Below are 126,154 nucleotides of genomic sequence, written 5' to 3' on the forward strand. Positions count from 1 at the left end.
TGGCCAATGAAATATAAAACTTCTAAAATGAAAATTTCACTACTGAATGTGGTGGAGGGTTTTGTTTAGTTGGAGCCAATACACCTTATACGATCGGTAACATGAGGTTCGTACACGCTGCAAAGTGTATAATTGTTCTTAGTCAATGAAATAAGGTTTGAAATCTTTACCTTATGCATCGGTTGTTAGTTATGCATTTAACGCATTGTTTGTTTTCACCGGTATTAGTCACCACAGTCGCCTGTGAAAGAACAGCCGCCAGTGTCACCTCTGAAAGATTAGTCAACACTAAAGTCTCCCGAAGGACAGTCACCACCATCTTCTTCAGAAGAAAAGAAATTACGGTCATGAAAAATAGTCACAACTGGTCTACTGAGGAACGGTCGTCACCGTCGTCTCCGGAAGAGCATTTATTACCGTTTCTTCCTGAAGAATAATCATTTCCTTCGGAAGAACAGACGCAATCGTCTCCTGTGGAAGAATAACAATTATTACTGACTCCTCATGAAAAATAGTCACCACTGCTCCTCAGGAAGAATAGTACCCGCCGTATACTCTGGAAGAACACTCGCCGCGGTCTCCGGAAGAACAGTCGCCTCCGTCTCCTTCGGATGAAGACTTGCCACCGTCGTCTTCGGACAAACAGTCATTACCGTCTCCTCCCGAAGAATAACCGCCGTCGTCTTCTCCAGAAGAACAGACGCTATCGTCTCCTCTGGAAGATTAGTCGCCGGAAACATATCGCCACCTATTTGTCGTTGAAGTTTATAGGATTGTGCACGATACAAGAGATCCTGCTGTTTAAGGAGGTAGGTTACCTTCATATTTGTATGTGCGCATGTCCAACCGGAAGCTAATGTGACGATTTACGACGACGTTTACGACAAACTAAATATGTTTGTATATTCATTCTTCTGAAAACAAATCATGAATTTGTCTTCGATCTGATGCTTTATGGTTTAATAATGCAGAAATAATGAATAAATTGCCGCAGAAACGCTTCAAAACAATGTTGCCTTTAAATGACGTCATTGACGTCATGACGTTACGTGTCAGTTACCGCGCAAAATTAATAGCTTTTATCTTGAAAGTACGTAATTCTGTACATTTTCTTTACTTTAACTATTTTTAAATAACCATTATTTGCTGAAATATTTTTTATGAGTCTTTTGGTCTGAATAATAATCAATATTTTGCTTCTTTTATGTAGTTATACTGAAATGTTACGCGGAATGTAAGAAAATGGATGATGGCAACCAATGTTATTTGGAATATAGTTGGGTGAAAGGTTACTTGTTACGGCCATTTTCAAATAAAAAGTCTAGCAGTTTGATTTGTAATACCTATTTTTCAGGTTCCATTGATAATTTGTTACTTACATACTAAAACTAAGATCTAAAATTGTTCAAATTTCAGTAGAAAATTGTGGTTTCTTGAATTGAATTGATGTAACCACGGAAACGAAGCCCGTGCCCTATGTATCTAAATGTAAAATTCAAAAGCGTTGACACTGGTCTATTTAAGAAACACAGCCTCGGCTTTTTATTTTCATTTCAACAATATCCATGAGAATAAAAGCAGCACGCTGAACGATTTTTCCATGAAAAATGGCAGACGAGGGGTACTGCTGTACGTATTCTAAGCTGTGAAATTTGTTTGAATAAATGCAAATAACACGAAAATGTAACCTACGTTAGAAATAATATGTTTTAAAGCTACATCAACTAGAAAGATAATCTTATTCAATATTTTTTTAAAGAAATTACGACAAACAGCAAGATATAAGCTATTTTAAACATCTCTGTTGCCATGGTTACTTTAAAATTTAAGAAAAATAGGGTACCATGTAAAGGGCTTGGTATTTTGCTAATAATATTACCCAAATATTTCATGTTGGTCATTAACAGAATGGCACTGAAGCCGTCGAAAACCCCTATTTTTATACATAGTTGTTTAAAAATGAGAGAAAATGCGTTACCATAGAAACACGAGCCCCGCGACATATATATTTTAAGCTTATATTAGAAAGATAACGTGCATACCAGTAAAATTATCAATTATGCAGATTTCTACGGATATCAATGAAACTAAATTACACTGAAAAGTGTTAAATATCCGTATTTTCCTTCTTCTTTCAATATGAAATACCTTTGGAGGGTCATGTTCTTCAAACCTGGATAAAAATTGAACTTGAAGGGACAGAGACAAACGAAATTGAGATTGTAGCAGTTAAAACTTCATATTACACGAAATACAAAATCATGCTGCGGTTCAATTAATTTGAATTTACCCTTGTAACAAGGTATCCTACCTCCTTAAGAATCGTAAGTTGTTACTTTGACGTGCGAGATGTAATCACACTATATGGAACTACGGTTTAACGTAACATTCGAAAGACTTCTGATTAAGAGTTAAGCCCTACTATGACATTTCGTTGTAACTGTAGTGAAATTACCACTTAGATATTGTACAGAGGACAACAACTTTTGTCCTCTATATCACGCATTATGCTGCTTTTTAGGATGAATTAATTATGCTTTCATTCTGTTTTCAAATTTTAGTCGGGTCTATAGCCTCAGTGAAGACACAGATATGTGTAAGTGATGTATCTTCGTACTTTTCTTTTTCTTCATCAAATGACTCGTGTGTTATTCACTGCTTTAAATTGTTAGTTTATTATAACCTTGTACAATATGTTATTAAAGACAAGAGGTCACTCTCAAGGGTTATGTATCTACCCTGAACAAATGTTACAAGCCCTTCAAAGTCCCACAGTTGCTTTATCACTAGAGATGGTCTTGAAGAAAAAAGGTTAAATTAATTTCAAAGCGTGATTTACCACTTATATAGTTTTGTTCCATATCTACTTTGATAATATATATTTTTCATTTTACTATGTTAAATTTTTACAACAAGAACAAAATCAAAATGCTGGTGGAATGAACGCATCGTTCCTTATTCATTGTATACACAGAAAAAATACGTCAACAGTTTACATTATATATGTATTTATTTACAGGACTTAAACTGCGGTCCTGGATACAAATGTGCTTTACGACTTAGCACATGCGACTATCCTCCGTGTCCTTCATTTCCGACTACGTCTGCGGATGTCTCTAAATTGCTTTTTGTACTTTTAACATGTGTAAATGTTGAGTTCTGCTCAACCCGGGGCTAGAGGGCGTGGACGGTAGCATGCATTTCCACTACCGTCCATGAACAGGCTCAATCAAACCGAGCCTGCAACATTTTCGTTTTTGTCGTGTTTCCACTTTTCTCTATTGTGCAAGTAAGTCACGTGATGTTTGTAAAAAAATATTGTGTTCGTTTATTTGTTTGCTTTATTTCGGCTTTTTATTTCAAATACATTTTGCTCTTTTGCTTTTTATTATTTTCTCACCCGGCATTCCCAAGCAATACGTTTGCTTGTACTTATATAGAAGATCAGTAATATTACAGATTTGCAGATTATTTTTGTTTCATTGGAATTTTGTTATACTTTATATGATATATCATGCATATTATTATATTTATATTATGTATCAGATGTGCTATGGCTCATTTATAGTATTTTGCCACAACAAACTTGTAAGGCTAATATAATTTATTTTTTTGCCATATACAATTAGATCTTTGTAGTGGTTTCGCTGCGACAAGCATGCTACGGTTTTGCTGCAGTTTTTTTATGTCTAGTGTTTTGCAACAAGACCCGCGCTATCAATATTGTCACAATAAACACGATTTATTTAGCAGTTTTGCCACAGAAATCAGGCCATGGTTTACAACGGCACGGAGGAAGGCGTTATAAAAGTTCGTACAGACATCGCCAGTCCCTTATTGGCTTTGTATTGTGTAAGCATGTGTTTTATTCCTTTTGTTAGTCGGTCTGTCTTTTTGTTTGTTTGTCCAGCTTTCAGTCTGCTAACACTTTCATATAACTTGTGTGATATTTTTGTGCTTGTTTCATTTAGAGTATAAAAATCTGAATTTATGTTTAACAGAACCGTTAAAATTCAGTATCTGATATTAAACACGTGACCCTACTGCTTACGAATTTACAATATGTTCTTTGAGAGGCCGACATCTTAAAATTTATTTGTTTTTTGATTTATTTTATGTTATCAAGAGCTGTCTCTAATAAGCGGAACTTTATTATACAAATACAAGGAACTTTATTATGCATATTAGCGGAATGAATTCGTACAGAAACACTGAATGAACTCAACAATCTAAAAGGAACAGACACAATAACAAGGCAATTTGTAAGAACGTGACGAAATTCGAACCAATAGAACTATCATTATAGGATTGCAGGTCATCCGGTACATTTTGCATATTCCGTTACATGGCACTTCGTAATTTGAAAGAGTGACACAGAGATTTAGATATCAATGCGCAGAATGGATTTATCAGGCTTGCGCATATTTTTTTCTAATAGGATATTTAAAGATTTAAAGATATTAGAATGGTCAACATTTTTCTAACAATCTGACAGTATTAATTTACGCAAAATGCCCAAATGCTAGGCAGACTTTTAATGGGGTCATGATTGAAAATGTTACAATATGAATAAAAATGAATCGAAATATTTTGAAATACAGATGTACTCATTAGGTGTATTGTTTCATTGTTTTTACACAATTAACAGTTTTCAGACCTTGCATTATTTCTCATACATGTAATACAGCTAACATCTACGTACAAGGAAAACACGCAAGATAGTAACAGTAGAAATGCAAAAGACTGAACTAAGCAAATTTTGATAAAAAAACTTGAAATCACAATTTGATTTATAGGGTCCTTTTATAGCACTGTAACTCTAAAATGATCTTAGAGTTTTTAAGAGAACAACACATTTAAGACCAAAATAGGTTTAATTTAATGAAACACAACATTTGTTATTAGTCAAAACCCCACCACACAGTAGTCTGCCTTCCCAACATGGGCATACAACGGATATTTAGACAAAACATCACTTCCATGTTTCAGAAAGCTAAAACTCATTGCAGCGCTTCCGAAAAATGAATCAATCGATTTTGGGGAAATGCTTTTCGCCTGTACTAACACGCTTCGTTTGAGAATTAACAGCATTGAATTTAGATGAAAATGAACAACACTAAATTATTCTCTCTTTTTGGAAAACAAAAACACTGTAACATTGGCAGAAAAAAAAAACAATATTTTTCTTTTAATTCAGAACGATCTGTAGGCAATAATGTTAATAACTCTTCACGTAATAAACGCCTTATAAAATTTATAAAATGTTGCAAACCTTGAAAAATAAAACTTCATCTGTACTTAAATTTACAATAAAAAGAGAAATAATAATACTCCGTCCGAGTACGGCACAACCTGTAACTAATCAACTTGCAATGTACACAGTGCTTGATGACAGAAAATAGAGCTAGAGTCTTCACCCGTCCATTTAGCTCAAAAGGAAGAGCGCAGATCAGCGGATCGCTGGGTCGTGAGTTCGACCTCTTGGAGAGACGTATGGTCTTCATGACGATTTCGTACAAATAGAGTGTCCGAAGTCATTTGTCCACCAACCCTAATTCATGTGGAGAATATGGCAGTTATTTGCGATGAAATCGGCTTTGGCACAGACCTATACATTGTGTTATAAAAATGTCTCACTTTTTAGCAAATGCCTTTAAGGACGAACGACCAACAGCCAAATTGATTGAAAACTAAGATTGACTTTGTTTAGTGCAATTTAATAACTCGACTTGTTGTAAATTTATCGAAACGAAGGAGTATACAAGATGTTGAATTGTATGGACATGTAGCTCATAGATGTGTCCCTTTTGCTACATGACATGAACTTGGCAAAGAGTTCATGTTTTTTATGCAGTTTTATTATTTCTTAAAACAGCGCGTTCTTATCAAGTGGTGTTGCAACGGTTTCAATGCTTCGAGTTCATACGAGCCATAAAATGAATTCCTGATTACATAGTGTCCGCTTGTCAGACATGACAAGTTGTTCATAATTTTATGACAGCTGCCATAGCATTGAAACACTATGAATGTTATACTTATGTTCATTCCATTGGGATAAGTTGAACAATATAGCTTTTCTAGGGTCTTACTGACCTCAGTGCCAGTCCGCACATAGACTTTTTAGTTTCCATAAGGACCACAGTTCTACTAAGCATTGGAATACTTGTAAATTGGTTGTTAACATTACCTGGACGGAAGAACCATAACTCGTATCAAGCTCTGACCTGAAAAATACAACTGTCTGTCAGACTGATCCTTATTACGGTGTTTGTGTTAACACGATTATTTCGTGTTGTAGTCATGCGTTTTCCCTTGTATTGTTTCTTTTACTGGATGGTTTTTGTTATTTCATTTCTCTAAAAAGGACTGGACTTCAGAGTTTGGTTAAAATAATATGTCTTTAAAAATGAAGTTTAGTCATATAATTTTATTAAACATGAGTGTTTGTATCGTAACTATTCAAAAAAATAAATAACAAAAGACATGTCTGAGATGGGAATCGAACCCGGGATGCGCGGCAAGAAAGGAAATTCCTACCTTCTTGAATTAATTACCAAAGAGAAATTCGTACTCAACAACTGTTTACATAAAGCAATTAACCTTTTGTACCCCGTGACAAATATGTTTCTATTTTGAATAGAAAAAATAATAAAAGCTATTATTTCTCTTGTGATTCCATAACATAATCTTTAAGTAACTAAGTTTCAGTCTTCTTACGAAATATAACAATACTTTCCTGATATCGTAAATTTTCTTCTTCTTTTTTCTGTATTGTCATATGATCTGGAGGTCAGTCCCTATAAATATTGTTTGAATCTATATTTAATCTTTATTAGTCTCATCTATGTACATACATATATTACATTCATAATACCGGTATTTAAAATATATCGCACATTCTAATAAAGTTATTAGAATTATAAGAGGCTTATTCATATGAGCCGTGCCATGGGAAAACCAACATAGTGGGTGTGCGACAAGCACGGATGCGCAGGCTGGTCTGGATCTATGCTGGTCGCTTTTAAAACCTATTGGAATTGGAGAAACTGTTAGCGAACAGCATGGATCCTGACCAGACTGCGCGGATGCGCAGGCTGGTCTGGATCCATGCTGGTCGCACACCCACTATGTTGGTTTTCCCATGGCACGGCTCATATAAAGGTATGATCATAACACTCCCAGGAAGATACTTAAGGTCTGTAAATGCTGTAAACATAATAAGTAAACTTATTAATACAATTAAAACCATAAGCAATTTATATTAAGAAATCAGCACCCACTTCGATAATGTCAAAGAATGACAAAGTATTTGCAAAAGCTATAAACCAAAAATATTTTTACAAAGAATCTATTATGCCATATTATGTGAATTTACAAATTCATGTAACATCCATCCTCTTTTTGTGTTTTGCAATTGTGTTTTATTTGATACTGATATATTTATAGATTTCAAACCTATTTTCACATTATGTCACTGGAAATAACAAGAAGGTCCATGTACTAAAACACAAAACATCTGGATAGGTCTTTAAGCAGAGGCGTATCATCTCATAAACTTACGTAAAAGACACAATAAAGAAATAGATATAAATATTGTAACAACATTCTGCGGCTAGGGAATTATTAATTTCCAATGGATGTGTTATTAAACGGATATTCGTAACAAATAAAATGAAAATCCTTTTAATAAAATAGGAGAAAAAAGCTAAATATAAGAGTTATTGACTGAACTTAATTTCTGCGCAAAAAGAATATAAAAACATTTTCCACGTCTTGGTACACCTTCTTTTTCTCGTCTGAGTAAGTGACGTCAAATGTAAAACTAATTTTAAAATTTATTATTTGTAAATACAACGTGCTGATACCAAATATCACTTTTAAAATTTCGGAAAATACGGCTGACAATTTAATATATACTCAATACATCTAGAAAAGCAACGATGTTACCATCGATTTTTCCCCCATATTTTCTTGTACGTGTATATTTGAATTATATCAAGGGTCCAACATCACGTTTGAACAAGCACACAGTTAATAACATGTAAAACCACCATTTACATTTACCAAGGCAAGGCATCGTCGGTTAAAAAATACTGACTGTAGACCAAGTGTTGCGTTTCTAGATGTGCACAGTATAGCGTCATTTTTGCAAAACATAATATTTAACAAAATTCTTTGAATCATGTTTTTGTATAGCATCAGATGGAACACCGGCTTGGAATGAAGCGATTCCCGAGCGACCCGGGCAGTGTCCCGCCTCTTCTTACAACGGCCCGTGCATAAATTCGTGCGGAGTAGATGGCGACTGTCCTCAAAGCCTTGTTGTAAAAATGATTGCAGAAGAACATGCAGAACAACAGTATCAGGCAAGTGGAAATGCTTTTATATTTTATCTTAATAGCGTAATATAATTCATCAAATGATTTAATATTGGGCTTTTTGTTTGAAGGATTGTAGTATTGGTCGAAAAAGGCAGGTTGAGGGCCAATACAACAGCCAGGGGAAAAATGATAATGCCAATGTGCTTACATCCCGTTTTGGTCCGTTTTTCTTGTATTATAGTCCGTTTTATTTGACCTGGCGGGGCGGAGTTAAACTCTGACTTATGCAAATAATGGTAATCTCAAAAAACGAGCAAAATAGGTTGAGCAATATAACTGTTTAATTCCATAATCTTTGGTAACCAACGACTTATATTCAACGCTACATTGGTTACATGTACTACATATCCTGCACAATAATGTAATGGACCATCGCGAAAGCACGCCCCGCCATGTCAAATAAAATGCACTATGTCCCAACATATTGGCCCTTACTATGAGCATAATGCTCCACGAAAAGGGATATATATATAAACCACGGCCCGTGCATAAATTCGTGCGGAGTAGATGGCGACTGTCCTCAAAACCTTGTTGTAATAATGATTGCAGAAGAACATGCAGAACAACAGTATCAGGCAAATTCTCAATAGAAAATATTAAAAGTTACTCCTGGACAAGTATATAATGAATAAAAAAGAAAAACATCCAATGGGTTTCCTCTATCTGTATTTCTGTCTACCTACCGGTTTCATATCATAATCATCAGGGCAAACATATAAAAATACCCATTGGATGTTTTTCTTTTTTTATATATTTCGAGTATTTTACCATCTACTCCGCACGAATTCATGCACGGGCCGTGGTTTATATATATTTCTTTTTTATATATATAAAATCTGGCTGCTTCGTCCGTCTTTTCCGCATTTCCCATCCCGAGTATCAGCAAAACACTCCACTGGAATTGGGCAAAACTCCATAGGACGCTTTAATCTTAAGAGGTGATGCGCATATCGTGTGTGCTTTTCCTCAACAACTACTTGCTGGAGCATTGAGAAATTTCTTTCTTTCACTGTGTTATTGCGGTTTGTATTAATAAACTATAGCTCGATCCTTGTCCGGGGTATTTCGCATCTACCCCTGGCTGACATCCAGCGAAACCTCACTGGAAACTTCACTCCTAAGAAGAGATGCATATCTTGTCCGTGCTTTTTCTCAACAACTGCTTTTTGGAGTACTAAGATACTTCTTCGAAAGCTCCAATACTAAGATGAAGTATGTGACCAATTGATGAATTCTGATTTGTGCTTTTCAAATTCAGTAATCTTTCTTTTCCTGGGCATCCATCGGTGTTTCCGGTATTTTATTGTCGCATATTGCCTCAGTGGCATTTATAATTGGCTTGGCCATTTTCATATGACAGCATGTGTTTATTTCAGACGCTGTACAGAAGCTTGGAACCTGTGCGAGGCGAATTAACAGTATTATTGATACATGTCAGCGCGAGTGTTACACCGATACGGACTGCCCAGGACTCCAGAAATGCTGCACAACAAGCTGCGCTGCTATCTGCTCTGACCCTTGTTACTACTGGCTCCAACCTAACCAGCGGTCCAGGAGAAAATCCGTTATCCGGAAGTTACCGCTTATAAAGCTAGACAGTGATCCTAATACGAAAAAATATTTCGAAAGGTCTAATACAAAGTGCGTACAGAATGTATGCTTTTAAATGAAGCAAACATTTCTGAAAGTACATGACTGTTTACTTCTTCTTTTAAGTTCAAACTGGAAAACCAACTTTTTTAATTTATTATAGGGAAAGTGTTAGCCTGAAAAACAGAATATTTATAAGTCTACCATTTTCCCGTCAAATCCGATATTATGTTTTTGATTAGACCTAATTTAAGTATCTTTGACACTTTCATCTTGCCATGTTAAGTGAGATCTTACCGGACCGTATTTCAATTCTTGCCTACAGATTTGAGTCTGAAATGAATTCAAATATATCAATAATATATATAACAGATGATATTTTTTTTAAAAGTCATACTGCAGCAAAACTTATTTTCAAAGCACAAAGATCTGTCATATGCTTTGTACGAGGGTTGTCCCAGAAAATCGCGAACTTTTCTTATCGTTTCAAAAATAAGCGATAATCAAATAATTATTTTAAATTATTTCAATGTATACATGTCATGACTATAGAGTTTAAAGTTAAATGCCTCTCATAGTATTGGATAATAGACGGCAGTATTCACTAAGTTCAATGTTGCTGTTGAAATAATTCTAAGGATTAAACTATTTTTTCTTGTAACAATATAAGCGATAACTTCACTTTTTGCTCAGTGGTCAAACTATTTTTTTTCTACAAAGTACCAGTTGTTAAAACTGATCACGGTACCATTAGAACATGATAAAACTAGCCCATGTCAATGATAAATCTGCCATACAGAAGCGATTACGTAGGTATTTAACATTGTCAATTCAGCATAACACCCAGATTCTAAGGTGATAAGTTTTTTATTCATTCTAGTTGTATCACGCGAGAGAAATATTGCAACGTTTTGAAAAAATAGTATCTCTTTCTAGAATTGTTTTCATTGCAACGACTTACCTTTCTAAGCTGTGTCAAAATCGTTTGCAGAACATGGATATAATAAATGAAAAGGAGCATCCTCAACACTATGTTTACGCAACCAAGCTAAGTAATAATAGCAGACTTGATTAGATTTATCCGAAAAAAATGTTCAATTCCCCTTAAGCACCAACTCCACTTCAGCCCGCACCGGTTAAAACCGAAATATGTTATATCATAAATGAACACCATGAACCGAAATGACCAGAAGTAAGTCTAAGTTTAAACAAATTTTCTTGGTAAATGTAGCGTCCAGACACGTTGTTTTCAAAACCAATCAATCTGTTGCATTAAAAAGTACAGGCAATGTTTCGGTTTGTTGTTGTTTTAACACCACCAAGAATTAATTATTTTTTATCATCACATACATTGACATATGCTTGTGTTCGTGTATATATATGAATATGAATTAAACTTCCCAGAAGAACTACCGAACCGAATTAAAAAAAATCGTTTGTTATTGACGGCAAGAACCTTATTTTAGAAAATAACACATTTTATTTCAATGGTAATTATTTGGAAAGCGCAAGGGTACGGCTATGAACACAAAAGTAGCACCAATTTATGCAACGCTAGTCCTGGGCAAAAATTATATGGAATAATAGAAAGAGGGTTTGGAAATTCATTTGCTGAAAAATTTATGGCTGGAAACGCTTTCTTGATGACCAGATGAAAAGCCGATTTAGGAAGGTTAACTATAATTCTCAATACTCTTCATACAGATATTCGATTTACACAAGACTGCAGTCATCAACAACTTCCATTGTTAGACGTCCTTGTGAAGGTAATGGATCAAAAATTAGAAACAGACATATTTTATAAACCTACGGATAGCAAACAATATCTACTTTTTATGTCGTGTCATCCGAAGCACACAAAGCCAGCTTAATATTCCATTCTTTATGGCCAGGAGATTGTGTACAATAATTTCAAAAGACGAGGCATTGCACGAACGACTCGTTGAATTAAAGGCTGTTCTACTTCTTCAACAGTACCGAGAAACATATATCGACATAGGAATATCTAAACCTCTGTCATTTGATAAAACTGAACTAAGATTCAGCAAGATGAGGAGGACAGACGATGATATCATTCCTTATGTTTCCACTTTCAATCCTCACCATCCTGAAATGTTCAGTCATAATGAATAATCTGCCTGTTTTGAAGTCAGACAACAGACTCAGAGAAATATTCAATCAATTTAGATTTATTAAAAATAAACGACAACCGTTGAATTTGAAGAAAATTCTCACAAAAGCGCGCTTTGAAGAACAGCCAGTCGTACCTAGCATCTGAAAAATCTCAAAGACCAAACTGCGGCCTCAGCAGATATATACACGAAGGAAACGATTTTTATTTCAATAATGGGAAAGTATTCAAAACAAGATTTAGTGTATCATGTACTGTGAAAAATGTTGTTTTGAAATGCTGGGGCTTTGGGGTGGAGTATATAGATGAAACAGGAGATAACTTGCGACATCGAGTTACTGTTCAAAATAACATATCTGAGACTCGCGAGTGCGAATTTTGAATGTTAGTCAACACTTGGCCACAGTTTCTGAAGTAGAGCCGAAATGTTCTATTTTCCCTCTTAAAAATGCAGATAAAAATACAAATTTAAGGAGACTGAAAGAGCAATATTTCATAAGAACATTTAATCCCGGACTGAACAGAAACAGATACCGTTACTTTTACAAAAGACACATTTTAGACGTCACTGATTGGACGTCCGATTGAACGTCAAAGAGTAACTCCCCCTTATCTTGTTAAGTAACCCAGCAACGTCATTCTTTAAAATCACTTAGGTGTGAAACCGGTCGAATGACTAACTCAATTTATCTATTTATTTTGTGATCAATGATAAAGAAATAAAATACACGATAGTTAAGAGACATTCTTCGTAGCATTCTTTCAACCATTTGTCTGTGGTTGCGATAATATATAACACCAGCATTGAGATTTTGACGATTCAATAAAAACCAGAAAAGATCTTTTGCTTTGAGTCTGGAATAATTATAGCTACAATGAACATGAACTCAGCACATGGAATCAACATATTTATCTATTATTGATTAAACCTTAACTAGTCAACAACCATGCACTTCTTTGACAGTACAGTCAAACTAGTTTGCTCGAACTGGATAGGACAGGCACAATTAGTTCGAATGATCGGTAGTTTGAGCTACATATATACATTACGTAGGAACTTTGCCGGGACCTGACGATTGCAAATTATTCGAGTGCGAGCCATGGAGTTCGATGCGTATTATTCACATCATATACCGGGATGCATTTACAAACATTCATTTGAATTAATTGTTACGTGATGGGAAGATGTTCCCTTTGTTCAAATGATTGAATGTATAATACTTTTGATTATCACAGAAGTGCTATTTTTGGTATTAATTGACGGATATATGATAAAAGCCGTACTTCCGCCTGCTTGTATCAAGCAAAGTTGTTACATGGAAATAGCAATAAAACTGATATTGCCTTTATTTTTAGAACGGACAAAGTAAGACTGGGTACTATCCTTTTCTAATTATTCTGTTATATTTTTAGACGGTATACTTTGGTGCAGTTTACTACACACATATCTAAAATATGTAGTGCCTGCTTGAAATTTGTATTTTCAGTTCCTCTGCACTGACAATAGTTCTTATTGTATACATAGGGTATAGGGTTCTACATGTACAGTAGAATTATTTTGCTGGTATGATGGCAGTGGACAAGTGCATAAAAATAATGTAAAATATATTACTTTAAAGTTGTGATGCGTTAAGTCTTAAGAAAATCTGTGCTAAATGATAAAGGGATGAAAATGAGAACATTTAGACCACAAGCAGATGTTCCAAAACGAAATAAAGACATTTTCATGTATTTATAAATGTATCAGGGCTTTTCAGGAAGAATAAATATTATTCGGTTTCGAAAAAGCACATGTTTGAATAAAGTAGTTCAAAGGGAGATAAAGGTTAAGGCCATTTAAAAGCTTCTCTGTTTCGTCCCTTCTATTTACAAAACATGGTATAAAGCCTTGACAAAATACTTTAGAGTAAATATCCGGTGTAAAATATAGCCTCTAGAGTGGTAACAAAGTATTCCTACCGTTTGATCTAATAACTTTGTTTTGGTTTCCAATCCCATTTCAGACTTCATCATGCTGTCAGATCACGTATAGACCCAGTAGAAAAATGGTCTCCTAGTACGTTACAAAGGGTTTTCAATATTTAAACTTGTGACCTAGTTTGTAAGAAATGACGACCCAGTTTCAAACTTGTTGAAAAAAGTAGTCTGATTTTGTTCCATTGCGATTTGTTCTAAAGCTTGATGCATAGTGTTTACAAGGAAGACGTTAACTAAGAACAAAGACGTATTACTTAAATAGAGAGATCACATACTGATGGAAAAGGCCAATGAACTCTCTTCCCGTCAATAACAAGAGAACTTCAAGCTTTTTTCATGGTTTTTGTCAAATACTGAAATATTTCTGTGTATCAAAAATATTATTTTAATTCTCTGTTGATGGATATGATTAAGATATTTTAGTCTGCGTATATCAAGTTTAAGGTCATAAACATGACAATAGCGAGGAACTAAACTTGATTTGCCATTATTTTCAGATATGGCAAGGTAATTTGTATTTTTTTTTTCGTGATACACTCGTACTTAATCGAAATAAACAATTTCTTATATTTTTCATAAGGTCAAAAGTATTCATGGATCGAGTTTTATGCAAGCACACTGTCTGTCTCAAATGTACTTATCCACTCAATATCATATTACCGGTAGGTTGTATTTTAAAAGGACTAGCGTAAAGAAATAATTGTTCGCGCAGAGTTCATTTCAATAATCAGAGAAGTTTTCTAGCATCTTTACTTCAAAAATATTGTTCGACTCACAATCAAACATTGAAAACGCTAACTTGCATATACTCAATCAAGAAGTGCTCCGGGAGGCGCCGGAATTGAGACCTTATTATTGACACTAGAAACAAACTAGATTGTCTCAGGTTTGAACAGTCTTCTACCACAGATATTTATCATCGTCAAGAATAGTTGCTAGCTCTTTAGTAAATGTTCCATACAACCGCTCAAGAATATCTCTTGTCTTCTTCAACATTTTTCCCGCCTTTTCTTTATTCTTTGTGACGTACTTCCTTTCAGCTCTTCCAAATTGATCTACTTCTTTCTGAGTAAGCTTTCCTAAAATAAGAAATATATCTATAGAGCAGGTGAAAAAAATCAAATCGTTTTGCGGAGACACAGCTATAAACATTGAATAGAAAGACGCTCCCACATTGATTGTGAGAAAATACATGAATGAAAGTGGCGTTTGCTTCTTTTGATAGGCCGGCAGAGATATTCATAAATGTAGAGTCTCAGTATCAGATACTAATGAAGATAGATACAGAACATCAAATGATCTAAAATAGCCATCGCTGGAAATAAAGTTATGTCGACCTTAAAATCAAACGTTTACTTCCACAGACCGAAGTTACATAAATGAAGACAAAGGACATCAAATGCAGATAAAGAATAAAAAGACAATTAATTTTGTAAGTAGACCAAGAAAAACGTACTAAAAGAAATCTAGGAATTACAATGCTTACTTAGATAAAAGAAACAGTAACGTGTGCATATCAGTTTCAGAATATCCTGAAACAATAAGTTCAAAATTCAAAAGAAAGACAACATCAGAACTAACTGCATATCACCATGCCAAGAAAACTAAATAATTTAGTAGATCAATTAAATCAAATGCGTTAATACGTTGTTCAAATAAATAAGTGCATACATCAAATGCATACGTATGTAGACCAGTGAATCCAAACATCAATAAAATCAAATCGTACTAAAGCAGATCAATAAATAAAATGCATAGATAAATAGATCAATAAAAAGTGTAAAACTATGTATATGTAAACCAATTGAATTAAGTTCGTACACAAGTAGATCAAAATATAAAATGCATAGATACGTAGATCAATAAAATCAAATTCGTAGATACGTTGATCAATTAAATCAAATGCGTACATAATTATGTATATAAAAAAAAATGTGTTATTACGCGGGTGAATTAAATGAAATGCGCACTTACGTAGATCAAGAAAATCAAATGCCTCTTGCAGGATCTGACTCGGAGACTGGGAATACATCTCAGTTGTTGTTATGTAAAATTGCCCTCTCGGGAAAACCTTTAGCCAGTCTTTCATGAATACTGAGTAAAATCCTAGATGTATCCTTGCCTGAAAGACAATTGAATGAAATTTGATAACGTTGATGGATACTTTAAATATAACTCTTTAAATGAGAAAAATTGTACAGTATCGCAGTTTCTTTGTGTACTTTTAAATTTAAATTCGTAAAAAAGATTTTTTTAACAAATAAGCTTGGCTGACTTGAAAAAATGAAGACGGGTTAGATACTTTAATTCATTTTTTGGACAAACATTTAGCTAAAGATGATTTGAAATATAGTCTAGAAAAGTGTGAGGAGTTTGAGAATTTTCAACGCTTGGATGGCCAATCAATTATTAAATATATTGCCCAGTTTGATTCAAAGTGCAGAAAAACAGAAAAAAATAGAACATGAAACTTCCCTTTGAAATCCTAGCATTTAAACTTCTTAGGAAATCCAATATCTCAAAAGAGGAAAAAAGTTGTTATTCTTAACAGGAATGAATTATGAAAATAAGAAAACATTATACGGCGGGGCTAAGCGTCCATTGAAAAAGTTCAAAGGTGGTGTTGTGTGGGTGGTAGGGGTGTGGTGTGTGGGTGGGGGGCGTTATCTTCACATGGCGTAAACTTGAACCAGCAAACTAGTAAAAATAAGGAAGCATTGCTTGCGGTCGGATATGTGAAAGCGTGATCAGACTTTGTTCAAAGGTGTGCAGCAGTGAGAAATGGAAAAGGAAATCTAGATGATAGTAGAGGTTCAAATTACAGGAGCCAAGATGGGAATCAAAGCGAATAAATTAACCCCTTGGGGCAGATTTTAGGACAGTATCTTTTTAATCGTGTGGATCTTACAGACTTTTATTTCCTGATTGCCCTGATAATTATGAAAACATGGTTAAGGACAATGCAACAGAGGATGATCATGTCTTTTTTTATAAAAGGGTTATATAAAAGACGATTTATCATTTAGGTGCAGATGCTCGATAGTGTACTGTCCTAGGCTGCCTGTAGTAGTACGGTGTGTTGAAAAACATGGTTAAAAGATTACATTAAGACTTTAGACACAGGTGATAGAGAAAAGATAGAGAAAAAGGAGGGACAAATATTATTTAAATTTAAGGCTGATACAAGACTAAAGTCCGAGTATGAATTTATGTTTCCAGCTGTTGTCGCCGGAAAAAGATGTTACAATCAAAACAGATAAGTAGACTCTGATATTCCTTCTTACTTTCGAGAACAGCAATGAAAGCAGCATATATAAAAATGGATTTGCAACACGACACAGCAAATATTTTTGGTAGAGGTGTATTGTATGGTATAAATATGTTGCTCGTCAGTTCTGTTTGAGTGTCAGGGAAGAATTAGTCCGCCTGGGATTTACCCAATGTAAGTTTAATCCAGCAATGATTCATGTTAAAAAAGATAGACTACGGGGCAATATTTGTTGTCATGTAGATAACATCCTTCATGCAGTGATATACACTTTGACTTATTTATAGAAAAAACTTAGAACTATGCTTCTTGCAAGAAAGATAAAAAGTAAAGTTATTCAAATACATTGGGTTTGATCTTCAGTAAAATGAGAAATATATTATTTTAGATCATACAAAGCATGCTAAAAATGTTAAGGCGGAAAATCTTAGCGTAGCCAGAGCCTCTAAAAAGAATCCGAACTCAGATCAGATGAACACACTTGGCTTAGACAACTGATTGGAAAGATGAATTGGGTTGTATAGTGCTCCAGATTAGATATGACTGTAAAAATGATTGAAATGGGTTGAAACAGGGAACTGTGAAAGATTGGTCAAAGGCTATTCGGGTAGTTAGTAGACTGAAAAAATGTTAATCGTTCATCAGATATCCTTGTCAGGATTCAGATATGACTTTACTTGTATTTGCATGTGCTTCGCTTGAAAATCTGGACAATGAAATGCTTATATACTTTGGTTAATTGATGGTAAAGGGAATTGCCGCTCTGTGTCATGGAAAGTCAATAAAATTGAAGATGAAGTTAGGTCTACAATGACAGAAGTCTCTGAGACTCTAGGAAGGTCTAGAAACAAGCATTTACTATAGAAGTATGTTAAAAATATTGTTGGATGTTCCTAATAAAACAATTCAAATTTCTGCTTATGTAGACAATAAAAATGTCATTTCTAAAATAGACTTGTAGATGACAAAAGGCTTAGGATGGTTAGACATTGCTGCTATTCAGGAATTAGTAACAATGACATTAAGTGTGCTAAAAGGTGTCCACGTCAATTTCAGTTAGCAAATGGTATGACAAAATTTGGGGCGTCAGGCCTGCTGTTAATGTAAGTACTACAGACAGAACACTTGTTGAAGGAGTTGTTGTAATATATTTCTTACCTCAAGTCTTAAGAATTGACTGAGTTGGAACACAAGTGAATTACAAATGTTAAGTTATTTACCGTTGATACATACTTTCTGTTGAACGATTTTGGTTACACAGCTGCATTGACCATCAGAAAAAATAAAGAAAACAAGTTTAATTAATTTTAGCAGTGGTATCTCCTTTGAATAAGGGAGACTAATCCTGCAGGCTTAGTTAAATATCAAGGGAGTTAATAGGGACTATCTAGTGGAGGAGGTGTAGAGTTATTAGTAAAAAATATGAAGTTGAATGAATTAATGAATAAACAGATATTAACATTATTGCCTTTGAACATAGTATGTAACATTAGCAATGGATTGGGCTACACACTATTGCAACATGAGAGAGATTACCATCTATTCATTCCCTTTGTGCTACTGATCCTAAAAGCAGGATATTCAACAGGTGACAGCTTGCCTCTGAGTAATTGGTAATATGATTAAACTCTGGCTACTAACAGCAATTAAATAGATCAAACAGTAAGTTTATTTTCTATTACTCTCTATTGTTACTTTGTTACAATTTGCCATGGCGATATTGGCTCAATGACACCGCTGTACCATTTATTAACCTATATGTTCTACTTTTCTTACATTTAATCCAACATGGACCTGTCTACTATATATACAAGCCCTTAACGAAGACTTTCTTGTACAGGAATGAAGCTTTTCAATGGATTTGACGACTTCTGAATGAAATCCTTCCACCGTCATAACTCCTTGTTTCAGAAAAAAGTAGTCACTAAACAGCCTAGAAAATAAGAAAACAAATTATTATCTGGAGAACATGACGTCAGTCACATTATATTGCAAAGCTGAATAGAGCATATCAGTTTTATTATATATAGTTTAAATATATGATAACATGTGGGTTCTTTTACCTGAGTTTTAGTTACAGTGTAATATGTTTATTTAATAGACATTCAGTGATTTTAAGTAATATTCTTACTGTATCAATAGGCACCGACTAGTTATTTTAGAAACGGTGCATTTTCATTATTTTATTTACAGCTGAATGTCAGAATAAAACGCGGGGTATTATGTGTGATGTAGTGCAATCCTGGTCAAAATGTATTTATATGCAGTTCATATATAATAGCATGTCGGCTTTATAGTATGTTTGAATATCTCAACGCGGATAAAACAACTCTTTGACGGTCGGAATAAAATTCTGGATATCTGTATTGTAAATAATTGCTTCAGTCTCTCTTAAACGTTAGTCACGCGATAGAAAAGCAATGAATTTCGTTCTAGTTTTCTATATAATACGGATGAAATATCATTATAGACGATATAACTTTTCAGCCTATATTTTCTGGTTCCTTTCTTTATAGACAAAAATGCCGTGAACATTACCGATAAGTCTACCTGTTGATAATATTTCAAGAACATACATTTCGACAGGATCTCGTAAGACAATAATGAGTTTAACCCTTGGATTCATGTGTTTTATAAGATGTGCTGTTATAACAGCGGGCTCTTCTAGTCCATTATTCTGTGGTATATCCACCCATCCACTCATATCCCAGAAGTCCATTGGAGTTCCATCAGCTAAAACATATCTAATTTATTAGTATTTCATGTAGAAAATGTGCATCAATATTTTCCAAACTTAGTCAAAAAGGCTCCCCTTTTAAAGGAGCATGCTTCCATGAACGATCCCAGCCAGCATGACTATATCGGCCCGATATAGGTATCATGTCGGAATGTCGGCAAAATGTACCGATGTAGGGCCGACGTCGGGCCGTTGTGAGTTAGTGAGTTACGTTTTACGGCGAATCGACACAAAATGATCATATATCGCCGAGATCGGACCGTAGAACTGCCGCAAACTATTGAAATCGGTAGATCGACATCATTCAGTGTAACTATTTCGTAAGTCGGATTGACATCGGGCCGATATTGGATTCTCTAATATAGCTATATTTATCAAAACATTATTGATAAACGTGAAAAAGTAATCTAAGTGTTTATGTGTGCTAATTTATTATGCAAATAGGATGTATGCCAGAATTAATCAAACTAGGTTCCAAACAAAATTTGAAGACGGTATTTATCAAAATTTTATATGTAATAAAGGGAGGTTATAATTAAGATGCATTTTTATTCTATGTAGAATGCCGCCATAGAAATGATATGATCTGCCAATATCGGGCTGATATCATTTTGATGTTGGCAAAATATCGTTTGCCAATGTCGGACCGATGTCATTATGATGTTGGCCCGATATTGTCTGCCGACGTCGGGCCGACATCATTCCTATCTGCAACCGAAATTGAAGCCGGTATCGGGCCGTTATAGACAACGACGTCGGTTTTATATCGGGCCGATATAGAATGCTGGCTCGGATTTTACAATACCGTGAATTATAAACGAGTATTAATTATGTCAATTATGTTTATATTTATATTTCGACACGAACTCGATAAATGGTTGTATGTCGCACCAGTTTAATGAAAAAGGTTGCTTTCCTTATTGTTTTTCAAACTCTGTAATAAAACATCTAAGATATATACTGAAGGTATTAGGGTAATATATTCGAGTACCCGCTTGTAGAGCCGAACTTACGAATACATATATGAGGGTCCAATGGATGGATACTATACAATTGGCTAGCTAAAGAGCCAAGACAAGGAAGTTTTTTTTTTAATTGGAGCAACTTATGTATCTTTCACTGTTCTCGAACTAAAATATTTACAGTCTTCTGGAGTGGTCACCCATACGAATTACCAATGGTATCTATAAAATGTTGACAAAGACATTGAACCTGTTATAAGTTTTGACTCCGGAAGTGACTGAATGTTGTCTGCCGCTGATGCGAAGTACTGTAAGTACCTTTGAAAAGACTGAATTTCCCTTCTAGTTTTCAGCCAATGACCTGAAAGGAAACATGTATTCCTCAGATTTGAGTACTTTGGCATGTATACCTCAGCGGCGTACGTTGGCAACTCAGAAAATTTACAGAACAGTCTTTGTGAAATAACTGACCATTACATAATGTTTTGAAGCCGCAAAAGATTGCAAAAAGTATGCTTATTTGGCTAAAATTTATCAAAATGTTTCTCTATTAAATCCAAGTCAAATTTCCAGATAATGAAACACCCCGTGCATTATTTCATCACGGCCCGGCACCAGGGTAACATCACCCGTCTTCCGTAAGCAAGCTAGATGGCTTCCACACTTTTAGAAGTCTACACACAAAGCGAGTCATCGAATCGGTGAGGGGAGGGGCAAGTAATTAAAAGTCAGCGACATTAACCACTAGGACACGGAGGCTCCAAGTATATTTGTAATTTAGATCTAACTTACAATTTAAAGTTTATTTAAAGTTAATGGTAAACAAAATGTCTTTGGAAACATAGAACGCAACCAAGCTTCAGTATAACAGACTCGTTTTGATTGAGTCTATTCATGAGAGGTAATGAAATGAGCAACACCCCTCACGCCCCCTAGCACCGGCTTAAGTGGAATTCTATTATTGTAAAAATGATTTTCACTTCACTATCCCAAAGGACTAGAAAATATACTGAGTAAAAATAATTTCAGATATACTTAACCATATCGTAACCAAGACCACCACATTGTTTCCTTTTGCAAAATTCCGCCATTTTTTCAGAACATCCGGGTGTTTAGCAATTTTGTCAAACAGATCTGTAGAGCCGCTTTTATCCACTCCAATTATTTGGAAATACGGAAGACACTGGAATCGTCTCTCGTTAGAGTACCAGCACGGATTCTTAAACTCTGGCAAGAACACAGGGGGCGGCTACAACAGAGATCAAGTATTAAACTTATTCATAGTTGTTGTGAAAAGTTTGAAAATAATCATTTTCAGTCAATTAAAGAGAAAATTTGTTTCTTACTTAAACTTGAACAAAAGAACTGAAAAAGTGAACCTTAACATTCACGAAAAACCCATGCAGTATGTTATTTTTGGTTCAGCATTTTTATGTCTCATAAGCTTTATAACGTTCAAGGCATTTATTTTGTTCTGCATATAAACCATTCATTCACAAATAATGTTCCTGATATTTGTAAAACTTGTATTAAGTAAAAAGGAAACGCTGAATTACTCCAATCAAACATAATTCCTTTTTTAATTTAGACACGCTATATTTCAATAGAATATCATGATAATTGATAACTCGAATTAAAAGTCATGACCAGGAGCGAGCTGCGGCTTGGCCGATATATATCTCAATCCAGCAGAAAATGTATGGAGGCAATGAGGACCGAGGCTACTGGTCTGACAGTGTCGTTGCGCACGAAGAAGAAGAAGAATATAAAAGCAAAAATGATAATCAAGTTTTGAATATTAAACAGGAGAACTAAAAGTATGTTATAAGAATGTAAGTCGTACAACAATAAAAGTACGAACACTTGACAACACTGGTACATGACACATACATATATACAAAAATAGTACAGCACCCAGCCCAATGGGCCTATAAGTCACCTAAAATAATATATTTATCTTAAAGTAAATATAGTGTACATGTATTACCCTATATTCTGCGGTTCATATTTAATATACAAATTTACTGTCAACTGAAAAATGTATATCAATGACATATGCGGACAACAATAGATAATAAATAATCTATAAACCAGTGCATGTAAAAGATGAAACAAAAGAAATTTAAGGATAACGTGTCCAGACAAATGTTTTATTAGATTGATAAAAGTATAATCTATAAGTTTCTGTGATTAATTTGCATCCTAAATAGCTATCGTCCACATTCTAAGTGAACTGGAGAAAATTCATAGTTTCGCTGAGATTTTCTAAATTCACAAGATCACTTATATTTGATTTTATTTGCTTGTTACAAAAAATCAACCTTAACATCAACCATTTATGGTAATATATACTGTATACATGTATATACTTAATACAAATATTCTGTTTTATATAAGGTGTCATGTAACGATCACGGACCGGTGATTTATATAAGGTGTCATGTAACAATCATGGACCGGTGATATGTAACAATCATGGACCGGTGATTTATATAAGGTGTCATGTAACAATCATGGACCGGTGATTTATATAAGGTGATTTACAAAGTAGTGCGAGAAGCTATCCTCTATAAGGATACTGAGTTATAGATATTGAATTGTCATTGCCACATCATCAAATATAACACCAAATTTATATTTGGTCACAATGTATGACAGGAGTAAGAATTTTTTTATTTTGTTTTTGTCATGACTTTTCCTTTCTTCGCTGATTCGCAGATTCGCTGGTTTATAAATTCAAACATTTATATTTTGTAATATATTATAAAAACTGGGGCAGTAGAATATTTAACAAAATGATACTAACATAACATCAGCGGATTCTGATGAAACTGTTCTATATCAATAAACTAATATTTTTGTATATATTTGAGAATTTTCCAAACAAATTTACATCAATACAAAAGACATTGTAAAAGGTACGAGAATGTATATCAATGCAAAATTTGTAAAGAGTACTTTATGGAAACCAAAATTTAATGCAGTCACCATATTTTCGTTAAACATCCTCAAAGCCAGTACAAGTAAATATGTTCTGAGCAGTCGGCAGATAACTTAAAATATGTCCATGTTTTTTTCTAACAACATCATATTGCATATAAATCATTCAAATTAACACAAATGATTTTCAACGCAACAATTTTGGACTAACAATTGTTACCTCCTACGCTTTTCTGTACAATATAATGAATAAAATCACCTACCATACATAACAAGTCTTCAACTCCATTTATTTTTCTTGGAACATGAGGACAGTTAAAATGTTCTGTCTCTGTCATATTTACTTTGCCTTTTGCTGTATTATCACTTTGTTGTATCTCTTTAATCATTGCAAGGATATATTCATTGATTTCTGCTTTGTCATTAGTTTTCGCGGTTGTGTTGATATTATTAGCATTACTTTCAATCCGAGCACGTGTCTTTACAGCGGTGTCGTCATTTTCCTTACGTTTTATTTGAGATTCCGAATTAATAGTTTCATTAACAATATACGTTTCATTAACATAAGTTTTTAATTTAACTTTATCGATTAGTAAGCTATTCGGCCAAAATATGACCATAAAAATGACAATAATTATCATAAAACATATTACATTTAGTTTGCAGTTGCCCCTACAACTGAAGCTCATTTCAAAGACAAAATTTATCACTACAAGTATAATGCTAGATTCTTCCATAAAGATATCTAAGGTTCTCTAATCCGTTTCAAACATAACGCCGACATTCCCAATTATTTGTTATTGGTCCAACAACTAGCTAACTAGCTCCGCTGGTCCTGCAAAAGAAAATATTACACATATTTAGCTGCTAAAGAAAATTATTCACTTTTTACAAATTTAGATATAAAGCTTTACATGTACAAAAAATAATTTATCGTCTAATAATGACTTGAAACTAGACAATCCCTAATAAATTGGATGTGTACGTACAGTTACAAGTATGCTTAAACTTTATCTAGTAATATCATCTACTTAAAAGTCCTTCCAGATTTATTTAGTCATATTACTTTATACCTAACACATATAACTGCTTATAAAAACACAAAAGGGATTGTTTTTACAAACACATACATACTGTGTAGTAGTAATTTTACATATTATGAAATATGGAATTTGGACATAATATATCCTTATAGGGATATGCCTTCACAAAAATTTTATATCAATACAAAATTAACTTTCCCACATAAATCAGAGGTGGAGGACGAAAAATTCTTGTGGGGAAGTTAGAAGTTACTTGCGTAGAACAGGTCTGTACTGGTATAGAATCTAGAAACACTGGTTGGGTTAACTGCCCGTCGTTACATGACTGAAGTACTGTTGAAAAACGGTGTTAAACCCAAAACAAACAAACAAACAAACTATATCTCGGTCATCTCAAAATTCCGGCTGTCTCGAATCATTTGCAAGTCCAGTCCCGAAAACACGTGGACAAAATATCATTTTATGTCGAATGCTGATTATCTGGAAGTAAAATGGATAGTGTTTCAAGTATATAATTATATTAAGTAAAATAATGTTAATAAAGTACTGCAATGAGTTTTTTTACAGTACTTGTTGAGTCTGTGAAATAATAGGAAAAGAAACTAGACAACGGAGTAAAGACATAAATGTAAGTTGAAAACAGCCACATTCAAAGACAAAAGTATTCCACACAGCTTGAATAAATATTTACACAGCTAAAATCAATGAAATTATTACAGGCCTGAATTCAGTCTAAAGCAAAAAGCCGAAAAAAATCACATTCCAAAGCCAGAAATCTCCTTTTCCTATAGAGTTTGATAGGTTTATTCTGGCAGTCAAAAGCCAGAAATCATGACCAGCTCTGAAAATTTGCACCAGACAGTGATGAGGAACACGTTATTTCATAATGTAAAATTTATTTTCTGACAACATTTGTTATTCTTTGCATTTCCATTTCTGTTATGTCTAGTTTGTTTTAAAATGTGGCCGTATTATGTAAAAAGTAAATATCTACATATAGTGAAAAGTCAATATTTTTGTCAATATCATAATAATTAAACATTGCAAAAGATCATATCAGTGTTACTGATGTTATACTTTTAGATTTATATAGTAACTTACAAAGAATGGTCAAATGGTTTTATCATAAACGTGCAATCATTGTTATATAGGAGTGTCTTTTCATACTGAATTTATTAAACGAGTTGTATAAAATGATTAGATGCGAGGCTCGGTCGAGCATTTTATCAATTTTATTTAACGAGTTTAATACATTCAATGTGGAAAGTCATGCATGTAATATTCTTTTAATTACATGTTAGCTTTTCCTGTCGAAACATCAAAAGTTCTTACACTACTTTATTATCTTTTTTTTTGGTCCTGGCTTTATAACACTCCCGCGACGTCAAACATGTGATGAAAAAATATTATGAGACGAAATAAACTTTAAGTTTAAAAGATATGGACATTTTGTTTTGAAATAAAGGGATGTAATACAAAATACCCAACGATGCAATGAAATAAAAATTAAAAGCATGAAATGAATAAGGTTACCCTTTAATTTGGCGCATAAAAGTCTTTTCTTTTGTGTATTGAAGTACTTGTTGAAATTTCAACAGGTTGCTAATAAACAAAATTATAAGGTAACGGAAACTAGCAGCGACTTGCTTAATTCAACAGTTGCACTTTAGTCTATTATCCCTGAATATGCGAAAGGCAAAATGCACTAGGGACTAGCTTGATTAAAAAAGTTGCACGAATATACACAAGAATCTCAGAAGTTTCTTTATGTGCTAGATATTCTTTTCATAAAACATAATTTGTAACTTATTGTAGGCGTTAACTTGTCCTTTAAGCCGAAGATTTCTATAGTCAAACTTGGTAGATGGATTAATTAAGCAAGTTTAAGTTATGGTGTTCCGTTCGGGCCATTGTCTGCTCTCTTGGAATGGGAAGGGCAAGGGTACGGTTGTACGATGGCGAAGCGCGACAGTACAATGGCGATAACACGACAGTACGATGTCAAACCGCGACACTACGATGTTGACAGGTCGTCAAACTGTCGTGCTTCGACATCGCAATGTCGTGCTTCGCCAACGCAATGTGGCGCTTCACCATAATAGTGTCATCATCGTTCTGTCGTGCGTCGCACTGTTGCGTTTCACCTTCGTATTGTTACCATTGTACTGTCTTGCTTCACAATCGAAGCGTCGTGCTTCGCCATCTGACTGTCGTGCTTCGCCGTAATAGTGTCATCATCGTACTGTCGCGTTTCGCGATCGCACTGTCACGTGTCAAAACCATACTATCGCGTTTCACCATCGCACTGCCGCGCTTCGCCATCGCACTGTCTCGCTGCAGCACACAGTGATACAGAGCCTCTCATTTTATCATTTTATTCAATTCGTTTAATAAATTCAATATGAAAAGACACTCATGTTATATTCTCTTTTTATGGGCTAATGTTGATAATTTGTAACCGGTCAGTCTAATACAGTAATGTTATTTCTCGTATCGCAGTGAATGTCCTACAGACACAACACTTGATGGCGTCTTTGATGCTTGCATCAATGAATTTCCTTGTTAAACTATGTATTGCATAGTATTTGCGACAGTACTGTTACCATCGTACTGTCGATCTTCGCCATCGTACTGTCATGTTATCGCCATTGTACTGTCGCGCTTCACCATCGTAACGTCCCTTCGCGTTCATAGGGTGCAGGCGCTGGCCCTTACGGAACACCGTATTAAATGATATTTTTAAAACAATAATTTTGTTTCTCAGCAACCTGTGCCCTAAATTATACTTTTTATTATGTTCAATGTGGTTATGCTGAATAAATCATTTGTCAGCTACAGTAATATAAGCTTGATATTAATTCTTTTTACAATAATCAAGGACATTTACATGACTATGGTATGAGTATGCGGATTTGAAGAATAACACTACTACAGTCATAAAGTCTAAAAGAAAATTCTTTGTTCCCGGTGACATGCTCAAAACATTTAGGGTTGGTAGACCGGAAATGATTGTTTTATTTGGATTATTTTTATCAATTGAAACTTTTCGGATTGTTTAGAGCATCAGCAAGTTAATTTCTAACATCACATTAATTTAAAGCATAAAAACTGCAGTTTTGCACATTTTATTAAAATGTTGAAAAACAATACTTCCCAAGGCCGTAAAAACATTTAAGGTCGGGCCAAAAATTTAGGGTAGGTCGGGATACCGAATACAAAGAATTTTTTTCACGCTTAATATTCAAATAAAAAATTGATTCAGGGCTTTATTTATGCCTGAAAAGGACGGAAATAATGCGAGATAATTAATCAAGGTGTCATTGATAATATTGACAAAAAACTCCATTCCTCTAAATCAAGGCGTTATTGCTATTTCAACTTGTTGAAGAAGAGACTGACATAGACAATAATACAAAAAAATCTAATGGTAATTGTTTGTTAGAGTCAATTAAGTAATTATGTCAGTGATTAACTCCTTAATTGATCACATTGATAATAGCTTCAGATATTTCCTTATAATTACATTACATAATTTTCAGTCTCTTGAAAACTTCTTAAATTTCTTGGACAGGTGCTCAAAACAAAATAAAATGAACTGCTGAATAAACTATTTCAATGTGTGCAGCATTAGCAAAAATATGTGCAACAAGAAAAGAAAATTGAAATGCTATTTGTCATTTTTTACATCTACAGATCTATTAAAGAAAAAGGTAATTAACAAAAATCAGACAATGTTTCAATCAACTATTGTGCTATGAGTTAAGTTTTAGAAAAATATCAACAATTCCATGTAAAGTGTGCTGCAGCATTCTTCAATGCAACTATCACATGAAAAGTGTGCTGCAGCATTATTCATTACAACAATAACATGTAAAGTGTGCTGCAGCATTCTTCAATGCAACTATCACATGAAAAGTGTGCTGCAGCATTATTCATTACAACAATAACATGTAAAGTGTGCTGCAGCATTCTTCAATGCAACTATCACATGAAAAGTGTGCTGCAGCATTATTCATTACAACAATTCCATGTAAAGTGTGCTTCAGCATTCTTCAATGCAACTATCACATGAAAAGTTTGCTGCAGCATTATTCATTACAACAATAACATGTAAAGTGTGCTGCAGCATTATTCATTGCAACAATTACATGTAAAGTTTGCTGCAGCATTATTCATCGCAATAATTACATGTAAAGTGTGCTGCAGCATTATTCATCGCAACAATTACATGTAAAGTTTGCTGCAGCATTATTCATTACAACAATAACATGTAAAGTGTGCTGCAGCATTATTCATCGCAACAATTACATGTAAAGTTTGCTGCAGCATTATTCATTACAACAATAACATGTAAAGTGTGCTGCAGCATTATTCATTGCAGCAATTTTATGTAAAGTTTGCTGCAGCATTATTCATTACAACAATAACATGTAAAGTGTGCTGCAGCATTATTCAATGCAACAATTACATGAAAAGTGTGACTAGTAAAGTGTTCTGCAGCATTATTTAATGCAACAATTACATGAAAAGTGCACTGCAGCATTCTTCTACGCTTCAGCATAATAAATAATTATTATAGTGGTAGAATTTGTTCCTTTGTAAAAGGATGGTGATACTAAAAATAAGTATGATATGCTTCGATATCTATACCTACAGAAATGGTAATGTTAAATAATCATGAAAAAGGTACTATAGTCTGCAAAATTCTATGAAAAACAATAGTAAAAAGGATAACTTGCATTTAAAACTGATAAAAAATGTGTTTGTTTGCCTTTTAAGTGTTTCTTTATAAAAGTTACACTTCTGACAACTCACCGAGCCATTAACTGTTTTTAAAGAAGGGCTACTTTATTGTGAAATTGTATTCTTTTCCCCTACACAACGCAATTGCTGTCTTTAAAATGACAAAGATCAAAGGGAAATAAGAAATTTGAGTAACTGTAGGGAATTATCATCATATTGAGGGAATTTTGACAACCACATCATATTTACCAAGGGGAGTTTGACCACCCCATCATTTTTACTAGGCGGTTTTAACTATCCACTGGGGTGGTGCTTGGGGGAGGGGGCAGGTTGATTATGAACACCTTTTTATTTCTGCCAAAGGGGTTTTGACCACCATGTCATTTATCAGCGAAGGGAGTGTGTGTGTGTGTGGGGGGGGGGGGGGGGGAAGGCATGGGGGGGGGGAAAGGCGGGGGGGGGCGGTTTAGGGGTGTCTGAGGGGATTTTGAGCGTCCCCCCTTTTGTAATATCAAAAGAAAGTGTAAATTATGCAAGCTTGTCAGTGTCAAGCTTTGTGTACGTGTTTACCTTTCACAGCGACGAGAAATTTTATTATATATTAGATATTATTAAGACCTGTCATGACAGGTGCTACAAAACAGAACAGAACAGAACATATTGTTTATTAACTTGTACAACATGTACATCGTTAAATAACATACATTACAAAACACATATTCAATAGGTCACGATATTCAAAAGTTACAAAACAAATATACTAAATCACATACTAGTATACACTACATATTAGAGGATGAGCACAACAATAATTACCGTTGCAAAAGTGAAATTCTTCGATTTAAAGACAATTTGATAAATTTACATAATTTGAGGAGTTTATTTTTATCAGTGCACTTTAGCAATTCAATAAGTTTATACATATTTGGTCTGTTATAAAAATAAGATTCAATATATTTTCTTCTAAGATCAGCTAAACATGGACATTTACAGAAAAAGTGAAATTCATCATCTATATCATTTAAATTACAAAAAATACAAAAACGTTCATTTCTTGGTATTCTATTAACTCCATATCGTCCAGTTTGAATTCTTAATGAATGTGATGAAACCCGAAATCTAGTTAAATAAAATCTAAGATCAGAAGGTAAAATATCAAGATAGCTTTCATACCCAAATGTCACCTTAACATTATCATACAATTCCAACACAGTGTTCGACGACTTGCTATTACACCATTCTTGAGCAAAACATTACAATAACCTTTGTTTAAAAATATGTAAAAAGTATGTTTCGCTAATAGACGTTGGGTTTTCAAACACATAGTTAAATCCATAGTCACATAACAATTTTTTTACACTAGAAACCCAATTTTTCTTTCCATTTATACAATCTTTATGAGACATATTGTATATAGTTTTCAGAATAATATTATCTGTTTTTATCATTTTGAGCCAATATTTCACTATACGAACATACCTTTGTATATACAGTGGATATCGGCCTAATTCTCCATATACTGTAGCATTTGCTGTATTTAATTTTACATTTAGTATTTTCTTCAAAAATTTAAGGTGAATTCTCTCAATTTCCTTAGATTTACTAAATCCCCATATTTCAGACGAATAACTTAGTATAGATCCTACGAATGAGTCAAATAACTGACATAGTACCTTTGGTTTCATTTTATATTTTCTACAGTTTATTAATAGAACATTTAATGCTTTTAATGCTTTACCCGCTAATTGTTGCTGATTTAATACAAAACTGCCAGTATAGTTGAAAACCGTACCGAGATAATTAAAATCATTAACAACTTGTAGTATATTACCATCATATGTAAATTCTTCATTTTGAAATATACCACCACGTTTTCGAAAAACAACTACTTTAGTCTTTGCGTGTTTAACTTCTAAACTCCATTTTTTGCAGTAACTGTTCAACAACGTAAGAGATGCATTTAATTCCTCTGGAGACTTGCCAAGAATAACCATATCGTCAGCAAATAAAAGTAAAATGATTATAATATCGTCAACAGTTAGCCCAGAGTTTATATCATTTTGGAGAAACAATTCCAAGTCTTCAATAAACAAAGAAAATAGTATTGGCGAAATTACCTCCCCTTGACGCAATCCTACTGAATATTCAAAAAAATCAGAATAACAATAACACGATCGCACACAAGATTTAACCTTTTCATACATATCTTTTATAACTCTTAATATTTTACCGTCTATTCCAAGTTTGAATAATTTTAACCACAATGCGTTTCTGTCAATACCGTCGTATGCCATTTTCAGATCTACGAAACAGCAATAAAGTCTTTTATTATCATTTAGGTATTTTTGTACAAGATTTAACAAAATAAAACTAGCATCAACAGTTGATCTTCCTTTCCTGAAGCCAAATTGCGCGTCCGATATAGTATTATATTGTTCACAAAAATTAGTAATTCTTTTATTTAAAATAGTTGTAAATAATTTCGACATGCAACTTACAAGAGTTATCCCCCTATAATTTTTTACATTACCCTTATCACCTTTTTTATGTAGAGGTACAATTACACCCTCGGTCCAAGTTTCAGGGAAAAAACCGCTACTTAGTATACCATTAAAAATATCGCATAAATGGCCAACCAAAATGTCAATGGATTCTATAAAATATTCATTTAATAAACAATCATTCCCACAGAATTTGTCTCTTTTCAACGACTTTACTGCATCTAGAACTTCTTCTATTGAGATAGGACAATTTAACAAGCAATCTTCATCAAAAGTATTTTCATTGAAATCATAGCTCTCTGCGAAATGTTCCGCTTCGGGATTTTCACTTTTAAAAACGTCGTTACTTAATTCTGAAAAATGTTTAAAAAAGGACTCAAGTGTAATTCCATTATCTGACTGTTTTGATTTCGTTTTAAAATATTTCCAAAATTCTTTAGGTTTTGATGTTTTAAGTTTTTCCATATTCGATAACTGTTTCATATCAAATAGTTTTCGTTTTTTCTTTACAAGTTTTTTATAATCAGATTTTAATGTAGAAAAATGGTTTCTGCTTTCCACAGTTTTACATATTTTAAATATACGCTGTGCCTCCATATATCTTCTTTTTGCATGCATACAGTCACTATCAAACCAGTCTTTGTCATTTACCGGATTATCAGTAAATTGCGGTGACGCACTATTACGTACTTGCCGCTTAAATAACGGGTCACCTACTTGGCGAATTATGCTGGTAAAACCACCGACAACATTATTTACTGAATTTCTGTCACTGAGATCTATGTTTTCTGTCAAACGGTTAAAATTTGGTAACATACTAATCAAACCTGACCTGAACTCATTTTTCGACATTTCACACCATTCATATTTTGTATACTCGCACGAATTATTTTCATCGTTAGTCAAATTGCAGTTTAATGCCATTGAAATTGGACAGTGGTCGCTCCATTCATTAAAATCATGAACTGTAAAATTATTTATATGGACGAAATCGCATTCTTTTGCCAATAAATAATCTATAGTAGACGCACCTTGTCTAGACGAGAATGTATAAGAACCGTTAGCAAAGTCATTACCGAGCCGACCGTTAACTATTCGAAAGCACGAGGATTTGCAAAGATCAAGTAATTTAAGACCAAATGTGTTACAATTTTTATCAGAGGAGGCCCTGGTTGAGGGTACATCAGCGACATAATCATCACTATCGAGATCAGAAATATTTCTATCAAGAACTATGAAATCGTCCCTTATTCCGACACGACTGTTCCAGTCACCAATTAAATAAACTGAAGAATTGTTTTCAAACTCATAAATATCATTTTGAATAATATCAAAAAAGTCAACATTACATACATTGTAAACTGGAGACTCTTCTGGCCATATATAAACCCCACATATGTATACATCATTGACAAAATTAAAAAATACTTTATCTAGTTTTAACCAAATTACAGAGTCGTAATGATTTCTGATAACAGATACACCATTTTTTAAGGATTCTTTAAAATACACCCACTTTCTTCTCTAAATCATCAAGTTTATTCAGTCTCTTTTCTACACTACATATATGCTCATCAATTCTCTTCAAATATTTCAATAAATCAGAATTTGAAGGGGAATTGTTCATATTATCGTCATTGTTTATACTTTTGGTTCGCTGGAGTGACGGAGATGCCATATTTCGATCCATGTCATGCTCTACAGAAAATAAATTGTTCAAACTTGCATTGCTGACGCTACTTTCATTAAAACCCTCAGACTCATCAAAGCTGTTGAATAATACAGTATTTGCTTCTTTTAAAACGTTACTCACACAAACTTGTTCGGGAGTGCTGGTATACCTTCCCGCCTTTTGTCCATTGTCATTGTTTATACTACTGTCACTTATTTTCCTTTTATTTGCCTTATTTCGCTGCTTTTTACCCATCGATCAGTCATTAACTCCAACAAAAATACTTCTTATCACATTGTCACATATTTCCAGTATTTTAGTGTATTTTGAATGTACTTTATTCCGAAAAATTTTAAATATTTTCTCACAGGCGAAAATACCTGTGTCCACCATTATCACGTGACCTTAGCTTCAGTGTGCTTCAGCATTCTTCAATGCAACTATCACATGTAAAGTTTGCTGCAGCATTATTCATTACAACAATAACATGTAAAGTGTGCTGCAGCATTATTCATTGCAACAATTACATGTAAAGTTTGCTGCAGCATTATTCATTACAACAATAACATGTAAAGTGTGCTGCAGCATTATTCATTGCAACAATTTTATGTAAAGTTTGCTGCAGCATTATTCATTACAACAATAACATGTAAAGTGTGCTGCAGCATTATTCAATGCAACAATTACATGAAAAGTGTGACTAGTAAAGTGTTCTGCAGCATTATTTAATGCAACAATTACATGAAAAGTGCACTGCAGCATTCTTCTACGCTTCAGCATAATAAATAATTATTATAGTGGTAGAATTTGTTCCTTTGTAAAAGGATGGTGATACTAAAAATAAGTATGATATGCTTCGATATCTATACCTAGAGAAATGGTAATGTTAAATAATCATGAAAAAAATACTATAGTTTGCAAAATTCTATGAAAAACAATAGTAAAAAGGATAACTTGCATTTAAAACTGATAAAAAATGTGTTTGTTTGCCTTTTAAGTGTTTCTTTATAAAAGTTACACTTCTGACAACTCACCGAGCCATTAACTGTTTTTAAAGAAGGGCTACTTTATGTGAAATTGTATTCTTTTCCCCTACACAACGCAATTGCTGTCTTTAAAATGACAAAGATCAAAGGGAAATAAGAAATTTGAGTAACTGTAGGGAATTATCATCATATTGAGGGAATTTTGACAACCACATCATATTTACCAAGGGGAGTTTGACCACCCCATCATTTTAACTAGGCGGTTTTAACTATCCACTGGGGTGGTGCTTGGGGGAGGGGGCACGTTGATTATGAACACCTTTTTATTTCTGCCAAAGGGGTTTTGACCACCATGTCATTTATCAGCGAAGGGAGTGTGTGTGTGGGGGGGGGGGGGGGGAAGGCATGGGGGGGGGGGGGGGGGGGGGGGGGGGGGTTTAGGGGTGTCTGAGGGGATTTTGAGCGTCCCCCCTTTTGTAATATCAAAAGAAAGTGTAAATTATGCAAGCTTGTCAGTGTCAAGCTTTGTGTACGTGTTTACCTTTCACAGTGACGAGAAATTTTATTATATATTAGATATTATTAAGACCTGTCATGACAGGTGCTACAAAGTCTACACCAATCTCCTTCATGGAAAAGCTAACAGGCGCACAGTCATTATAAGACAGGAGACATGCAAAGGTCCTGCTTCATGCAGAGAAGTTCAGGTCTTTTCAAGACCATCACATGAAAGCCAAGTTGGATGGCTACACCAAAAATCGGCTACTCATTAGGTAGAGCGTTGGTCTGGATCTAGGGGTCGTGAGTTCGATCCTCGGGCGGGGCATACGTTTTTCGTGACTATTTGATAAACGACATTGTGTCTGAAATCATTAGTCCTCCACTGATTCATGTTGGGGAGTTGGTAATTACTGTCGGAGAACATATTTATACAGGTACAGAATCCAGGAACACTGATTAGCTAGACTTCCCGCCGTAACATGACTGAAATACTGTTGAAAAACGACGTTAAATCCAAACAAAACAAACATAATATTCATGTAGCTGTGACAAAATAGGGCACAAAATTGCGAAGCAACTATTCCTATCAATGAGCTAACGTGAAAGGACGTTAATTACTTCTTAGGTCCTCTATAAAATACTTCTGGCTCCCTTTAACCTTTAGCCTGCTAAATGTCTAAAATGAACTGGACCATCATTTAATTTTGGCAGTGCCATTTATTATTTAAAGGGGAGTTCAATTAAAATTTACTGAGTGAACAGCGAACAGTACAGACTAATCTTGGTCTGCACTGGTCGCAATGGCAGAACCACTTTGCTACAGCAGGCTAAATGTTAAACCTACCATTAAAATGTTGTTCTTTTTTTCTTTAGCCTAAAGGGCATTTTTACTTTAATATTTAATTTTCTAGAGATAAGCCATTTCTGAGAATAAAAGAATTTCACTGGTCAAAACATGCGACATGCTTGTTGTGTACCAATCATCTTATAAAAATCGAAAGACACCAATCAAAATCCTCTATTTCATATTTAGTACCACTGGCACCTGACCAGAAAGAAAATGCATCTGTATATATAAAAAACTACCCCTAGTTATACGGTAAAAATGGTCATGAACGGGAAAATATACCCACCCATTTCATTCGCGCATTTCATACCTAAAACGTGCAGTTTCGTAAATGTTTACTTTAGATATTGAACAAGTGGTAAATTATCTTCCATTGTGTACCGGCCACATTTCTTCAATATTTCTTATCCTAAAGAAAATCGCGTAGTTGATATTTTGTTCACTATTGAACAAATAACTTGGTTGAACAACTCGAGTGAAGTTTCGGTCTAGGTTACGAAACTATTCTGATTGGCTGATGTGAAAATATATGTCAGTCGTCGCTTAACTACATTTGTACGTTAAAATGTGTATATGCAGAATAAATGTACTTGTACATTACAGATGTATACCAATGTATGACTTCAAATTCAAAAGCATATCTAAAATGAAGTCTACTCATCATTTTGAGATTTATTGTTAAACTGTGAATATTTTGCATTCTGTTTTTGTTTGTTCACATTTCGCCTAAACTGTTGTCCCTCTAGACCGGATGTTCTTTATGGAAGTTCACATAAGTTTTTTTTCTGTAACGTTGACAAAAGCATAAAATATGTGGAGTACCTCCTCAATTCGAAATATTGAGAAAAGGAGGCTGGTGCACGATGGAAGATAAATTACCGCTTGTTCAATATGCTTGGTATACATTCACCGGACTGCACGTTTTAGGCGAGAAATTTACGATTGAAATTGGTTAGAGCACTTTCCCGTTCTAGGGATATTGTATAACATATACAAATGCATTTTCTTTCTGGTTTGGTGCCAGTGTTAAGTACGACCACGTCGGACCATCTTTAGAAAATATCAGTACATTTATTTACCATAACTGTGATATACACTAATGCTAAAATAAAGTATATAGAATAAATTTACTGGATTTCTCTATCGAACGTTCTCTTGGCACTGTCATTAGAAACGTAATTATAGATGAAAATAAATAAACACATTTACAAATATATCATTTGACGAACTGTAACACAGGTTTATCAATATAATCAAATAAAATATGTACTATCTGCATGGTAGAAAAATGTTAGTGACAACTTAGTGATCAAACTTTTAAGGTTTCTAAATACTTTTGTTTTACTTTCATTCAATGTTTATATGCATTTAAGGTCGTTGACTTCAAATCACTTGCCCTTCATCGATTTGGGTTCGAGCTTCACTCGGGGCGTTGAATTCTTCATGTGAGGAAGCCATCCAGCTGGCTTGCGGAAGGCCGATGGTTCTACCCAGGTGCCCGCTCGTGATGAAATAATTCACGGAGGGGCACATGGGGTCCTCCTCCACCATTAAAGCTGGGAAGTCTATATATGCATTTAAATAAATATATAAGTAAGTAAGCACACAAAAACAACTACATCAGCACTACAAAGGGAAAGATTCATAATCGGGGGAAATACCTGGTATATCCTAATTGTCCTCAATGTGGGAATTAACTAAAACAGAGGCAAAAAATAGTTTCATTTATTTTCTTTATTCTGGTTTCCATAAAAAAGAAGATGTATTACTGATACCTGGTAGATATCATATAAATATCTGAAGTTGTCGTTATTTGCGGCCATAAAATGTTTTAAAATGTAATCAAACCAAAACGAATACGAAAAATAAAACAACATTCATTAACTGGTCAAAGGTCTTGGTCATATTTCAAATTGAAATTGTCAGATTTTATTCAGTTTTTCCTCTTTTTTTTTTTGTTTTTAGAAGGCATGCATAAAAAGGACATCCTAAGGAGTACAATTTTATAAAAAGACAATTATTTTAATTTTGTCAGGAGACTGCTCACAGGAAATGCTATTTTCTCTTACGGAAAGTTATAAAATATTTTAAACAATGATTAAAAAGAACTGAAAACTCATGAAAGAGCCTGTTTGAATTGACACGAAAGAAAAGTAAAACAGAAAACCTAGACATGGCTTCACCTGGATTGGCAGAACGGACGAAAAGATTCGCCCTACTTGTGCTACTTGTACTGATATTGTTAAGTATTCAAATTGGCTTTCTAAAAATTGATGTGAAAGGCAGAATAATGATAACCATTACGCAAGTAACATCTTCTACAAAGGAGATCGGAATAATAGCAAGATCAACTAAGGAGAGAAATAGAGTGACAGGGTTAGTGAAACTAGAGCGTTTCTACAACAGTACACGTGGTGGAGGTAATTATTGCAGTCTGTGTTTATAACCAATGTCATTCAGAAATGCCCCTGCATGACTTACATACGTTTGAATAACTGCATTTTCCCGGAAGTATGAAGGGTCTATTTTCTATGATTCAGGTTTACACTAAAGTTTGTCATTAATACCATTATGTATGGCAGCATGTACATAGTCTTAGTGACATTAACTTATCTGTGTCATATACTTCGAAAAGGTCAATATTTGCTTTTTACAGATTTTATTACATTCAGATTGCTACTCCAATAAATGTTGAAAGTAATACCTTATTATTCTTGATTGTCAAATGAGTTAAAGAAATAGTATGAAAGACTACATTTATATGGTTTTGTCAATGTTTCAGCTAGAGTTGCTGTAAATATTTCAGTTGCGAACTTTGAGGCAATTGAAAATTTATTTGCACATACAGTTGATCTCGGTGGATCATATACATCCAAACAGAAGATTGCAATAGTGGTACCATACAGGGATAGAGAAGAGCACCGTAAGATATTCTTACGCCATATGCATCCATTTCTACAAATATGGGATATATTTCATTGAAATGGTTAGTATTTTAGGCGAGAACAATAGCCTGCCTAAAAGAAAGATATAGTCCTGCCTGCTTTTTCCTAATTGTATTTATAAAGTATGATAACTTGTGTACGTAACAAGATCAGTTTTTCAACTCAAGTTCGTGAATTTAGAAAGTTGAATTCGGTTTGATTGAGCCTGTTCATGGACGGTAGTGGAAATGCAAGCTACCGCCCGCGCCCTCTAGCCCATGGTTGAGCAGTACCAGAATACGTGAATGAATGACTTGGGTATATATTTATTTGCTAGCATCAATTCGGAACTGGTCTTTTAAGAGGTGCATTTTATTTAACATTACGATAGAAATGCGAATATGGCTTTATAACGAATGATTGACGTCATGGAGGTGGAATAGAGGTAATGCGTATTGTGTTGATAAAAGCAGAAAAAAAAGAAAAAAAAAAGACAGGACTGAGGCCTGTGAAATATTTGAAAGACGCATTCAAACTGAAAGAAATGCAATTAAAAAATTGAAAATTAATTTTTGGAATTCATGCGAAATTAACTACAGAGTATGACCGGCAAAACCAAATATTCCGGTAGCAATTCTTGGTTAAATTGCCAATCATATTCAGCTGTTTCATTTTTAATTATATTTTATTTCTTATCCATTTGTTAACTGCATAATGTTATTATTTTTTGTATTGTATATTCAAATCAGCGTCCCGTTCAAAGACATTCAAGTCACTTTAAACATTACCGGCAACATTTCCTGTTTAGTTAGAAAATTAGCTTTTCATAACATTTTGTATGCTACTTAAATGTATATGCTGAGGCGGATGGACGTGACTGTCAGGAGCAAATAACTGCACACAGAAGTGATGTAAGGAAAGTCAAAGTGTATAAATGGATTTGCCGATCCTATTCTGTCAATTATTTCGCATGAACACCGAAAAAAATAGCTCATTTCGAATTCTTAAATGCAAATATTGCCACATGATGCAAGTGTTGCTTTCAATGGACGTTCATTTCGCATGAACACTGTAATAAGATACACTTCTTGTATTTACATATTTTCTTCAATTTGTAAACAAGACGATATTATAAATTGCATAGGTTTTGTTGCATTTTAAATCAAAATCAGCTTAGGCCATTCTGTACACCAGACAGAACAACTGCGACGTCATCTAAGGAATGTTCTCCCTGACTATACGCAGACGGCGTCAAAACAGAGATCCGTTAAAACTGGGCAGCGATGACGTAACTTTGGCGCGTTTCCTTTTGCTGTTCATACGAAATGAACGTCATAATTTTCAACAGAAAGAATAGGACGAATGTAAATATTCATACATGAAAACAAATTAAAAATAACGACAATTGACAAGTCTGGGATAATTGCGCAAAATAAGAAAACTAAAAAATATATAACACAGACAAATGAATAAAGAACGAAATAAATACAAAATGTACAAATTATTTTAATGTAGTTGACCCGATAATGCCTTTTACTGTTACAGAACTGTTATATGATTTGAAAAGGGAAATCGAAATGATTTTCATTTATTCAGGACCAGAATTTAAAATTCAACCGAGCAGTACTACTGAACATAGGGTTTGTCACAATTACACGTGCTTTGTTTTCCACGATGTCGACCTGCTTCCAGAATATGACAGGATTCCTTATTCGTGCGCAAATATGCCCCAGCATTTGTCTGTGGCCGTTGATAAATTTCATTACAGGTAGATTCATTCTTATTTTTGAATGTCTATTTTTTTTACAAAGTATAACAAATGGTTTAAAACAACAATGGATATCATACTAGAATAATCAGTCTACATGAACAGTGGTTACCGTGTACTATCTCGTATAATCATGAAATATAGGCTATTCTGTATTTCATCTGTCTGTTACGTAGCATAAAAGCCGGATAGATCAGATTGTATCTCGCCTTCTGCCAATTTCTGCGATTTCGGGTGATAAAGACCATATCGACTGTTAATGATTTTCCAGATACTGTACAATAAGGTTTAATTTCAGCAAATTGGTTTAATATCGTAATCACCAATATCAAGTATCGGAACGTTAGCTGTGCTCTCTCTGGGTATCTGATCACAAAAGCAATGTAACTAATATATCTGGTAAATAATATCTATAAACAGCAACAGCTGGATGATGATGGAATTGGAATGATTCTTTCTTTTTTCACAGAAACAAGGCTTACTAACAGGTGTGTGCACGGGTTTTCATTGGAGAAAAAGCTATGATGAATTGTGATAAAGATATTCTATCGCTTTGGGTAATAAATGTTAACTGTCCTCGGTATTTTAACTATAGTTATACTTTTTTCAGGTTGCCATATGAAAGTATATTTGGCGGAGCATGTTCCATACGGACTGAGCATTTTCGGAAAGTAAATGGATTGTCCAACATGTTTTTTTTTGGATGGGGTGGAGAAGACGACGACTTTAGTAAAAGGTGCGTACCTCTTTCAAGTCTGGACATATTTATGATGGGAGAAACTCACATGCCAGGAAACACAGCTAAAAATTGTGTAAAACTTTCAAACATTTTATTAGCTTATAGAAAGTGTTTACCTGTGATGTTTTTCGACGTTAGACATAGAGTACGGTATTGGATAATCAAAGTTGACGGAAAGTTTTACATTCTATATTTGACGTTAAAATTACGAATAGCTATCCACAGTCAAACCCAAAACAACATTGGACATTCAAACGTAAAACGCAAATGGACATTCAATACCCAGAACAATGTAAGGCGTTCTGATCCAGAACGATATTAGACTTACGAACCGAGAACGAGAAGACACTTAAATCGGGAACGACATTGAATAATCATACAAATCCGGAACGACAGCAGACGTTCGTTTACAGAACAACATAAGACATTCGAATCTAGAACAACATTAGTATTTCAAACGAAGGACGACATCGGACATTCAAATTTTGAACATTTGACATTAGAACCTAGAACGACATGAAACATTAGAGTCGGGAAGTTCACTGAATATTCGAGTCCTGAAGAATTAGACACAATAAACCACAACAAAAACATGATTGAAAATTTGAGTTTCAAACCAAGAACGTCATTAGACAAACAAGAATGACATTGGAAAATACAAAACTAAAACGATATTGGAAATTGGAACTGAGAACGACATTTGACATTCGAAACCAGAACGACATTGAACATTTGAAGTAAGTACTATATTGAACATTAATATCCAGAACGACATTGGACATAAGAATCGAGATTGTCATAAGACACTGGAATTGCGAACGGCATTGGACAAGACCGACTTAACAGACAACCCCTGAAGAACATTGGACATTTAAATCTAGAACGACGTTACACATTCGAAAGAAAGAATGACATTTGACCTTCAATCCCAGAATGACATTTGACACTCGAATCGATAAAGCCATTGAACATTAGAATTCAGATAGACATTGAGCATTCGAATCCAAAATAACATACGATACTCGAACCTAGACATTGGGCAGCAGAAACAAGAATACAATTTAATACTTGAATGCAGAACGTAGAATTAGATCGACACCGGACATTCAAATCCAGACATGTCAACATTGAAACATGTGAATCGAGAAAGACATTAGACAATTGAAACAGGTTTGACACTTGACATTGGAATCGAGAACGACATATTTAGACTTTCGAATCCAAAACGACATAGAATATCCAAATCAAGTGGACAATCAAATCTTTATCGCTATTTGACATAGCAATAGAGAACAATATTAAACATAAATCCTGATCGGAATTGAACGCTCAAACCTAGCACGACATTGGACGTCATTCGAAGCCAGAAAGGGATTGGACATTAAAACCTAAAAACGACCTTAGGAAATTCGAAGCAACAACGACATTGGACAATCAAATACATACAAAAAGCTAGTCTGACAGAAGTGCAGTAGAGACAATAACGGCATAATTCCTTGCAAGTTCAGTAACGCTACGTTTTAAAAATTTACACTATGTTCGAATAAACGTATTTGTCCACCTTCAGTTTATCATGTAGCAGCATAAATGGTATTCATTTTGTAAAATAAGGTTTATTAATTTCTTTTATTAAACTGAATACTAAACTCAGACACAGGAGGTAGTTTCTGCTTTTTGGAAATATTTGCAATGAATAATGAGTATTCTCTTCTTTCAAACGGCGATTGATTAAAGCAACAATGGAAATGATAGAATGGAATGGAATAAAATCTGAAAAGTAGATCCCTCGGAAGCACCGAGAACAAGGCAAACAGTGAAAATTGCAGACTCGGTTTGATTGAGTCTGTTCATGAGCAGTAATGGAAAATGCAACACTGCCCACGCCCTCTAGCACCGGCTTAAGCAGTATTCAACCTTCAAATCTAAATGAGTTGAAATCAATGATCCCGACGGACCTTGAATATTTCCTCTGATTGAACCTTGGTAAAAATACCCCTTGGCAGAATGTTCAAACTGGACAGAAAACAGCAAAAATAATAAAGAAGTTACCATTTTCAATTAAAAAAATTTGAAAATAAATAAAAAGGATTAAATGCTTATTATAATAATAATGTCCGTCTAAATATAATATGAAAGCACAAAGCTTATCTCATTTAAGATTAAAAGCTTTGACAATTTGAATGTTCAATCTTGTTTCTGAGCTCGTGTGTCTGATATAGTGAAAGTCTTTGGTGTCTATTGCGCCCGACCTGGTGTTTTATATTTCATCAGTGTCTTTTCATGTGATTTAAACAATTTATTCGATTTCGTTCTAGGATCGAATGTCGAACGGCGTTTTATTTCGAATGTATAATGTCATTCTGTGTTTGAGTGTTCATTGACGTTTTCGATATAAATGTTTAAGACCATGCTTTTCTTGAAAGTCATTTATGTCGGTCTTGTTTTGGATGTCCACTATGTTCTAGGTTTGAATGTCTGATACTGTGTTAGATTATAATATCAATTACCGTTCTTTCTGCGATTGTCCAGTGCCTATCTCCATTCCGATTTCAAATCTCTTTAATATGTTAGAATGTCCAATGTCTTTCTCGATTCGAATGTTCAATAACTTTATTTTTCGAATGACAAATGTGTTTGAATGTCCAATCTCGATCTTGAATTCTAATGTTGTTCTGGATTGTCGTTTTCTGTTTGAATGACTAGTGTAATTATAATGTCAAATTTCGTTCTTCGTTTGAATGTTCAATGTCGCTTTTGATTTCAGTGTCCGATGTCGTTGTTTATTCAAGTGTCCACTGTCATTGGTGATTTCTATGTCCAATGTCGTTCTTGTTTGGAATTTCCAATGTTATTGTTTGTCTGCATATCCTAGGTATTTCTTTTTGCCAACTCTACGCTTTGAATGTTCAATGTATTTCTTTGTTTAAAAGTTCAAATTTATATTTCGAACTTCTTGCCAACTTCACACACTATTATCATTTCATATATTGATTGAAAAAGAAACAAAATTAATAACAGTTGTCGTATTTGTATTGAATGAAACTCGGAGCAGTAAGCGTCCTCTTAAAACCTTGATGTCCTTTGGTATAAAATGTAAGGCCCACCGTAAAATAATAAATTCAAGTACGTAAATCTGAAGTGTTAATTGAGTATTAATATGTTACAATTTTGAATAGAACATTTCGTTTAACGTTTTGTTTTTCTTTTAGGGTAGAATTGAGTGGTCTTAGAATTGTGCGACCATCGATTGCTGTCGCTAGGTACAAGATGATTAAACACACGGAAGATTCGAATAAAAATCCAGAACGGTAAACACGACTGAACGTTTTTATAATGCACTAGAATTGTGTCTTTAGGACACAAATGCCTCCTCATACTATGATATTATTCAAAACGTGCATGATGAGTTGAACACACCAAATTTCTTCACTTTAGCCTATCTTTTGAAATTAAGAAAGGGGCATAATTCTAGCCAGAATAGCCACAGGAAACAGTTTTATATTTTTGGTCACCGTCAAATCAAGACCCTTCATTTGAGAAACTTTCAAGCATATCCTTTCAATAGTGTTTGAGGAGTTGGACACACATGTTTTTTTTCTCTATATTCTATAATAGCAAAATTATCAAAAGTCCATTACTGTGGTAAAGATAATCACAGCAAAAGTTCTTTCCTGCTCGGTCATTTGCACATCGAACTTGTTCATCTGTGAAAGTTTAAAGCAAACCTAGCCAATACCGCGGAAGTTGCTGGACATGCAGGATATCGGGATGTACGGACAACACCAACGCTATTTGACCCCCTCATATAAATGTGGAAAATAAAAAGTGCACTAACCTGTACACCTGTATAACTAAACTAGATAAAGAATATGTTGCTCCACTCTTCCCAAACTCCCGACCTTTTATCTACCACTTACTCCTTCCGCCATTTTTTCTCTGTTTTGCGTATTATTAAAATGTACTTGTTAGGTTATTGGCGCAACCCATCCACAATATTTTTCCGTTAAAACATCTTTTTGTTGTGGGCCTACTTTGCGATGCATGGCTCAATGGCTGTGTTCAGAGTGCGATGTGCTTCCGGGATATCTACTGTTACCTTTTATCTTTGATAAACAGCCGGTTTCTATGCATTTAATCTGTAGGTGTGTCCTTTTCGGTTTAAACATATTAGAATTTCAAACAGCACGTGTCAAAAGAGATATATCAAGGAGCTTGATTTTGGGTTAGTTTCAAAATGCAATATAGCCATTGGTTAATTTTAAGAATATTCTTAGAACCAAACGCTAGTTTTGAGACTCATTACAATTAGCAACTTTTTCAGGTCATGTTTACTGGAATCAACGAAACTGCGCATGCGCAGCGATGGCCTTTCAAATTTGAAATACAGTGTAAAACAGTTTGAACTCCGTCGGCTCTACACGTGGATATATTAGTGAGGGTAAACGAAACAGAGCAAGTTGAAACGGACAGCTACTTATTCAAATTTTACAAGGCTTGCTCAGATAGGAGAAAACATCATATAAAGAATAAAAACGGAAAAACAAATACTATACATGGATTTGCCTTCAACAAAAGCAAACACGCCACTCACAATAAGCATTAACGCTTCTTGTCGTAATAGCAATGTGGTCGCCAAACACGAAATCGTCTTACAGTTTGGCATAAAAGTTACTCGTTCACAGTTAAACATGATAATCAAAATTAACCGTCTTATATTTGTATCATATAAATGGGACCAGACTGACTGTAAAATCAGCTAATAAACTCTGTTTTGTTAGTTAAGCTTCTGTTCAAGGATGAAGTGAATTAAAAATAGAAAAGTTTGTTAAAACAGGAAGTTTCTTTTACCAGAGTGATTGAAACGTCTCTCAAACGTTAACACTATATCTAACATTACGTTTCAAGCAGTATCAGCACTAGATTGAGAGTAAAGAGTAAAGGAACTCTACTTAAAAAATAAGAGAAACCGAACGACTAAATATTTAATAAGAACTATGTAACATATCATCTCCTTTATTATTTATTATTATTGGGCTTTACAAAGATACTTGCAAGCCCGAATATAATTGTACGAAAAAATGGGATAAACTGTTTTCCAATTTGATTCGTGAGTCAAATGTCTTTCATTATCAATGTGTTGTTACTGTCGCAGTGTACTGAATTAGGGGGATACGATTAAATTATACAATTGTGTGTGCGCGCAGGTGTGTGTGTGGGTGTGTGTGTGTGTGTGTGTGTGTGTGTGTGTGCCTACGGATATATGCAGTTAGGTACACTGGACAAGTACAAGAGGAACTACTGTAAGTAAGTGTGCGTAAGTCTATGCTATGAAGAATCATAACCTCCTCAGAAGAATCATATAACATCACCAACCGAATCATAACACCGAATAACCGTAAGTATTTCTGTGACAGTCGTAAACTACACTCATAACATTTTGTAAGAACAAATTGAAATGTTTTTGTATCATTAATAAATCGACATATTGTTCGCCAAGAAATCTATTACCGGTATATAACGTTACATGGCGTGGTAATTGAAGCGGAGAAATCACATACTTAATCAATTATCATAAGTTCAAAAATGTTAACATACTTTTTTTCATTGAGATTCAAGTCAACATTTAAATTGATATTTAACAATATTTCCTAGAAAATACATACCTATTCTCATTTATACCATTGAAAATGTATGTTAAGTGTGTATCATTGCTGTATATATGTATATATAACTATATATGAATAAAAGAAACTCTGATTCACAAAACAAGATTACGTATCAAACTATTGTTATTTCGGGTCCACTACCGTAGAAACAGAAACTACCCACTATCGAAGTTCCCTCTAACCAGTATGGCATAGATTTATCAATGCAACTTCAATATCAATAAATAATTCGCTTATAGTTACAATCTTTCAATTATTAAGTAAATATTATTTATGATTTCATTTAATGGAAGCCTGCCCGCTTAGTTCAGTAGGGAGAGCGTTGGTCTACGGATCGCGGAGTCGTGAGTTCGATCCCCAGAGGTGGAGGGCGAATGATTTCAGACACAATGCCTTTTATCAAATTGCCACGGAGACCAGGGATCGAACTCATGACCCAAAGATCCGTAGATCAGCGCTCTCCCTACTGAGCTAAGCGGAAGGGTTCGATTTCGACAAAGTAAATTGTAAGAATAAGTTAGTTCAAAGGAAGAAAAAGGTTAAGGCTATTTGAAAGCTTCTCTACTTACTCTCAATGTAAGATTAACAACCTAGACAAATTCCTTAAGAAGTGATGTAGGCTGGTCATTATATCTTTTGGGGTTGAACCAGTTCCATTGTGTGTGTGTGTGTGTGTGTGTGTGCGTGCGTGTGTGTGTGTGTGAGGAATGAGACAATACAGAGAAAACGACCTCGGAAACCCACGCATGTTTTCGCTCATTTTACAGTAAAATAAAAGTAAGCATTCCTTTCGTCGAATAGTCGGAGTATATATTTTGAAAGTTAAGTAATCCGCCATAACAAAATATAAAATTACATCACCGTATAGGTTTCAACGGGCCCGTTATATTATATAAAATACTTTTTGAATACATTCGACGCCCCGAAACTAATATAATCGGCGTATAAATGGCAACGTCACTACAATTTAGGGTTAGGTTTAAACGTGATATTTCCACGCCATTTGCGTTAAAAATGTGCATTTGACCTACATCGAGCGAAGATGAGCTTTTGCTATTATCTAAACATGAGATCAACGATTCAACTTGATGTTGAAAATGCCGTTCATTACGGCTTCTTTATCTTAAGTCTCTACTGATGGATATGATGAAGATATTTCCGTCTGCTTGTATGAAGCAAGGTCATAACATGACAACAGCCAAGATATACTTGAATTGTCGTTGTTTCAGGAAACGAAAAAGTAAGTTAATTAGTGTAATTTTCCATTTGCTATGACCAAGGACTTTCATTCGATATAATAACGATGTACTTTAAGAGAGCTAGTGTAAAGAAATAATTATGGTAATCAATTCTATATCTCTAAACTTAGTTACGTCTCATGATTTTTATCGTTGTCTTATTACCATTAGTATCATAATTATTGTTATCATCAATATTATTATCATTAAAACTATCATAATTGCTATGTTAGTAATTTTGAAATAAGACTTCTCATTTTACATAAACAAATCAACCACCGACAACAGCAATAATAAGTTGAAATATGAGAAGGGTCTTTTAACGTACAGACCATTTTTAAAGAAGCAAACGGGTTCCTTACCCAATTCAAAGCTGTTGTTATTACCATATTCATTACCCACTATGTTTACACGGGTTCGGACGTTGGACAGCAGTGCTTTGGGTGTGTAAACGATATTTTGTTATGGCGGATCGCTTAACTTTTGTTCAAAAATGTATTTCAGTAACATTTTTGTTCCTGCCAAATTTTTCAATAAGCGTTAGATACGTTTCAAATTGTTTATTCACCTTTTGACATAAAGTGACTGTCTATAAATAGGTCAAAAAAGAAAACAATGATTGTTAAAACAGCACTTGTCCTCAACTTAATGACCGATCTCATTTGCTCAAAACTCATTTCTATAATCAGAAGAGTGCTCAAGGATATTTGCTTGAAAACAAATGTGCGCGTTTGGATTTGTGCCTCGCAATCAAGCAATAAAAACATTCGCTTTCATATATTCAATCAAGAAGTGCTTTGGGAGGCGCTGGAAATGAGGCTTTATTATTGACACTAGAAGCAGACAAGATTGTCTCAGGTTTGAACAGTCTTCTTCCATAAATATTTATCATCTTCAAGAATAGATGCTAGCTCTTTAGTAAATGTTCCATACAACCGCTCAAGAATATCTCTCGTCTGCTGCAACATTTGTCCCAAATTATCTTTATTCTTTGTGACGTGCTGTCTTTCAGCTCTCGAAAATTGATCTACTTCTTTACGTGTAAGTTTCCCTAAAATATAAAATGTTTATGCAACAACAGGTGACAAAATCCGAAAGCTTTGCTTATGCACAACTACAAACTTTGCATAAAAGACGCTACTACATTGACAGTGTTATAATATATGTATCAAAGTGCCCACAGCTTCTGTTTATAGATCAACAGGCAATCTAAAAAAAGATGCCTCTTTTCGCAGAGTTTAGGTATCAGATACTATTGTAGGCAGATACAGAACATCAAATGATCCTTTTAAAATAGTCATCGTCGGAAATAAAGTAATGTCTTGTGTTGGCCCTAAAAGCCAAAAGATTATCATTATCATCTTTTTATAATAGCCAGCCTTGTAAATAACATTTTATCTTATTATAACGTAAAAAGCCAAACGTTAACTTCCACGGACCGAATTATACATACGAGGACGAAGGACCTTTATTATAGATAAAGAATAAAAAAACCCAAATTTTTCTGTTTGTAGACCAAGAAAAAATAAAGAGTAATCAATGAGATCTAGCATAAGACATAAAACGTAACTTATGCATACCATTTTGGCATTTTCAGTGTCTCGATCAATAACTTCTAAGTTAAAAGCAAAGAAAACAAAACATCATGGCCAAAAAAGCCAAATGATTTAGATCAGTTATCGCTTAGCTTTACGTTTTAAGAAACAAAATGAAACAGCACCAAATCATAGAAAGAAAGAGTTGTGTAGAATAGGGTAATTAAACAGCATGTAGAACATGTACATAACTCTACGAAACAAATGTCAATAAACTTTGAATTCCGGAAAAGGACTGCCTGAAGGGGCACCACTTCCGGACAGTCAAACACCTTTAAAAACTCACCATTTTCAAAAAATTGTGATATATGTTCGTTTTGATGCATTTGCAATAGCGTGTGCGAGTGGTTAAATTTCGCATAACAATGTGGAACACAGTTTTCAGCAATTGTTTATTTTTATTTCTTTACAAATGTCATTAATTTTCAAAAGGGGACAACTTTTATTTATTTTATATAAAGTATCCGTCGTAGAACATGTAATGGTCAGGTAAAAGATGATTTTGGTTTATCAAATGTTTCTGTGTTTAGATGATGACTCCTAAACCTTAAATCAAACAAGTGCGTACGTGAAATGAGTACATACGTAGATCGGTGAAATCAACTTTGTACTTATGTAGGCCGATAAAATCAAATGAATGCTTACAGAAGTAGATCAATGAAATCAATTGCGTAGATAATATGCATAGATAAATAGATCAATGAAATCAAATGCGAGCATACGTTAATAAATTAAATAAAGTGTGAAGGTATGCGGTTCAATTGAATCAAATGCGTACATACGTAGATCAAGAAAATCAAATGCTTCTTGCAGGATCTGACTCGGAGATTGGGAATACATCTCTGTTGTTGTTATATAAAATTGCTCCCTCGGGAAAACCTTTAGCCAGTCCTTCATGAATACTGAGTAAAATCCTAGATGTATCCTTGCCTGAAAGAAAATTGAATGCAATTTGGTTATATTGGTTGATGCTTTATTCATTACTATCTAAATGTGAAAAAAAAACGATTTTTTTATTGGTTTATTCTCATTTTATTCGGTGCGAACACATAATAACACACACACTATATATATAAGGGGTTTAACAAAAGCAATGGGTTGGGCCAGACATTATTGAAACATATAGAGCAGTTGCAATCCATTCACTTTATGCTACTGATCCCAAAAGTGGAATATTCTATAGGTCAAAGCTTACATCTGATGAATAATCTGATTAAACACTACTTGCTGATAGCAACAGTAAGTTCAATTAAGAAATAATTTATAGCTAAAGATTGCTTAAGCACTATTTATGCACGATGGGTTGTTATACGTCGGGCGCAATAATTTTACGTTGGCGCAGCCCGAGAGAATTTATTTGAACGACGTATTACCAACCGAGTGTATAGATAGTGTTAAAGCACGCTTGTGCTATAAATTAGTTCGATTCTAATATGCCCTTAATCTCAAACACTAGATAAAATATAGAAACGCTCTTTCTTGGTTGCAACAAAACATTTGACGTCACCGCACGTAAACGTGACGTCATTCTAGCGTAAGAGTGTTTTAACAGAGACAGTCATATTAGAATATGTATTACTCTCAGAGGTTTACATTTGCGAAGGCGATTATCATCAAATGGCATCGCTCTACAATATTTTAATCTAAAATTAATTTGGTTTTCTTACATTTAATCCCAAGTGAAGATTTCTATTATACAAACAACCCCTTAACGAAGATGACCCTTTAGTACAGGAATGAAGCTTTTCAATGGATTTGACAACTTCTGAATGGAATCCTTCCAACGTCATAACTCCCTGTTTCAGAAAAAAGTAGTCACTAAACAGCCTATAAAATAAGAAATAACAGACGTTTGTCACATTGTATTGCAAAGCGGAATAGACCATACCTGTCTTATAACATGTGTTAGGGGAAATTGATTTGAAGTCGACGACCTTAACCACTCGGCCACGGAGGCTTCATACCTGTTTTATAACATGTAGTATACATACAGGTAAAAATTGTTATCTTGAACTCACTTAGCTGAAGATTACAGCTATCTCGAAGACGTTTTAAGACCCGTCTCTAAAACACATGCACAAAATCATATTAAGTCAAATTTAGAAATTTTAGGTAACATTCAAACTGCATCTGGTCCGCTCGACACAGGCTGGCTATTCAGAAACTGTACAATATCTTTATTTTATTTTATTTACGGTCTTCTTAAGTATCAGAGTAACACACGTGGTTTTTTTTCCGTGATGATGTGATATTGAAATTCTGGTCAAAATTCATTTATACACAGTTTACATGTAACAATATGACGTTAGTTTGATTTATGGTGTTTTTGAACATCTTCAGACGGTTACAGCAACTCCTTTACGGGCGGAAGAAAATTCTATATATCTGTATTTACATGTAATCATTTTTTTGATATATGCCATTTTGAAGCGCCACAATTTCAGATAATTTTGTGCTCCGAAAGAAAATTATGTGTCAATTATTTTTAAAGATAAACTTGTAACCTATAGATATTTCTGTAGCCGCCCTATATAACTTAAGATGATAGAATTGATTCTTAATTAATTTAGCGTTAGCCGAAATTTGTTTTTAACACATTTCAAAATGTCGATGTTAATCTGGAAGTATATTGGTAGTCTAAATACAGTCGAAGCCCAATATGTCCAACACGTATATCTCAAAAATGCGGTTACCTCAAAAAAAATGTTCGAGTTCCATCAAGAAAGCTTCGAAATACAAGTATTTTCGCTAAGTTTAAGTCAGAGTCAACAAACTGAGATTTCGGTTGTATCAGACTGAATTTTAAGACCCTTAAGTCAAATACTTATATAGTGCAGATATGTCACGACGTGCTGAAGTAACAAATACTGCCTACTTTAAGTCGTGATCGTGCAATATATAACAAAACTATGAACAATGCGTTTGAAATTGCTACTCTCATATTATTCCAAATGCATCTGTCATTTTAACATGTACATGAAGGTACACACTGATAAAAACCTAAAGCAATTATCCTCCGGTTAACTAGAAGTAAATACCCAATCCCCACGAATTCAAGTTACAGAGTTTCAACATAATGCCTACATTTGAAATGTGGCTGCCTCATTTTCCGCCTTGAATACAAAAGCTACTAATATGTTGGTTATTCCTATTTTTTTCTTTTTCTTAAATTTGTAAAATGGTTGAATATTAATGAGTGCAGTAGATTTATTGTTTTGGGTTACCTAACTGGCTCTAACTGTAAACATTCATGTACAGTGTTAAACGTTGCACTTATCTGACCATGAAATTGTGCATACCATCTATTTGGACAGCTGTTTCATTTGTTTTTTGAACAAAAAAATCAGCGCCTTATGGAACTTTAATGACAGTCAATATAGCAAAATTATATATCAATAAAACATATTGTACAACATGTAAAGGTTGCACCCAAATAAAATATGTATCGTATAATATCTCGTTGTTATGAAATGTTATTCATTATGAAATCCATATTTGTAATATATGTACATAATACAACACCGACTATATCAGCAGATGTTTCAATGCCATTACGTCACGAATATTGAATAGTTAACGTTTTATAAATAACGGAGGTTCCCCTTACCGCACAATCAGCGCATCTTATCTAGTTTTATTCTTCATAGACAAAAATACCAATTATTCTTCCTTTTGATAATATTTTATGAACTTGCCTTTCAACAGGATCTCGTAGGATAATAATGAGTTTAACCCTTGGATTCATGTGTTTTATCAGATGTGCTGTAATAACAGCGGGCTCTGCTAGTCCATTATTCTGTGGTATATCCACCCATCCACTCATGTCCCAGAAGTCCATTGGAGTTCCATCAGCTTAGAAATAAGTACTTTATAGTTTTTCATGAACAAAAAATGCGGCCAGACTGCGCCTAAATTTGGACCAGTCCTCACCAAAATGCGTCACAAAGGCTCTATTTTCAAAGACACGTGCTACCAGACTAAATATTAATTACTGTAAAATACTAACATTAGTCCGCCTACTTAGTTCATTAAGGAAAGTTCGATCGCCGGGCAAGAAGTATGCTCTCCGTGACGGTTTAATAAAAGGCATGGTTTACATTCGTACTTCACCTCTACTTTATGTGAGGAAGTTGGCATTTTTTTTCAGAGAACAGGTTTTTACTGGTATAGAATCCAGGCACACTGATCAAGTTGCTAGCCATTACATAACTAAAATACTGTTGAAAAACGACGTTAAACCCAAAATAATCAAACAAACAATGTATCAATTAAATGTAAATTTAAGGTTCATCAAAAGTGTTTGGAAACCACCCTTTGGGTGAATTTTGATTTTGGAAATTTATACCTCATAGACCATTATCATTTATAATGAATACACTGAATTGTTCAGAGGAAGTAGGAAATACTTTATACAAAGGTAAGCTTCTCTGTAATATATATTTTCTATAATATTATAAGTACTTCGATTGTCAATGTTTTTTTTCTAGAAATTATCAAACTCCTTTTTCGAGAGTATTTATTCTTTAACTTTGCCTTGGTTATATATGTAGAATATTTTTCGAGGTACTCTCAGTAATAAGATATGGTTAAACTTATATAATTTCTTAAATATAGCAGTATTTTGTCATTTTGACAGCTCCGCTTTCATTTTTATTTTGCCATTTTGGCAATGTTTTGAAATGTAAATGTTTTGTAACATTTTCAACATTGGGAGTACCTTAAGAAAATTGTTTGACACAATAATTGAAGATATGTCTGAATAGTTTTGAAAAAGAAGTTTGATATCTTCTACAAAATAAATGTGGGCAGCCAACGTATCTGTGATTCCAGAGAAAATTTCAATTAGACTAAAGTACATCTGCGGGAGGGGTCGCACATATGGATTACCAATGATGTCTATATAATTTTCTAAGAATTGAACCTGTTATAAGTCTTGATTCCGGATGTGACTGAATGGTGTATGCCGCTGATGCGAAATACTGCAAATACCTTTGAAAAGGCTGAACTTCCCTTCGAGTTTTCAACCAATGACCTGAAATTAGACATGTACTTCTCATATTTGAATACCTTGACATGCATACCGCAGATTAGTAAGTTGGCAACTCAGAGAATTAACAGAACAGCTTTTGTGCAATAACTGTATAATCAAATATACACTGTGCTCTACCATTGAATTATGCAAACGTTTGTAAAAGGTATTCTTACTTGACTAAAATTTCACAAAAAGTTTCTCTACTTCCAAAAGATAATAGGTAAGGGTAGATTTCTCGGAAACACAGAGAACCAAAATCACAGCCCCAGAGCCACGCATTTACATAGTAGGCCCACAACAAAAAGAAGCTGTAATGGTAAACTATTTCAGACAGGTTCCTTCAAACATCCAAAAAGTACATATCAATTTATGCTAAATATTTATGGAGGGGAAGGAAATTAAACTAAATTAAGTTAAACTTCCAGATAATAAAAACCTCCGGGCATAATTCATCACGGGCCAGCACCTGGTAAGCGTAAGCCATGAATAATTCTACACACAAAGCGAGGTTTTGAACCTACATCGGTGAGGGGCAAGTGATTCAAAGTCAGCGAAGACGTTAACCACTCGGCCACGGAGGCCCCAATTACGAATATATTTGGAATTTAGATCTCACAATTTATAGTTAATGAATGAATGTTAATGATAAAGTCAAATTGCCTAGCAACTAACTACTTAGTAACTAACCGCTTTGTAACTAAGATACTTAACCATATCGTAACCAAGACCACCACATTGTTTCCTTTTGCAAAATTCCATCATTCTTCAGAACATCCGGGTGTTTAGCAATTTTGTCGAACAAATCAGTAGATCCGCTTTTATCCATACCAATTATTTGGAAGTACGGAAGACATTGTAAACGTCTCTCATTAGAGTACCAGCATGGATTCTTAAACTCTGGCAAGAACACAGGAGGCGGCTGCAACATAAGTTTAATGAATAGAAATAATTCAAATTACTGCTAATGCTTTTCATTGCAACACTTTTGGATTAATATTTTACCCATTTGCTTTTGCTCAGCTGACTTTTACGCTTTTATGTAGACATTTTTTCAGCCAATAAAACTTATCTGTGTCAACAGTACCATCTGACCAATAGCACCAACTGACCGTTACAAAATTGATATAATAAACAAATTCACCTACCATACATAATAAGTCTTCAACGCCATTTACTTTTCTTGGAACAGGAGGGCAGCCAATATGTTCTAACACATTTACTTTCTTTTCAGCTGTTTTATCACTTTGTTGTATCGCCTTAATCATTGCAAGTATATATTTACTGATTTCTTTTCTGCCATTAGTTTTTGCGATTATGTGAGTATTTTTAACTATACTTTCAGACCGATTACGTGGCGTTACAGCACTGTCTTTATTTTTGTAATGCTCCTTTTTAAGTTTCACATTAAATTTGCCATCAACAATGTACGGTTTATCAATATAAGTTTTAAATCTAACTTTACTGATTAGTAAGCTATTCAGCCGAAATAAGAACATAAAAATGACAATAATTATCATTAAACATATTACATTTTGTTTGCAATTGCCCCTACAACTAAAGCCCATTTCAAATGCAGAAATCTGCCTATACGTTCAGTACTGGGTTCTTCCTTAAAAATATCTCGGATTCTCAAAATGCTTTTCAAACATAATGCCAATTTTCCAGTTATCGTTTATTGGTGTGCTAACTGCTTTCATAGGCCCTGAAAATGAAAATTTAATACAGTTAGCTGCTAAAGGAAACTGCACATTACATACTTAACCCTTACCCGGCTAAATTTCTATAATGAACTTGTCCATTTTTCAATTTGGACAGTGCCATTAACTGTAAAAAGGGGTGCTTACCAAAAAGATACTGACTGAATGGCGAACGGTGGAGATCATGATTAGACTGCACGGATGCACTGGTCACAAAGGCAGAATCAATCGTGTCCAGCAGGATAAGGGTTAAGGATGCGCAATACATCATCAAATCGTTACAAATACATCTCAACGAAGACATGTAACCGTTCTTTAGAATTAAACTTCATGCTTCCCCTTTCCGTAGCTCAATACAACCATGAGTACATTGACAATGACTTTTTAATGCTGTTTAATTCTCATATAAAACAACTATCTTTCTACTATTTGGTGATGTTCGATTTTTCCCTAAAACGTAGACTTATCTCTGAATGTTGTATAACCTACTCCCTCACTAAACAGTATATTGCCCTGTACTGATTTATAACTAGACAGTACTCACCAACTTTGGTCTAAATTAGATAGACTTTGTAGTGTATGAACAGCTGCAAGCAAAATTAAAAGTGTATATTTTATGTTTATAAACACACTGTATTGTAATTTGTCAAACTTATATGGGCATAAAATATCTTTCAAGGGCTATTCCTTCAAACGAACAAAGAAAGAATATATATCAAATCTGAAAATAGTATAAATCGGTACCAGGGAAATCTGTTTTGTGCACATGATATAAAATACAGTTTAATTCCTTTAGAATGTAATATGGCTGTTTTTCATGAGTAAAAACTGGCTAGATTTTGTTGAATCACGTTTTTGTTTCTGTTTACAATTTGTGTAACATACATGTAAAGTATTTCAAAACCATTGAAGTTTAAACGCCTATCAAATTAAAGATGCACCAATGCTCGTAGTAAAAAATATTATACACATCCGATAGGAAAAGACAGCAACTACACGGCGTATATGCATGTGTTTTGGAGTAACATATACACAAAATACATAGAAAAAGAAATGTATCTATGACAGCATAGACGCGGTCAGTTGTAAAACACCACTTTGAAGTTTAAATGTTTTATGGAACACGCGAAGTTCCAAAGTTACAGTAGTGTAAATGACCGTTACCACCATCAGGTGAATCCCTAGCATATGTTAAAAGTAGCCGGTTAAAAAACGTCTCCAGGACAATTCCAGGGTCTCGCTCAATTATGATGGACATCATAATGTAACATGTTGAAAACGAGCTCAAAACGAATAACATAAAGTGCAAACGAGGTCTTCATTTTGTTTGCTTCGAGATCGTTGTTTATGTTTGAACGTGTTCCCCATTATTTGCACGCCATATTTGTGTTTTGAGGGGCTCCATTCTTAGAAAATGGATATACCTTTTTAATAATAATAATGATAGCAGATTCAAAAATAATTTTATGACGTCACAATCTCTATGTTGGAAAACTGCAGATTTACAGATTTCCAAATCATAATGAGATTCAAGATTAGTACCGTACCTGTACATGTTCAGATCATACCAGAGAAAGTATCTACTTCTCACTGTTAGACACAGTGCAATTTGAAAATAGAAACAAGAGGTATTTGTCAACTGACTACTGAAACAAAAGAAACCAAAATAAGAAAAGTTATGTCATATTGTGAGGTTAAAAGGTAAGTCGTAATCTAAGGTAAAAGTTGTGTCGTGATGTGTGGTAATTAGAACATGAATTCTTTGTTACATCTGTGAATAAGTAGCAGTTATTAGCATCTCGTTATTATTTTTGTCAAGGGTTGTTTCCGGTTGTATGAACTTTTATAAAAAATGTAAGCACTTGAAGTATATACATAGTTATATAAAAGGATGAAGTCTCGACACAAAATTAAAAAGCTTTTCTAGAATTTGATTAAAATTATTCATAAAAAATTACTAATGTAGTGGTTTCTTTACAGTTTTTAAAAATAACAACTGTTTATAGTGTACAATAATGAAAAGAGCACAAAAAACAACAGAAAGTAAAGACAAAGATGTAAATTTAAAAGTTCAAAAAAGGAAAAGCAGTAAGAACACACTCATCCATATAGTATAACATACATACTGTGAGTATATTTACACAATTAAAATTAATCAAATAATAAAAAAAAAACAGGTCTTACAAACAGACACACATAAGACGCACATAAGACTGACTGCCAGGCTCTTAAATTGTTTTTGAAATTAAATGATTTAATGTATTGATAAATATCAGTAAGAATTCATGAAATACATCTGAGTTCTAGTTTTGTGAATAACAAGGGCATGAGCTCTTGTGTATACAAAGGGAAGCAATGATACTGATAAGTTTTTGTATCAGCCTTCAAACATACATACAGAAAGAACATGGATTTTTACTATATAAAAGTGTGAACGAGGAATTACAACATAAAAACAAGAACTGTCCGTAAGACAGCGCGCTCGACTTTTCTCAGTGCTTGACACTGAATTAGAGTTTTGCCAGTAAAAAATCCAAGTAATAAAGGGATATTACTATCAGAGTTATGGGGATTGTTTCTCTTGGTGTAAACTTTGATGGTAAAAAAGTTTTTTAAGTTTCAAGTCAATAGTTTTGATAGTAACAGAGATATTTGACTTTGAGGGCGTGGACGGTAGCATGCATTTCCACTACCGTCCATGAACAGGCTCAATCAAACCGAGCCTGCAACATTTTCGTTTTTGTGTTGAGCGACCTGTGGAGTTTCCACTTTTTCTATTTTATCAAAAACTTTAACAAGTAATCCTAAGTTAAAAAGGGGCATAACTCTAAAATTCTAATCAGAGTTATGGGAAATGTGTTTCCTGGTGAAGACTTTGATAGTAACTATTTTGAGTTTCAAGTCAAAAGCTTTGATAGTAACAGAGATATTTGAAATTATGAAAAACTTTAATCAACGGCGACGCCGATGCCGACGCCGGGGCGAGTGCAGAAGCTATACATTTTCTTCGAAAAGTCGAGCTAATAACCCTGTAATGTCCTATGTTTGTAGTAGATCTTGTTTCAATAAACTATTTGAAGAAGCAAGGTTTTCACAGAGATAAAAACTCGGCTATATTAAACGATCATTTCCTTCAACATACAGCCGCCGAATTCAAATGTCAATCGACCCTTAAGGCCTAAATTAAATATATCAAAAGTTGACTATAGAACACGCGCGTTGTAACGTGACGTAGATTAATGACTTTTATCAAACGCAAAGTTTGATAAAACAAGAGGGCCAAGATAGCCCTAGGTCGCTCACCAGAGCAACACACTATAACTATGTAAACATGTTTCACCTAGTGACCCAGTTTTTGACACTACATGGCCAAATTTCAAAATCGTCCGATTTTCAAGGAGATAAACATTCTAACAAAGTTTCGAAAGTTTCATGAAGATGAAATGTGGTCTCTAGATTGTAAACAAGATTTTTCTTCGATTTAGCCTAGAGATCTAGGTTTTTACCCAACCTGACCCAATTTTAAACACGTCCGAGATTTCGTGGAGGCAGGTATTCTGACCACCTTTCATTAAGATTGGACCAAAAATGTGACCTGAGTGTAAACAAGCATTTTCTTTGATTCGACCTAGTGACCTAGGTTTTGACCCCCACATAACCCAGATTAAAACACGTCCATGATTTCATGAAAACGAACATTCTGACAAAGTTTCGTGAAGATTGGAGCAAAAATCTGGCCTCTAGCGTCTTTGATTTTATCAAGTGCCATATTTTTTACCCTACATGACCTAGATTCAAAATCATACAAAACTTTATGATACTAAACATTCTGACCAAGTTCTATGAAGATTGGATAAAAAATTTGGCCCCTAGAGTGTAAACAAGCTTTCTCTTTGATCTGACATAGTGACCTAGTCTTTCTCCTCGATTTCATGCAGACAAACATTTTGACAAGTCGCATGCACATCAGATAGACAAGAGGGTCATGATGACCCTGAATCGCTCACCTGAGTAATATGAGCCACATGTTTAAAATGGCATACTGATGCTAAAATATTAGGAAGTAGGTCAGTAGGTCATATTCATGGCCACTGAAAGTCAGTTTTAAGAACGGTGTGCAAAATTGTACATGTCATCAAAATTTCAAGGTTGTATCTTAAAAAACAAGGAAGTAGGTCAGTAGGTCAAGGTCACAGTTAGGTGACCCCTAATCACTTGAGGTCACCAGGTAATTATAATCAAACAGTGTAGGAAATATGATCTGATAATTTTTTAAGTATTTATTCCTATATAACTAATTTAACAAGTGACCCCAGGGCGGGGCCTCTTTTCACCCCAGGGGAATAATTTGAACAATCTTGTTAGACATCCACTAGGCAATGCTACATACCAAATATCAATGGCCTAGGCCTTGAACTTTCAGACAAGAAGATTTTTTCCCCTATTTAAGTCTATGTAAAATTTGGGACCCCCACGGCAGGGCCTCTTTTCACCCAGGGGTATAATTTGAACAATTTTGGTAGAGGACCACAAGGCAACGCAACATACCAAATATCAAAAGCATAGACCTTGCAGTATCAGGCAAGAAGTTTTTAAAAGTTTTTTCCTATATAATTCTATGTAAAATTTGAGAACACCCAGGGCAGGACCTCTTTTCACCCCATGGTTATAATTTAAAAATTTCGGTAGAGGATCTCAAGGCAATGCTACTTACCAAATATCAAAGGCCTAGGTCTTGTGGTTTTAGACAAGAAGATTTTTTTTAAAAAAATCCTATATAAGTCTATGTAAAACTTGGGATCCCCGGGACGGGGCCTCTTTTCACCCCAGGGGCATAATTTGAACAATCTTCATAAAGGACCATTGAATTATGTCACCTGCCAAATATCAAGGCTCTACGCCTTGCGGTTTTGGACAAGAATATTTTTAAAGTTTTTTCTTTCGGTTGCCATGGCAACCAGAGTTCTGCATGGAATTCAAGTCTTTGAATAATTTTGAAAGGGGGCCACCCAAGGATCATTCCTGTGAAGTTTAATATAATTCTGTCCAGTGGTTTTCAAGCAGAAGATTTTTTAGAAAATGTTGACGGACGGACGACACACGAGGTACGATGGACATTGAGCGGTCACAAAAGCTCACCATGAGCCTTTGGCTCAAGTGAGCTAAAAATGCAGTCCCTATTGCATACACAAGGTATATCTTTGATTTGGTGACCGAGTTTTTGACCCTAGATGACCCATGTTTAGACTAGACCTAGATTTCATTAAGAAAATCATTCTGATCAAATTTCAAGAATATCCATTAAAAAATGCAGTCCCTATTGCACACACATAGCTTTTTTTGGACAGAATGGCCTAGTTTCTGATCCCAGAAAATCCAGATTCTAACTTAGTCTAAAGATCATCAAGATAAACATTCTAACCAAGTTTCATGAAGATAGGGTCATAAATGTGATCTCTGGAGTGTTAACAAGCTTTCCTTTGATTTGACCGGGTGACGTAGTTTTTGACCCCACATGATACAGATTCATGGAGGTCTAGTCTGGCTACCGACTAGATAATCTTTTTTTTTTAGAAAAAATAAGTCTTTTATATATTTTGACTTCATCAGTCTTGGCTCTGATTATCGTATGTTTTGAGAATAAAAGGGTAATAATGATACAAAATTTGTATTGCCTCAGGAGTTATCTCCTGTGAACAAAACATAAGGTCTGAACACAGACTACATGGAGGTCATAAAGACAAACACTCTGACCAATTCTTATGAATTTCAAACTTAAAATGTTGATTCTATAGAGTGTTAACACTATTTTCCTTTCATCTGGCATACTGACCAAGGTTTTGACCACATATGAGCCAGATTTGAAATTTATATGATTTCATCAAGACAAACATTCTGATCAATTCACCATCATACCAAACTACAGCGTTGTGCATGCATTGTATGTCGGCCAAGTAATGCGCGTGTGGACAGGCCGTACAGCTTACAAGGCCGGCATCTTAATGTGCTATGCATTCTGCATCTTCTCCTATGTAAATACTCACCGATAGCTTTATGCCAGTCCAGCTGTACATAGAAACACTTTTACTCCGGGCCAAGTCAGTCATGCCTGCTACGCATGTGTACAAAGTTTTAACAAAATTGCGAGTATGCTCTTGTAGAGTGGGGCAATTACATGAGATGATGATGATGAAATACCATGAGTTCAAAACTTAAAATGTGATCTCTAGAATGTTAACAAGATTTTCCTTTCATCTAGCCTAGTGACCTAGTTTTTGACTCTACATTGCCTAGATTCAAACTTGGCATAGGATTCATCAAGATAAACATTCTGACTAAATTTTATGAAGTAGGGTCATAATTGTGGCCTCTAGAGTGTAACCAAGCTTTTCCTTTGATTTACCAGGAAACCAAGTTTTTGACCCCGCATGACCCAGTTTCAAACATGACCTTGTTTTTGTCAAGACAAACATTCTGACTAATTCTAATGAGTTTAGATTTAAAATGTGGTCTCTAGAGCGTTAACAAGATGTTCCTTTCATATAGCCTAGTAACCTAGTTTTTGATCCCACATAAATCATTCGATTCGTCCTAAAGATAATCAAGATGAACATTCTGGCCAAGTTTCATAAAGATTAGGTCACAACTGTGGTCTGTAGAGCGTTAACAAGGCAAATGTTGACACACGACGGACGACGACGCACGCCGGACATTGACCAGTCATAACAAAGGGTATGTAAGCAAAAGAAAACACGACTGTATTAGATTTAATTTTGAGCAATTCATGCCACACTCGCAATCGAGGTTTCGAAAGAATTGTCATTATCATTTATTATGCTGGTTAAATTCGTAGACTTAAAACAGACTGTTCTTTCATTCGATGTCTGCTCAGTTTGGTACGACATAAGTATTTGTTTAAGGCAAGCCATTTCCTATATTTGAAGGTAGTATGCATACTCTATTTTTCACACAATATTAATTGATCCAGTGTCGCGTATCTTTTAAAAGAAGAAGTATGTATATATATATTTTACCTTTAGTATTATCTGGATTGAGTTTATTTTACCTTTAGTATTATCTGGATTGAGTATATTTTATCTTTAGTATTATCTGGATTGAGTATATTTTACCTTTAGTATTATCTGAATTGAGTATATTTTACCTTTAGTATTATCTGGATTGAGTATATTTTACCTTTAGTATTATCTGGATTGAGTATATTTTACCTTTAGTATTTTCTGGATTGAGTATATTTTACCTTTAGTATTATCTGGATTGAGTATATTTTACCTTTAGTATTATGTGGATTGAGTATATTTTACCTTTAGTATTATCTGGATTGAGTATATTTTACCATTAGCATTATCTGGATTGAGTATTAGTATGCGAAAACATTAGTAAAATACAGGTCTTAAATAACATGTATCATTTATTTTTTCCGTTTAAAAAGTACAAGCAGGGGTTAAAAGATATTGTTCATATTAATTTGAAACCGATACAAGTAGTTTTATTAGTAGGCCTTTACTTAAAAAATCGCAAAATTCAAAACAATAGTGTGTTATGTGTTAATAATGTACTTGTTTCTTTTGTATAACAATTGTCATGTCGTATCTGCAATATGTTATAATTCTGTAATATATTGTATATTGTAATTGTGTAATATATTGTAATTGTGTAATGTATTGTAATTCTGTAATGGATTATAATTCTTGCTGAAGTTCATTAAGATTTTTATATAATTACAAGCTACGTGTTTATAGTTATTTGTATATATGTATGATAATTGATTGATTGATTGATTGATTGATTGATTGAAGTCTCATCTACAATACAGTATTAAAACACATGAATCCCAAATAACTACCAAGCCATTCGTATGATAGAAATATAAGACTTATGTCATTCACAAAGCTTTGTCAATACAACAATATATTCATGTTTCATGTATTCATGTAAACCGATGAGCGGTTATATAATGTGGCAAAGAAGTAGACTTTTGTTTTGTTTGTTACACATTGTCTTTGTAGAGAACAAAATCCTCCCCAGATGCCTCTCAAAGCATCAGGCGGGATGGGGGTGGTGGGGGGGGGGGGGGGGGGGGGGGGGTGAGCATTTGGATAAAACCCCAGAGATTCCGCAAGCTAGGTAACAGTTTAGCAAAACGTGAGCTTCATCTTTAGAACGCTGCAAAAAACGACATAGTTAGTCCTCAGCCATAAATATATCATAACTTATTGTTTTCTAGCCTTAAAGCGGCAGCACCACAACGATAATTGCTAAATGCAGCTTTGTGTCTTAGTGGAAGAATTATGTAACAGTACTTCGCAGGAGAATATTCTGATTTTAAAAATCTGCATGGACGTAAATTATTAAGAAAAAAAAAATAAAATAAAATAAAATGTGATATTTACCCTGATAAAAATCCTTCATATTGTGCTCACAAAACCTTAAACAAATGTTGTAATATGACTCACTCTGTTCGACCACTATATCGTTTAGTACACGCAAAATAATTGGCCTACATATAGATCAGTCAAGTGGCTTCTCAAATGTTAAAATGAATGGTAAACAGATGGCGTATAATGTTCGTTACGTAAATATGTTTCACTTTAAATGTTTAACATAATGTAAGAAAAAAAGTGCACCAAAATATAATTCTACATGTGATTTGGATGTATGTCAAATTATTCTGATAAAATAGTGGGCAACTGTGCTTTTACGATTTTGACTGGAAAAATTGTCAATCATTTTTATGTAAGTAGATGTCTAATTTAATATGATGGACCTAATAGCAGACAATAATTCTACCATTAATTAGGAGGAATTATAATTGGTTGGTTTGTCAAAAATTATTAGTTAGTACATAATTCCTTATTGGTTGATTTAACTAAATTACCTTAAATAGATTTTATTTTATTGTTAAATGATTTGACATCATCACGATTTACGACGGATATATTTGAGCAGACATGGCCTATCACTGTTCATAATTAATAATGTCTAAACCAATTTTCTACCGAAAAATATACAGTTACTTTTTTTAATACAAGCTAGTGTATGACTTTTCTCTTAGGGTGATAAGAGTTTTTTTTTAAATAAAATGGTTACATTGGATTTATTTAGATATATATACAAATAATGCCTTTTGAAAAATATTTATAAACGACTTCTGAAATATGTCTTAGAAAAACAAAATGGACATTACACAAGTCGGAAAAACTATTATATCATCCCTAACGTATACGTGTATTTTATAAGTATTTAATCACGAAAAAATATTGTACATAATAACTTTATGTGTCTTAAAAAATAATTGTTGTTTTTTACTTTTAGTAGAAATAAAGAAAGACGTTTTACAATTTTATCTCGATACAAGTTCAACATCCTATGTCAGAAATAATTTTTTCTCGTACTTCTTTCGGTACAGAACAATTTGTCTTCAGTTATATAAGTGGAAGTAAGTATAAGGTACTTGCCTTTCCGCAATTAGTATATAATTAGGGAAAATTCGCTATACAACTACGTGACCGACTAAATATGAACATAATATAAACGTCTTACACGGATGTTACACTTAAGAAACGATAATAAAAAAATAAGAGGGTCATGATGACTGTTAAAAGTGGAATCGGAATCACCAAGATAAACATTCTGACCAAGTTCCAAGAAGACAGGGTCTACAGTGTTAACAAACTTTTCCTTTGATTTGAGTGGTGACCTAGTTTTTGACTTTACATGACCCGGTTTCAGACTTGGCAAATGAATCATCAAGATAAACACTCTGACCAAGTTTCGTGAAGATAGGGTCATAAATGTGACTTCTATGATGTTAAAAAGCTTTACCTTGATTTGACCTTTTGACCACCCCACCTGACCAAGTTTCAAACTTGGCCTAGAGATCATCAAGATAAACATTCTGTGCAAGTTTGTTTCAAATCAAAGCAAAAATGTAACCTCTATATGACTGAAACGGGCAATATAGAAAATGTTGCCACTTTAGGAGCAGTAACACTAGAACCCGTGACCGAATGTAGCCGGTTTTCCAAAGGAACCGAGATATTATTGTGACTTAAGTTGTGTGTAAGTGTGGTTAAACTCGAATGTAAAGTGTCACTTGTATCGTGTTCACAATGTACAATTTACAAATTCTGGCTCTTTCAGGGGTCATTCAGGGGCCGTAACTCCGAAACCTATAATTGGATCTGCCGGATTCATCATGAAATCCAAGATCTATTGTTGTTGAAGATATTTTGCAAGTTTGTTTCAAATCAAACCATAAATGAAATCTCTATATAGCTGGAAAAGCAAAGATGGAAAATTTTGGCCCATTAAGGGGCAATAACTCTTGAGCCCATGATGTGATCTGGCCAGTTTTCAAAAGGAACCGAGATATTATGCCAATACAAATGTTGTGGACGTTTGATTAAAATCAATTTTAAAATGTTGTCTCTATCGTGTTCACAAGCAAAAAATAGCAAATTGTGGCCATTTGAGAGGCCATAACTCTGGAACACATGATGGTATTTGGCCACTTTTTGAAAGGAACTGGGATATTATGCTAAAACAAGTTGTGTACAAGTTTAATTAAAATCAATTGCAAAATGCGGTCTCTATCGTGTTCGCAAGAAATTGTGGACGGACGGACGAAGGGCGATGACGTGACAGGTGAGCTAACAACTTTATCAAACACGTAAGGGAAGGGTAAAGTGTTGTACTTTAACACAAATGATGTCTAACAGGCCCGGATCGAGAAACTATTGACGGGGGTGGGTGGTGGGGAAGAGAGACCAGTCTAGAACGAAGACGTCACCGCCGAGGCGCATAGCGAGGTATTGGAAGGGGTGACTTGTCCCGTGACTTTAGGAGCGCTACAGATGTTCTCCGCAAATGAACGAGCCAAATAAAATCTTTTATTAGATACACATATCAACTTTTATTACATACTCATTTAATAACTCCATTAAGTTTCAATGGAACCTGAAACGTCAATATGTTTCCATATTGTCCTTCAAATTTCTTATCGGGTGTGTGACGTAATTTGTGACGTCAGTTTCCTGTATATCGTCGCGTTTAAATACAGAATATTAGGTTACTGTCTTGAAAATTTAAATTTATTAAGTGAGTCGAAGAAAATATAAAATCCGAGGCTCTGCCGAGACTTTTATTGTTTTTCGTAGACGAATTAATGTTCTATTTATCCTACCTTCTGATCTTAAATCATTCTTTAATTAAAATTCAAAATTTACTACCAACTAGATCTGAGTCTGCCTTGCATAGAAATTTGAAAATTAATACGCCCACCAAATTACAAAATAGGTTTTTAAAACCCCAAATATTATAAAAGATGAAAAACAAAGGCTAACCTTGTTTTGTTTTGTACCTGACCTGTCTGTTCTACTGAATATGAATGAATAACTTTAATTTGCTGCCAATTGAAGTTTTGTCCGAAGTTCAGTTGCAGGTCGGATGTACCCATTCTCATCAAGCAAACGTTAAACGTGACTTATATATACACGTCATAACGCCGCTTGACAGAAAAAATAGGCAAACTTTTCCTCGATGATTTTATTCAATAACACTCCATTCCAGATGCAATATAGTCCTTGATTTAAGTGCAGAAAGCTAAAATCCTGAACAAACGCTACACATGAGTCATTTTCTGTTTCTCCGAGCGTTTCCGTTATAAAAACTTTTTGTGGTAATTGCAAATACGGTATGCATACGCTATACATTAGTGACATGGTCTCACGTACCTAATAAAAGCGCGTTTATAAAAATAATTGCATAAATATGTCTTTTCGCAGTTATTCTTAAAAACAAGATGGCGTCGTTTAAAATAAAATCCAAAAAGTAGTCCGCCAAGCTATCAAGTCACTGACCTGATAAAGCAAAATTTATCATACCCCTTGATTTTTGCCTTTATTTTGCATGAAGGTAGGATAAAAGTTCTTTAACGACGATATTTTCAATTTTACTCAGGCTTAGTAACAATTTTCATCGGTTTATGATAACTTTAAGCGTAGATGCGTATGTAATAAAAAGATTGTAGATTTGCATCAAGAAATATGCACTCGTTCGTTCTTTCGCGGAATAATACTGCGCTCCTGAAGTCGCGCAATATTTCCGCTGCAGAACTCGTGCATATTTCTCGATACAAATCAAATAATCTATAAATATATACATATCACTGATTTCATAAACGACGCCGAGCATCTTATATGAAATTTGAACGTCAGTATGGGTATTATTGACGTTTCAGGTTTCACTGTAACTTAACGTGTGAATTTTTATCGGGTACGTGACGTCATTTGTAACAGTCAACAAAGGGAAACAATTCATAATCAGTAGAATATAACTATCCTCATTGTGTTGAATGTGAGAGCTAACCAAAATTGTAACAAAATAGTTTTTTTTTTTTCATTTATATTCTTATTTCTGGTCTCCTTAAAACAAAGATGCATTATTGAAACCTTAAAAATGTCTTCCCGAAACAAGAGTCGTATTTAATGTTTGTAAAATATATTTTGGTAATCTTAAGGACTTAGAAAATATTTTTGTCAGATTTTCATCGTGTTTATTTTTGTTCTTACAACATTCAAAGAACAATGTCTACATTTTATTATGTACGTTCCTTATTCAAAATGATTATATTAATTTTACAGTAATTACATAGAAGTTTTAAAGATATATATATATATATATATATATATATATATATATATATATATATATATATATATATATATATATATATATATATAAACCACACAGGACATGCATAGAAAAGGTACCCTAGGGAGAACGATTTTTTTATACGAAATAATTACGTTAATATTAGCAGGAAATTGCTCGAAAAATTGTATTATCTCTTACTAAATGACCTTTTTTAAGAATGAAACGAAGCAAGAAGTGTTGTAATAACGGACTAAAACAGACTGTTTTTAAATGAAAGGAAAGAAAGAGTAAAACCTAGACATGTTTTTACCTGTATTGATGAAATGGATGAAAAGATTCGCCCTACTTGTACTGATATTGTATATCGTTCAAATTTGCCTGCTAGAAATCGATGTGAAAAGTAGAATAATGATAACCATTACTCAAGCAAACTCTTCAATGAAGGAGGTCAGAATGGTAGCAAGATCAAGCTCTCCGAACAAGGAGGTTAGATTTATAACAAAATTTCAATCTCTACAAAAGGAGATTAGAATGAAAACAAGATCAACGAAGGAGAGTAATAGAGTGACTATAGTGAAGAATTCTTTATTAAATGATGTGATGGTAAAACATAATGCAAGTTTGGAGAAACCGGAATGTTTCCACAACAGTACATGTAGTGGGGGTAAGTATTGCAGCCTGTTTTTATAACCATTGTATCATTCAGAAATGACATTGAATGGCTTACATACCCTTGAATATAAGCATTTTCCCGGAATTTGAAGGGACTATTTTCTATGATTCAGGAATATACTTAAGTGTTTCATTAATACCACTTCATATAGAAGCATGTACTGATTTCTTAGTGATATTGTCATATCTGTGCCGCATACTTTGAAATGGTCAATATTTGCTTTTGTTTATATTCAGCTTGTTTTGAATCTCCAATAACTTGAAAAAGATTAACCAAATTTTGTAAGTAATATTCCTCGTTGCTAAAAAGAGTAAAAGAAAAAAGTATGAAAGACTTCATTTATATGGTTTTGTCAATGTTTCAGGTAGAGTTGCTGTAGATATTTCAGTTGCGAACTTTGAGTCAAATGAAAGTTTATTTGCACGTGCAGTTGAACCCGGTGGAACTTATACCCCAACCAACTGTAGCTCCAAACAGAAGACTGCAATAGTGGTACCATACAGGGATAGAGAAGAGCACCTTAAGATATTCCTACGCCATATGCATCCGTTTCTACAAAGACAGCAGCTGGAGTATGGAATATTTATCATTGAAATGGTAAATATTCTAAGCAAGAACAATAGCCTGCTTGAAAAGAAAGAAATAGTTCCATCCAAAATAAATCTGTTTCTTTTCTAGTCGTACTTATATAATATACTTATATATAAGGATAACTTGTGTACTTCATTCTGTAACTTATAACATGTGTAAACTTCCACTACCGTCCATGAGCAGCCTCAATCAAACCGAGTCTGCAACATTTTCGATTATGTCGGGTTGGGTGGCCTGTAGTTTTCCACTTCTTTTTTTATAACAAATGACGTCTGAAAATACATGAGTGAAATATGTTTCGATTTTACACAAAAACAAACTTTTTTTTCTTTTTCTTTTATGTATTTACAATGATTTTAAACAAATAATATCCATTTTTCCTGCACAACGTCACATGCATCGCACCCAGATGTCATAATGTCGTTAGTCAAGATATCTATGTAGACAAAATGATGACAATAATATCATGTCTAGATTAACTACGCAAAACAAAATGAATGGAGTAATAAAAATATAACAAAGGTAAATGATTTGAATATGGAATAGATATATGTCAATGCAGTTGATCCGATAATGCCTTGTACTGTAATAGATTTTAAGGAGAAAACGAAATAATTCTTAATTATTCAAAATTATTTATTCAGGACAAGAATTTAAAGTTTAACCGAGCAGTACTACTAAACATAGGGTTTGTGGAAGCGATGAAACGTCACAACTATACGTGCTTTGTTTTCCACGATGTCGACCTGCTTCCAGAAGATGACAGGATTCCTTATTCGTGCGCAAATATGCCCCAACATTTGTCTGTGGCCGTGGATAAATTAAATTACAGGTAGGTTTATTGTTACTTTAGCAAGTCTAAACTTATAATACAATTTGAATAATTATTCGTCATAAACAGTGACGACTATGTGTTATCTCGCGCAATCGTGAAACATTTTTTTTGTTTGTTTCCTCCGTCTGTTGCATTGCATAAACAAAGAGTGGATCAGACTGCGTAGCAAGAAGTTCGAGTAGATCAGATTGTACCTCGCCCTCTGCCAGTTTCTGTAATATCGGGTTATGAAGCCCAAATCGGGTTTGTGACAATTTATATAATGGGTAACAATGTTCAAATTCAGAAAATTGGTTTTAAAGAGAATTCCTATAGCTTTTTTTCTTTCATAGATTATTTTCAAATTCACATATATGATAGGAAAATTTGTGCTAAAAACGATGAACAAACAAGAGGGCCATGATGGCCCTATATCGCTCACCTGTTATCATTGCACTTTAGGACAAGAAGGTCCTCAGAAAAAATATCTAAGTCCAAAGGACAGGAACAACAAAGGGAAGAAATTTAACCAAAAAGAAAAAAATATTTTTAAAAGGTACAGATATGTCAAAATACACCTAAAAAATGGAGGTACCATCCATGTTGTACCACAGAAAAGTGGTCTCGGTTTTTCCCTATGGCCAATAATAAAAAAGTTACTAAAAATAAGCTATTTATAGTAAAGTGAAAGGGAAGTAATTAAAAGGAAAGTTATTGTAAGTGAATACAAGAGGGCCATGACGGCCCTATATCGCTCACCTGTTATCACTGCACTTGAGGACAAGAAGGTCCTCAGAAGAAATATCTAAGTCCAAAGGACAGGAACAACAAAGGGAAGAAATTTAACCAAAAAGAAAAAAAATCTTACAAGGTACAGCTATGTCAAAATGCGCCTAAAAATTGGAGGTACCATCCATGTTGTACCACAGAAAAGTGGTCTCGGGTTTTCCCTACGGCCAATAATAAAAAGTTACTAAAAATAAGCTATTTATAGTAACGTAAAAGGGAAGTAATTAAAAAAAATTATTGTAAGTGAACAAAAGAAGTATCTGCCAAATAATTCTGTTGACATAAATGAAATTTCAGATCAGTATCTCCATTAGTTACGGAGATATACCCATTTTAATTTGAAATAAAGGGAGGTAATTTGACATAAAATCAGTCCATAGTTATCTACCCTGATTGGCTCAGTCCAACTAATGACAATAATGAAATTTCAAATAAGTCCTATAAGTACTTACTGATATAAATCCATTTTGATTACAATCAGGGGAGGTAATTAGATATAAAGTAACTCTGGAACCTACGATTGGATCTGTTTTGTTATGGAATCCAAGATTTATTTTTGTTGAAGATATTTTGGAAGTTTGTATCAAATAAAACCATAAATGAAGTATCTATATGGCTGCAAAAGCCAAAATACCCAATTTTGGACCTTTAAGGGGCCATAACTCTGGAACCCTTGATGGAATCTAGCCAGTTCAAAACAGGAACCAAGATCTTTTGGTAATACAAGTTGTGTGCAAGTTTGGTTAAAATCAAATCATAAATGAAGCTGCTATTGTGCAGACAAGGTCAAAATAGCTAATTTTGGCCCTTTCAGGGGCCATAACTCTGGAACCCATAAAGGGATCTGGCCGGTTCAAGACAGGAACCGAGATCTTATGGTGACACAAGTTTTGTGCAAGTTTGATTCAATTCAAATCATAAATGAAGCTGCTATTGTGCAGACAAGGTCAAAATAACTAATTCTGGCCCTTTCAGGGGCCATCACTCTGGAACCCATAAAGGAATCTGGCCAGTTCAAAAAGGAACCAAGCTCTTATGGTGACACAAGTTATGTGCAAATTTGGTTAAAATCAAATCATAAATGAAGCTATTTTGCAGACAAGGTCAAAATAGCTAATTTTGGCCCTTTCAGGGGTCATAACTCTGGAACCCATAATGGGATCTGGCTGGTTCAAAAATGGAACCAAGATCTTATGGTGACACAAGTTTTGTGTAAGTTTGATTAAATTCAAATCATAAATGAAGCTGCTATTGTGCAGACAAGGTCAAAATAGCTAATTTTGGCCCTTTCAGGGGCCATAAATCTGGAAACCATAATGGGATCTGGCCAGTTCAAGAAAGGAACCGAGATCTTATGGTGATACAAGTTGTGTGCAAGTTTGATTAAAATAAAATCATAAATGAAACCACTATCGTGCACGAAATTGTTGACGCACGCACGGACGGACGGACGGACGCACGCACGCACGCACGGACTGACGACGGACGGAGGGTGATCACAAAAGCTCACCTTGTCACTATGTGACAGGTGAGCTAATAAAAATAATGGGTCACCAGGCTTGTTTTTGTGAAAAAATGTTTTGACACACCCCCTGTTGCTGAAACTGCCAGCGATTTTTTAAAATTTTCATAATATTCCGCTCTTTTATAAACACCAACCAAAATATGCATCAAGACAGCACAATAAGGTTTATTCTTTTTTACAGATTTTATTATATACTTATTTGATATCATAGCCATATTTGTAATACTATAACCTTACAATAATAGGTACAAATGAAAAAGAAAGTCTTGTTTCATATTTACTTTTGAGAACTTTTTTCAATGAAAAATAGCCATAGTGAAGAATATTTGTTTTAATTTTGAAATAAAACTGTTTCATAGATATGTTTTGCTGTTTTTCTTGTGTATTAATAATTGTATTGTGAACATAAAAATGGCTAAAAATGTATTGGTCACCAGGCTTAATTTCATGTTAAAACCGCTTGAATATAACACCTGTTCGGACGAAAAATGGCACGAACCTGACCAAATTGATTACATGTATATCTGCTAGAAGTTAAAAAAGTTTTAAAAATTCTTAATTCTTTCTATAATTGAATACTAAATAATCTGAAAGGAGATATTGTCTTATCAATACAAAGTAAATTGTCTAACAGTATATGAACAACACTGTCTTTGTACTAAAATGCGCTGTCAAAACACAGTCACAAAAAATGGCAAGATACATGTCAGGCATGATACATGTCAATACAACATAAACCAGTATCAACATTTGATTACCGAAAAAACTTATTAAAAATGTTATTTTATTCAAGATTCCCCATATTTAAGATTGTCTGTCACATGTTACAACAAATGTTGACATCAGTTCAATTTTCCATAGATAGCGTCGGCTGCGCAGAAAGATGCGCATAAAAGCTATAGGAATTCCCTTTACATGTAAATGGTAACCGCCAAAATCAAATCGGTACATGTGTTGTGCTCTCTCTGGGTATCGATTTCCTCGACAGCGTTTACCCCGTATCTGGTAACAAAAGCAATGTAACTAAAATATCTAGTGATTGATATTTAAAAAAAGCAATAGCTGGATGATGATGGTATTGGAATGATTTTTTGTTTCACAAAAACAATGCGTAGGTGTATGCACGGATTTCCCTTTGAGAAATTACTATGATGAATTGCAAAAAAGATATTCTATTGCTTTTGGTAATGAACTGAATGTTAAAGTTACTAAGCATATTAATATGGGTTACTCTTTTTCAGATTGCCATATGAAAGTATTTTCGGCGGAGCATGTTCCATACAGACTGAGCATTTTCGGAGAGTAAATGGAATGTCTAACATGTTTTTTGGATGGGGTGGAGAAGATGATGATTTTAGTAAAAGGTACGTGCTTTATTTCAGTATGGACAGATATCTAATGCCAGGAAACACAGATAAAATGTGTGTACAGCTTTCAAACATTGTATCAGTTTGTCGAAAGTGTTTACGTGTGATGTTTTCGACATTCAAATCAAGCACGGCTTTAGTAAGTCAAACCCATAACGACATTGGACATGCAAACTTAGAACGCAAATGAACATTTGAAATACATAATGTCCGTCTTTATACAAACGCCCAAGTTTATGTCATTTAAAGATGACTGTGACTCAATGCAGACTTGGAGCGACGATATAAATTACAGACTCCGGTTTATACCGGATTAACTAAATTTGAACGAAAAATATCTTAAATGTATATATTTTGTACCAATGGTGATACTAACCCTAACCTTTAATCAGTATATTATGCATACTATACACTAAATGCGTGCGGACATGCAAAAATATGTATATTTTTGCCGTGCGTTATAATTCATAATCATTTCCGGGCATGCGCAGAGGACCGCTCCAACTCTGAAATGAGTTACATCGTTTAAAGATTTAACAGTTTTGAAAATTTGAATGTCCAGTTTTGTTTCTGAGCACGGGTGACTGATACAGTGCAAGTCTTTGGTGTCTACTGCGTCCGAGTTGGTGTTTTATATCTCCTCACTGTTAGTGCTTTGAATGATTTTAAATGACTAACCGATTTCATTCTAGTATCGAATGTCCAACGTCGTTTTCATTTCAAAGGTCTAATGTGATTGTGTATAAATGTCCAATGCCGTTCTGAGAAAGTTTGAATTCAAATGTCAGTCTTTGCTTCGGATGAGAACTATGTTCTAGGTTTGAATGTCCGATGTTAAGTTCGATTCAAATGTGCAATACCGTTATTTTTTCAAATGTAACATGCCCGTCTTCTTTCGGATTTCAAATGTCTTTAAAGGTTTGAATACATTATGCCTTCACGATCCGAATGCTTAGTGTCATTCATTGTTCGAATGTCCAATGTCGCTCTAGGTTTGAATGCCCAATATCGGTCTTGTATCGAACTTCCAATATCGTTCTGTATTTGAATCTGCTATGTCATTCTCTATTCCAGTGACCAGTGTCTTTCCTGATTTTAAAGTCGAATTTCGTTCTTAGTTTGAATGCCTGATGTCGCTCTCGATTCAATTGTCTGATGTCGTTTTTCTGTCCGAGTGTCCAGTGTCAAAATTTCGTGATTTTAATATCCAAACCAAATATGTCGTTTGTTGTTGTTTTGAATGTCCAATGTGATTGTTATTTTGCATGTCCTATGTCGAATGTTTTGCTTCTCGCCAACTTTACGCTTTAAATGTCCATGTCTTTCTTTGAATGTTCCAATTCGAATTTCGAACTTCTTGCCAGCTTCACACACTAACATCAATCCATATTAAGTATATCTAAGAAGGAAAAGAATTGATAACAGCAGATCTAGTCATATTTTAATAAATGACACTCGGAGTAAACTTTTAAGGCCTCGATGTCCCTTGGTTTAAAATGTAATTATGTGGCCCATCGCATCTAAAACAGAAAATTTCAAGTACGTCATTGAAGTGTTATTTGAGTTTTAATAAATATAAGTGTTGATGTTTTTAATACAACCTTTTGTTTAACTTTTTTCCTTTCAGGATACGACTGAGTGGTCTTAGAATTGTGCGACCATCGATTGCTGTCGCTAGATACAAGATGATTAAACACACGGAGGATCCGAATAAAAATCCAGATCGGTAAACACGACTGATCTATTTCATAACACACTAGAATTGTGTCCAAAGGACACGGAAGCCCCCCACCCCCCTCCACCCCCCGCATACAGTGCCATCATTCGAAAATGTGTATGAATATTTGAAGACTCTAAATTTCTTCACAATGGCATACTTTGTGACATTAAGAAAGGGCCATAATTCTAAACAATAGCCACAGGAAGTCCATTATTTATGATCATCTTCACATCAAGGTCCTTCCTCTGTGAAATTTGCAGGCATATCCTTTATAATAGGGTTTGAAGAGTTGGATACACAAGATTTGTCTCTGTATTCTATATACAGCTAAACTATCAAAGGGCCATAACTGCACTTAAAATAGTCTTTATGGTCATCTGTAAAAGTTTGAAGCAAATCAGGCTAATAGTGTGGGAGAAGTTGGAAACATGATTTCGGTACGTTCGGACGCACTTACGGACAGCACAAATGCCCTATGCCCCACGTAAATGTGTGTGTTTGGTGGGGGGCATAAAAATGCAGTAAACTTGTTACCCAATTTAGCCATTCTAGATTTTCTATTCATATGCAGCCGAATTTTAAGCATTTAATCTGTAGGTATGTCCCCTTAAGTAAAAAATATATATTAGAATTTCAAATGTTACTTTAAAATACAATAGTCATTGGTCAATCTGAAGAAAATTGTTAGAAACAAAAACCACACGCTTGTTTTGAGACTTTATACAATTAGCATCTTTTTCAGGTATTGTTTACTGGAATCAACCAGACAGCGCATGCGCAATGATGGCCTTTCAAATTTGAAATACAGTGTAAAACAGTTTGAACTCCGTCGACTCTACACGTGGATATTAGTGAGCGTAAACGAAACAGAACAAGTTGAAACGGACAGCTATTTATTCAAATTCTACAAGGCTTGCTCAGATAGGAGGAAACGTTATATAAAGAATGAAAACAGAAAAACAAACACAATACATAGAGGATATTCAAGTTTTTTGCATGAACATGGTTTTTCATTTCCATCGAGTGGTATGAAAATGAAATATTTCACGAGTGGCGTAGACGTGCAAAAACGTGAATTTTCTGTTTATTATATACACAAATGATTAAAAATATCGTTTGTTTACATTTAGATCGAGCGACAAACACAACAATGCATTTTCCGTACAGCTAAACTTTTTGTCCTTTTTTTAAATACATGAAAAACGTTACCTTTATAGCACCAGCAAAGACATTAAATATAAAGTGAAGTTGTACGAGTTGCGTGCAACTCGCAGTTCCCGATAATTTTGACATAGTGTTGTGGTTTTCTTCCGTTCTTCCGAGTAATGTCCCTTCGCGGAAGGTTAATTAATTTCCGTGTACTCGCACAAATACTGGTTAGAATGTGCCATAGGCGGGCTGAGATCATTGTAAATGCCATTTTGACTTGGAATAGTTTGCTTCACTATCCATATACATTTTGTTTTCAAATGGTAGATCACTGTCCAAGAATACTTAAGTAGTTCCGGAAAACCAGTGAAAATATTAGTTAAATATCAAATGTTTAGATTCTAATTAGTACTCAAAAAGTAGTTAGTTTACAACAGAAACATTTAAAATACAGGAATAATTAACAAAGTTTAGATTAGACTAAAAGCTGCTTGTTTCAGTTAAAGGATAATCAATTGCCGTTTATTTGCGGGAGATCGGCAGCCTACCTCCCTGCGAAATAACTGCACAACTGATAAAAAACTGAACAAACTGTCAAAACACTACACCCTAACAAAGCTTTAATGCACACAGAATAATTGCGTCCGTATATTCAACATCAGCAAGTATAAACAATCGAGGATTTCACGATTAGAAATAAAAAACAACTTCAACATTTATTAGCAAACGACCTTCCGCGTGCAGAAATGAGTTTAAATTACATAAAGTATATTATATATACCAACAAGTCATTAGCTAAAGACGGGTCCCCACAACAGTATCGGAGCTCCTTCAGTAACCGGTTTTGAATGGTTGACATTAAAACACATTATATTTTAATAATATCAATGGAACCGGACTGGCTGAAAAAATCGTTGCACCTAATAAATTCTGGAAAAATCTTACAAACTTCTTAAGATTTTGGGTCATCGTAATTTGGTATTTATAAAACGTTTTATTAAAAGAGGTTAATTACGGCCCAACTGTTTTTGAGACACATCGCATGTTTAGTGTTCAACCCGTTTACAGTTGGACACTACGCTTCCCTCTTTGTGTCTAACGGAAGAGGGGGGGGGTGGGGGGGGGGGGGGCTGGAGTCTGTGATAAGCAGCTTTTAAATCCAACCAGGACTGAACTGTTTTGATTTCTGTCTTCTGGCTTGTTTCGTCGAGCCCTTAACGGTGTTTCTCTTAAGCTCTGTCTTCTGCAAAAGCATTGAGTACATACTGTTTTAGTTCTTAAGGTTTGCTTTACGCCCGGTGGAACGTATTATGTTATACATGTACCCCCGGTGTCAGTCCGTCTGTCTGTCCGTCCATCCGTCCGTTAGCAATTTTGTGTCCGCTCTGTAACTCTTGAACTCATTTAAGAATTTCAAAGAAACTTGACACAAATGTTCACCACATCGGAACGACGTGCACAGCGCATGTTCTGGGTGGCTCGCTTCAAGGTCAAGGTCACACTTAGGGATCAAAGTTCGTACGCATGTCCGCTCTGTAAGACCCCTTAAAGGATTTCAAAGAAACTTGACAAATGTTTACAACATTGAGACGACGTGCAGAGCGCATATTCTGGATGTCTCGCTTCAAGGTCAATGTCATATTTAGCGGTCAAATACCATACCTTCGGGCGTATATTGCTCCGCATTGCGGTGCTCTTGTTATAAAATTATACAGGAACATTTTTGTTTTAAATGCCATGTCTTCTGTTTCCATTGCATGCGTTAGAGATTCACCTGGTGGTGTTTACTTTTATCTACACTATCCCGTGACTTGGGAACATGGTGGGAGTAAGTGTGAGGAAGGGTGCGCATCATAAACCGGTTTAAGCCCCACAGTGGTATTTATGCCACTGACCGTTCCAAGGCGGTGCCCCACTGTGTTCCTTTATATGTTTGTTTGGTCCCCGTGTATTTGCTTTGTGCGAGTGTGTGTGTTGGCAGTGTGCACGTCTGCGTGCTGTGAGTTTCTTTTGGGTAGGCTGCGTTTTTGGAACATGGCATTCCCCGTTTGATATTTATCCTTGTTTTTAGTGTTGTTAGTTAAGCTTCTGTTCAGGGATGTAGTGAATAATTTAATGCTTTTCTGAAAAATGTTGGAAAGTTAGGATAAATTTATCTGGTATTAATATTTTTTTATTGGTAGAAAATTGTAAAATGGGAAGATTTAGTTAAAACAGTAAGTTTCTTTTACCTGAAAGATCAAAATATCTCTCATATCTTACATACTGAAATGTGGCTACTACGCTAGTGAATGCAATGCATCTGGTGTTCATTCGGTAAAAAGTATTTCGATCTTACACGAATAAGAAAGAAACAAACATCCTCTATTTATAGAGTTTCAGACTCTGTTTGCTTGAGCCTGTTCATGGACGGTAGTGGAAACGCATGCTACCGTCCACGCCCTCTAGCCCCGGGTTGAGCAGAACTCAACATTTACACATAGTTCAAGTACCAGAATCAATCTAAAAACATCCGCATTATGTGTTCATACGGCGGTGCACATGTAAACTTCAATGATGTGTGTTAACTACTAACTAGTGTAATTCCGTGAAAAGCGGCATATGGTCCCCAGTTAAAATAAAGGGATTGTCCTAAACGAGAAAACAATGGACAGAACTAAACAAACTAGAACTTAGAAAGGGGATCTGAGGTTATGGAGCCTGCACATTTTAATATTCAATTTGTGAAAATTGTTACGCAGCCTTTTCGTAATTTCTACAAACTCTGGTCGAAATATGTTTATTAGATTTCTATTATTTCCCTATATTCTAGTTTGTTACACTTTTGTCCAGTGTTTTCTTGTTAATAGCTGCTGCATTATTTCAAATGGAGACCGTACGCAGCTTTTCATGGAATTACACTGTGTTTATTATTGAAGGGTGCCATGTACACCGCCGTATGAACACATCTGCGGATGGCTAGAAGTATTTGAGAACTTGTAACATGTGTAATCAACCCGAGGCAATAGGGCGTGGACGGTAGCATGCATTTTTGCTACCGTCAAAGTTCAAGCCTGCAACATTTTTGTTTCTGACGTGTCGGACGACCTGTTCCAAAGTTCGTCCCAATTTCATCTCAGTGTTGTTATATTTTCTGGTCCTTCGGGATCATTGATTTCAACTCGTTTAGATTTGAAGATTGAATACCGCTTAAGCTGGTGTTGGGGGCGTGGGCAGTGTTGCATTTTCCATTAATGCTCATGAACAGACTCAGTCAAACCGAGTCTGCAATTTTCAGTGTTTGCCTTGTTCTCGGTGCTTCCGAGGGATCTACTATCTAGATTTTATTTCTTTACCTATTATTAACCAAGTCAATTCGACCAACGTGTCCTATCCTGAAAACAACGTCAACCTCAACGCTTTATTACACTATTGTAATACCAAATTTATGTTATGGCTCTATTTCACTCTCACGACGTCAAACATGTGATAAATATTGCTATGTGACGTCGACGTCATAACCTGTAGACGTTCTGCCAAGGACCCGAAGTATACCAAGAATAGTTTATGGGCACTTGTGCTCATTCGTCGAACAATTTAAGTGATATATGTGTAATTTTAAGGTGTTTTGTTACTATTTATAGTAATAATATAGTTGTGTTATGTTGTTTATAACACATTGTTTGTTTTTTATTGAAAAAATCATTTATATTAATAAAATATGTCTTTTGTGCCTGCCTTGTGATCGAAACCATTACAATACTGACAATAAAACTGGTCCAAGCAAATGGAATTATTTGTCAATTTGGTATGCGGAGCCGATGAATAAATGCTTTAATATAAAACGTTAGAAGAACAGATTTATTTTCCTTGCATATGACAGTCATTTCATGCTGATCATTTGGGCAAAGTTATTTTTAAAAACATCCTCAAATGACAATTTGATAGTTACAGAGTTTGACTGTACACGAAACTGAGACAGAAGAACGGACGCTCCAATTACAATACATGTATATACCGTCCAAACAGGGGAATCAAAATATTTTGATACAGCACACCAAACATTTGGTCTTTGTTTCACATTATTATTATATACCAGATTTTTATAGCACTCTTTTCATCCATAAAATAAACGTTCAAAAGCGCTGTACAAACTACATATCACAGAATGATATGGAGACACAATACAACATAAAAATATATCAACAATAAAAGGTATTTAGCCTGAACCAGATTTTACTCTACATCTAAATTGTACTAGATATTATAAAGAATAATAAACAACATTAAATAGTTTCTATTGCAAAGTCGTATACAGCTTGTTTTCCAGTGCAAAGTGAGTTTCAATAGACCTTAAAGAAAAGGTGTGTTTTAATAATCTTTTGAAAGCATCCAAGCTTTTAGCGTCTCTAATGGTAGCCGGAAGAGCATTCCATAACTTCGGTGCAGCTGAAGAAAATCTACGATCACCATACCTCACAGTTTTGCTTTTTGGAACGACTAGTTGTTTTGAGTTGTTCTTGGACCTCAAATTTCTTGCTGGCTGATAAGAGTTCTAGCAAGTCTTTAACATAGATCGGTGATTGGTTATGCAATGCTTTGTATGTATGAACTAGAATCTTAAAGTCCACTCTGTGAGTAACTGGTATCCAATGCATCTCATTCAGATCGAAATAAAAGTAGAATTGTGTCTATTGGACACGAATGCCCCCACATACTCTGTCGACCTCTAAGTAGCTTTTTAGTACAGACCATCTTCACATGAAGGATGTTCGACTAAAGGTTTGAAGCAAATTGTTCTCGGGTAAGGTGGTGCATCTGAGCAACCTTTGAATCCATTCCTTCAAAAAGTGTATGAGGAGTTGAGCACACCAAATGTCTTCACTATGGCCTATTTTGTGAAATCAAGAAAGGGCCATAATTCTAGAAAAAATAGCCACATATCCTTTTCCGTATAATGCAACCTTTTCAATACGTTTAAAGCAGCATGCCTCCAGATTTGGCTAAAACATAATCTTTCTTTCAAATTGAAGTTCGGTCATATGAACATTAGAATATGAATTTTTATTTCTAAACTTTTTGTTTCTAAAATATTTTTTGTTTCTAAAATATTTTTTGGCGCCATATAACCTATACTGTGTTGATGCGCCGTAACCTCCACCCCCCCCCCCCCCCCCCCCCCCCCCCCCCCAAAAAAAAAAAAAATATTTTAAAATTTCAAAATCGAGACAAAAAGATGACCGCGTCGGGAATCGAACACCGGACCGCCGCGGCAATAAAGACATTTTCCTGTCGTCGTAACCAATAGCGCTATAGCTGAAGTAGTGAATAATGACTTCAAAATATAGATATTTATAATCGAGACAGTTTACCTGGAGTAAAAGCGTGACAAACGCTTTTCGATTTTCATCGTAAAAAGTAGTAAAACAGCAAATTCTCATGTGTTTCTGTAACATAAAGTTTGTCAGTAATTAAGTTTTAAAGCCTTCTTAAGAAATATAGTATTTATTTCAAGATATCTAAAAAAAGTATTTTTTGTTGTCGAACGATCTGGGGGCATGCTTTAAAGTTCTATAGTTTGACTACGTTTATTATTTTACCCTTAGGCCTTGCGTTCTGTACGTAGAGCTTGACGTCACTACTCAGTGTGTCAGTCTGTAAGCGCTACCGTAGTGTACACAATGACTGTCTTGATCTTAATTGCGTTACGAGGTTATTTTTTTTGTTTGTTTTAAAACGACGTTCTGTTGACATATAGTATTTCTCAAATGTTCGGGGAATTAATTTACGTGTTCAACCTCAGCCTAAAAAAAGTTTCAAACAGATCGATTACATCCCCAAAATAGGATACTGATCAGCAGATTGGTGTAAGATGAATGAATACAGCCGTAGCGTTAATGTTATACCGACTCCATCTTAAAGAGGAAGCAGTTATATTTTCACTGAACTTAAAACATCAACCAATGCTTTGAGATTCCCCTCCCTTCCCCCCTATACAGCACTTCATCTGGTCTAATATGATAAACCTATACTTCAACTGCTAGAGTGGAACTTTAATATTCAATACATAATAAAACTGAAATTCAAACATAGATTGTGCGTAATTAGTCTTAATTTATATAAAAATGTGAAAACGACTTGAATTTTCAAAACGAAATGTATTACCAAAATTGGTGTGGGATTAGATGTGAATTGAAATAGTTGTTTTTGTGGGAAGGTAGGGTGTTGAAAAGGAATTTTTGTGCGGGGAAAGAGGGAAAATAAATTAGAAAACATTTGTCCTTTTGTCTTATGGTTGCATGATTGGATTAGTGATTTGGATTGGTATCTGTACTTGTTCTTGCTGCTGCGGTCGTTTTCGAAGTGGTAATATGCAACGCGACACTGCAGCAACCTCGTTGTATAATGCACTAATTAAAGTACTTTATACATAATTTAAGCGATTAATGAATGTTTTCAACGATTTGTATTTGAATAAAACATAAAACGTAGTGAAATTAATGGGTTTGTGTTTTATGTTTTCATACTGAATTTTACTATATTAGCAATACATGAGACATTATATAAATATCATATGGCAACGTGTGTGACATCGATATTGTCAACCCGAGGGCAGAATGTCACCCGAGGCGAAAGCCGAGTGGTGACATTCTGTTTCGAGGGTTGACAATATCAATGTCACACACGCTGCCATATGATATTTATTTTATTATACCGAACAAAATTAAGTACATAAAAAAGTAAAAAAAAAGTTTTTAATTCATTTAATTCAACTGTTTTAATTTTTGTCTGAATCGTCTGTTTACACATTAAACAGTGACGTCACTACTATATGTGTACAAGGGAGGCAATCATTTCATGATTTGGCTGGAAACATTGAAGCAGTTATTTGCCCTTATATGACATTCAAAATATCAGCGCGGTCACATGACCTGACAGTCACTTTCGCTCGGTCACGTGGCAAAAAGTTTGAAAATGTGTTTGATAGTCATAATATCTCTTTTATGGGTAATGGGATTTTATCATTGTAGACAAAAGTGAGGTATAATAAATGTAAGTGTCTCTATCTAGGAACACATAGGAGCACCGCCTTGGTTGTGAACGACCATTCCAAGCGGTGCCCCCAGTGTGTTTCGTTTACTTGTTCGTTACTAGCTTGTAGAAGCATGCACCTGTATCAAGATAGTGAACAAAATTTTGCAAGAAATGCATTTTTTTTTTGCAGCCAAACAACTGCTGCATTATGGTTTATATCGTACTTTTAGCTGTGTGTGATAACCAACCACAACATGTACATCGAGCTACAAAATTTAAATGAATGTTTGTTTTAGGTTACACTTTTCCTAAATCAAAATCAGTAGTCAGAGCAGCTTCAGCTTTGAACTACAATCAAATTTTAGACTTAAATAAACAGTCGTAGTGGTGCCCTAGTTTGGAGCACAACAGCGTACTTCATTAACAGCGATATTCATGTACCTCGGTGAACAATTACCATTCAAACGTTTAATTCAGAAACAGGGCTAAGTAACACAAACTAATGTCAAAACCATTTCATTTATTATTAACACTCAAATCCTATAGGCACACACAGTCAACACTGTGCCCATTTCTGACGCGAAACAGCAAAATACAAAAATCGTAATTATGGGTTGTGGGGCCCATCAGAAATTAATAATTATGGGTAGTGGGCTTCACAAAAATAATCTATATGGGTGGTGGGTAAATTGTATAAAAATAAAAAATTATAGGGTGGGGGTTGATCATCTCTCTTAATTAATTCCGGACAGAGCACTAGTCGCTACTTAACAGACCGCGATACACGAGCCGCAAATTTTGACCTCGCCGACCGCAAAGTAATCAAACGAGCATGTGCCACCATGTGGAAAAACTGGAGCACAGAAGAGGTGGCGAAATGGCTGCAAAATGTTGGCTTTGGGGATCTGATTGGGAAATTTCGAGGTATAAAACGAATTCAGTTTGAAATTGAAAAAAAAAATAATTATAGGTGGTGGGGTCAGAGGAAAATTAATAATTATAGGTGGTGGGGGTTGGAGGAAAATTCATAATTATGGGTAGTGGGGTTGGAGGAAAATAAATAATTATGGGTGGTGGGTATTTTCAAAAAGTGCCTTCCAGCTTTAGTATAAAAAAAAGCCTATACTCTAGCGTACTGAATATGCTTGCAAAGCTTTTATTCCCGATCATTTGGTTTAGTAAATATTTGACTTAAAAACGACGGAATTGCTCCGAAAACGACCATAAAATAAACGATTGTGAAACGCAAATATTCTATGGATTTTTTTGGTGAAAGTTAATGTTATCAGTGTCATTCTTGAGACAACTCACTTGTTGTTTTGAGGAAAATTTGCTGGGATTTTCAAAAATGTGAGTTTTTATCTCGTCGGTTTTGTAAACATGAGGCTTCGGCGTAACAAAATGGTACATGTTTGGAGGTTCATAATGCAGAAAAATAAACAAGACATGCAGCTGTCAATTTGATGCCATAAGAAAAAAGTCTTACCTGTTCAACATGAGTACTCGCATTTTTTTCTGCAGTCAGAAACAAATTCAAAACCGTATTTAAATATCCATGTTATTCACTCATTTTGTCTATGAAAAATTTCATCTAATTTAAGACTGCATTTTGGCGGGGATGCGAAGTCACGTGAGGTCAAGAAAGGTCGAGACGAAAGAATATAAGATTCTTTCACTGGTTGTAGGTTCAGATGGGAATATCCGGCCTCGAGGGTAACTGTTTAGGCGGTAACGAGGCTTCTTGCCGAGTTACCGTCTAAACAGTTACCCGAGAGCCGGATATTCCCATCTGCACCTATAACCAGTGACAGAATCTTTTTCTTGCATACCGATTTCAAGAAATAATAATAAAAATAAAATCAATCGAACGGCTTTCTTTTTAGAACTATTTCAAATGGCAGTGTATTTAAACAAAGCGCGGGAAACCAACGTCCGTAAACAGGAAAGACGTCATGACGTTTCATAACAAATAACAATGTTTAGTTCCGGTTTTGTTTTATCAGTTGCAGCGTAACGTTTTGAGTTTTTGATAAAATAACGTGATTTGAATCGAGAAATATACTATCAGGAACCAATAGGAATTGTCAAGGTATTGAATTTTAATTCCGTTTTTTAAATAAAATATATATTAATACATAAATGTTCTACATATATGTAGTTCGTAATACGTCATTTTACAGAGTCATCTTACACCCCGGGGTGTATGATGGATTTTTCTGGCACCGGTAAAGATACCGGAAATCCCCGTCTGGTATGTAAGAAGTAATGTTCTAGCGCAATTGTATTTGGCTCGAATAAAATCGTTTTCTTGCGCTGTCAGATGGAGGGATCTGAAAAATCTTTATGAGAAAATATAACACAGAATGTAGAATTAAAAACTGTAACAGATAGAGGCAGATGACGTCAATAGATGGAATGGTAGGTCAATTTGTCTCCTCCAATATAGAAATTAGCCAAAGTCAGATAATTGATAACGTAAGAAAATCGGTTTGGCATCCCGCAAGGTGTTATTTCTAGACCAGATTTTCAATGTTTCATAGCTTGGAAGAATGAATAAGCATTTTAATTTTTGGGGAAAATGCCGTTTTCAAGGACAGATAACTCTTTTTCAATACCGGTGACCTATGATTTTTATTGCATATTTTTGTTTTATAGATGGTTGTCCTTCAATGAAATTCTATTATTGGGAAAAACTTTCGCCCATCTCGTATATATGCAGGGAATTCTAGCTTACGCAACTTAAACAAAAGTTTCAACAACATTTCGTTCATCGTCCAAGTCATTGCATGACGTCACAGGTTCTTCTTCGGAGATAATACAAAAAAAAGTTTCAAGAACAGGTAAGAAATATCTATATATGTTATTTTTTATTTATGAATACTTTTTTCAATAAATATTACATCTTTGAATGTATTTACCAATTTAATTAAAAAAATATTTAGCCAAATCTTCTTGGAAAAAAAACAACAAAATTAATAAGAACTAACTCATGCATTCACAAAAGCGGGAAAGTAACTCGATCATTGACGCAAATAATTTTTTTATCATGAGCAGTCAGCTATGTCTAGCGATACAGGATGAGTTTTCTGACATAAAATGTAAATTGTGTTGAAAATGACGATTCTTCTGTGACAAAATACATGGTTACTCATCACAATAGTGTACGGACCTCACCGTGTTAGTGTAGAATTGTAGAACAGTTTGCTGGTTTTCTATATTTTTACCCATGAAATGGGTGAATCTGTCAACATAAACAGTCAGCAAGCACTACACACATTGTATTCATAGCAGTATAAAGACTTCCATATGCTGAAGGAGCCAGAAATGCTACCCATAAGCCACCACAAGTCTACATACCCGCACCCCTACATAAAAACATTTTCTATATTGGGATGTGTTTTTATATTGACTTACGGTGGCTTCAGGATATAATTTCAGGCTCCTGTGATCCTTGTTGGATTATAACTGGAAGGTTAGTATTTTCGGTGTTGGTGTGGTAAAACCAGTACTACCTCCAGCTTCAACAAGCGACAGATAACCTTTCACCTGTCGTCGTTTTATTGCACTTGTCAGTGGGAAGATGTGGGGATCGTTTTTCATCAAGAAATAACAAGCTGTGTTAATTAAAGTATGTGTCACTCAACCCCGAGGTAGCTCGCCCGCCTAGCTCAGTAGGGAGAGCGCAGATCTATGATTCGCGGGGTCGTGAGTTCGAGCCCTGGGCGAGGCGTATGTTCTCTTTGACGATTTGATAAAAGGCATTGTATCTGAAATCATTCGTCCTCCACCTCTGATTCATGTAGGGAAGTTGGCAGTTACTTCCGGGGAACAGGTTTGTACTGGTACAGAATCCAGCAACACTGGTTTGGTTAACTGCCCGCCGTTACATAATTGAAATACTGTTGAAAAACGGCGTTAAATACAAAACAAACAAACACCCCTGAGATTGAGAATTCAAGCACCACTGGTTCACGACCTTACCTCCTCATAAGACACCAGAACTGATTTACTAGGAAGCAGACCCGAAAGGGACTCGATAAGCTTTATTTTTCTTCACAATCGAGCTGCAAGGATTTAGTATAAACTAAACTAATAGTATGTCCAACATACGCAAGTTGTCCATTAAGAAAGAAGCAAACACCAGTATTGTGAGTATATGAGATACAAATTATATTTTATCATTCAATGTTACATTAGTACATATATGTCAGATTTTATTTACAGTTGTATTTATTTTCGCTAACATAACCCGCCCGCATAGCTCAGTTGGTAGAGCGTCGGTCTACGGATCGCGGGGTCGTGAGTTTGATCCTCGGGCTGGGCGTGACTATTTGATAAACGACATTATGTCTGAAATCATTAGTCCTCCACCTGATTCATGTGGGGAAGTTGGCAGTTACTTGCGGAGAACAGGTTTGTACTGGTACTGGTTAGGTTAACTGCCCACCGTTACATGACTGAAATACTGTTGAAAAACGGCGTTAAACCCAAAACAAACAAACAAACTAATACCCCAGCCACACATACGGCGCGGATAGCTACGTTTAGCCACGGATAGAAACGTAGTTATCCGTATCGATTCGTACCTGAGCCGTACCGTAACGTAGTAACCCGTATCAATCCGTACCAATCCGTACGGCTCAGGTACGGATTGATACGGATTACTACGTTTCTGTCCGTAGCTAAACGTAGCTATCCGCGCCGTATGTGTGACTGTGGTATAACATATTGAAAACTGTTTCCACGGTACAATGGAATCGCCATGAAATAGAAGTAAGTGCACTCTGAGCCCTTTTTACATTTCACAACCATCAGGACTTAAATGAGAAACAATTTAGCCTGTCAAATCCATGTACTTACCTTATCAACCGTAATATGGTGATTATTGTTGATATTGTTTCAAACATTTTCTTACTAATTATATTGATCAGAAATATATTATTATGACATGCTCTTTAGAAGTTTGCTTCATTGAATAATTATGGTTTGTCATCCCATTGAATTTGCTGTTAAACATCCTGCATATTTTAATAATACATTTTTATAAAGTTGCACTACAATTCTATCAACAATCGTCGCTTAGATTTAATAGTTTAAAATAGTTTATATTGACTTGTGGTAGCATTATGAATAGAAGTTCAGATTCTTGTGGTCAAACCCGTACAATTCATTCTGCTTTTCCTTTTCTACTGCATGATTTACAGAACTATTTACTACTGGTTTTCTTTAAAAACGATTCAGTACCAGTCAAACCTACACAAACATAATGGTACCAGCTGTTACATTTGTCACCTTCAGGATCTATTTGGTCTTCTTCACAAACGTTGTCACAACATGGACAAAGAAAAACCTCATCTTCTCTAGTTTCTGTGTCATTTTTTTCTCGTTTTTTACCGCCTTTTCCTTGACTATCATTTTTCTCCTTTTTTATAACCTTTCTCCCACAATGCCTGAACTTGTGTCCTTGATGCTTGCTGTTTTTTGTCCTAGGTATAGAATTTTAAACTGTCAACGATTGAAAGTTTTAGAAAATGTTCAGTTATGGACTGGTATAACTCCGCCAGCAGGACAAGTAAACTTTCATCTTCAAAACTGTCTGTATCTATAAAAGTAGATAGATTTATCAATATAGCCAGTAAATTTAGATCGCTATCAATACAATTCCTGCAAACATTGCGAATCTCATCAATATGTAAATAAAGCTTTTCAGATGAAAGCACTGCCCGCAATGTGAAGTGAAGACTTTTAAAAAGATTAAAAAGTGCATCGCCAACGACCGTCTGATCACGCGAGTTGTTTTGCCTAAATTGACTTTCAGACATAGAAGGGTCATTGACATCGGTACTATCCTTTGAAATCGAAAACGTTTTCAACATTGTGCCTTTCACATAAGTATTTGTCTGGACATTTTACTATTATTTGTTTTGTTTCGTAAGACTTCGTTCCACAGAATCTCTTAATTGGTTTCTAACTTTGTGCACGCACGCATAGACAATATATCGCCATTTAGCATATCCAGCTTCGGAAAGTGATGTCACGTTATTAGGTGACGATGGTTCCGATTGAGTTGATACAACAGCTTGTACGTTTACTTTTATCTTCCTATCCATAATCCTAAAAATGTTTTGAGGATACTTTATTTTGCAGTTTTGTCAAATGTTTCACTTTGAACAACTTCTTGATACAACTGTTCAATGTACAATTAAATTCTTGTATGAAATCATCCATTGCGTATTTGTGCTAGCATCATCTTTTATACATGCTTTAACTTTGAAGTGAATATATTCCCAAGTGTTTTTTTTCTTTCATGAAGTCTTGTGATAAAATAAATTCTAGAGAAAGGAGAGTTACAGTTTGCGTCTATAAATTCCTGTATGATGTAAGGACAGATTAAACGTGGTATTTCTGGATATTCTTCAGTATTGTCCGAGACGGGTCATGAGTATAAGAATCAATACATCCATCCAAAATTCTAGACCAAGTCATATCGGCGTTGACTTCTTTAAACTGTTTCTCGTAAAAATCATAAACGGATTTTGAATGTTTCATAGAAGCAGAAGTGAAATTGAAATTTTCTAATGCAAAGTCCTTTCTTACACACTGCGCTACTAACTGCTACATCCGACTGCTCTGGTGTAAACAAGTCCTTTCTTACACACTGCCCTACTAACTGCTACATCCGACTGCTCTGGTGTAACAAGTCCTTTCTTACACACTGCCCTACTAACTGCTACATCCGACTGCTCTAGTGTAACAAGTCCTTTCTTACACACTGCCCTACTAACTGCTACATCCGACTGCTCTGGTGTAAACAGGCAAGAACAGTCGATTTCCAGACTTTCGATATTTTGTCCGTGTCATAGCAAAGCTTAAAAGGAGTGGTATTTGAGAACGTGAAGCCAGTATTTTATTTGGACTGGCATCAAATACTACAGAAAGTTCTTGGTTAAATTTTTAACCTCCGCTACTGGTGTTAATAAGAAAACCAAAATGTAAGTTTGCGTTGACTGTTGACTGCATGTATAAGGCACGACGCCTCTGTTTGGTAACACCGCTCCCCCTTGTCTGTTATTACACGTGTGGCAGTAGATCTGTTTGCGACCTTCAGTCAAGACAACTACCAGCAGGCTGCTACACGACTTTGAAGGAGTGGCTTAAAGAACTTGCAGTTGAACCACAACCAGTTAATGAAAATTAAGACATTATCACATTCTTTGATAATACTCAAGTAATTGTAAGGAACTTGAGGGTAACGTATACACACAAGACTCAAGCTAGTGTCCTTACCATTATGATTTATATAACCCCGTCAGTTGACTCAAATCTTCAAGGTTATACACATCTGAGTCTTTCACACTGGCTACATTCTGCCAGCAATAAAGATGTTGTTAATCTTATAAAAAGATTATATGAGCCGCGCCATGGGAAAACCAACATAGTGGGTGTGCGACCAGCATGGATCCAGACCAGCCTGCGCATCCGCGCAGTCTGGTCAGGATCCATGCTGTTCGCTAACAGTTTCTCTAATCCCAATAGGCTTTGAAAGCGAACAGCATGGATCCTGACCAGACTGCGCGGATGCGCAGGCTGGTCTGGATCCATGCTGGTCGCACACCCACTATGTTGGTTTTCCCATGGCACGGCTCATATAAAGAAAGAAGAGGAATGCTTTGCAGACATTCGCAACAAGTTTCTTGCAAAACGGCATTTCAACGTTGTAAACCAACAGATGAGAACCAATGGCGAACTGAAAGACAAAGTTTGATGACAGCGTATCACGTATAAAAATTCATAATTTTCCATAAATTTTGTATCGCAAAAGAGGAACATATATTTGTTGCACTAAAATGCTATAACTACTACCACTGTTACAATAAAATCTGTAAAAAGATCCTTTGGAAGCATTTATGCAACCAAGAAGAATAATAGCAGACTCGGTTTGATTGATTCTCTTCATGAGAGGTGATGAAACGTGCACCTCTCACGCCCCCTAGCTCCGGCTTAAGCGGAACTCTATTGAACATATGATGAACGGACTCATTGATCCCAAAGGACCAGAAAATTTAAAAACACTTAATCTAAGTACGGGGAGACATTACAGCCGCCACACAGCACTTAAAGATTGATGTTGTAATAGTTAATAAAAGGACCATCGCTCTCTCTCGCTCTCTCTCGCGCTCTCTCTCTCTCTCTTCGTGCGTGCGTGCGTGTGTGTGATTAGTGTGTTTTATAGTTCGTTAGAATTATTGACTTGTTATGTCTATAAATATATACTGTCTTTTTATAAAAACAATATTGTAAATAGACATTTATTGACAGATCGATATTGATTGGCCTAATATGCTTCATACAATGAAAACTGTGTATTCATACATTTTTATCAAAACTCCATCATTTGTGTTCTTTGACCAGATAATGATATATACAAATTTAATCACGACATTAAAATGGTATAAATTATTTATATAGGTATGATAGGTCCAAAAGAAGAACCAGTCATAGATGACCCATACAGCCAGGTAGACCAACGGCATTTGCCTGAAAAGCCAAACATTAAAGTTGGTGAGCCGCCCCTGGTAAATCCGTGCTCTTATGGCTCAGTGAGGAAAGGTTTCGAGGTTCGTGCATGTATATGAGAAATATGTCTTCCATCAAGTTATATGTATTTAAAATAATTTTGAATATGTTATGTGATACAAAAAAATCAAATTTTTCAAATTTTCGTTTTTTAAAATGATAAATAGACGTATATTTTAATCAAAACATCAAAGTTAAAGTAAACAGATTGTCAACAATGTACGAAGTGTTTGTTCCTCCAGTATTACATGTAATTATTTTCTGATGTAATTAATGATTAATTCCTCTAAACATGACTTTAATCTGAAATGGTTATACATTAAATATAAGTAACATAGTAATATTTATATTTCATAAACATTCAGCATATATCTGAGCAAACTGGCATTGGTTCCAGAAGGAAATGGACTATGGTAGGATGCGACAAATTGTCGTATTGTTTGGGGTCCCGATTAATTGATCTCATCCGAAACTCAGAAGTACCTTTTTAATTCCTGGTCAAGGCCACATGGAGATGAATGCTGTGAAAGCTGCATTTAAGCTGTTATGGGATGTCGCTATGGAAGATGTTGCAAAAATGCTATGGGTACCATACACCAAGAGCACTGTTATGCTGTCAGCTATGCAGAGATCACAAGGCTTGGATGATTTTGTGTATCTGCATGTTCGGTACCCTAGATGAAATTCTTACCACATATATCAAGAGCAATTCTCATAATACACCTACAGTAACAGGACTATTTCAGTTTAAAGCCTTCTCTTCTAACAAAAACTTCAGATTCATTTGTGACATACGGTGGCACAGAGATGTTAAGTGGTGTAGATAACTATAGGTAAACACTTTTAAAATACTTATGAAAATCATGAGTAATACTTTATTAAAGGTATAGTTTCTAATAAATGATACAAATCTCACACAGTTTGTTTTCAATCACTAATTTATGTATACATGTTTAAACATAAAGATGTTTTAACAATCGTTTTATTTTTTGCACAGTAGACATACATCAGTGTCAGGCAAAGAACTGGACAGAGGGTTAATAGCGTTTGAGACACAGTGTTGTGACAACTTGAATACATATTTGACAATATTAGTAGTGGTACTTCTCCATCAAAGCGATGCAGCCTCACACATGTTTTGGTACAATTGAACAAAGGAGCAAATTTCATGCAGTTGAAAACCAAACAAAACGGCGAAATACAAGAAATTATAGACGGTATGCTTCGGAACATTAGAGAAAATGGTAGTGTTGAAGAGGCCCTTGTTTTGGAACAGTAGTGGCAAAAAGTAAAAGGTAACACACATATACTTAGTAATTTGTTAATGTGCACAGGGCAGAACTATTTTATGTAATCCAACTGATGTTCATATTTAACATAAACCCCAATACATAATGTGTGCACCCAGTAATCACATTTTCTAGAATCACAATTAAGCCAAATGTCTGAACGGCTCTTTGCAACAGACTTTTTACTGCAAATTCTACATAAATGCAATCTGTTTCCGTCACTTCTTGTTGAGTGGGTGGTGGTGGTGGTGGCGGTTGATAAGCAGCAGTGGCATCATTTGTGCCTGGGGTGTATTAAGTATATTAACTTTTCCCTAAACAGCTGTTGCGTATCCACTGCAGTTTTATCTCCATTCCACTCATTGAGGACAACTCTGTCATCAGTGAGACATATTTAGAATATGACATATAATAAATTTTTGATTATTATTACAACAACTTACCATTACGTATTAAGGAGGTAGGTTACCTTCATATTTGTATGTGCGCATGTCCAACCGGAAGCTAACGTGACGATTTACGACGACGTTTACGACAAACTAAATGTATTTGTATATTCATTCTTCTGAAAACAAATCATGAACTGTCTTCGATCTGATGCTTTATGGTTTAATAATGCAGAAATAATGAATGAATTGCCGCAGAAACGCTTCAAAACAATGTTGCCTTAAAATGACGTCATTGACGTCATGACGTTACGTGTCAGTTACCGCGCAAAATTAATAGCTTTTATCTTGAAAGTACGTAATTCTGTGCATTTTCTTTATTTTAACTATTTTCAAATAACCATTATTTGCTGAAATATTTTTTATGAGTCTTTTGCTCTGAATAATAATCAATATTTTGCTTCTTTTATGTAGTTATATTGAAATGTTATGCGGAATGTAAGAAAATGGATGATGATAAGCAATGTTATTTGGATATAGTTGGGTGAAAGGTTACTTGTTACGGTTATTTTCAAATAGAAAATCTAGCAGTTTGATTTGTAATACCTATTTTTCAGGTTCCGTTGATAATTTGTTACTTATGTACTAAAACTAAGATCTAAAATTGTTCAAATTTCAGTAGAAAATTGTGGTTTCTTGAATTGAATTGATGTTACCATGGAAACGAAGCCCGTGACCTATGTATCTAAATGTAAAATTTAAAAGCGTTGACACTGGTCTATTTAAGAAACACAGCTTCGGCTTTTTATTTTCATTTCAACAATATCCATGAGAATAATAGCAGCATGCTGAACGATTTTTCCATGAAAAATTCTGGACGAAGGGTACTGCTGTAAGTATTCTAAGCTGTGAAATTTGTTTGAATAAATGCAAATAACACGAAAATATAACTTACGTCAGAAATAATATGTTTTAAAGCTACATCAACTAGAAAGATAATCTTATTCAATACTTTTTATAAGAAATTACGACAAAAATCAAGATATAAGCTATTTTAAACATCCCTGTTGCCATGGTTACTTTAAACTTTAAGAAAATTAGGGTACCATGTAAAGTGCTTGGTATTTTGCTAATAATATTACCCAAATATTCCATGTTGGTCATTAACAGAATGGCACGGAAGCCGTCGAAAACCCCTATTTTTATACATAGTTGTTTAAAAATGAGAGAAAATGCGTTACCATGGAAACACGAGCCCCGCGACATATACATTTTAAGCTTATATTAGAAAGCTAACGTGCATATTAGTAAAATTATCAATTATGCAGACTTCTACGGATATCAATGAAATTAAAATACACTGAAAAGTGTTAAATATCCGTATTTTCCTTCTTCTTTCAATATGAAATACCTTTGGAGGGTCATGTTCTTCAAACCTGGATAAAAAATGAACTTGAAGGGACAGAGACAAACGAAATTGAGATTGTAGCAGTTAAAACTTCATATTACACGAAATACAAAAGAATGATGCGGTTCAACTAATTTGAATTTACCCTTGTAACAAGGTAACCTACCTCCTTAAGGATCGGATTCCTTATATCATAAATTAATGAAAATAAAGATTAAATAACAACAACAGAGGATATTACCATATTTTTCAAATTAGAAATGTGTCTGTTTTTATACAAGTTTTGTGATTGTTATTATCTATTTTATACGTGTTTACTATAATTATACTAGAGAGAATCATTTAGTTACAGATCTAATTTAATAAATAACAATCATAGTAAGCAAATTAAATGAACAAAATAAGATATAGTCTTATAACATTTTAGGACAAACGAAGAATAGTTAACTTTACAATTCTACAATGAGGTTGTGATAGTTCTATAAAATTCTACCACTGTAGCGTCAAGTGACGGTGAGTGTATATTTCTTACTTTTTTCATTATAGTGGGCCTTCTTTTGTTTATAGCCTGCGCTCATCAAATTGTCAACAATGTACGAAGTGTTTGTTCCTCCAGTGTGGTGTTCTTTAGCCCGGCATACCTGACCTACAACATTATTTCCAGGATTCGGTCCTGTTACTTCACTTTGAAATTTGATAGTAGGAAATGAAATATTTTCGAACTACATTCTCTATATCTTATCTACATGTTTTATAACTTATCTTTTATTTTTATCTTAATAGACTCAGATATTGATGAAGAAGAGTAAATGGACATGAACATGTAACAATTGAAGAATGGCAATGTCAATCACCATCTTCTTAAAGAAGTTTACAAAGGTTTTCTGAATACTTTGTATTGAATACACGTCCTGTAACGAGTATAAAAGTCACCTGACCGGATGTAAACAATTGATATATTATTTTTTTAAATGTATCAATAATTCAGATATTTTCACATGAATACATAAAAATATACGTAACATTCAAAATGGGCATACCCTGTACGTTAATTAATTAAAACAGAAGATTTTGTTAAAACGATATGTTTATTATGAGTGTAACCAACCGGAAATGCGGATACAGACGATACGATTTTAACATTTCAGGAAATCAATCATATTTGCTGCTGTAGTAGCCTTTATACACGGGTAATAATGAATATTTTTCAAAATATTTTTTCCTACCTAAAATGCGCATTATGTAACAGCATATTGATTTGTAAAGCATGTACATTTCGAAAGAGCAGAAACAAATAATCTTGTATAGTGAGTAACTAGATGCGGGTTTTCGGATAAGTGTGGAAAGTGACATAAAATATGGGCTTCTATTGTTTGTTTTATAGCTTGATCGAGCTATTATAACTCGAAGGAACTTTAATTATATATCGTTTTGGAGTTCTCTCCAGTTAAACGGAAGTACACTACGGTTTATCTGTATATAAATTTATTTCTTTAAATACCATTCGTCTCCCACGTTTTCTTCATGTGGGTAAGTTGTAAATTACTTGTAGAAATTCGTGTAGACTATTTAGGAAACTATGAACACACAATTTATATATTTAAATACATTATCAGAAAAACGAAGCATTGATTACTTAGGTTACTCACTCCCACACTGAAAACAAATACGTAAATGTATTGCATGGAAGGTGTTGAGGTGTATTGGTAGATAGTGAGACTCCTAATCCAAAGGTCGTAGGTTCAGCCCGGTGATATAGCTGATGTAAGTAAAAATGTATATATAACTAGTGTACATACCATTTATCAAACAAAAACTGACACACAATTGCTTGCCCATACGTTTAACTTCAAGGGATTAAAAGATTTTTTTTCCGTAACATATGTTCTAATTTTCTCCATAACGTAAGTTCTTGATCTAATAAAGTCAGTTTAAAAACTACAGTGACATTCTTGTCCATGTCTAATTTCTGGTCATGTCCGTTTACTGGCTCAAAAACCACGTGTGTCCGTTTACTTGTCCTGTCAGTTTATTGGTCCCAAAACACTGGCCCTGACAGTTTACTACTCAAAAACAGTGTCCGTTACTGGTCCTGACCGTTTACTGGTCCGCAAACACCGGGTGTCAGTTTACTGGTCCTGACTGTTTATTGGCCCAAAAACGCCAGGTGTCCGTTTACTGGTCAGAATAAAAGAATGTCCGTTACTGGTCATCTCCGTTTACTGGTCCGCAAACACCGGGTGTCAGTTTACTGGTCCTGTCTGTTTATTTGTCCCAAAACACCAAGTGTCCGTTTACTGATAAAAAACACAGAATGTCCGTTATTGTTCTTGCCCGTGTACTGACCCGAAACACCAGCTGTCAGTTAACTGGTTCTGACTATTTACTGCTCCTGTCCGTTTATTAGTCCGAAAACATCTGGCGTACCAAGTAAATAATGCATAATATAGTTCTGTTGTATTTGTCAATAACTACAGAAAAATCTAAAAGCATTTGTTGATTCACGACAGGTTGGGTAAGAATTTTCAAGAGTTCAAGGGATCAACCACTTCTGTCACTGAACTGAATGGGCAATGCAAGGATCTTACACATACTCCAACAAAAGAGGCGATTTCTAATTGTAACACGATCGTTTAATTTCGAGCCAGAAACCAGTTATCGAAATGGCGACAGATTTGTTGTTTACCACAATTTGCAGCTCCCGGAAAGAGAGCCCTGAACACATCGAATACCCATCTTATTGAAAACTTACGGAGCAGACATCTGGGAGATTGCAATTTGAATGTCCTTTGACCACTGTTGTAAACAGAAAGCTGTTGCAATGCTCAATTTTATTAGCAAACTCTGACTATTCTTTTGATAGCTGGGCAACAGATTGAATTTGGATTTTCTCTTCCAGTTGTTCAAAACAGCATACATGGAATGATTCAAGCTTTGTAAATTGGAGACAAATCCCCAAAAACGTTTTACAAGGAAACTATATCCACTTTACAAGACGAAAATTCAACTTGTATTTTAGGTCGTTCCGAATCTTGTCAGAAAGTAATCACATTATGTGGCAAGTCAGAAACCTGCAAACTATGCACCGATTCTTACAACCAATATAAGAGAGATGCAGATAAACTCGGCAATTTCTAGTAGGTTTGACAAGATAGGTATAATTGACTGATCATCAGCATCAAAGGCTGCAACTGTATGACAGCAACAAGAGTTCCTCCACATTCAGCAACATTGATCATTCAATTCAGATCTAAGCAGAAGATGCTCTCGTTTCTCCATCTATTTATCACAGTCAGGAATCACATACAGACATGAAAATTATACTGAACGGTAAACTTACCGACGGCAAGGCTGGTAAATTTAAAGTGTTGTTAGTCTCAATTACGAAACTGCAGTAAAGAAGTAATTGGACATTTATCAAAGGCGATGGGATCCAAAAATCAGCATTTGTTAAGGCATACTTTTGAAATCTCCCTAGTCATACAAAAATGTGAAGTTTTGGACTCCTAATTGTACTACCATCCACACAATTCTTGCAATATCACAAAAATAGTTAAACAACAGCCTTTATGTAATATACAAAATTTGGATTGGATGAAAAGTACATAATTGTAAATAACTGGTGTCAATGATGTAAAACTGGTGTCAATGATGTAAATAAACAAAGTTAACATTCAATGTCCTCGTGTACAACTCTTCTGTTACTCGGTGTATTTGAAATCATTCTCTGTCCATACTGTTCGATATAATCATTGTTGTCACTTGCTGTTTTAACACAGTTAAAAAGGTACTCAACCTCACGGCGTAGATCGAATACCTCGGTACATAAAGCCTTAGTCTTGACCTCAACAATTCGATCAAACTCACTTTTGAGTTCAATCTTTAGCTCTTGTACAATGTCAACATTAAGCTTGTGTAACATTCTAGCGACATACATGGTGTTAGCTAATGTCCTCTAATAGGAATCAGTGTATTGTCCGAAAGTGATCTTTGATATTCTGATTCTGTATCTGATTGTACTATAGTTTTATGTCTATTTAGAAAAAATGTTGTGGGGATGTTTCTGGTTTGGAGACTTACGTTGACTTGACACTTCCATCGGAAACGAGGAATCATTTAGCGATCTCATGAAAATATACAAAGCCACACTCACAGACCCAGAGAGGCTATCTTCTGTTTTGATTTTTAGAGAAAACATCTGGACTGACTTTAATTTTCTGCGATCAGAACATACCAATATCTACATTTAGCGATGAATGATAAGATACCTTGATAGAAGTTTTTTTTTTTCAATTCCTTGGAATCGGATATTGTTTCATAAAATCCTTACAAGACAGATTTGATAACCAAGCGAACAAGAGGTGACTTAAACTGTCCAAAAACCGGGTTTCTCTCCCCGTGCAAAATGCATGTTAAAAAACGGAAACTCTGTCAGTCCCGGTTATCTTAAGTTAGATTTGGTTCAGATCGGGCTATTTCATGTTTTTACGCATCTAGTGAGATCACTACAAAAAAAGTCCGCTCTCTTCGATTGCTCAACTGGTCACGTGACCCAGTTTAGAAAAATAATGCTCGCTTTTGACCGGTCAGTTTCTTTCAGCGTTGACTCGTCCGCTGGGGCGGAACCACGTTGAAAGTCATCAGCCAATGTACGTCGTGGGTTATGTCATTTTTGTAAGGCATATAAAAGCAGCCGCACAAATTGATTTCTTCAGATTCGTGGCTTTCTCGTTGAAAATTACAAGGTTTTTCAGTAACAGTTAGTTTTAGGTTCTCCTTATATCTAAAATGTTCCAAGTGTGGATTAATGTGTAACAGAAGGCGAATACCCGAATTGAGTGCTTGGCAAATGTCACGTCGCTCTAGAAATACTCTTGTTAGGATTTGGTCAGGAGAAATGACTAGCATCATGATACTTAGTCTTGGTTCAGCTCGAACTTGTCCTTGGGTTTCGATCATTTTCGAATGTCTTGTGTTCGAAGTAACCACTTAGGGTGAGGAGACTTGATATACCGACAGTGGAAAGATGGCTGAGCTCCTGTCCCCGTCATTGTGGCGAACATCTTTCCAGCTTAAAGTAGCCGAAATTCGCTTTTGATTGAAATGACACTTGAGATGAGACATTTACTCTCGAGGTAGTCCTGATGACTATCTTTTTAATACTGCGTTCCGATATTGACGACAGACGTGATCACTTGTGGTTATTCTTGATCCTTTGCAGATCAGGAAAATGAGTAATAGCCAATTAATGGACCACCATTTTTTCTTTATGTTATTGCACTGGTGCAGTGACAAGTTGTCTGATCGATAGCGACGGGACGTTTTGCAACGTTTGCATAAGGAATATAGACAATAGTTTACCTGTTAGTAGCTACATGCTACTTGTTCTTATTTCTCAGTTAGTTGTTCACAATTCATTGAAGCATGCATTCTTCTGCGACAGGATTGCACAAACATGATATCAATCGTGTTGGTCACTTTATTAATTTGTAGTGGAATACGGCAAGGGGAGTTTTCCCATCCTTACATGTTCACTTAGAATAGGAAATCCTTGGCTTGCTCTCGCTGCTACATGACTTTGGCAAACACAAGCGCTTACTTGTAATTGAAATCCAATGTCATTTATCAGGCAATGAAGTCGGTGCAAGGAATTACTTGACCCGTCATTGCTAGAATTGTTTGCAAGATACTACATGCTAGTGTCACGTTCTTTTGAAATGTGATGCTTCTATATTGAGACGCCAGCGATCACCTTTGAACAGCCTTGTCGTCCGAGCGTTGCAGCAAGTGGTCGGTGTGAATGACAACGGCAAAATTTCTTGGTGTTATCTTTGATAAAAAGCTTTCTTTTATATCACATATAAAATACTTGAAAGCCAAATGTCTGAAGTCATTGAATCTTATAAAGGTAATTTCAAATACTGGTTGGGGAGCCAATCGCAAGGTATTATTAAGACTTTTTAGAGCTTTAATTAGATCTAAGCTAGATTACGGTTGTGTTATTTATGGTTCAGCAAGAAAATCTTATTTACAAATGTTAGATACCATCCATAATCAAAGTTTGCGTATTGCTCTCGGTGCATTCCGAACATCGCCAGTTGTTACACACGCCGAGAAAAACTTTCATTGAAATATGCTTTGAGAGTGGCTGCAAACAAAACTAATCCTGCTCATAAAATCATTTTTAAACCCAAGTACTTTGATTCATATGAGAAAAACCTAAAAGAAATCAAACCGTTTGGATTTCGCATAAAATCTTCTATGAATAAAACTGACTTTGAATTCGGTGGTATTAAAGAAAATTCAATTTCAGATACACCACCATGGACCCTAAATTCCTCTACAGTTCTTTTTTGATATGAAAACTGCCTTTAGAAAGTCTGAAACAAACCCTGAAATATTCTAGTCCAAATATTATGAAATAAAGTCAACTTACAAGGACTATTTTGCAATTTTACACAGACGGTTCAAAAGAAGAATCAAAGGTTGGGTGTGCTGCTGTCAGCTACCTTCATCAATCAAAATCAAAATTACGTTTGCCAAATAATGCAACAATATTTTCAGCCGAGGCAAAAGCTATTGATTTAGCCCTAAATTTCATATCAAAATATAGTGAAGAAAAATCTATTCTCTTTTCAATTCATAACCGAAATATGGAAAATCCTTTCATTCAAAATATTATTCTCAGGGTTCATGAACTATCTTTAAAAAAGTCTATCATATTTTGTTGGATTCCCAGTCATGTTGGTATTCATGGAAACGAGGATGCTGATACTGCAGCAAAGAAACCCCTTTCATTATCACAATCTAATTTGAAATTACCACATACCGATTTTAGACCAAATATAAACAAGTACATTTTATCTAAATGGCAATCGTCATGGAACAATGCTTCATTCAATAAACTTCCTGAAATTAAACCTACTCTAGGGGAATGGCACCAAGGGAACAGATCTGTTCGCAGAGAGGAAGTTGTGCTCCACAACGCTGTACATACTATGACGTTCAATCTTTGAAAGAGTTATTTGAAAAAGTTTCATTGGGAATTTTTTTATCGTTTTTAAAGCAGGTAGGAATTTATCAAAAAATCTGAACATTTCATATTTTTATTTACATCTTTTGCAATATTATTATGTTTGCAGCTGATATTTTAACATATACGTATATACATTTTTACATAAATGATTTTAGATATGCTTTACATTTTTACATAAATGATTTAAGGTATGCTTTACAATTGGCGTTTTCAATATAACTTCTTCTCGGCGATATATGACCATTTTGTGTTGATTTGCCGTAAAACCCAACTCACTCACCCAAAACAGTGTCGACCAGTCAGAATGGTTCATTGAAAACACACCTACTTTTGTACTGACCAAACAGAAACGATGTTGATAGAAACATTTTTCGTACAGCCTTAGAGATACAGATACTTCATTCTCTTGCTTGCGCTCTTGCGAGCAACACGCAGAACTATTCTGCTTACTTCTTATCGTCAAATACAGTTCTACTCGCAGCCATCTTGTAAACAATGTTTTAACGCTGTATTTGGAACACTCTGCCATTTAGGTACCCAGTTTAAACTAAAATTTATTTTCAAAATAAAATTTCAACAAATATCATAATATACTGTTTATTTATATAAAAACGTTACAAAATAAATTTCATACACACAAAAATCAGCTACTTCTCAGAAATTTCTGTTTGTAGATAATGACCGATTTCTCGAAATTTTGTACATAGCAGGTTTATAAATATTAATGAAAACTGATGAACATCACGATAGATCTCTAATGGTATGTAGCTACCGATAACCTGTCCAGTGAATATATATAATAAATAATGAGCTTACATTTTGAAGTTATCGAATGAGTATTTTACATTTTAATATCACATATTGGCTTTTCCTGCTAAAACATCGAAATTACTACTTTTTTACCTAATGTGTTTTAGAGAAACGTTTTCTTTACTTTAAACGACTTCAACGTCAAGATCATACTAAACTGGTTTAATACTAAAATTCAGGCTTTATTTCACTCCCACGAAGGCAAAAAAATGTAACAAAATGTTTAATAGACTAGATAGCGTAACTCTAAAAATATTGAAATGCGGTATGTAATGTTGAAAGAACTGGTGGATGGTTCATCTAACGTTTATGTTCTGTTTAGTAAAATTGCATACGTAATGTGAGCTCTTGCTGTCGTTACTTCAGAAATATACAGAAAAAAACGTAACGCAGGTCAGAAAGATGATATCAAATGCACAAATCTAAAAATAATAACATAAATAGTATTGTATCAGCCAGCTCTTTCCAGAGACTTTAATAATTAAAGGTAATTAGTTTTGTATCGAGATATATGCAAGAGTAAATTATTAAAGAACAAGAGTATGCTTCTCCGTGCAATTTATTGCAAATGTATTTACACATATAAATATCTTATTGTTCTTTAGCCCCGAATAAAAATTAAAATATTGCTGTAAAATCAACATAAAAACACTGTGACGAACATTTAAACTTCTTTACACTCGAGTCCGATATAAAATTTATACCGCTTTGTTTAATGATATGAGCCGTGCCATGAGAAAACCAACATAGTGGGTTTGCGACCAGCATGGATCCAGACCAGCCTGCGCATCCGCGCAATCTGGTCAGGATCCATGCTGTTCGCTTTCAAAGCCTATTGGAATTAGAGAAACTGTTAGCGAACAGCATGGATCCTGACCAGACTGCGCGGATGCGCAGACTGGTCTGGATCCATGCTGGTCGCAAAGGCGCTATGTTGATTTTCTCATGGCGCGGCTCATATGTAAAAATTTTCATACATAAAACAAACATATTTTCAATTTTCCTGTATTGTTAAACATTCCAGAATATCACATAATGTTTCCATTCTGCCCGTATGGCGCTTGTAACATTTGCATATTTTGTCGGATTTTCTCAAATATTTATAACAATTGTATACGCGTTTTAAAATGTCAAAGACAACTGCATTATGTATATTTTATCAGTATGTCACATAATATGTAACAATTTTAATACACGTGTTCATTTTTCTATTACGTATAAAAGTTCAGACTATGTCTGCAAATAGCTAGTGTCTCAACAGTTGACTAATTTTATCCATTTTTATCATAAGTTCGAATGTAAAAATATCTATCAAAACTAGCTCTGTGTCTGCAAATAGCTAGTGTCTCAACAGTTGACTAATTTTATCCATTTTTATCATAAGTTCGAATGTAAAAATATCTATTAAAACTAGCTCTGTGTCTGCAAATAGCTAGTGTTTCAACAATTGACTAATTTAGTAATTTTATCCATTTTTATCGTAAGTTCAAATGTAAAAATATCAAAACTAGCTCTGTGTGCGTAGGATAAAATTCGGCGGGATCTCCCGGAAAATCTGTATGATGTCTTGATGTATGGTCTCAGTAGTTTGCCTACAAAATGAAATTTAAAAAATGTAAGCACACATTTTATACATAACACTTAAATAATATAGTATACGTATTACCATGATTTCTCCAAGTTAAAATTGTCGTGCGGGAACTTCGGTATATTTGCATTTAGCTCATCTATGTGGAATTTATTGTCCTCAGAGTTCCTGTTGACCTTTATATCCTGGTTAATTATGCTGAGTTTGTTTTCAATGATTTTTCAGATGCTTTATACTCTATCAAAAGAAGAGCCAAGAACATGTTCTTCCAATTAATGTAAGGTTATGTCATATGTACGTTTGCCAGATTTGAAAACCAAAGGTGACCTTTTATCACCCTATGCTATATAATATGTGATAGATCTATGTAAGATAGACACGTGACTTACATTTCTCCACAAATACGGGTCCCTTCCGTGACGACTCCCATGCACTCCAGGCCTATTACTTTAAAAGTAAAACAAAAAAAACAATTATTTGTTATGAAAAAGACAAGTACTAAATGTATCATTATATGCGGAAATATGTTATCTTTTGTTTAGTCGATTTAGTCTTGTACGCGTACACTGCTTCCAAGGGAAGATTATTAAGGACGAGCGCTACAGTTCTTGTATGAAGTATGGGGCAAAAATTTATTTTTGACAGAATTTCTTCAAACTTTGTATATGGACAATGTATCATGTAAGAAACAGAATTATGGAAAAAAAATTATAGGTCACCGTGCTAGTTTTGGAGTTAACTGCCCTTGAATATGCAAATTTGAAGAAAAATACTAGTTTCAAGGGCAGATAACTCTAAATTCCTAAACTCTATAGCGTCAAAAACGAGTTGGTTTTGCTCATCATTTCAATAGCATTCTGCTACATTGATTTTATTTTTCATTTAAAAAGCGTTCAAAAGCATGTCTCTAAGACAAGTTGATTTTTTTCATCAATTCAAAAGCGTATCTGTAAGACGAGTTGATTGTTTCCATCATTTCAAAAGCGTGTCTCTAAAACGAGTTGATTTCAAAATTTGAGCGCCTAAGACGTGCTGATTGTGTTTATTATTTAAAAAGCGTCCAAGAAGGGTAAAAGAAAGTATGTATTTTACTTACCTCAAATATTCATCCGAACCTACCATGGAATTTCGCGAAACCCATTCACGTACATAACTGAAAAGGACACAACATAGACAGAGAATTTCAATATGATAAAGAATGTTCAGTCGCCATATCGGAAACGATTGCTGCAATTTATGTAGTTTTGTAGTTAGCTGTATGTTAGACAAAGTAGTTGGTTTCTTTGTGCTTCGTTCTCTAGGAAAATTTCATGCTTTATTCACTTTTGATAAATATGAAAATTTCAAAAAATTATTAAGGTAATTCTGCACGTTTGAAAAACCGGAAGTGATGGCGTAACGTCACTTATCCGGAAAACGTAGAATAATGCCTGGATTCGGCGTACGGAAACGAAAATCAGTTTATGAATTAAGGGCAACCTGTGAATAAATGTATTTAAATGGCACTGTTACTTTCTTTCTAAAGTTAAAATATGATATTAAAACATATTACACGTTAAATAATTCAAAATAATGTCTTAAAATTAGCTTGAAATAGGCGGTTCACTTTAATCGTAGCCAAATATCTCAAAAATAAGCACACGGACCTATACATTTTATTTCACCATATTATAGGCCATATATTTAATTATGACTGTGAGAAGTTTCATTAAAATCTACATTGTAGAAATATTTCTATTCGCGAAAATGTTTTGAAAATTGCGTTTTTCCCATAGACTCCCATTATCGGAAAACTTGCGTGAGGTCGAAATTTTTCAAATCAGTCTAGCAAAAAATCAAGCACACGACCCTATCTTTTTTATTTGCTCAACTTTCTTAGTATATTCCGAAGTTTTGAAAAATCAGAGTTTAATCAAATTCTACATTGTAGAAAAAATTTCGATCCTAACGTGCAGAACTACCTTAAGAACATTTTTATTAAGATTTTCAACTTTCAAAGTTCTATTTGATACCATTTTCCATGTTCTTCACAAACGGACAATATTTATACTTCTTCAAGCTTTTAGCAGATTGTCTCGATAAAATTTGTTGTGGTACCGACATTTACAAATAATCTTGTTTTAAGGAGTACATTTACTGACTGCGATTAAAACTGTTTTACTGTTTCCAACGGTGAGATTTACATTGTGTCAAACAGCCAAGTTATGAAATGTAATAACATTTGTACGGACTACGTGTCTAGTTTGTTCATGGAAGAATACGCATTACAAACATTCGGAAATTTTGACAAATTCTACTTCTTTCATTCCATTATTTCTTTAAGTCTATCATGAAATAGAATAGCTAAACTTTGTTTAAACGTACGGTTTTCTGTCAGTTAAATCGTCATTGCTTCTACTGTTGCGGCCCTTTTTTCTGTTGTCATAGTAACGGTCATAGTCCGGCCTCTCATGCGTTGGTAAATACATAGGATTGCTGAGCCGGGATCCACGGTCTACATCCCTGTCACGTGGGTACCTGAAATTTAAAGATCTATATGAAACAAAACAGTTTCGAAACTCTTATACGTAGGAACAAATTCCGTTAAATCTCGTGGTATTCATTGAGATCTCGTTGATCTTTGCACTCTTCACATCTAGGTCGCTAAAAATAATTTCAAGTATTGTTGACACTATCAATTACACGCTTAATTTAAGCAATTGCAAGCATTATAATATTATTATAAATCAGAAAATATATTTTAAAAGAGTCTAGTTTGACATACGGTTTCTTGCCGGTCTCGGATAAATCGTCAAAGCTTCTGCTTTTGCGGCCTTTTCTTCTGTTGTCACGGGGACGGTCATAGTCCGGTGTTGGGGAATACATAGGATTGCTTGGGCGGGAGCCAAGGTCTAAATCCCTGTCGTGTGCGGATCTGAAATATAAAATGTGGAAATCAGACAGTCGACCAAGCCAGGTACAGACTCCAGGTCTTGAACATTCTTTGGTTCTGCACCTATCATTCGCAAGAAACTGCCAACTTCTCAACATAAATCAAAGATGGGGGACGAATGACTTCAGATACAGTGTTTTTTTATCCAGTGGCCACGGAGAACATACGTCTCGCCCGGTTTTCTAACTCAAGACCCTGCGATGCATATTCTACCTAGTGAGCTGAGTGAGCGGACTGTATATATAACACAAAATACAGCTCAAGCATTATTGGATGTTTTCTAAAGGTCTATAATGAAACAAAAGACTCAATATATATTATGATTGATCTTGCCGCGTAATTTTCGACTTTAATCTGAAGGTATGTGTAAGCCTTTTTTATAGTCGCCGCCGGTAACCCATATGGGTTTAAAAGACTTTTCGTAATATTAAGCGGTGGAAGTGCAAGAAGACGCTCTGATTCCAGAAGCTTCTCTGTTTCCTAAACGTGCCGGGTGTAAAACACCCATGCATCGGACTCATATAATCCAAACGTTAATAATACATTGTATTTAGTTTATAGACAGAAGGATCGAAATCACGACCCCTGGTTTTGTAGTCAAAAATTGTTATCACTGGACCATTGTGTCCGCTTTAATCAGGAAATCGCTGGTATTAAGAAAACTGCTGATCTGAAAATTAATTACGGACGTTATTCATATTTAAAAGAATTGTGTCACTACGCAGTTGGTCAGCCTAAATGTAATACTACAAAATAACGCTAACTTAACGTTTATAAATTTTTATTTCACAAAGATGAATTTATTTTGTTTGACAATGGGATATCTCAAGTCCGGCGATGTGTTTGTTTTCCCGGAGGTTTTTTGTTCAGCCTTTTATATCTATTTTGGGAATTAATGACTCGTGCATTTTGTTTTCAAAATATTTATAGATATTATCTGTTCATCCATATCTAATAATATTTTTGTTACAAAATATAATTTGATTATTCCACGTTTGATAAATTTCACGAATTGATTCTAGCGGAAGACACAAAAAATAGTTTGAAGCCTCAGTTTTTTTTATAGAAGCTGAACACTAAGGACATCAAGCGGACAATGAAACAATTATCAGTGTGATAGCATGAATATTAACACATTCATTGAGGGCGTCTTCTTGGTTGCGTGGTTAAGGTCGCTGCTTTAAATAGGATCGAACTATTTTCTGTGAAAACCTCCAGTATAAAGCAGACGTAACATACTTCCTATATAATATGAGCCGTGCCATGGGAAAACCAACATAGTGGCTTTGCGACCAGCATGCATGGATCCAGACCAACCTGCGCATCCGCGCAGTCTGGTCAGGATCCATGCTGTTCGCTAATGGTTTCTCTAATTGCAGTAGGCTTTAAAGGCGAACAGCATGGATCCTGACCAGACTGTGCGGATGCGCAGGCTGGTCTGGATCCATGCTGGTCGCACACCCACTATGTTGGTTTTCTCATGGCACGGCTTATATATATTATATGTCCACATTGTCACTCGTTGAAATATCTACGAATTTCAGCGGTGTGCATAACCGAGTCTTGCTACAATCCCAGTTGTAAAATATTCCAAAGCGCCACGTCTGTTGGGCTGCAGACTTAGCTGCGGCGTACCGTACTAAATTGTTATTCGGTGGTAGCTGTTGATTAAGTAGTGCGCTTGTTCGTATGTTCCTTGTTCAAAGTCAACAATGCCGTGAGTTTCGTATTCTTATATTTTTCTGAACATTTTTTTTTGTTTTAAGAAAATAATCAAGTCTGTCTCAGTATGGCGTATGGAAATTAATTACTTTACACACATGTCCGCCCACGTGTCTGTCCTAAACAATATTCAGAGAGGCGCTACAAGTCCTATATAAACAATAAGATGGGAAGTCGCCTTATGACCAATCTGCAACGACAATCGGCAATTTTCGTTAGAATACGTGTATATACAGGTGCCAACCGTAAATAAAATAGCAAAAGTGAATACGTACTTATATCCGTAGTCATACGGGGGAGGTTGCATCGGGTGTGGATAGCGTGTGTACATTTCTACATCTATTGTAGAAGGACCGTCTACTCCTCTGAAAACAATTCAATATCTACATTTAATAACGTTGTACATCAATTAACAAAAGTAAGCAATGTGCAAGTGAAATATTACGTAGTGTGGTAACTCAAAGTGCCCACAAGTAACGTTCTTCTTTCAAGGCAGTGGACCCCGTTATGAAACTCGGCAATTTCCGTGTGATTATGCAATTCGGCCACTCGCTAAAATATTCGATAGTGATCTGTATTGATTTATACGGTGGAAGGGAGACAACTTGTGTATAGCGTTGATCTTAATAAACAAGGGAAGATAATAGAATAGAATCGATTTTTATTCAATTCTTCAGTAAGTCGGCATTCTTCTGTTTTAAACAAAGTTCAATGTACACATGCCTTTCCGCAAAAACGGAAAATACGTAATTTTCTGATTGCCATTAGATGTCCACCACCTTAAATACTGTATATTCTCTCAGGATAACTTGACAGTAACGTCACAATCGGCAAATTACGTATGTTTCGTATGCGATTTCGGCATTCACGTGTTTTATGGAAAGTCACGTGCACACTCGCCAATATTTACGTCCGGGGAATGCCAAATTGTCTAACCATGCACAAACTTATAAGTATTTAATGCTAATATGGGTGCAAAGTGAAAACAAATCGAAATTAAGAAAATAATATTTGAATTTCTTTTCAACGGGCATGTTATTTTCATGGTCACGTGATATTTCTGCGCGCGTTAAGGAAGGTAATCGCTGCTGCGAGTGCGTTCCCTTACCCGAACAGAAATTGCTGGGTAATGAAATAAAAGCTTGTTGTATCATAGCTCGGTGTTTTTTCTTAACAAATTTGGTGCAGATAATTCGTATACACGGAGTACAGGGTGCGGTAACTAAAAGTGTGCAGGTATTTAATACCCGCACGCTAGTTACCGCACTGTTGGATAGAAAAGTATGCCAGCATGTCTGGAACAGTAGATAGCGAAGTGTATTTTATTGATTTTCTGCTCTAGCATTGGATTATTTTACCTGGGCTTTACACATTTGTAAAGCAAGGATTTTAAGTACTCACTGAACTGCTGTATATGGCAATGTGGAACGCCTACAACTACCATATATGGATGGCTATGATACAAAACAGAAAGAACATTAAAACTCTCGGGTAAACGATTTATACTCGGGGGCTACGCCCCCTCGTACAAATCGTTTATCCTCGAGTTTCAATGCTCTTTCTATTACATATTATATATGATGCAGCGATACCAGTACCATGTGCTCAAATTACGTGAATTAGTAATCGTAAATGTACCTTCTGTCCTCTTCATGTCGTCTGTCTTTTTCCCACATCTGTACAAGATGTTCTCGTCTGAAAAACATTACAGTAACATATTCAAAGATATGGTCTAAATCCCGTACCTGAATTCCGGACCTTGTCGTTCTTCACGTATGCTTTCCCAAAACTCACGCCGTCTGAAAATAACGTACAAACACAAACAAATGAAACGTTAAATGGGATTTATGCATGTTTGTAATCTTTGTACATAAGACTTGGTACAGTTTCATGTTATTTGCATTCGAAATCTTTCCAATCCTAACTAAAGTGCACCTTAAACCTTCATCCTTTTTATATAAGTCATGGGCCAGGTCTATAGATATATTTGTCGATATGACGTTTCAGTTAAAAGCCATCATGGCCAGCTTTTAACGAGAATTTGCAAGAATTCTCTCCCTTCATTGCTGACTGTGTGAAAGCAATTCTCTTTAAACTGGATTGCCTCCCTTTCATTAGCTAAAGTCGTGTCATTCATGACCTAAGTCAATAATTTAATTCTTTGTTATGGATTTTGCATTGATCTAATATTTTGCTTTAAGTAACCGTAATACACGGAAAATAAGGTCGCATGTTACTCCATAGACAGCAACAAAATATGTAGCCAGTTTTTGATATAAATCATGTTTTATAGATTCATATAGAAGTTTTATTCATGTAAAGATATAAAACGTTTCTGTAAAAAAAAAAACCCACAACATTATGTTAGCTTCTGATATTGCGAAATTCGTGTTGTCATGTAACAGAAAATGAAAAATTTAAATAAATTTCTTTTCTTTTGAAACTTTGAATCCCGCCAAACATTAAAATCTGAGAATTATTTCATAAACGAGCTTTCCCACAAACACATGCATGCATAATAGTTTTCCTCGAGAAAAACGAAACTTTTGTGATGATACATTTTGACTGATTTTTCTTGTCTATATAACGGTACTTTTGTTTAACTTTCATGCCTAGATGTTTACTCTTTAAAACATCATAAAATAAAGTAATAACTAAGCAATACTGTATTTGACAGGCAATGGGGAAGAAAACCCGGAGTAATTTGACAAATTAAAAAAAACATACATGTTACTAAAACACGCACACACATGTTTTATTAACTGGTCGTGATCCAAGGTTTTCCACAGAAATCAAAGACAGAAAGAATCTATTGTATTATGAATCAAGTTTCTGATTTTTTTTTCTGATCAGCATTGGTGTATGTGTATCATAGAGATCCTAACTCATTTTGTTAAACAATTAGCTCTGATTCACCCTGTCTCCTTATTTATAGTGTCTAAGTTACTTGATTATACATAAATCAAATATGCCATTCAGATATGTGTTTGTACATACTATACAATTTATCATTAAATCAAATTGATCGTGTAAACTAAAGTCGTTAGCTGTAAAGGTGCCTGTTTTTCATGCTTTCCACGAACAAAACCGTGACAAAAAATGTAGGTCGTACTAAAGAGATAATCCTGCTGTGCGAGTAAACTCATGAAAAGCGTGCCAATTTTTGTAAGCTTGGATTTCATTTCTAAAATAGGCATGATATTGTGCGTCTGTTAATTTCACCCTTTCTTTGAACATCAAGAAACTATACTGTGTCTTTTGTTTAAAGCCCTGCTCCCGTCAAACATTTTAACCTTGAATTGTCACTGAAAAAGCATGTAAACCATGACTATGAACAGTAACGCCTATCAAAATAGAGTCTATTTTATATAAAATTCTATATGAAATATCTGTGGTTTTGCGTGCTAAAGTGTGGCACGTGGCCGTTAACTGTTACCTATTGTAATCATGGGTTGCATACACACAAAAGAATTTGAATAGCCGGGAAGCAGGGCTTTAAATAAATGCACACATCCTCTTTCCCCTCTTACCAGCTTTTAGTGAGCGCCTAACTTGCAAATTACACTATTTTATTTTTTGTTGGATTTAACGTCGCACCGACACACGATAGGTCATATGGCGACTTTCCGGCTTTGATGGTGGAGGAAGACCCCAGGTACCCTTCCGTGCATTATTTCATCACAAGCGGGCACCTGGGTAGAACCACCGACCTTCCGTAATGGCTTCCTCACATGAAGAATTCAACGCCCCGAGTGAGGGTTCCGAGTGAGGCTCGAACCCACATCGATGAGGGGACAACAGATTTGAAGTCAACGACCTTAACCACTCGGCCACGGAGGCCCCCACTATTTCATTAAAAGTTATTTTTTGAAGTAGTTTTTGTCCTTTCGCCGAATATTTCAATATTTGAAAGATATTTAGCTTTCAGTCGGAACTTATGTAATTTATGTTGATTCGTATTGTTCTCATAAACAGTTTGGGGAAATATCAAAGCTCTGTTCTATTATGTTCTTTTTTGACTAATTAGACAATTACGAACGTTATTATTTCAAAAGACTATATTGAATCGTACGTCAGTTGTTGGTATATGCAGTTCCGTAAATTAACACGGTTTAAGTTACATCAGAACTTTAAGAAATCCACAAGTTTTTTATTTCTTGATATACTTTGAAGTAAAATGGAAGCAAGAAGCCTTTACCCTTTTACCCTTAAAGTTATATTATTGTATTGTTTATAAAGTCAAGAATACCTACATATGTGATAATAAATTGTCATGCTTTGGAAAATATGATTTATTTGTCTCTAAAGTAAGAGAAATTGATAAGTTTACTGTTTTTCACTATATGTTCAATATAAGCGACGATGATACTTTTAAAACAAAATTGGAAGCAAGAAGGTGTTTAGTTCGAATAAATATTTTTACATCAAATTGAAGAGAAGAAATTGAAGTTTACTGTCATATCTGATAAAATATTCACAAACCAAAATACATATTTGAAATTAATCATTAAAAATAAATTTCCTATATAATCTATTGCTCAAAGTAATATCAATATGGAAACCAATATTGATTATCGGATAATTTTCAAGGGGGACAACCTACTACGATAAGCCAGTCAAATATAATAAAAGCTGGGGATGTTAATTGATTTTTTATAAGAACATCTGTAGGTGCACGACGTCGAAGACACAGATATACAATTACACCCAAAATAAACCAAAAATATCAATGAATACTCACTCTCTGCGCCTGCGCCGGTCTCGGAGCATTATAACAACTATCATGGTAACCAGCGCTATAACAATCAGGGCAGCTATCCCACAAACCACTCCGATAATAATTTTTGAAGTCTCATCCAAAGCGTCATCACTTGTCTCTTGCTTTTCTGGTTCATCTGCAAAAGTTTGTATAGAATCATCAGCGCATGCCATATGTAAACAGAATGGCGTTCATATTTTTTTGTTCACGGAATAAAAATAATGTACTAATTTCTTTCAAAAAAATTATCAATCTTCGTTATTTGTTGCATACTTAATGGAAAAACTGTTCGAAGGAGAAGTGACGTAAAAAGAAGTCAACTTTTTTGTAGACTTTCATATTGGTGTACTGAGATTGGAAACGCTAACCATAGATGAATAAGAACTTCCTTCCAATTCAAAAAGTAGTCAAGTACTTTTTTTTTCATTTCGGTTTAATCACATTTATTTCTTCTATTTTACGACCGTTTAAACATTACCTGTGCAATATGGTTTCGAGGAGTAGCTCCATTGACCATTATTGTTGCAGGAGAAAGTGGACGGGCCTACAAGCCGTAATCCGGCCACGCAAGATACGGTAACTTGTGTTCCGGGTGTAAGCGAGTAAGTGCTCGGCAAGAGATCGTACACGTTATCCTTGGTGATAAGAGCGGTGTCCTGGGTGTGAGAACTTACAGGGGTGCAATCTGAAAAATAGATGAACATTTACATTGGGTTGATACTGGAAACTAATGTGATGTTTTAATCCATTTAGATTGTCATAAACTCGGATTTACAAGCTGAAAAAAAAACTGAGAGAAAAAATGAAAATTCTATTAACGGTCTGTCTTGGGCCGCTAGAGTCCCAGTTGGTCGAGGGCTAAAAGTCCTAGCAAAACAAACTAAATTGATATGAATATATCACAAATTTGTCTGATACTCACGGCGAAGAAAGAGGGTCTGACATGATAAAAGAAATAGTCAATTTTCATTTTCAGGTAAACATTTAAACTGCAAATGACAGAAAAAGTCACTTTGACAACAAGGCTTCTCTACGGTGTTTCGATTACTATATGCTGAATTTCTGTAATGAACTGGTCTATGTCAAAAGGGTGCATACCAAAAATATTTCGACTGAATGGCGAACAGTGCAGATCTTGATCAGCCTGCACAGCATGATAAGGGTTAAGAATAATATATTGAAAATATGTGCAGTTTAGAATGTTTCTTTTCTCATTTCATTGTGTAAATATGTAAGGGGTTTAATGTATACTTGTCATAAAATGAAATAAAAAATAAAATAAAACCTACTTAAACAAAAAAATGTGATTTTCGTTTGATTATACTATAAGTTTTACGAGACAAGTTTCCCATTTTCGGTGTAAATTACCTTATTGTTAGTTTTTCGCTCCTTTTTGCTATTTTATAATTAATCCATGGGTGTAACTTTTATTTTCGTGTCATTTAACGAAGCACCTACCAGCACGGATACGCACGAGAAACTTTCACTATCGCGACTGAAATATCCTTAAGATATGGTTGACTGATACTATACGAAAGTGCTTTCAAACTGACAAGTAAATTAAACACGCAATTTATAAATCCGAATTCATATTAATAAACATAATTTTGACTCGTATAAAAATGTTCCTTTTAAATAGTAAAAGTGCATATCTTAAATAAAAAAAGAGAATGAAAACAATTAAATACTAATTAGCATATAATAATTCAAAGAGGTTAATATTCCGAGAGGTATACGCACATGTATACACGAGCTGCATGTAAGCAGAATGAATCATCCAGAATAATAATAAGTGTATTCACGCAAATTCTAAATGCTATTTCTGAACGCATAATAAGTTTGAATTTTAGAAGGAAGTCATATTGAAATGTGTAAATAATAATATCCATTATGCTCTTACACGTAAAAGTATGAAATCTCAACTTCTGTTCTCAATATCTGTTGATTTATCGGTTTAAACGTTAATAAATAAATAAAAACAAACATATTACTTTCGTGAAGTCTTATTAAAAAGTTTTTAAAATCCCCATATTTATGTGTCGATCTTCATGTGAAAGTAAAAAAAAAAGAATATATTCTAAACATTAAATTCATAATAGAAATATATATGACTTACCCGGCATTTCGAAATGTAATACTGAAACTTTCTGCTAAAGTACTCTTCAATATGAAGAATTTAAACTTCAAAAGATGAAGAGTTTCTGCTTACGTTGCTCCGAGTTTTACAGGTTTTGAGTCACACGCCTTAAAATAAAACGAAAAAAACTTTAGTTTAGAAGAGTTTCAAATTATCCAAACTTGCCGAAAGAGATAGTACGTGAACCCTTTCACCCGTTGTATACTTTGTACAGAAAATATCTTAACTAAGTTTGAATACATTCATTTCACTTCAGTAAATACGTTATTTAAAATCTCATTCCATACCCGAGTTAACTGTATCCATAGTGACTTAAATCTTAACACCAAAAAAAGTGTTATATTAACAGAGATACGGACATTAAAAATATAAAGGTGTTAAAATTTGACACACTGGAAGTGATTCATTCATGTGTCTGTTTTTCGCGCATTACTACAAATATGACGAATATGTTTTAAAATAAATTAAATATTTACATTTAATAAAACAGGCTGGTCACAGTTTGTAATAACATGCCAGTGTAAAATGGTGGACACGCTAATGCGCCGTACTAACAAGCAAAGCAATCAAAATAATATGGCCAGGTTTATTTCTTTAGGGCAATTTTGTCCAAATATTTTATTTCAGCGGTAAACAATGCGAAATGGTCACTACACCATATTTATACAATGAAAGATTTTCTTTTATGATATACTTTATTTATCAGGAGAAATCTATGTCTTTACTTTATTAGGTTAGTTAATTGAAAAACTGGCCATTTATATACATGTGTATTGTCAGAAAATGTAGATGGACGACATTGTGAAAATATCGACATTCAAAGTTCATCAGCGTCTTTTTAATGATAAATGAATAAGTTTGAATTTATTAATTTTAAGGAAAACAGTCTTACAATTTATCTCAGCCCTAAGCCTGCTAAATTTCTAAAATGGACTGGTCCATCATTCAATTTGGGCAATACCATTTATTATTCGAACGGGTGTTCACTGAAAATTTACTGACTGAATAGCGTACAGTGCAGACTATGATGATTGTGCAGGTTGATCTTGATCTGCACTGTACGCAGAATCCCATCCCGCTCGCAGACTAAAGGTTAGATACTAACACAGAGCTTTAATTACACGACTGTTTACTTGTAAATTAAAGTGTTACACATTTCTACTTGCTGCAAGAAAAGTACAAAACGTATTACAAAACACGTTTTTTCTTTCATATGTGTTGGTAAATAGATTGTACCCGTTAATGTGGTCGCACTTCCTTTTTCTTTCGTTAACAATATTTGAATTTAAATAAATTTTATAATGTGACCTTTTTCTCCATCTTTTTTTCCGGCCATTAGACAAATACAATCGTAGCGCAGTTTTTCTGCCTGTGAATAAAGTAAACTGCCACAGTTATTTCTTATTTTTACAATTTTATCACCTGGAATATTAAATGCGGTCTTTCAATGCTATTTAAAACGGATCCAACAAAATAACTATGCAAATTTTTAAAGGAAGAACTGTGTACACGTTTATAAATGTGTTTTCCACTTTATTAAAAAGAATTATTGATTTGTTGTTGTTACTATCCTTTTTTCCATAAACATGTTTATTTATTTGGGTTTTATGGCGCACCAGCACAGTATAGGTTATATGGCGCCAAACAGGACTAAAATTTTGGTTCCACATCTTATTTACATCGAAATAAAAACATGAGTTGGCATACCTGCTGGAATCACAGAGTTACTGCAAAACCAAGTGTTAAGACCCTATTAGTCGCCTCTTACGATCATGCAAGGGTAAGGCAGTGGTTCCAATTGTTTTCATACACAGATTGTCCCAGAACCACATGGGGCTCATAAACATGTTCCTGCCTGTAAACACATCTTTTAATTAATTGCATGTAAACACATCTTTTGACGATTTATTCTAGATATTTATCAAGACATATTTTCACTCGCTTCTACGTGCTAAAGTTATGTGACATACACAGGTTTTGCAATATTGTTCCTAAAATTTAGTTTATTCTTGAAAATCACTACCTTTTTAAAGTCGGTTGTCTAAATATAGGCATCATTGACTATGTACATTCAAAACACGATTCTGCTCTTCCAACCTCAGACAATATTTTTGACTATTGAGCGACAGGTCACACAGTAAGTATATACATGTACTGTTTCTTTAAAACGTTTTCAAACTTAAAGTACATAATTTTTTATTAAGCTAATTGTGACTTCAGTAGAATGTACATGTAGTGAACAAAATCGATTGTATTTATATGATAACACATCAATTATTTACAAAAAAGCACCGACGGATCTCAAAACTATTTACAATTATAGAAAATTGTTTACGTATACTGTGTGCTATATGTAAACATATAGCTATCAACAAATTTATATAATTTTTTATGAACTTAATACAACATCCCTTAAACTACTATAAACATTAAAACCATTTTAAACTAGTATTGATTTTTTTTTTCAAAATGAATGCATTACCTTATAGTTATGCCATTTCTTTGAACAGCATCAATATTTTACGCATTAACTACTTTTTGCGTATATTGGATATACCTGTTTTAAATCAATATACATTTTACCCTATGGAGATGTTCAACGAAGCTATTTTTAGTACACACAATTGTATTATATTAATAATATCATATCCATTCAACTGATAAAACTTTGCTATTACGCATCTCATTAACAAATGAAATCTTAACTTTCAAGTTTGTTTGCATAAACCATTTTCAGTCGCTGAACTTATCGAATATATTGTTTACAATAATTATAAGTATTGTACACATAAAAACCAGGTAAAACTAAAATTAAGATAACATCATTTGATATATTTGATTGAGAGCAAAGTAAGCGTGAAATGAAAAATAATTATATGAGGTAGGTAAACTATTTTAATTTATGCACTAACTTGACTAAGGAAAGTGTTTACAGTAATTGGTAACGACGAAACCGAAACATTTGGTTTACAAAAATTCTCTATATTTATAGGGATAATGGTCATCTACTCGGTAAAAAGAAGTTATGAAGACCTGTTAACTAAGCTTGATGACTGCGCCCTGTACTTCAGACCATGCTGTACTACCGCGCTTTGATGAAGAATTATTGAGGCCAACGAGATTCGAACGTGCGACCTATGAACGAGGTGTCCGCCGAGAGCTTTGCAACAAGAATACGCCGCGATCTATCGGCCAGGTATCCGCCGCGACCTGTGGAACAGGAATACGTCGCGATCTATGGGCCAGGAGTCCGCCGCGTCCTATGCAGGAATACGCCGCGATCTATGGGCCAGGAGTCCGCCGCAACCTGTGGAACAGGAATACGCCGAGATCTATGGGACAGTAATACGCCGCGACCTATGGGACAGGAATACGCCGCGATCTATGGGACAGGAGTCCGCCGCGATCTAAGAAACAGGAGTCCGCCGCGACCTATGGGGCAGGAATACGCCGCGACCTATGGGACAGGAATACGCCGCGATCTATGGGACAGGAGTCCGCCGCGTCCTATGCAGGAATACGCCGCGATCTATGGGCCAGGAGTCCGCCGCAACCTGTGGAACAGGAATACGCCGCGATCTATGGGACAAGTAATACGCCGCGACCTATGGGACAGGAATACGCCGCGATTATGGGACAGGAGTCCGCCGGATCTAGAAACAGGAGTCCGCCGCGACCTATGGGCAGGAATACGCCGCGACCTATGGGACAGGAATACGCCGCGATCTATGGGACAGGAGTCCGCCGCGATCTATGGGACAGGAGTACGCCGCGACCTATGGGACAGGAGTCCGCCGCGATCTAAGAAACAGGAGTCCGCCGCGACCTATGGGGCAGGAATACGCCGCGACCTATGGGACAGGAATACGCCGCGATCTATGGGACAGGAGTCCGCCGCGATCTATGGGACAGGAGTACGCCGCGACCTATGGGACAGGAATTCGCCGCGACCTATGGGACAGGAGTACGCCGCGACCTATGGGAAAGGAATACGCCGCGACCTATGGGACAGGAATACGCCGCGACCTATGGGACAGGAATACGCCGCGATCTATGGGACAGGAGTCTGCCGCGACCTATGGGACAGGAATACGCCGCGACCTATGGGACAGGATACGCCGCGACCTATTGGGACAGGTATACGCGCGACCTATGGAAGGATTACGCCGCGACCTATGGGAAAGGAATACCTCGGACCTATGGACAGAATACGCCGCGACCTATGGGACAGGAATACCCGCGATCTATGAATGGAACAGGAATACGCCGCGATCTATGGGACAGGAGTACGCCGCGACCTATACGCCGCAACTTATGGGACAGGAATACGCCGCGACCTATGGGACAGGAATACGCCGCGACCTATGGGACAGGATTACGCCGCGACCTATGGGAAAGGAATACGCCGCGACCTATGGGACAGGAATACGCCGCGACCTATGGGACAGGAATACGCCGCGATCTATGGGACAGGAGTCCGCCGCGACCTATGGGATAGGAATACGCCGCGACCTATGGGACAGTACTCCGACTACCGCATAACAATGCTTTAGAAGTTCTCTAACAAAATGAACAATCTGTGACAGTTTATACTGACCATTTTTCTGTTTATGAAATTCATCCCATATCAAAGATATTTAATCTTTTAATATAAAGATCTTTAAATAGCTCATTCCATCTGTGTATCAGTAGATTCAAATTCACTAATTATAGAATATACGAAATACAAAAGTACAAGTACCACCCCCGTATCACTGGGCACACCAAACACACCCAAATTAATGACATTGTACCGGAAGTATGGGTCAGCTTTTTGCGTGTCTATTCTTATCATGTTTGAAGTGAACCAACGACTGGTTGCAAATAATACAAATTGGTCTTTGATTCACAGAAAATTGAGACACTTTAAACCTTTTTTGGTATACCTTTTAGATTTTCATTTAGTCTGAGACCTATTTCCCACAAGACATCCATGCTCTTGCTTAAAACAAAAAAAAGGACAAGGGATGTTCAATATGAACCCTAACAGTGCCGCATTTCTCAAACCGATCCGCAAACTAAAATACGTTCCACGAGTGAAATAAGCCCACTTGGTTCACAGTTTACGCGAAAATGCACTAAACTGGAAAGAATAGGATATGTTTATAAGGGACATTTTCGATACACCACGTAGGCATATTTTTGCAGTAATTACGCCTATAACAGATAGAGTGATTAATACGCCCATTAATATATTTACAAGTAAAATGTAAATTCGCAACACTATGACAAAACAAGTTGCGACTAGAGATCTAACTTGATATGGTCGTATTATGGAACGCCAAAACTGTCAGGTATTGCACAAAAATGAGCTGCAAAGCATCATTTGACATACAAAGTTCCTGATTACTACTATGGGGAAAAGTATATTTTTTTGTTTTGAATTCATAAATTTAACTTTGTTTTTACCGCACTTTGGAGACGGACAAGCAGTTGTTGTGCCTATGGTTTTAGTTTATCATACTTTCCTGCTTCCCTGGTTCATTTGATAGACATAGTTCCTTAAATCTTCAAAGTTATACTTAATAAAAAGTGGAGAAATATAGTAAATATAGGGTTTTACCAGGCATCGGAATTTTACCTATTTGTGGATTGGATACCTTAAGGTTGATACATAGTCTCAAGGAAACTGCCGAGTATCATAACAGGTCCATTACCTTAAACTCAAGGGAACACCTTTGTTTTAAAAGTAATTGGAGCCAACAGCGTAACCATTTAATCGCAAATGCGGCGTTCCATACTCGTACATAGAAAAACAGAAACTGGGCTTAATATTATAACAATTTTATCTTGTAAAGATAACATGTGATGTCAACCATAATTTGTTGAAAAAAAGTGAAAATTAGATTTGGGCGTTTTCATATCTTCTGAAGCGTTTGACGTGTTTACTGAAGCAATATACACGGTTGAAATATTTTGACAAAAAATAGAAAATTGTAACTATGAAAAAACGTAGAATATTTTACTAAAACATTTAGATCGTTAGGCCGAATATGTTGTGCGGCATGTTTTTATTTCGAATGCTGCAGTTTGTTATCCCACATGCGCAAGTGAGTTCGTTAAAAAGCGCGACTTTAAGGCGGAGGGATATAGTTTTAGCGTTGTCCGTCCGTCCGTCTTTCCGTCTGGAGCCATATCTAGGAAGTGGTTGGGATTATTCAAATAAAACTTCATATACTTGTTCACCACCAAAGGGAAATGGGGCCCGACAGGTTTCAGTCAGATTGCCCGAGTAACACCTGAGTTAGGCTGTTAGAAGTTTCTAGTGTTAACTATATAGGGTACTATAAATATGGCAATTTCTGCATTATGACTTGTGACATATATTTGACATAGAACTATGAAACTTAGACTGAATTTAGATCACCATAATGTGGTAGTGCACACACAATTTCGTGAGGATCTATTTAGTAACTTAAGAGTTATTGCCCTTCAATTGTTTGAAAAATGCATCTATGAAACACGCTGAAATTGTTACAAAACGCGTTTTATGTTCGTCACCTATGCTCAATACATGTTAAAATGCTAAAAATTTTCGCTAAACTTAACCAGGGGCGGAGGAGAGTGGGGCGGGTGAGAGTGGGGCGGGTGGGGGTCCTGACCCCAAGAGTCTGTGCTTTGCAATATACTTTTGGGTTAATTTTGTTAGTGGTACCAAAACTAGAAATATTTAAATTTCGACAAGTTACAAAACATGTTCCCCTGATCTTTATTTAAATATACCTATTATGATTCAGTTTGTATCGCCACGTTCTCGTTGGGACATTGTATCTGATTTTTTGTTTCTTAGTTACCATAGAATTCTTGATTTTCCGTAGACAGTCAGAAAAAAATCAATGAGCAAGAAACATCTTGGTTTTGAAAGTTATCATCAGTTTCTTATGTTTTCCATAGTCAGATAGATAGCCAAGGAATTTTTGTATCCCCAGAGTACTTCAGTCTAGTAGATACCAGAGAAGACAGTCGTCCTATTCGTAAGGAACAGCAAGAGACACCCTCCGCAGTAAAACTTCATCCTCAGGAAGAGGAAAAGGGAAATCTGGGAGACAGTGACACGGTAAATATATTAACAAAGGAAACAAAGCATTCGGCTAGCAATGTACTTCGACGACTGGTTAGCACTAAATCAAACGAGATCAAATCTGCTAAAAGACCGTCAGATTTTGCCCCATCTTCTATTGCGACTAGGTTTCACAATAAACAAAAAGAAATCGATTCTAGAACCAGTTCAACTGATAACTTACATAGGCACGTCTTTTTCAGTTAAAAGAAGGGCTGGTATTTCCAACTCCAGAAAGAATAATTGGTATAAAAGTAGCTGTGAAGAGAATTTACAAGGCTTGGGATCTTCTAGTTCTATTGGGGAAAATAGCATATTGTCTAGAATTAATACCCAATGCAAGGTTGTTCATGCGGCCAATCCAACTTCATATGCTTCAAAATAAGAGTCCCTCCTGAATGGAACTAACCTTCTAACTTACTGTTTCCCCAGTCCTAATAAAACATTTGAACTGGTGGTTACAGGAAGCAAACTTTCATAGGGGTCGCTATTTTCAACGAGTTTGTTACAGTACTATCATAACAACAGATGCCTCTTCGTCGTGTGGTTATGGTGGCCATAGGAACAACCTTACTGTGCAAGGTGTGTGGTCAAATTTACAGAAACTCCAACAATCATTTGTTTGGAGATGGAAGCAATGTACTTAACAGTGAAACATTTTCTGCCTCACCTGGTAGGAAAGACTGTTTTGATAAAGTCAGACAACACGACAGTCATTCAGTATATCAACAAACAGGGCGGGACCAATCAGTCCAACTTTGTTGGCAGGTTTGGAAGTTGTGGTGTCTGGCCATGTCAAATCGGATCCGTCTGAAAGCTACATTTGTGTTGTGGCAGGTGCACGCAATGTCTTGGCAGATACTTTGAGTCGCCATTGCCTGAGGGAAACCGAGTGATCCCTGAACAAGACAGTGGTGAAAAGTTTATTTCACCTTCGGTGTCGCCCATTAATAGATCTGTTTGCGTCATTCAACAACAAACAGACACCCCTGTTTTGTTCATGGGTTCCCCACCCGCAGGCCTTTGCAGTTGATGCCCTGTCAATTGTATGGCAGAAAATTATGCCTTTGCATTTCCGCTAATACAATTGATACCTAAAGTTTTGAGTCACATGCTTAAGTTCAGTTGCACTCTGTTGTTAATAGCACCACACTGG

The 126,154-nt window shown here is 35.0% G+C and overlaps 5 protein-coding genes and 1 long non-coding RNA gene across 14 annotated transcripts; 3 read left to right on the forward strand and 3 right to left on the reverse strand.

Annotated features, from left to right (window-relative positions):
* Positions 1–14,684: 14,684 nt before the first annotated feature.
* On the reverse strand, positions 14,685–16,195 carry LOC128548870 (carbohydrate sulfotransferase 15-like). Its single transcript, XM_053524388.1, has 2 exons — positions 16,054–16,195; positions 14,685–15,158 (listed from the first exon to the last, which is right to left on the reverse strand). The coding sequence occupies exons 1-2, from the start codon at positions 16,166–16,168 to the stop codon at positions 14,980–14,982; spliced, it is 294 nt and encodes a 97-aa protein (XP_053380363.1). The 5' UTR covers positions 16,169–16,195; the 3' UTR covers positions 14,685–14,979.
* Positions 16,196–38,569: 22,374 nt separating this feature from the next.
* LOC123530326 (beta-1,4-N-acetylgalactosaminyltransferase bre-4-like) lies at positions 38,570–45,022 on the forward strand. The gene is made up of 5 exons (XM_053524315.1): positions 38,570–38,699; positions 39,062–39,241; positions 40,800–40,971; positions 41,582–41,707; positions 44,920–45,022. The coding sequence occupies exons 1-5, from the start codon at positions 38,570–38,572 to the stop codon at positions 45,020–45,022; spliced, it is 711 nt and encodes a 236-aa protein (XP_053380290.1).
* A 1,959-nt stretch (positions 45,023–46,981) lies between these two features.
* LOC123557835 (carbohydrate sulfotransferase 15-like) lies at positions 46,982–65,471 on the reverse strand. Of its 2 annotated transcripts, none has more exons than XM_045349567.2 (8): positions 65,350–65,471; positions 56,387–56,943; positions 55,953–56,160; positions 55,131–55,241; positions 53,905–54,061; positions 51,877–52,036; positions 50,992–51,139; positions 46,982–49,665 (listed from the first exon to the last, which is right to left on the reverse strand). In XM_045349567.2, exons 2-8 carry the CDS (start codon positions 56,804–56,806, stop codon positions 49,469–49,471), a joined length of 1,401 nt encoding a protein of 466 aa, XP_045205502.1. In that variant the 5' UTR covers positions 56,807–56,943; positions 65,350–65,471; the 3' UTR covers positions 46,982–49,468. The 2 variants fall into 2 exon arrangements, with proteins under 2 accessions (XP_045205502.1, XP_045205509.1); XM_045349574.2 differs by lacking the exon at positions 65,350–65,471 and adding an exon at positions 58,486–59,434.
* A 25-nt stretch (positions 65,472–65,496) lies between these two features.
* On the forward strand, positions 65,497–78,390 carry LOC123557849 (beta-1,4-N-acetylgalactosaminyltransferase bre-4-like). Of its 3 annotated transcripts, none has more exons than XM_053525615.1 (7): positions 65,497–65,692; positions 69,710–70,277; positions 70,651–70,883; positions 71,522–71,709; positions 75,247–75,369; positions 77,000–77,098; positions 77,835–78,390. In XM_053525615.1, exons 2-7 carry the CDS (start codon positions 69,914–69,916, stop codon positions 78,193–78,195), a joined length of 1,368 nt encoding a protein of 455 aa, XP_053381590.1. In that variant the 5' UTR covers positions 65,497–65,692; positions 69,710–69,913; the 3' UTR covers positions 78,196–78,390. The 3 variants fall into 3 exon arrangements, with proteins under 3 accessions (XP_053381590.1, XP_045205522.2, XP_053381591.1); XM_045349587.2 differs by having other exon boundaries at positions 69,830–70,277; XM_053525616.1 differs by lacking the exon at positions 65,497–65,692 and adding an exon at positions 65,726–66,395 and having other exon boundaries at positions 69,830–70,277.
* An 8,525-nt stretch (positions 78,391–86,915) lies between these two features.
* On the forward strand, positions 86,916–100,559 carry LOC128549171 (uncharacterized). 2 transcript variants are annotated; one of them, XR_008367504.1, is made up of 8 exons: positions 86,916–87,344; positions 87,911–88,095; positions 92,932–93,034; positions 93,725–93,873; positions 94,198–94,665; positions 94,833–95,127; positions 97,343–97,428; positions 97,699–100,559. It is a non-coding gene; the product is annotated as an uncharacterized LOC128549171 (long non-coding RNA). The 2 variants fall into 2 exon arrangements; XR_008367503.1 differs by having other exon boundaries at positions 97,343–100,559.
* Positions 100,560–104,007: 3,448 nt separating this feature from the next.
* On the reverse strand, positions 104,008–120,540 carry LOC123557864 (uncharacterized). 5 transcript variants are annotated; one of them, XM_053525620.1, is made up of 11 exons: positions 120,522–120,540; positions 117,879–118,006; positions 116,241–116,447; positions 115,745–115,898; positions 112,642–112,698; positions 111,279–111,368; positions 109,114–109,263; positions 108,714–108,866; positions 107,446–107,502; positions 106,739–106,796; positions 104,008–106,353 (listed from the first exon to the last, which is right to left on the reverse strand). In XM_053525620.1, the coding sequence occupies exons 2-11, from the start codon at positions 117,883–117,885 to the stop codon at positions 106,342–106,344; spliced, it is 945 nt and encodes a 314-aa protein (XP_053381595.1). In that variant the 5' UTR covers positions 117,886–118,006; positions 120,522–120,540; the 3' UTR covers positions 104,008–106,341. The 5 variants fall into 5 exon arrangements, with proteins under 5 accessions (XP_053381595.1, XP_053381594.1, XP_053381593.1 ...); XM_053525619.1 differs by lacking the exon at positions 120,522–120,540 and adding an exon at positions 120,382–120,521; XM_053525618.1 differs by lacking the exon at positions 120,522–120,540 and adding an exon at positions 118,187–118,343.
* Positions 120,541–126,154: the final 5,614 nt, after the last annotated feature.

Source organism: Mercenaria mercenaria, chromosome 15, assembly GCF_021730395.1.
Source record: "Mercenaria mercenaria strain notata chromosome 15, MADL_Memer_1, whole genome shotgun sequence".
Classification (NCBI taxonomy): Eukaryota; Metazoa; Mollusca; class Bivalvia; order Venerida; family Veneridae; genus Mercenaria; species Mercenaria mercenaria.

What these genes read in the sequence shown, in the direction of transcription:
- LOC128548870 (XM_053524388.1), bottom strand. Translation starts at nt 16,168, where the DNA reads ATGAAAGACTGGCTAAAGGTTTTCCCGAGAGGGCAATTTTACATAACA. An exon ending in ATTTGATTTTCTTGATCTAC is followed by an intron (nt 15,159 to 16,053) that starts GTAAGTGCGCAT and finishes TTCTTATTTTAG; the next exon opens with GAAAGCTTACTCAGAAAGAA.
- LOC123530326 (XM_053524315.1), top strand. Translation starts at nt 38,570, where the DNA reads ATGATAACCATTACGCAAGTAACATCTTCTACAAAGGAGATCGGAATA. An exon ending in CAACAGTACACGTGGTGGAG is followed by an intron (nt 38,700 to 39,061) that starts GTAATTATTGCA and finishes TCAATGTTTCAG; the next exon opens with CTAGAGTTGCTGTAAATATT. An exon ending in GACGACGACTTTAGTAAAAG is followed by an intron (nt 41,708 to 44,919) that starts GTGCGTACCTCT and finishes TTTTTCTTTTAG; the next exon opens with GGTAGAATTGAGTGGTCTTA.
- LOC123557835 (XM_045349567.2), bottom strand. Translation starts at nt 56,806, where the DNA reads ATGGGCTTTAGTTGTAGGGGCAATTGCAAACAAAATGTAATATGTTTA. An exon ending in GTGGTCTTGGTTACGATATG is followed by an intron (nt 55,242 to 55,952) that starts GTTAAGTATCTT and finishes GTCTAATTTCAG; the next exon opens with GTCATTGGTTGAAAACTCGA. An exon ending in ATTTGATTTTCTTGATCTAC is followed by an intron (nt 49,666 to 50,991) that starts GTATGTACGCAT and finishes TTTATATTTTAG; the next exon opens with GGAAACTTACACGTAAAGAA.
- LOC123557849 (XM_053525615.1), top strand. Translation starts at nt 69,914, where the DNA reads ATGTTTTTACCTGTATTGATGAAATGGATGAAAAGATTCGCCCTACTT. An exon ending in GAATATTTATCATTGAAATG is followed by an intron (nt 70,884 to 71,521) that starts GTAAATATTCTA and finishes TTATTTATTCAG; the next exon opens with GACAAGAATTTAAAGTTTAA. An exon ending in GATGATGATTTTAGTAAAAG is followed by an intron (nt 75,370 to 76,999) that starts GTACGTGCTTTA and finishes TTTTCCTTTCAG; the next exon opens with GATACGACTGAGTGGTCTTA.
- LOC123557864 (XM_053525620.1), bottom strand. An exon ending in CTCGAAACCATATTGCACAG is followed by an intron (nt 115,899 to 116,240) that starts GTAATGTTTAAA and finishes AAACTTTTGCAG; the next exon opens with ATGAACCAGAAAAGCAAGAG. An exon ending in GACCGGCGCAGGCGCAGAGA is followed by an intron (nt 112,699 to 115,744) that starts GTGAGTATTCAT and finishes AATGTTTTTCAG; the next exon opens with ACGAGAACATCTTGTACAGA.